This window comes from Arachis ipaensis, chromosome B02, assembly GCF_000816755.2.
Source record: "Arachis ipaensis cultivar K30076 chromosome B02, Araip1.1, whole genome shotgun sequence".
Classification (NCBI taxonomy): Eukaryota; Viridiplantae; Streptophyta; class Magnoliopsida; order Fabales; family Fabaceae; genus Arachis; species Arachis ipaensis.
The window spans coordinates 55,781,600-55,909,753 of NC_029786.2; the positions used below are offsets into that span (position 1 = coordinate 55,781,600).

General features: G+C 37.2%; 2 protein-coding genes, 2 long non-coding RNA genes and 1 pseudogene across 4 annotated transcripts; 4 read left to right on the forward strand and 1 right to left on the reverse strand.

Moving 5' to 3' along the window:
• On the forward strand, positions 18,841-27,097 carry LOC107627265 (annotated as a pseudogene).
• On the reverse strand, positions 34,108-52,665 carry LOC107628335. The gene is made up of 3 exons (XR_002357426.1): positions 52,654-52,665; positions 35,441-35,946; positions 34,108-34,403 (listed from the first exon to the last, which is right to left on the reverse strand). It is a non-coding gene; the product is annotated as an uncharacterized LOC107628335 (long non-coding RNA).
• LOC107625309 lies at positions 38,209-40,704 on the forward strand. Its single transcript, XM_016327926.2, has one exon. It carries the CDS (start codon positions 38,328-38,330, stop codon positions 40,446-40,448), a length of 2,121 nt encoding a protein of 706 aa, XP_016183412.1. The 5' UTR covers positions 38,209-38,327; the 3' UTR covers positions 40,449-40,704.
• On the forward strand, positions 58,103-60,053 carry LOC107628336. Its single transcript, XR_002355549.1, has 4 exons — positions 58,103-58,251; positions 58,376-58,479; positions 58,928-59,049; positions 59,822-60,053. It is a non-coding gene; the product is annotated as an uncharacterized LOC107628336 (long non-coding RNA).
• Positions 68,378-69,034, forward strand: LOC107627267. Its single transcript, XM_016330117.1, has one exon. It carries the CDS (start codon positions 68,378-68,380, stop codon positions 69,032-69,034), a length of 657 nt encoding a protein of 218 aa, XP_016185603.1.

Genomic DNA, 128,154 nt, shown 5'->3' on the forward strand with positions numbered 1-128,154 from the left:
GTGTTAGTAAGTAATTAAATAAATAGAAGAAGATGAGAGATAGAAGTTTTCGAAAATTAATTTTTGAAAAAGAGTTAATGATTTTCGAAAATTAAGATAAAATTAAAATTAAAATTAAAAATTAAAATAATTAATTAATTAAAAAGAATTTTTTGAAAAAGAGGGAGGTATTTTCGAAAATTAGAGAGGGAAGAGTAGTTAGGTGGTTTTGAAAAAGATAAGAAACAAACAAAAAGTCAATTAGTTAGTTGAAACAAATTTTGAAAATCAATTTTTAAAAGATAAGAAGTTAAGAAGTTAGAAAAGATATTTGAAAAAGATAAGATAAAAAGATATTTTTGAAAAGATGTGATTGAAATTAGTTTTGAAAAAGATTTGATTTTTTAAAATCACAATTAATGACTTGATTCACAAGAAATCACAAGATATGATTCTAGAACTTAAAGTTTGAATCTTTCTTAACAAGTAAGTAACAAACTTGAAATTTTTGAATCAAAACATTAATTGTTGATGATATTTTCAAAAATATGATGTAAAATTAAGAAAAAGATTTTTAAAAAATAATTTTAAAATTTTCGAAAATAAATAAGAAAAATGAAAAAGATATGATTTTTGAAAAAGATTTTGAAAAAGATAAGATTTTTAAATTGAAAATTTGATTTGACTCATAAGAAACAATTGAATTTTAAAAATTTTTGAAAAAGTCAATCCAAATTTTCAAAATTTATGAGAGAAAAAAGGAAAGATATTTTTTTGATTTTTGAATTTTTAATGATGAGAGAGAAAAACATGAAAAAGACTCAATGCATGAGAATTTTAGATCAAAACAATGAATGCATGCAAGAATACTATGAATGTCAAGATGAACACCAAGAACACTTTGAATGTCAAGATGAACACCAAGAACTTATTTTTGAAAAATTTTTAAGAAAAGAAAAACATGCAAGACACCAAACTTAGAAATTTTTAATGCTTAGACAATATGGATGCAAGAATGCATATAAAAAACACCATACAACACAAAACAATATAATATAAAGATCAATCAAGAAGGTTTATCAAGAACAACTTGAAGATCATGATGAATGCAATGCATGAATGCAATTTTCGAAAAATGCAAGATGAGTATACAATTGACACCAAACTTAAAATTTGACTCAAGACTCAAACAAGAAACACAAAATATTTTTGGTTTTCATGATTTTATGATTTTTTTGTATTTTCTTTTAATTTTTTTCGAAAAACATATGGAAAAAGAAAATAAGAAATCCAAAATCTTTAAGAAGAATTCCAGGAATCTTTCAATATTAGCCCAAAGCTCCAATCAAAGGGTTGGACATGGCTTAATAGCCAGTCAGCTTTAGGATGGAATTACATGCATTGTGGTGATTAGTTGAAGACCAATCCCAAAGCAGTTTGGATATGGCTTTATAGCCAGATAGGATTCAACATGTTACCATGAAACTCTAGAATTCATTCTTGAATGTTTTGAAGTCATAGAATAATTAAAAATTTTTTTTTTCAAATATTAATTGGGAAAAACGAAAAAGAAGGAAATATTTTTGAAAAGTTTTTGAAAACTTTTTGAAAACAAAATGAGAAGAAAATTACCTAATCTGAGCAACAGGATGAACCGTCAGTTGTCCAAACTCGAACAATCCCCGGCAACGGCGCCAAAAACTTGGTATGCGAAATTGTTACTCTGAGGTTGTAAAATTTGTTGTTCGTTCTCTCCCTGGCAATGGCGCCAATAACTGGTGCACAATACCATGGTCCAAACATAACTTCACAACTTCGCACAACTAACCAACAAGTGCACTGGGTCATCCAAGTAATAAAACCTTACGTGAGTAAGGGTCGATCCCACGAAGATTGTCGGCTTGAAGCAAGCTATGGTCATCTTGTTAATCTCAGTCAGGTGGATATCAAATGGTTATGGAGTTTTCGAATAATAATAATAAATTCTGATTAAGAGATCCAAGAGATATTCATTCAATCTAAGGTGGAATGGAAGTGGTTGTCAGGCACGCATTCGTAGGGGAATGATGATGATTGTCACATTCATCACATTCATATTGAAGTGCGAATGAATATCTTATAAGCGGAATAAGTTGAATTGAATAGAGAAACAGTAGTACTTTGCATTAATTCGTGAGGAACAGCAGAGCTCCACACCTTAATATATGGAGTGCAGAAACTCTACCGTTGAAAATATATAAGTGATGAAGGTCCAGGCATGGCCGAATGGCCAGCCCCCAAACGTGATCAATATGATTCAAAGATGAACTAAAAATCATAGGATGTCTAAAAGACTAGTAAAAAGTTCTATTTATACTAAACTAGTTACTAGGGTTTACAAAAATAAGTAATTGATGCATAAATCCACTTCCGGGGCCCACTTGGTGTGTGCTTGGGCTGAGCTTGAAGTTTACACGTGCAGAGGCTTCTTCTGGAGTTGAACGCCAAGTTGTAACGTGTTTTTGGCGTTCAACTCTGGTTCGTGACGTGTTTCTGGCGTTTAATTCTAGACTGCAGCGTAGAACTGGCGTTCAACGCCCTTTTGCATCATCTAAACTCGGCCAAAGTATGGACTATTACATATTGCTGGAAAGCCCTGGATGTCTACTTTCCAACGCAATTAAAAGTGCACCATTTTGAGTTCTGTAACTCCAGAAAATCCACTTTGAGTGCAGGGAGGTCAGAATCCAACAGCATCAGCAGTCCTTCTTCTACCTCTGAATCTGATTTTTGCTCAAGTCCCTCAATTTCAGCCAGAAAATACCTGAAATCACAGAAAAACACACAAACTCATAGTAAAGTCCAGAAATGTGAATTTAACATAAAAACTAATAAAAACATCCCTAAAAGTAACTAGATCCTACTAAAAACATACTAAAAACAATGCCAAAAAGCGTATAAATTATCCGCTCATCAATAGGCTCCTTGCTTTACTTAGCTTTGTTATGGCTGAAGTTAATGAGAAATTCTGGTAATGAAATTTTTTCTTCTTTGATGAGAAATTATTGTTCAATTAATTATGATCCTATTAAATCACTCCGATATTTTATTGTTATTGTGTATTCGCCAGCCTGTGCTTTAATCACTAAATGATATCAATTTTAGGGCTTTAAATTTGATTATTGTTGGTAGAATCTCAATTTAGGGAACTTAACATTAGATTCATAGTTATTATAGGTATTGGAGTTGGCTGAGAATGCTTCTATTCAATCAATTTACTGCTAGGTTTTTCACAATGCTTCGAATTACCTTGACTTTTTCTTTTTCTCTGCTTAAATAAACTTACTTCTTCAAGGAGGAGGAAGAGGTTGATAGATTCAGCAAAGTTCAAGAAAGTTTCTTGACAAGTTCTTCAACTCTCAGTATACTTGAATTCATGTTAGTGGTCAAAACTGTTATACTTAGATCTTTCATAAAAATAAAGCAATTAGTAATGTGTTGTGTCCAGTAGAAATTCTTTTTCTTTCCATTTTTTACATTGATAAATTCCTATCTATAAACTCTACTTCTCCATGCTCGGTGTTTCGGTTTATCAATGTTTTCTCCATGCTCATTGCATCATAGGTGTAACACCCCGTTATCCCAAGCCTTACCTCTAGCCGTAAAGCAAAGGATAACAAAGTGCCACGACAGTTCTAAAGCTTACAATATATAATATATATCCAAGAATTTATATAACTAGAAGCCCGGTGAAGGAGTAAAGCTCAAAGTCGCATAAAACGGAAATATGAGACGCAAAACATTCACACACAATAACTAAAATGCGTAGGCATGGACATAACAAGACATAATATGTATATATATATAAAACTTTGTAGATAGCTCTAGGATACACAAGGTAATAACTAAATTATATAAGTATGATATACCAAAAAGAGGACTAGTCATAGCCTGTGGAGTTTAGGCCGGCTAGTCAAACTGAAATACAAAAGGGTTTTTGAAGTTTAAGACAGCTTATACAACTTATCTCTCAAATAAAGCCTCTAAGGCAATAAAGTCTAAAATAAAAAGGTGAGAGAAAGTACTACAACAAATAATTAAAATACAAGAGAGTGCATAAGATCCTCCGCTCTGTCACCATATCTGCAAACTCACTGAGGTGGGTTGCGACCTATATCTGAAAAACAACAACAACAACAACAACAATAACAACAACAATAACAACAGAATATGGTATGAGAACCGAAGGTTCTCAGCATGGTAACTGTCCCCAGTAATGTAAGATATAAGATTCCAGGATGCCAGAGGTAATACTAGAACTTCACATCGATACAGAATATTCAAGCTTAAAACAAATAATTAACTTAAACCGTAAACAGGATATTCTAACTTAAGGAATTTCTAACTAACATAGCACCGCTGTCCCACAGCCTTCGCCAGCCTAACTTTCATGCGATCCCATCGCCACCGCCTACCAAACCTCCTCAATCTCAGCAGAAAACACAAGTAATAGAGACAAGTAAAGCAAAAGTAAAGTACATGTACAACAAGTCGAACAATTAGCAAGTAAACATGTGGTTCATTTAGGCATAACAGAAATTAAGCAAAGCAAACAAACAGGTAGAAGATGCATATGATGAATGCCTTTCCTATTGGCTCGTGATATCACTTGTCGGTCTATAAATGCCAACCTGGCACATCCTCCCAGATGTAGCCTTTCTGCCATGCCAGAGATATAGTGCCATGCACACTCATGTAGCAGAAAATTTGCCACGCGAGAGATATAGTGCCCTGCACACTTCATGCAGCAGAGAAGGTTATGTAAGCAGGATTAACCACCGTCCTTACACCGGCACCGCGACCTCGACAAGCGGGAGACTGCCACAGCCCTTGCCCGAGACACATAACGACTCAACAGTCTCAACATAAAATAATATATCAGTGGTTTTCAGAAATCATTTTTAGTACTCAGTAAAGTCATTTTTCAACTCCGAGTCCTAAACTCGTCTCAACCACCATCTATTCATAATTCCACAACTCATCACATTAATCATTATTACATTACCCCGCCATCCCACTCAACTAATCCATCCTCAGTACCCCAGAAACCTAAGTCTCTGTCTTCTAAATTCATACATGAATTACCAATTTTGTTCACTAACCCATCTCTATTAGTCTTAAAGCCTAATTACTGGTTAGCAATATTAAATAGTAGATAAAGAAATTTGGAAGGCTAGAGAACCCATGAAAAACGAAGAAAAAAGTATTTTTCGGCAACAGGCTCTGTGCACACGCACGCCCTTGTATGCGTACGCACACTCAAAAATTGGACCATTCCGTGTACGCACTCATGTGTCGCGTACGCAAGCTGGCAAGTCATTTATGATCGCCCGCGTATCCTGTCATGGGGCCACATACGCATCCTTAAGTTTTTGGCCTATCCCACATATGCATGCATGTGCCACGTACGCGAGAAAGCTTGGTAGAGACGCACATCCGCGTACGAAGATGTCCGTGGTGCGCGGAATTAAACTTCACACAACTGAACCAGCAAGTGCACTGGGTCGTCCAAGTAATACCTGAGTGAGTCAGGGTCGATCCCATGAGGATTGTGATTTGAAGCAAGCTATGGTTATCCTATAGATCTTAGTCAAGCAGATAGAAAAGTTGGTTGGTTGTTTAAAGCGCATAAAATTAAAATAAAGAAAATGTTACTCAATTGATGGTGAAAAAAATGTTAAGGAGATAGTTAAGGCTTGGAGATTCTTTGTTCTTCTGGATCAATTCAGTTTTACTATCTCCTCCAACTGTGAATGATTCCTTCTATGGCAGGCTGTATGTGATCAACGCCTTTCTTGAGAGGTCGCCAATGCTCCTCCAGATCTGAACCTCAGGGTTAGTACGGATCCAGTCTGATTGAGGGTGAAGCTCCTGCAGTCCATTCCCCTTCATGATCCTACTCAAAATGCTATAAACAAGGTCGAATCTTCCGGATCAGAGAATGCTACGTCTTTGGTTCTAGCCTTTACCATAAAGACTCTAATATTACCATACCTCGACTGAGCTGGTGTCTCGAGAAGTCCCCAACGAAGTCGTGGTTTAGCCGTCTAAGAGATGTATAATCAAGCTAGTGGTTCATCATTGTTCGATGAAAGACTCACTTTGAACCCATATAGAATGAGATAACCTTTTGCCAGTTCAAGGCATTCACAATGATGAAGAACGAAGATACATCTTAGAATAGAGAATCAAACACGGATTGAAGATAAAACAGAAATACTTTATTAATCCATAAAACTCAGCAGAGCTCCTCCCCTCAACTTAGGAGGTTTAAAAACTCATACTGATAGAAAGTACAATGTAAACGTGTAAAGTGGTGGAAGAAGCTCTGAAAAGTGTAAAAGTTCTCAAATAAATACTAGACTAATGACTAAGGAGTACATAAGAAGGGTAAAACAGTCTTTTAGTGTAAAACTCCACTTCTGGGGCCCTGATGAGTCCATATTTGATGGTATACTTTGACTCAAATTGGATGGATTCTAACACATGAACTCACACTTAAGCACCAAAATAGCATACTTTTGTGTTTAATCCCTAGTTTGATCCTAAATGTACAAACATGCGATTTTGTGCTTTAATAGAGCAATTTAATCCCACCTTTGTGCCATTCGATGCCGTGATATGGTTTGTGAGTGATTTCAGACCTTGAAGGCAAGAATGGATGGGCAAAAGTAGAGGAAATCATGTACAAGGGAGAAAACATGAAGAAAACAAAGAAAGCACACACAGCAACGTGTGCGTGCGCACGAGTGCCTGTGCGTACGCACAGGAGAATTTCTAGCTGCGTGTGCGGACGCACACGTCTGTGCATCCGCACAGGTCCCAACACGTGATTTCATTAATGAAACACGTGACTTGCTTTTTATGAGGCCTTTTGGGCCATTTTGGAAGGATGGAAGGCTGAAATGGAAGGCTATATAAAGGGGATATCAACACATTTGAAGGCATTAGGTTTTAGTTTAGTTTTTCTTAGTATTAGGAAGCTTCCATAGGAGTAGGAGTAGGAGTAGTGTAGCTTTGCTTTCTTAGGGTTTATCAATTTCTATTGTAGCATTTTATAGCAAGTTTGATCTTTGATTTTACTTCTTCAATTGTAAGTACTCTCAATTTCCTCTTTAATTCAAGCACTTTTACTTCCATCTCCTTTTGGTTCAAGTTACTTTGTTCATATTGCAATTTTGTGTTACTTGAAGTTTTGACTAATGAATTTTACCTTTCATGATTCCATTACGTTTGATTGCTTGTTTGTGTTTGGTTTGGTTGATAGTTGGTTATAGTTTTCTATTTTACTTTGCAATTTCCCATGTTTTATTCTTATGCACACAAGGTGTTTGTGAAAATGTCAACCTTAGATTCTGAGTAGATTTTCCCACCTTGGCTTGTGGTTTGAGTTCCTAGGATACTAGAGTCATAATATCCGACATTTAGTGATAATTTTTGGGTAGTTAGTTGACTCTTGTTTTCATTGACGCTAGCCTTTTTTCAACTAGTTTGATAAGTTGGTTAGGACTTATGGATTAAGGTCAATTATGCTTGCTTGACTTACTCCTCGATGGTTGGGGTTGACTAGGCGAGATTGACTCATCATAATTACCATAGTTGTGGTTATGGCGATGATAGGATTCCTTGGATCCTCATTCCCAAGTCAAGGCTTTTTCATTGCATTTATAGCATTTTCACTAAGTTTTGATCTTGTCTCCCCTTTACTTGCATAAAGTACAATTTTGAGTATTCCTTAGTTTTTTTATTGCTTACGTTCTTTTAATCTTTCATTTCTTCCTTGAAAATCCCCTTTTCCCTATCCCTCACAACCGAAAGAGAAAACATTTCATTTGCATTCCTTGGGAGAACGATCCGAGGTTTCATTACTCTCGGATAATTTGTTTTGAATTTATTATTTGATTTGAGCATTACTTATTGGCTTGGAACTATACTTACAATGCCAACCTTATTTTGAGATAAAATTCCTAGCCTACGATTTTGTTCACTCATCAAATTTGGCGCCGTTGCCGGGGAATGCAAACGGTGTTATATCTTTTGGTTGTTGTGAATATGTTAATAGTGTAAATAGCACTTTTTGTTTGTTTGTTTGCTTTTGTTAATAGGTTTTTGTTTATATTTTCTTAATGACTTTTTCACACTATCACCACAATGCACCCCAATGGAACCAAACACTTACCTTTATAATTACCAATCTTACACACCATTACCTCACTACATACAAAACCCTTACCCTCATGAGTTTGATTGTCAACCTTCATCACCTTAATCTTTATCTTCATACATGGATCAAGCCATACAAGAAGTACTTTTCATGCTCATTCAAGAACAACAAGAGTTCCAGAAGAAGCAAGAGCAAGTCATGTCCACCTTAGCAAAAGCTTTGGATCATTTAGCTTCATTGCGTTCATACCACAAGCAAGAGATTTCGGTGGACGAATGCGTGGAACCAAGTGAAAAGTGTGGAGTGAAAGAAGAATCGTAAAATCAAGAAGAAGAAGTTGAGTCACAACATGAAGTGCAAAAGGAGATAAATGAAGTATTGGTCGGAATTAATCAAGAGGATTCCATCATTCAAGATTTTTGTCCAACTTGGGTAATTCCTTCTATGACCTTCATGAACCTCTATCATTAGATTTGGAAGGAGATATTGATGTGGATTTCACACAACCTCCAATCTTTGACTTGAGTGATGATGAAGAAGAGTCTAAAGAGGTTAAGGAAGATTCCATTTGCCAAGAAGTGAAGACTTCTCTAACAAGCTTCTTAGGCCCACATCAATATGCCGTTTTGGAAATGGATGATCAACTTCGAAACCTTCTTGGAGTAATGGATGGTGAAGAGGAGAATGTTAATTGGCAAGGGAATGAGAAGTTCATCCATGGAGATAATTTATCTTTTGGTGTAAGAGTCAATTTAATGGATTCCGGGGAGTGCACAATCTTGGCAATGGTGATAGAAGAACTCAAGTATGGGATCCGGCAATTAATTTCAAGAGTCAATACTTGAAGATCCTAGATGCTAGCTTGAAGTCTCTTAAGAGTTTGATGAAATTCATTTGAGACCCCGGAGGTCAAATCAATAGCAAACTTGGTTGGAGATTTAAGGAGGAGTGGAACCATAAGCCGCCCTAACAAGGATCTCCTCACCAAGTCCAACTTAGGACTATAAACCAAAGTGCTAGGTGGGAGATACCCCACCATGGTAATATCTTTCTAACCCTCTCTTTTTTAGCTTTTGTTTCATGAATAATGGGTTAGTTGCTTGGTTGGTTGTTTTATTTTGATGTTTGTTAAGTAGTTTTCGGTAAAATAAGGTGTTTTTGGGAGTTTTGTGATGTTTTGGGGCTTGAAAACCTGTTTGGGATATCAAGTTTGATGCCTTAGAGCCAAAATTTTTGTTGCAGGAACAGAGACCTGTGCGCCTGCACAGCAATGTGCGCACGCACGCCCCCTACAGCTTGCTCTGTTTGCAGCACAGGCACGCTTTGTGCGTGTGCACACCACCTTTTTCTCCCTTCTATGCATCCGCACACTGTGGTGCGGCCGCACTTTCAAAAAAAAAAACGTGCGAGCACTTGATAAACCACTATTTTATGGTTTATATTGTGCTAAATTGAGTGGTTTTTCATCCATTATTCTCACGCTTATTCATAGAAATCGCATGTTTTACGTTTTCCTTCCTAATTTTGTGCTATGATTGAAAACATGTTTCTTTGGCCTTAAATTTATTAATTTTAATCCTCCCTTTATACCATTCGATTCCGTGATATGTGTGTTAAGTGATTTTAGAGATTACAGGGCAGGAATGGCTTAGAGGATGGAGAGGAAGCATGCAAAAGTGGAAGGAATACAAGAAGTTGAAGGAATTGCAAAGCTGTCCAGCCTGACCTCTTTGCACTCAAACGGTCATAACTTGAGCTACAAAGGTCCAAATGATGCGGTTTCAGTTGTGTTGGAAAGCTAACGTTCGGGGCTTCGAAATGTTATATAATTTGCCATATTTTCTCTGAGGATAAGTGATGCGAATGCGTGCATCACGTGGACGCATCGCATCTGCGAAAATCAGCGTATTTGAATTCGCATCCAGCAATTTCTGGGCTGTTTTTGACCCAGTTCTGTGCCCAGAAAACACAAATTAGAGGCTATAAAGTAGGAGAATGCATTCATTCATCATTGAACAATTCATACAACATTCATAATTCATAATTTTAGGTTTAGATGTAGTTTTAGAGAGAGAGAGAGGCTCTCTCATCTCTCTTAGGAATTAGGATTAGGATTTCTCTTATTTTAGGATTGCCTCTTCAATCACAGGTTCAATGTACTTTAATTTATTTTCTCTTCTACTTTTATTTACTTTATCACTTAATTTATTTACTTTCCCAATTTGATTTATGAATTTTCCCATGTTAGAATTGATATCTTTATTTAATATAATTTGAGGTATTTCATACTTATGATTGCTTTCTTTAATTTATTAATGCTTCTAAATAATCCAAATTATTTTCATTCAAGTAGAATTTCTTCCCTTTTGGCTTTTGGTTGAGTAATTGGTGACACTTGAGTTATCAAACTTAGCAGTTGATTGGAAATTGAGATTGCTGATTGATTTGGATCGCTCTAAAGCTAGTCTTTTCACAGGAGTTGACTAGGACTTGAGGATCAAATTAATTAGTCCACTTGACTTTCCTTTATTTAGTAAGGGTTAACTAAGTGGGAGCAGAATCCAATTCTCATCACACCTGATAAGGATAACTAGGATAGGATTTCCAGTTCTCATACCTTGCCAAGAGTTTTCTTAATTATTAATTAATTTTTCTTGTCATTTAAATTACTTGTTCCTTATTTCAAAAACCCAAAATTCTACCTTTTCCATAACCAATAATAAATCATACTTCCCTGCAATTCCTTGAGAAGACGACCTGAGGTTTAAATACTTCAGTACTAAATTTTATTGGGTTTTGTTACTTGTGACAACCAAACTTTTGTACGAAAGGATTCTCTGTTGGTTTAGAAAATATACTTACAATGCGATTATTCTTTTAAAAATTCTTTACCAACAGAAGTCCGATCGTCAAAATGGCGCCGTTGCTGGGAAATTACAAACGTGTGCCTTATTATTGGTTATTGTAAATATTTGCTTTTTGCTTGTTTATTTGTTTTTATTTTTGTTTTTATTTTTGCTTTTTCGTAAATTAAGAGGTTATTGGTTTTTATTTAGTTATTAAAATTTTCGAAAATAATGTTCCTTGTTCTTTCTTGATCTTCAAGTTGTTCTTCGTGTTCATCTTGACCTTTAAGTTGTTCTTGGTTGTTTTCTTCGTTTTGATCTAAAAATTTTAAGTTTGGTGTCATTTTATTATTTTTCTCTTTCCTCATTAAATTCAAAAATATCTTTTCTCTTTATTTTAATTGATTTTTTCGAAAATTACAAAAAAATCAGATTTTTATTTTAAAAATTTTATCTTATCTTATCTTAGTTTTAAATTTCAAAATTCAAATCTTTTTCAAAAATCATATCTTTTTCAAAATCTTATCTTATCTTATTTCAAAATCAAATTTCAAAGTTAAATATTTAAATTCCAAAATTCAAAATTCAAATTTCAAAAATTTAAATTTAAAATTTTAAAATCAAACCTTTTCAAAATTTAAACTTTTTTCAAATCTTTATCTTATATTGTTGTCAGTGTTTCTAGTTTTAGGAGTTTATTTTCATTAGTTTTTTTATTAGTTTTTGTTTTTATTTTCTTTAGCTACTATGAATTCTCACCCCTTTGGCTTTAAGTTTGGTTCCAATGTTGTTGTAAGGAATGGAAACTATAATGAAAATAGGCATCAAGGTTGGAAGAATCAAAAATGGGAGGAGCCACAAGGATTTGATCAACCTTCTTGGCAACAACCCCCTCCAGTGCGCTATAACCAACAACCATTCTGTGATGCATACCAAGACAATAGTTATGGTGGATCCTTTCGTGACAACCAACCTCCACCAAATTACTATGGTCAAGAGCCATTCCAAGGAGCATACCAAGATGACGAATATGGTGGACCCCCTTGTAGTTACCAACAAGGCCCACCATATGCTTATGAACCGCCTCCCTAACATACCTTTGAACCACCATACTCACAAGCCCCCTACAACCAAACACCTCCATATGACCCTAACCCATATCCACCATACCAACCACCGTATGAACCATACATGGAGCCACCCCAATTCTAACCCAATTACTCCCAAGAACCACCACCTCAATATACACCATATCCATATCCATCGACCCGAGAATCACAAGAGCGTCTCAAGGAAACAGTGGAAAAATTTCATGCAACCCTTCACCAACTGGAGCAAGCGATCAATCGATTACCTTCTCGACGTTCGGACACTCAAGGAACTCCCATGGCTTCATGTGGACAATCTAATGAAGAACGTAGCATGAAGGAGATACTAGAAACTCCGGTGGACAGTGAGCAGCATGACTTTGTATTGGAACAATTAGAGGAAGCCGTAATCGCTGAAGAGGAAGAAGTGGTCAAGGACTTAGGAGATGCAGAACGTCCATGGGAACCTCAAGTCACAGAACCCCCTTCTAAGGAGTTTGAAATTGATGTTGAGGAGGGTGTACAACCTCCAAGGCATATCATGGTTGAAGACTTTGAAGGGGATGATCAAGAGATGGATTCAATCATTGATGAATTCTTATCTACAATTGAATCCTCTCCCATTGGACTTGACATGGGGATTAAAGAAGAAGAAGCACAACCTCCCATGCCCTTGGTGAACAATGAAGGAGAGATCGAATTGGAAGAAAGCTACCAAGAGGAAGAGGTTGATATTGAAGAAACTTGCAAAGAGGTGGAAGTTGTCAAAGAAAAGGCCAAGGGAATGGAGCTGGAAATCACCTTGCCAAAGTTGCTGGAGACCTCTCCCCCAAAACCATCACCATCCATCCATTCATTCAAGTGGATAAATCTCTCATCTCTAAGCTTAATTAGCTCACTTGAATATGCTTTGCTTGAGACAGATGGGCAACTTAGAGCTTTTTGTAGCTATAAGAGTAAGCGGGAGATGGTTAGTGATAGGAATTGTCATGCAAGGTTCAATATAGTTGCATGCTCCAAATTGAAGTACAAAAGTTGGAACAAATCTCAATTGAATGGGTCTAGGAAGTCGTTTGGACACTTCAGTAAGAATTTAGATTGCTTGCCACCAGATTGGAACAATGATGATCAACACAAAGACGGGTGCAAAATCAAGGTTTGGGACCTCGGAATTCATTCTAGCAATCAACACTCTTGGGGCCTTGTCACTTGCTTAATCTTGATTGAAGGCTCTTTGCGCCTAGTTTGGGATCCCGGAGGCCATTGGAATTACAAACATTGGTGGAGATTCCTGGATGAGTTCAAGCACAAGCCACCATGACAAGGAGCTGACTAAATGTCCAACTTAAGGACTTTAACTAAAAGTACTAGGTGGGAGACAACCCACCATGGTATGATCGTTCAGTTTCAGTCTTAGTTTTATTTTACTTTATTCTATTTTTATTTTTGTTAATGACTCTTCTCATAATTTCTGCATATAGTCTGCATTCACATTTGCATTTGCATTCTGCACATATAAAAAAAAGGGAAAGCACGCGACCGCGTCGCTGATGCATCCGCGTCAAGGGAGAATAAGCGAAAAAAGAGAATTGAACAGAAAGTCACGCGAAAGCGAGGCTGGAGGCATGCCTTAGGCACAAATATGCCCACGCGACCACATCGCCGACACGTTTGCGTCGTTTGCGAAATAGCCTCCCCACGCGTCCGCGTCACCCACGCGAACGCGTGGCCCTGTAAAATCGACATAAATGGGTGTATGGCAGAAAGTTGTGATGGAGTGGGGATGGAACCTTGCTAGAAGCACAGACCCTACCACGCGAACGCATGCCCTACGCGTCCGCGTCATTTTCAAAATATGGCCATTCACGCGATCGCGTCAATCACGTAAATGCGTCACCCAGATTTTTGGCAAAATGCATTTAAAACAGAGAGTTGCGTGAACGCGAGGCTGCACTTGCGCCAATAGCACAAATTAGGTCATGCGATCGCGTGACCCACGCGTCCGTGTCACCTGAAATTATCACAAACCACGCGAACGCGTGACCCACGCGAACGCGTGACCCACGCGTCCGCATCGCTTGCACCGCACAACTTATCCATCTCAGCGCCAACTATCTTATCTTTTCTTTCTCCAAATCCTAAAATTCTTTCTTCCTCCTTTCTTACTTTCTTTTTCTTCGTTTATTTAACTTCTCATCCTTATTCTCTTTCATTCTATTTTCTTAGTTACATTTGCATACTTTCATTCACTGTATTTTAATTTTATACATATTTTTATTTTCTTTTCTAAATTTATTATTTTTTCCATTGGTGTTAAAATTTTCTTATTCAACTGTTGCATCTTTTCTTGAATTATTCTGGTGTTTCATAACCTGTTTTATTCTGATTGGGTATTCTTATTCATAAGTCAATGCTATTCTTTTATGATACCTGCATTCTATTTGTATTGATATGTACTTATACTACCTTGCATTACCCACACACTCCCCCTCATTGTTGCAAATTTTGCACCATTGATATGCCATGTGCTTCTATAGCTTTCTCACGTACATGTTGTAGTTACCATGTAAATGAGACCCTCATTATTTGGCATTAACCCAACCATATTTTATTTGTTTCCTATCTTTGTTTTTGGGTTACTTTTCTTCTTTTTTCTCTTCTTTCAGGATGGTCACCACGAAGGGAGGGAGAGGAAAAGCTTCTTAATGGGGAGACAAATAAGTCCATCTGCAATCCTTGGAAAAAAGCATCAGTTATAACTGCCCGTCCACTTGCACATCTCAGCATGCACCGAGGACGGTGCAATCTTTAAGTGTGGGGAGGTCGATACCGATCTCCATGGGTTAGTTATTTCCTATTTTAACACCAATGTTTAATTTTCTTTGAAGTTAGTTGTTGCATTTGCATGTTTGATTGCATGTTTGCTTGATTTTGAGCATTTAACCACTACTTGGTTGAAGTAATATTTTCTTTTTCAAGAAACTTTTTAGAGTATTTCACTAATTTTAATTAAACTTTTTGATAAAACTTGTTTGAAGAAATTTTATTTTGGAACATGGTTTAGAGCTCGAACACACAAAACCAGTGAGATTTTGAGCCTACTTGATTGGTTGCATCTTATCAACCAATATTTTATTATTTTGGTGTGTGTTGTTCTCTCTAAAATTGTGATCTTTGTCTTGCTTAATTCTATATTTCCATGGTTTGATGTATGTATGCACTTATATGATTGAGGCCTTGTTTCACTGAGCTTACATATCCATATGGCCTTACCCTTTCATTATCCTTTGCAAACCAATTTTGAGCCTATTTTACCCCGTTGTTCTTTACTTTAGCTCATCACTAACTCTAAGCGAAAAATAATAATGTCCTTAATTTGAATCCTTGGTTAACTTAGACTAAGTGAGAGTGCTTATGATTTAAGTGTGGGAAAAGTAGGTTTGGAAACGTTTGGTTTGGGAATTGAGTATGTTGGACTTTGTGTGAAAATGTGAAAAATGTTGAGGACATGTTTATGCATTCAATATCTTAATCATATGCATTGAAAAAGAAAAGAAAGAAAAAAAATTTAAGAAGAGAAAAATAGAAAAAGAAAAAAAAGGAAAAAAAATGAGAAAAAGAAAAGAAAAAAAAAGAGCAAATAATAAAAGGGGACAAAATGCCCCAAAGTAAATGGTGAAAGCAATGCATATGAGTTGTACTCAAATTCGGATGCATGAATATGTGGAAAACATAATTAATGGGTAGTTAGGCTTTATATTTTGATTACATGGATTGTTTTAAGTTAGGTGAGAAGTTTAAGTTAATTAAGGATTCAGATGTTAGTCCACTTGGCCAAATACAATCCTACCTTGACCCTAACCCCATTACAACCCTTAAAAAATCTCTTGATATGTGTATTTCTGCATCAAATTAGTGTTGATTGGTAGAAGAAGAGCAAGCCTTAAAAAGCAAGATTAGTAGAGAATTGAGAGATCGAACCTTAAACACCTGAGCGATTAGAGTGCATACACTTCCAATGAGGGTTCGATGCTCGATTCCTTGTTCCCGGCTTTCATGAGCTATCTTCTTCTTGAAAGTTTACTTGTACTTCCTTTTTATGATTTGAAATTAGTGAAAACCAGTTCATATTTATTCTTGAAAGATTTATTTACTTTTCACCAAGTAGGTAGAAACATTTTGCATGTAGTTGCATTCACATAGATAGGCTGCATTTCATACTCTTTACCATTCCCCTTCACTCTTTTAGTTTTCTTAAGCTTAGCATGAGGATATGCTAATGTTTAGCGCTCACTCCTTGTGCGCCCGCACAGCATAAACAAACCCCTCTGTTCGCAGCGTCCGCACCTCTTGTGCGATCGCACCCTACCCCTTTTCCCTTTTCTGTGCGTCCGCACACCTTCGTGCGCCCGCACAAACTGCTTTACATCTTCTGTCCGCAGCGCCCGCACGCTTCTGTGCGCGCGCATGCCTCCTTCTTTCTCCCCTGTGTGCGTCCGCACATGACCTCGTGCATCCGCACAGGTCAATTTTCGAACGTTAGTTCGAAAAGACCAGGGGCTCGCGCTTCATTTCCTTACCTTACCCCAACCCCTTTTCTCCCTCTGCGACCAACCACCACCGGCGGCGACCATATTGCCGCCATCGCCGCCACATACTTTCTCTCTCTCTTTCTCTCTTTCTTTCCTTCTTCCTCTCTCTCTCTTCTACATTTCCCCTTTCTCTCTCTTTCCTGTCTCTGCCACCATGTCGTGACTCAGCCCTGGGCCGTGCCTCTTCAGTTCCGACGAGTAGCGCCCAGCAGTGGCGGACCCTTGTGCCGCTGCGCCTCCTCTATCTCGCCCAACCTTCCTTCACCCTTCCTTCTCTATCTGCTTCCAGGTTTCATTTCGGTTCTATTCCATTTCTTTGATGCTTTATTTTACTGCTTCCTTTTACTTCTGTCTTTAATTTTGCTTTAGTGGATTAGGAGGTTTTAGGTTAGATAATTTATAGTTTTCTGGATTGAATATGAATATGTAATGCTGGCTAATTACTTGAATCATTTTCTGAACTCTGAATGTTGCTATGTCTAGATTGTGATGATATTGAACTGTGCTTGCTGCAATGTAGATTAAAACTGTGATTGCTGCTCAGAATTTTTGTACATGTTATGCTTGTAAATTGCTTAAACGGAATTTTTGATCCAACTTCTATGTCTGATCAGCATAAGTTTTGAATTTCCTTCCATTTGGCATTGTTAATTTCTAATTGTGCACACTTTCTGTTGAAAAATGTAACTGCTGCATGAGATGATTTGGCTTATGCACCATGCTTTTGTTGAAACATCAACCAGAACTCACATTACCTTGAGAATTTTGTTACTTGATGTCAATCTGTTGCTGAGCATATCATCCGATGCTGATCCACTGCATTATATGCTGACTACCGAACCATTTTGTTTTAAATCCAAACTAGCTTGAATAGTATCAATCTTCAATTCTGTTTGGCGCTTTTGCAGCAGTGAATATAATGTTTATTTGGTGAATTGAATAACTGCTTATTCATGTGTGTTTAACATCAAAGCCATGTACACAACAACTTGTTCCTTCAAGTTTTTGAGCAATGCAACCTTGTTTTTCAATCGAACATTGCTTTGGACAACAAATTGTGTATATGTGGTGATTTCATATCTTCTAAACATGAATATGCATAGGCTTTCACTCTGAATCTGATTTGTACCCATTGTGCCAATTTTTTACAAATTTTTCAACTTTTAAGGCACAATGGCGACAATCAGTTTCTTTCCATTCAATTCACAGACACAATGCACCTAAGTCATATACATGCTTTCATTGTTTGTTCATTCATTCATTTATTACTTAGGTTGCTTGATTTTGGGAAAATGCATTCTCTTTGGAACATTCTACTATTTACACATGTTTTTCCCTAATTGGCATTTGTTTATCTGACTGGCTCTTAATTGAATTGTTCGATTATATCCTTCTTCTTTTTGTGATTTTATCTGTTCCCTGAGTTGTATTCTATTTTTGTCTTTTTCAGGATGGGCCGTAAGGGAAAGGAGAAAGCCAACCCCTTGGCTCGTCCTCCTCCTCCCGTGCCGCCAAGTGACCATCCGGATACTTTCATTAACTCTGAGGCCCAAGAACAATATAAGAAACTAGAAAAGCGCGCCTTTCATTATGAGAGGAAGCTAAACCTGCCTGAGAAGTATGCGGATGCCATTCTAAACAGAATCAATTTTTACCAGTGGGAATTCGTAAAATTCGACCCGGTGGAAGTAAATGAACACCAGGTCAAAGAATTTTACGCAAATTTCCTAAAGAGGGATGCCCAAACTGTTTTTCTCAGAGGTGTCACCTTGGATACCTCTGATACTGCTTTAGAGGCCCTCTTAGGCATCCCGCATATTCCTCCGGCTAGGGACGCTTACACTCAAATAATGAAGGACGTCTCATTGGGCAAGATTTCCTTAGATGTGGTCCTGGAAAAGATTGGCCAGCCTGACGCTAGATGGGAATATAGCAAGGGAGAGCAGGCAGTCCCATTGAGCATTGCATGCACAGATCTCAACCCGGAGGCAAGGATCTGGTAGCAGATCATTGCCGATTACATCCTTCCTAGCACGCATGCCACGCATATCAGAGTTCGTGTGGCAGTGATACTATGGGCTATTCTGGAGGGAAAGGGGATCTCTGTTCTTCCCCTTATCAGAGAGTCAACGATGAAGGTGAACCAACAGTTAAAATTCAACGTTCCCTTTCCATTACTGATTACCAGATTAGCAGCCTTATCTGGTGTAGAGAGACGCCCAACAAATCGGACGTCTGTCTACCTCAGTAAGCAGCCTTTCTTGCCATACAGAAATTACGACGGGCCACCCCAAAAGAAGAGGAAGACCTCTGCGCCTTCAACAGCCACAGCAGAGCCATCAGCACCTCCCACAGCTCCTGTACCCACACCACGACCTCAGGCACCGTATGAGTTGTGTCGAGATATCCTCCAGGCCATGCACCGTTATGAGCGCCGTAATGCTCGCTGCTTCCAGTGGATAGTGGCAAAGTCTGAGGGTAGAGACCCTGGGCCACCTCCTCCAGATACACCAGAGCCAGAGGCCCAGGAGCTTGCATCGCAGGAGCCAGCAGCTGAAGCTAGCCAGGTAGTCGAGCACCCAGGCCAGAGACCAGCGGAGCCTAGGGTTGAGGAGGTAGTAGCTGAGGAGCGTGGAGTTAAGGAGCAGATAGTTGAGGAGCTTACATAGTATAAGATTGAGGAGCCCACAGCTGAGGAGCCGAGAGTAGAGGAGCCCACAGCTGTAGCCGAGCCTAGAGCACAGACCACCACACAGCCATCCAGCGCCCTCATTGTCTACCAGCGTCACCACCACCCACCACCGCCCGGCGGTGGAGCTTCACATGGTTGACCTCTCCAGATTGGTTCCTTTAGCACTGAGGACAGTGCATGACTTAAGTGTGGGGGAGGATCTTCTATTTTTGGGTGTAAATATTCTCTCCTGAACACTTCTATTTAGTTTATTTTAAGTTTTTATTATGCTTTTTTTTTGGATACTTTTAGCACTTTGACTTATGCACTTTTTATTTTGGTATATATATATTAGTCACTTTTAGTTATCCTTAGTATTGCATTTCTAGTTTTGGTATATATATATTGCATCTTTATATTGCTTGGTACATAGTATAGATATGGATTGTGATTGGATGATGTGAATAGCTTATGCCTAGATATCTTGATCCTAATTGTTCATGTTACTTTTTGCTTGTTGAAAATTAGGAAAAGAACTAGGAAAGTTTGAAAAATTTTGCATCCATCACATCATACATACATATAGGAAATAATTTTGGTGAAAAACAACAAATTTACCAAGAAATTTTGTTTCAAGGGCATGCTATTAAATTGATTGAGAAAACTATTTTCAAACTTGCTTGAATGATTTCTTTTGGAACATAGAAGAGTAAAGAACAAATACCTTGTGAGTTTTTGAGCTACATTGAGTGGTTACACATTTTAACCACTAACTCTGTTCATTGTATGATATATCTCTTCTATCATTGTAATCTTGGTTTTACTTAATTCTTTATTTCCATTAGTTGATGTATTGAATTGCATTGAGCATGATTGAGGCCATCTTTGATAAAAGCTTACTTTACCCATATAGCCTTACCCTTGTATCTACCATTGTTAACCCCTTTTGAGCCTTATCTACCCCATTGTTCTTGATATTAGCACAGCACAACCTTAAGCAAAAAACCATGATTTATCTTGGATTGTATCCTTGATTAGCTTAGGTTAATGAAGTGTGTTTCGTGTAAGTGTAGGGGAATCTTTTGGGAAACACTGGTAGGGAATGAAAATGTTTAATTTTGGTATCTCATTGAAAACTTTGGAAAATAGGAACATTCATGTATGAACTACTTAACCATATGCAATTATCAATTGAAAAAAAAAAACTCCTCATCATAAAAAAAACACCTTTTACCATAAAAAGGGCGCAAAGTCACCCAAAAGGGTAAACAAATGGATAAAGAATTGCATATGTGATGTTTATAAGACAAGCATACATGAATGTTAATGAATAAGAATTGATGGGATGTTAGGATTGCATTTTGTTTTGATTTGATTGATATAGGTTGATGTGGATACTTAAACTAATCAAGGATTCAATTGCATTTAGTCCACTTAACCATATCTACCCCACCTTGACTCTAACCTTATTACAACCATATGAAGTCCTCATGATAATTGCATTCATGCATCACTTATTGTTGATTGTTAGATGAAAAGTGATTCCTTGAAAGCATGATTAGAAGAGACTTGAGTGAATTGACCCTTAGACACCGAGTGATTAGAGTGTACACACGCCTAGTGAGGGTTCAATTATTCAATTCTATGTCTGCACCTTTCTTATCATGCATTCATGCAAGTTACTTCAATTTAATGCGTCGAATCAATTCTTTAGATTTTTAATTGCATTGGATCATTTCCTTGCTTGGCCCTACTTGTCTAAACTTGCTTGGGAATTTGATTGTTTGTTTTCACCAATTTCATATAGATACCATAGATAGATAGATAGATAGATAGATATATAGTATTTACATACTTGCATGCATATAGGTAGTTGCATTTAATAAGTTGATTACCCCCTTTTTTTATCATTCTCCTTGTCAGTTTAGCATGAGGACATGCTATTGTTTAAGTGTGGGGGAGTTGATGAGTCCATATTTGATGGTATACTTTGACTCAAATTGGATGGATTCTAGCACATGAACTCACACTTAAGCACCAAAATAATATACTTTTGTGTTTAATCCCTAGTTTGATCCTAAATGTACAAATATGCAATTTTGTGCTTTAATAGAGCAATTTAATCCCACCTTTGTGCCATTCGATGCCGTGATATATTTTGTGAGTAATTTCAGGCCTTGAAGGCAAGAATGGATGGGCAAAAGTGAAGGAAAGCATGTACAAGGGAGACAACATGAAGAAAACAAAGAAAGTACACACAGTGACGTGTGCATGCGCACGAGTGCCTGTGCGTACACACAGGAGAATTTCTAGCCGTGTGTGTGGACGCACACATCTGTACATCCGCACAGGTCCCAACACATGATTTCATTAATGAAACATGTGACTTGCATTTTCTGAGGCCTTTTGGGCCATTTTGGAAGGATGGAAGGCTGAAATGGAAGGCTATATAAAGGGGATATCAACACATTTAAAGGCATTAGGTTTTAGTTTAGTTTTTCTTAGTATTAGGAAGCTTCTATAGGAGTAGGAGTAGGAGTAGTATAGCTTTGCTTTCTTAGGGTTTATCAATTTCCATTGTAGCATTTTATAGCAAGCTTGATCTTTGATTTTACTTCTTCAATTGTAAGTACTCTCAATTTCCTCTTTAATTCAAGCACTTTTACTTCCATTTCCTTTTGGTTCAAGTTACTTTTTTCATATTGCAATTTTGTGTTACTTGAAGTTTTGACTAATGAATTTTACATTTCATGCTTCCTTTACGTTTGATTGCTTGTTTGTGTTTGGTTTGGTTGATAGTTGGTTATAGTTTTCCATTTTACTTTGCAATTTCCCATGTTTTATTCTTATGCACACAAGGTATTTGTGAAAATGCCAACCTTAGATTCTGAGTATATTTTCCCACCTTGGCTCGTGGTTTGAGTTCCTAGGATACTAGAGTCATAATGTTCGACATTTAGTGGTAATTTTTGGGTAGTTAGTTGACTCTTGTTTCCATTGACGCTAGCCTTTTATCAACTAGTTTGGTAAGTTGGTTAGGACTTATGGATTAAGGTCAATTATGCTTGCTTGACTTACTCCTCGATGGTTGGGGTTGACTAGGCAAGATTGACTCATCATAATTACCATAGTTGTGGTTATGGCGATGATAGGATTCCTTGGATCCTCATTCCCAAGTCAAGGCTCTTTCATTGCATTTATAGCATTTTCACTAAGTTTTTATCTTGTCTCCCCTTTACTTGCATAAAGTACAATTTTGAGCATTCCTTAGTTCTTTTATTGCTTACGTTCTTTTAATCTTTCATTTCTTGCTTGAAAACCCCCTTTTCCTCATCCCTCAAAACCAAAAGAGAAAACATTTCATTTGCATTCCTAGGGAGAACGACCCGAGGTTTCATTACTCTCGGATAATTTGTTTTGAATTTATTATTTGATTTGAGCATTACTTGTTGGCTTGGAACTATACTTACAACGCTAACCTTATTTTGAGATAAAATTCCTAGCCGACGGTTTTGTTCACTCATCAGGCCCACTTGGTGAGTGTTTGGGCTAAGCTTAATTGAGATCCATATGCTAGGAGGCTCCTGGGGCGTCGAACGCCTGCCTGGAATCCTTTGTGGGCGTTGGATGCCAGTTTTGAGCCTTCAATTCTGAAGCAAAGTATAAACTATTATACATTGCTGGAAAGCTCTGGATGTTAGCTTTTCATAGCCATTAAGAACGCTCCATTTGGACTTCTGTAGCTCCAGAAAAGCTCTTTTGAGTTCAAGGAGGTCAGATCCTGACAGCATCTGCAGTGCTTTCTCTGTCTCTGAATCAGACTTTTGCTCCAGCTCCTCAATTTCAGCCAGAAAATACCTGAAATTGCATAAAAACACACAAACTCAAAGTAGAATCCAAAAATGTGTATTTTGCACTAAAACCTATGAAAACTTAATAAAACTTAAACGAAACATACTAAAAACTATATGAAAATGATGGCAAAAAGCGTATAAAATATCCGTTCATCATTCCGCGTACGCATGCACTCCCAGACTTGTAAAATTTTGTAAAGTTGCAGAAATCAGTTTTAAACACCAAACTTTAAATGTTCATAACTTCCTCTACAAAACTCCATTTTCCTCAAACTTTATATTGTTTTAAAATTCTTAAAACAACCTTTATATTGAAGATTCGAGGCTCAAGTTATGATCTGCCAAAGTTCGCCAAAAATCAAGTTTTACAAAATCAGCAAGGTTCTCTAAATCTCAAAATTTCACAACCAAAACCAATTCATAAACATTCAAAACCACACAAAAACTCACCATTCATTCCCACCGTCACAACCATATGTTTCCCCAGTTACCAATTAACTTCATCCATCATTTTAAACCTATTTCATTCAACTTTATAAACATAATTCAACAAAACTTCCCAAATTCTCAATCAAGATTCCAACCTTCACAATTTTACAGAATTTGACTCTTCACTAACACAATTTATCATATTTCATCATAATTTATATAGTTATCATTATTCACCCCAACATCAACAATTATCATCATAATTCATCCAAAATCATCATAAACACCAATAATGATAATCCACTATTAACAATTCAAACATATCCTATGGTCCACTAGCCTAAGTGTCGAGAAATATTACATATTACATAGAGAAAATTGAAATCATACCTTGGCCGATTTCTAATATGCACCGCACACTAAATTTGAGTCCAAAAGAAGCCTCCAAGCATCAACTAATCCACCAATCAACTCCAACAAGCATCAACAATAAAATTTTCTAACCTATACACATTAATTTACCACAAACCAATACCTAGGGTTCCTAAATACACAATTTCACAAGGGATAAGAGCAAGCTTACCTTACCCATAGTTGATTAGTACAAAACCCAATAGGAACCAAGTGCTAGAGTGTACCTAAACATCCAAAATCACAAAAATCCACTCAAACCAAAATCCAAAATTTCAAAATTCACAATGGCTGAAAACTGGGCTGGGATTTTCGAAATGCTTACCAGAATACCTAGCTAGAAGTGACGGATTCGACGAGAGCTTCGCATGGCCGCAAACCATTCACGAATCGGAGCTCCGTAACTCAAGTTATGGACAAAAGAAGAAGAAGGTGAATAGTGCAAACCCTCACCTCCACTCTTCTCACTTCAGCAGCGCCCCTTTCTTGTTTTAGGGTTAAAAATGGGCTAAAATGCTCACTAGTTGCGTTTATATATGTTGGGTTTGGCCGTTCTAACCCGTTAGCGTTTAAGGTCTGTTTGGCCCAACTTTGGGCTAACTCCTTAGAATTAGTGTCTAGTTTTCAACTTTAAATTGTTTTTGTCTTTTCAAAACAATAAATTCAATTTTTAAAATCTTATTTTTCTAAATACGCAGTACCGGAAAGACTAGAGCCGGTACTGCCGTATTTTTTCAAAATATTTTCGCAAAAGATACATTTTTCCACTTAGAAAAATTCATTGAATTCAAATTTTACCTTTTTATTTTTAAAATATCATTTCTATATTTTTTATCCTATTTTGGGCAGTTAAAATTATTATTTTATTAAAGCGGTTATTTTGGTTCTTACAATAGGCATTCATTCAATGCCTTTCTTTATGATATATCTTATCAAACTTTATAATTCTGATTAATTGATTATTGTTTTTTCACTTCTCAATGTTTAAGAAGTATGAGAAAATTAACCCTTGAATGTGCAGAAATTCTGCTACATCACTAAAGATACATACACGAAATCACAGGTAAATTTTAAAAATAAGTTTTTTTTTTCACTAACATTTTTTCTCTTTCTACTAATTGTCTTTTTTTTCCTATATTTTAATTATCAATATGTTCATCTTAGATCTATAGCCTTGGTAAAAACCAGTAGATGAAACTGAATTTTATTGTGTCTTTACTTTCTTTTTTATGTCTGGTCGTTATAAAGTTTTCAAGAGACAATAATTTGCTATATGTATAGGCAAGTAATTTTTTTTCCTTACAAGAATTCACACCAGATGATGGAATTCTTTATCTATATTAGTTCATCATGATTTGTAAAAATTTCAGGTGATGCTGAAAATCAAAAGCAAACATGTTGCAGGAATCATTACCAAAAAAAAAAGAGAGTAAGCTATTTTTGGCTTCACAAATCACAATATTGTTTTTCTTATATATAGGGATAATCCTTATCATAAACAGATACTAAAGTCTTTGTAATCTTAAATTTGCAGATGTTGTGCTAGATATTTGCACAAACTTACCAACATGGCTAGGGAGATAGAAGGAAAAAGAAGAAAGAAGAAATAAGAACTCATAATGCCCAGCTGCATGCTACTATCTCAGTGGCTATAGTGGCTTCTTTTGTGGCAGCCATCGCGACTGCAATGGCTGCTTCATCTACACCAAGCAAGGATGAGAGGATGGCCAAAACTAGCATGGTTGTGGCCTCTACAACCACATCGATGGCCGCGTAGTGTGTCGAGGCTGCTGAGACAATAGGGGCTGAGAAAGATCACCTAGCTTCTGTGGTTAGCTCAGCTGTCAATGTCAGCTCTCATGATGATATCACTACTCTTTTCGCTACAGTTGCAACAGGTAGCACTCCTTGATGACACTGTTAAGAATCAACAAGTGTATAGTTGCATTGTCAATTAGCCCCTCATAGGACAAAATGTGTCTTGTGTTCATGCTGCCATGGGTAGTGTGACACTAAGAGATAGTAATGATGACCCTGATCTTAATTATTAATGTTTGCAGCTCTAAGAGAAGTAGCTACCCTGAAGGCAAGAGCATTAAAAGAGGTATGGAACATTGCTGCAGTGACACCATTAGAGGAAGGCAGGGGAGGGATTGGAATTTGTGGCAAAGGTACTACAAATACCAATTACAATAAATATAACAATACAAACACAAGTGATAGTAGGGAGATTCTTAATGGAGAAAATTTTCTAGGCGTCGGCAGCCAAGAGCTACTTGCTAAGGGAAGTGACTTACTCAAACGAACCTGTAAAGGTAACAAAACATCAATCACAAGTGTTGCTGCTAGTATTAAATCAATTTTATTTTGTTGGCAAAATGACTTGACATAGTAATGAATAATGATGAAAACTGCAAGTGATTTTTAGTGGAAAATAGTTTCTGTTTAAATACATCGAATAGGCCAGGTAACTTTTTTTCCTTTCAAGAATTCACACCAGATGATGGGATTCTTTATCTGTATCAGTTCATCATAGTTTGTAAAATTTTTAGGTGATGCTGAAAAATGAAGAGCGGATATGTTGCAGGAACCATTACCAAAAAGAAAAAGAGTAAGCTACATTTGGCTTCACAAGTCACAACATTGTTTTCCTTATATATGGGGATAATCCTAATCATAAATAGATACTAAATTCTTTGTAATCTTGAATTTGCAGATGTTGTGCTAGATATTTACAGAGACTTACTAGTATGGCCAGGGAGACATCTGCTTAATGATGACGAAAAGCGTAAATACTTTTGGTTAAAGACAGATCCAAGGGGAGTTGTAGAGATTGAGTTGGGAAATATGATATCTGGACTTAAGGGGTTTCCAGGCTTCTTTTCCATTATTGTACAAAGACGTGTAGATTTGGAAACTGATCTATGCATCTTATAATAATTACTATTAATTGAGTCTCTAGTTATTGCTGACAACTAAACTAAATTCAAATTATATGCATTATAATGCATTTTGCATATGTGTAACCATAGATAGTCATATGTGGCAAGGACTCAACTCAAGAAACTTTGTAACTTAAGCAAAAATCCTCTGCTGTCTGAAACTCTGAATTTGTTCAATTGTAGGAGTTTTATTTATTTATTTGCGTAATTATGCTTTGTCTCAAGTCCCTATAATTCTTAAGAATTTCAGCTGGGGTTTTATCTCTTTATTTTTGAATTTTATTGTGTACAAATTTATTTAATAATTAAATGATATACATGTCTCTTTTGTATTTTCAATACAAAAATCATCCTTATTTTTAGCCAAAAAGATAACCTTTCAATGGTTGCATATTTAGTTTAGAGGCAACACTTATATGGGTTGTATAACTAGAAGAATAGACAATACTTCCAAGGGTTGCATATCAACTTGACAGGCAACACTTTAGCAGGTTGTAAATTTAAATAAATAGGCAACATTTCAACGTGTTATATATTCTAAACAATAGGCAACACTTCAACGTGTTGCATACTCAGAAAAAAAGACAATGCTTTTTGCTTGTAGCTGAAGTATGACAGCTAAAAGAACAGGTGTAAAGTGTTGTCTAAAACAGTTTAGAAGCGTTGTGTGTTTTAAAGAATAATCAACATTTCTGAAGAGTTATCAACATTTTTGAAGAGTTGTCTATGGAAGCGTTGCTTTTGAAGCAAAAAAGCGTTGCCTTGACCTAAGGTAACGACCGCATCTGCAAGGCCTCCAAAAACGTCTCAAGTTCCAAAACGTTGTTATAGATTAAAGACAACCTTTTATCAATCTTTAGACAACACTTTTTAAATATTGTCTCAGCTCTAAAATGTTGTAATATGAGGATGAAAAAAGTGGTATAGCTAGTCATATTATTAAAAAGAATTTTGTAAGGGTCTAAAACTCCCCACAAAACACAAATAAAATTCTTACAAAAATAATTGTCGCTACTATTTAACGGATTTTTTTAATATAAAGATCATATTATTCTAAAATAAAAATATTAAAGGTCGAAGTATCTATTTTTTTTTTTTTATTGAATTTTTTTTTTTCCTATCCATATACTAGTTAATTACTGTTAATTAATACTCTAATTGATTAGTTAATAAATTTAATCCCAGAAATATAGATGCAAAGCCATCATCAAACTAAAATTTTAATATTCAAACATGAAACTAAAATTTTAATATTCAATCAACTACTTTTACTTGACAACTTTATGAATGAAGAAGAGTTCTATCGTGCACTACAACATTTTCAGGTTGAGGCAACATTTAAAAAGGGTTGCCTAAAGGCTGACAAAAAGTTGCTTTTGATCAATGGCAACACTTTTGGGCCTAAGGCAACGTTTTTGGTCGGCGTTGCATATGCAGCCGTTGCCTTAGATCAAGGCAACACTTTTTTGTTTCAAAAGCAACGCTTTTGAGAGCAACACTTGATAAGTGTTGCCTTTGGTTGAAAAACAACAACACTTCAAAGGTGTGTTTGAGACAACACTTTTGCAGTGTTGTCTCCTCTCTCGTATTTTGGTCACTACTAAAAAGTGTAGCCTATTTGCAATAAAATGCAACTCTTTTACGTGTTGCTTATAAGTTGTTGCTTATTAGTTTTGAATATGCAACCCTTTAAAATATTGCCTTTTCTTTTGGATATGCAACCTATACAAGTGTTGCTTTTTCTTTTGGATATGCAACCATACAAGTGTTGTCTAATATTCAAAATATGCAACTAATAAAAGGGTTGTCTTTTTGATAAAAATAAAAATTATTTTTGTAATAAAAATATAAAAAATAAAATTTACAATAAAATTTTTTGTTCATACATGTGTAATTATTTTAATTAATAAATAAATTTGTGCACAATAAAAAATAATTATAAAAGAGACAAAATAACTAAAAATAAAATTCTAATTAAAATAGATATTAAAAAGTTCAATTAGTATTTCTAATACATGTTCATCAATAATTCTCAACAAAATAATAAAATTTTTGTCTAACAATAATTGTCATAACAAAATAGTAATTAATATCAATCAAAATAATATCAAAATATCTATGCTTGACTTTGTTGGAACAATCTGATAATGTGTGGATCCAAAATCAGTGCCAAATGAAAGCTTTTCGGTAACATCAGAGTAATGGTATGATGAACTCAAAATCCTCTTGCCTCCACTGAGTCCAATAACTGCTGCATTTAAATGAATTGGGGTTTAGTTAAAGTTGCATTTAAAAAAAAATTGAAACATAAAAGGTGCAATAACGGAAAATGATGCATGGTATGTGTTTGATGAAGTACCTGAGTAAACTGAGAAAGAGAAATGCAATTCAGATAATGATGAATGCTCCAAAAAGGTATTAGCTTAGTAGTTCTTATTTAGAATCATAGAATCAGAAGGAACAAGCTCACAGGAAGAGACTTCACTCACATAACTGTTTGGTGTGGAAGGAAATAACGTTGCTGCTATATTAGATTTTTCTCTTTTATTTTTTAATGATTATTCTTTTATTATCACTATCGTATAAAATTAATCAATTTATGTTTGAGAGAAAGCAACAGAGAAATAAATGACTGAAACATAAATTTGAAGGGGAAAAAAATGAAAAGATAAAGATATGAAACAACTCCCTTGACAATTTCTGCTATTCCTGCGAATGAAACAGCAGTTACTAGAGTCTGTTGCAGTGACAACACGCATCACTCCCCAACATAGCCACATTATTTCAGCAATGAGGAAAAAATTTTCTTCCTCACAGTAGCACAACGCTACAAAAATAAGTAATTAAAAAGGAAAAAAAAGATGATTGATTAAAAATAGCAAGAGTGTATTGCAGAAGCCACCATGAAGTAAGATGGCAGAAGACAGAGAAAGCAAAGGCCAAAAATGTTGATAGTCCATTCCCAATAAATGATAAATCACAAAAATTACTGCAAATTTTTTTATTATACCTGGTCATCACTTTGGATCACGAGTTGATGAGGAAGGACGATCGTTGCCATTCGAACATTGCTTACTATTTATATCATGTGTTGATTCCTTGGCTCGTAATAAAGATAGTGCTTCATCAATATTTGTGCCAAGAGAACTCTGTTGCAAGAGAAGCTTCACAAGATCCTCCAAACTTTGGACTCTATCTTTTGTCTCATGAAGTTCAGTTTTCATTGAACTTATAGTCTCTGCATGTTGTTGCTTAATTTTAGCAATCTCCCGTTCTTTCTGCAGAGATGTTTTTGTGATTGTCCTCCCATAACATCGAACTTTTCCTGGTTGTTCTTTGCCAAATACTGCAGTAAATGCTTTCTCGGGAGTGTCTCCAGCTTCTTGGTGGCTCTTAAGTTTATCCTATTAAAAGAAAACATAACAATTTTAGCTTGTTCCACTCACTGATTCTCATGCTTCTTTCCAAAACAGCCTAAAAGTAAAGGTGTTATGTCATGGCTATTTCCTCGGTTCAAGAAGAAGCATAGCAAGAATGTGATGATGAGTTTCCCAAATAGAACTGAATCTGAGAAAGTTTCTCAAGTTCTTAAGGACATGTGAATAGTTTCAATTGAGACACTCAAGAGGGAGTTAATGGAAGCAAATGAGAGTAGGGATGCAGCATTAATGAAAGTTTCTGAGATAAGAACTTCATTGGGGAAACTTTTAATACTTTTAATAATGATATAATGAACATATTAAAAGTTAAAACTTAGATTTTATGTCCTTTACCAGTCATGTCCATATCAGCTACCCATTAAATATAAATAGATGACAGAAATTAAAGGATGATTTGATTAATTTCAAACCTAAAAAAGCAAGCTGTCTTAAATTAATGCCTACCAAATCCCAAATCACTGTTATTTTAATTAGAATTAAGAGGTAATATATCATTTAACATTTATATCTTTGACTTCTCGCCTGCTATATCTAAATAAATTAAAGCATAAGCAATTCACATGTATATTTTAATTATGGACCCCACAAAACATGATCATGTATGTTTTAAATCTACTTAATTAGTTATTTATAAATTATATTAGCTTTCAAGAAGAATCCTCCTCCAGGGGGAATTGACTTTGGTTTTAAATCTATAACAATACATTTTTTTAGTTTAAACCCTCCGGTGGAAATCTTAAGGGTAGAAGAGAATCCAGGATTTTATATTCAGGATAGGATCTTAAGTTGTATATAGGACAATCTGACTTAAAATAATACTGTAAATTAAGGCAGTTTTATTTTAGATCAATTTATAAATTAAGGCAGTTCTACTTCAACTTATTATGACTTACAATAACAGCTTGTGTTCCTGAATCAAGCTCTTTTCCTTTTCGTCCAGTTCGAGTTGCAACAAACACATCAACCTGTGAAATCTTTCGTTTTCAGCACTTGGTTCAAAATCGTCATCTTCTCTTTCCAAATGAACCCCATGTGTCTCCAAAAATTTATCCATACCCATGGTTGGACGCTTTTTAAGATTTTCTGGTTCTTCTTCACTAGCTCCAATTTTCTGGTTCGGCATACTTTTCATTCTTTTGGAAATTGGGACTTCTTTTTGAGTGCTTTGCTTAGAAGGCATAGGAGTCACTCTCTTTTGTCCATGACCACCAGCCATCATTGGAGAGATAAAATGCTGTTTCTTATGAATTTCTGCTGTATTTTTCTGCATGAATTGCTTGTTGCTTTGATACTGTTTTACCAGTCTTCTCCGCTTTGGAGTAGTTCTTGTTTCCATTGTATTTCTAAAATAAAACAAAATAAAAGATGACATTAGACATTAGAATTTGGCAATGTAAATAAAGTTCTTTCCCAACACCAAATTCAGCCTTTAATAAATCATTAAGAAACTGAATGGAGTTGTTTGCTGAGGATATAATTGAAGACTACTATTTAATAGTAATAAACAAGAAGGAGCTGAAGGAGATAACATTGTGGAACTGAAGGAGCTGTTTGCTGAGGATGTAATTGAAGACTACTATTTAATAGTAATAAACAAGAAGGCATGTCATAAGACACATATATAAAAAAGTGATACATCTTTCATTCCACTTTCCTACTGTTTAATGCAATTAAAAAGTTAAAGTATATACATCTTTCATTCCACTTCCCTACTATTTAGTGTAATGAAGGAAAAAAGTATAAATCATTCAATGTCCAAAAAAGATTGACCTTTTCCTCCACGGGCCTTCATTCACCTTTTTTTTTGTCTTCCCAAAGGAATTCTCCATAGAATCTAAGTGACTTAAAACTTCCATGCCCTCTAGCAACGGTGGAGCTTTCCGATGTTCTTCTTTTCCATTAAATGACCTCTTATTAGTTCTCCATGGATGTTCCTCGGGCAAAAAAACACGATGACCCATATAACACATCTTCCGACTATGTGTAAGATAACTAGAACAAGTCCCATAGTTACAAGAAGGGCAAGCTAGTTTCCCCTTTGTACTCCACCCGGATAACATTGCATATGCAGGAAAATCACTAATTGTCCATAAGAGAGCTGCATGCATTTGAAAAGTTTTATTTCTTGCAGCATCGTATGTTTCTATCCCAAGTTCCCATAACTCCTTCAATTCCTCAATCAATGGTTGCAGGTACACGTCAATATCATAAAGTATTCTTGTTTCATACACATCCATGGTGGCAAGTTATAAGTCATTAAAATACAAAGGAAGTTGCAACATTTAGCACAAGGACATAGAATTTCCTCTCCTTGAGGATTTCCAACGGAGTAAGCATAGTCCAAGAATCTATTGACGCCGTCTCTAAACTCTTGGCTATGTCTTGGTAAACTCATCCAGTTCTTGGATGAGTCCTGGGAAAACCTAATTGTTCATAGTGATATTACTATTAAACTAAAACTTGCTATATATGCACGGTTGCTCAATATAAAATATATAAAAAGAAATATTAAAAAAATGCTTTTATATTTTAAAAGAAATATTAATAATTCTTTTATTATTCTAAAAGAAATATTAATAATTACTTTTGAAAAGATATATTTTAGAATAAAAATGCTTTTATATTTTAAAAGAAATATTAATAATTCTTTTATTATTCTAAAAGAAATATTAATAATTACTTTTGAAAAGATATATTTTAGAATAAAAATGCTTTTATATTTTAATTTTTTAATTAAACAATCAGTATTTTGTTACATAAAAAAGTGCAAAAGAATAATATAAACATATAAAAACAAATAAGTATAAGATAAAAATATCTTACGAGGTCATGCCGCAACAATTTGCACTTAGTGTTCAGCTGCTTATACCCAAGTATGAGTGAAGGAATCAATCTGATTAAGAAGGAGAGACTAGAGGAGATGAGAAAGAGTATGAGTGAAAATGAATTGTGACTTGCATAGAATCAATCTGATTCTGCACTTAGTGCAGCTTTTATATACACAAGAGAGTGCAGGTTTTATATAAACAAAAGCACTATTAATACTACTGCCATTTTATTCTTTGTAGCTGTCCATCTTTTGATATATTACTGCAAATCACATTCATGAATTTTGTACATAAAGGGAACAAAAGCTTTTAAACACTATTAGCAAGGCCATTAAAAAAATATAAATAATTTTGATTAATATTTTTAAGATACTTAATAACCAAATATATTAACGTGGTTGTGATTAAAAGTTTGGAAGGTTGAAAAGTACAGGAGGTAGAAATTTGATCATCCAAGTGTTTGACACTTGTATCTATATCATTTGGAAGCTAAGCTGTTCTTTTAAATCCCCAAATCAAGAAACAAAGTTACTCATCCAAACTAAATAACGAATTATGAGCCACATGAAAAGAAAATGATAACAAAGATAAGAAGAGGTCCACAGAGCCAGTCAAAAAAACAAGGATAAGATACGTACATGATGACTATATATAAAGAAAAATACAAAGAAATATTTATGAATATACGCATTAATTTGTACAATGAAGTAGCCATATATATCTATTCCGAATAGGTTCCCCCAATGGAAACAAGGCATGTGATGATGCAAGTATTGGTCTTAGTAGTTCCAAGAATGGATACAACTCATTAAATAATAATAATATTGATAGATCCTAGCTTTTTGAGGCACCGTTAAGTACAACTCGTTCAACTGAAACAATTGAGATAGCAGCCGACCGTATAACAACCACTTATCTATGTACTCTGCAACCATCTCTGCAGTCACACCTATTTTTTCTAGCAAAGGCCCTGAGCATATAAACTCAAAAAGGTCCTGCACAGAGGAAACTTGAGCCGGTTTCGTAGGGAATACAGAATATAAAGGACCTTACCTGTATTCATTGATGCCAGAAGTATTTGTTGAATTAAAACCATGTTGCAGCCATGAATTTCCACTGCCTACATGAAGGAATTGGAATCATAAATGGTAGCTAATTTTTTGCAGCAAAAGATTAACAGTTATGCCAAAGAGGAAATGAATTTCAACACAGTTATACTGTAATGTCAATTTGTCAACCAATCATACATTGAGGTCTCTATTACAAAAATCAAATACTTCTAGCTGTCTTTAATGTTGCAAGTGATTGTATCAAAACAGTCACAGTCATCATAAACACAACACAAATAGTCACTGTTCTTTTCATAATTTCTTAACCTGTTTCTGAATGAAAGAAGTTAGATTATGGTTGAAACTCTAGCATAACACAAGGCCTAATAATCCAACATGCAATCCCAATTTTTTCTAACAGGCTATGAGTTTTACATAGACCTTTAAATTATAGAAACTCCAATACCTTATCATATAAACACTTATCCTAAAAGTTTAAGCTATTAGTTAGAGACACAGTTTTCAATCTCCAAATTTATAATGAAAAAATCTCAAAGTAACAGAGTAAAGATACACAAACACCACTGTTTTAATTAAACAAAATAAAGAGAACTTTTTTAATCAATATGATAAGATAGTTGATTAAAACTCATAAATTCAAATTAAGTGACATCATTAAAATTTAAAATTCCATATTCTGGATCTTCACAAGCGTCAAAGCGGCGGGTCTTGCTATTTTCAAGAAAAGGTCAGTTGCAGAAATGTTTATTAACAAGCTAAGGTTTAATACCAGCTTCTGCATCAAAAACAAAGCCAGCATTATACTAAGAAAAATGAGTTAATAAGTTAAATTCTTCACTTTCTGCTGAGAATCACATGAACATACTATATCAGCTCCAGAAGAAGAGGGGAGGAAGAAAAACAAACGAAAAAAATTGCAGCACAGTGTATAGATTCACATAATTTAGAAAAACACGTTTCAAAAACTAGTCCAATAAGTACATGATGAAGATTGATCCATCCATTTCAAGATAACCTCCATTATGACCATTATCTTAATTGATTCAGAAGCTCATAATCTTAAGCCAAAGATATTCGCCATTCTCACCTTGTAGTGATGTGTTTCTTGGGAATGATCGATGATTTTTAGTTGTTTCGTAAGCCTCCGAGAGAGTTGCCACTGTAGCTTGTGCAGCAGAATATGCAACCTCTGATCCAACCAAAGCTGACAGAAAAGCAGCCTGCAAATTTGAATAAGACACGTTACACAGTTAAATAGAGATTCTAAAGAAATTATTTTGTGAAGCACATAGGCAATTCAATACTGGCAGAAAAGTAGTAAATGTTATTTAAGTTAATCATCATCCCCCTCTTTCACAAGCTCCCTTCCCTGGCCATAACCCTCCATACACTCCAATTGTTCCACCAGGAACACCAAGATCATTACCTTCTCCATATGTACCAACACCAATTTTTCAACCACCTTATCATTCTCCAACTCCACCACAGGCTCCTTCCCCTGCTCATAACAACCATCACCTAATCCTCCATATGTTCCATCACCAATTTCTCAAGCTCCTTCGCCTGCTACCCATAACAACCATCACCCAAACCCTCCAAAAACACCATCACCACCCAAACTTTCCAAAGTAACAACAGGAATGCTATTTGCATGACCTAAACTTGTCAATAGGAAGGATATATAAACAGGTGCTAAAATAGAGCAGAAAAAAGAACGGTAGAATCATCAATACCTGTAGAAGAATGTCAAAAACGAGAATCTCACCAAAAACACGAGCAGTGATAATCGAACAGTGGCGGTGATGAACACGAGCAGAGAGGATCGAAGCTCGACGAAAAGAGAAGTAGAGGATTGAAGCTCAACAAGCAGATGATCGAATCTCAACGAGTAGAGAATCGAAGCTCAACGAGGAGAGGAGCAGAGGATCGAAGCACATTGACGAGCAGAGAAGATCGAAGCACATTCACGAGAAGAAAAAATCGAAGCTCATTAGCGAGCAGAGATTGAGATCGAAGCTCAATAAAGAAATGCGCATCGTCATCGAATGGATTGAAGAACAATAGAGGAACGAAACATTTGGAATGGATTGAGGATTTTGTGATTTTATTAATTGAAATATTTTAGGAATTTTGTTAGGGTTGTGATTTTAGGAACGAAGCACTTTGGAATGGATTGGGGTTTTCTTCTCCCTCTTTTTCTCTTTCTGTGCATACCATATAGTTTATTTTTGTTTTTTAAAAAATATTAAAAAATTTTAAGCAACACTTGAAACGTGAAGTTTAAAATAAATCTAAAGGCAACTTTTAAAAAAAATAATATATTATTTTTATAATAGTTATTTTTGTATATTTAATATAGCAACATTTAATAAGTGTAATATATAAATATTATAAATGTTGTTTGTTTAATTTATTAAAGCAACGTTTTTTATATGTTTTTTAAATTGATAAAAAAAACACTTATTAACAAGGTGTTGTATTAGCTTTATTTTTTTGCAATAAATTTTAAGTGATGCTTTTAACTACTTTAGACAACACTTTTTAAGGGTTATTTATGGCACATGTTGCAATAGCTCAAAAATGTTATAGTGGTGGTGAAAGAATATTAAAGTCTTTAAAGAATATTAAAGTCTTTAAAGAATCAGGATCTTTATGCAATTTTTAATTTTGAGAATCTTTTGATATTAAATCAATCTAGAATTAGGGATTTTTACTCATTTGCACATATAGCACAGCAGGTTTGACTCCTTTAACCACTAAAATGATCATTTCATCCTCTACACAAATAAATCTCTATTATATTTATATATCTAATTTATTCCCCAACTTTTTCATTTTTTTGACTTTTTCAATATATCCAACTGCAAATTAAAATTGAATTATAATTAAAATAGCTCCTTTCATATATTAATGACACACAATTTTATAATTTAAATAGCACTTTTTGTATAGTAGTAACATATAATTTGCATTTGAACACTACTTGTCACAAAAATCATATTGATATTTTATATATTGAATAATCTATTACACTAGTTTCTATTTTTATTTATTCTATTTATACTTAAAATTAATTTTATTCTTATAATTAGACCCAATTGAATATATATCTAATATATAAATCATATAAACCTATATTAATTATAATAACTTATTTACAGCCTTACATTGATAATTCAATTTCAATTATAGGGTTCATGCAAGCCAAACATGTTACTAGGTTTAGAGTTATTCATTATTATTGAATTATTAATATTATTGTTATATTCATTATTATCTTATGTCAAAGTTTTTTCATATTATTGTCATCTGTAAGTGATATACGACTCAATATCTAATCTAAAAAGATTTAACACTGTTATGTCCATAAAATTTTAATCAAAGTATTAATATTGGATTTTCTCTATCTCATAAAATCTACCATATTGGTCTTCTCCAATTATGTTATATTCAGTGTCACAGTCTCATCTCAGTTCATTTTAAAATAAGAGTCCAAATAAGAGATCATTTATCTAATTCAACGTCATTTATAATTTTATAATTAATAAAGCTAACTCAGCATTGATTTATTATCTAATCCATTTGGCATGAATTACAAATATAAAAAATATTGGAACAGAATCTCCTATAAAAAACTTCATCGTACAAATACAAAAAGGACCATTAATTTCAAATATTCTCACCGAATATTTACAGGACCAGAATTAAGTTTTCTCACCGTAGACAATTCCATGAATCAAACATAAGTTTTGAATATAATATTCCCCGATAATTCGTCAATAAACGAATGCATTCCACCTGTTAAGTAAAACTAAAGACAGAACATATTTGGCCAAAGAAATATTTAGCCTTGAGTCGCACGGGTGGTGTGTACAAGAGCGTCTATCCAAACGAAATAAAGATTCTGTTTTGCTTTCTGTTGTTCTTGTTCCACACTACCACTCCGTGTCAACAAAGTAACCAAGCCAGATAAAATGTTGACTAGTCTACGTCATGCCTTGCGCAAGAGACCGGCACCCTCACAATTTTATATTCCACACTCACAGTCACAGCTGCTCTTCCCTATTAATAACCACCGTACCACTATATCCTCATCGTGTTCACCCATCACTCTTAGTAACACTTACCAACTCTCCAACGCTCACTCTAAATCAACGATGTCGCAACCATCCGGAACCATCGTTTTCAACACCGTTGGGAGGCCCCAATACGGCTTCGACATTTTCTCCGTCGACCTCCACAACCACCACACTGCTGCCTTCGCGGACCGCCGACTGACGGACGGTGTCTCAATAAACTTCAACGCCCAGTTTACTGATGAAAACGACAGTGTCGTCTTCGTCTCAGAACGAACAGGGTCGCCCCGGTTTTACCTAACCCGACCCGAAGATAAACCCCAACCTTTGCCCTTCGTCCCTAATAGCCTCTTCCACGATCGACCAACTATTAAGAACGGCAAACTCTACTTCGTTTCGACCCACGAGCCACCCGAACCTGAAACTGTTTTCAAGAGCTGGAATGCCGTTTATTCCACCGCCGTAGACAGCGTCGATGGAGTAGTGACTAGGATTACACCTAAAGGTGTGGTTGATTACAGCCCTGCCGTGTCACTCACCGGGAAATTCATGGCCGTCGCTTCCCACGGCTCCGGACTGTGGCGCGGCGATTTCCGAGAGCTTGAAACGGAAATCGTTGTTTTCTCTGAGTCCGAACCTGAGAATCGCGTCGTCGTGAGTGAGCGTGGCGGATGGCCGACTTGGTCACAAGACAACACGATATTCTTCCATAGAATTGTAGAGGATGGCTGGTGGAGCATTTTCCGGGTTGATTTATTCGATTCGGAGCTATGTCGATCGGACCCGCCGGTTCGGGTCACGCCGGCAGGGGTACACTGCTTCACGCCGGCGGCAATGCACGATGGAAAGCGTATCGCCGTCGCAACTCGCCGGCCAGGGAGCAGTTTTCGCCACATTGAGATCTTTGATCTTGAATTGCAATCGTTTCAACCAGTCACGGAAACAATAAATCCAAGTTTCCACCATTACAATCCTTTCGTATCTCGCAACTCACGGTACCTTGGGTACCACCGATTCAGAGGCGACCCAACTCAGGGCGAGTCCACGTACCCTCATCTTGATCCTGTTCAGTCTCCAATTCAGAACCTACAGTTACTGAGACTAAACGGTTCGTTCCCCATCTTTTCCCCATGCGGTGATTTCATTGCTTTCAATCACGATTTTGACGCTAACGGCGGCGTCAAGATAATCAGATCCAATGGTTCGAAGCGCTGGACATTGCTGAAAGGACGCACGTGCTTCTACAACTCTTGGAGCCCATCGGAGAAGCACGTTATATACACCTCCGTGGGTCCAATTTTCGAGTCGGTTTCGAAAACGGTTGAAATCGCACGGATAGAATTCGAGCTGGACCATCTAACCAATGACCGACAAGAGATTCCATCTAAGATGAAGATTCTGACCAAATCCGGCACCGGAAACAACGCTTTCCCGTCGTGCTCTCCGGACGGGAAATCCATCGTGTTTCGTTCTGGTAGATCAGGGCACAAGAATTTATACATAGTTGACGCTGTTGACGGCGAGTTTAACGGCGGTTTACGGAGGCTGACGGAAGGAGCGTGGATCGATACGATGCCGTGTTGGTCACCTAAGGGTGATCTAATTGCGTTTTCTTCGAACATGCATAACCCAACGAATCCAGAGGTATTTGGAATTTATGTGGTGCAGCCTGATGGTAGTGGTTTGCGGAGGGTTGAAGTGGCGAAGGGAGAATTGGCGGAGAGGGAGAGGTTAAATCACGTGTTCTTTAGCTCTAATGGAGAGTGGTTGCTGTTCACGGCGAACATAGGGGGCGTGACGGCGGAGGCGGTGTCGTTGCCGAACCAGTTTCAGCCGTACGGGGACTTGTATGCGGTGAGGTTGGATGGGAGTGGGTTGAGGAGGCTGACGTGTAATGCGTATGAGAATGGGACGCCGACGTGGTACGATGGGGTATTGGCGCTATGCTCTGAAGATGAGAAGGAAAATGATAGTGACGTGTTGATGGGTGCTTTTCAAGAACCACTTTGGATCAACTGAGGGGAGACCTGCTAGGGGTTCCCCCTGCCGTAAAGGATTTGAATCTGAAAGGTCGCATTCGGTTTAATAATAGTATGTGATAATCATTCAATAATAATTTTACGAATTGCATTGAAATGATTAGTTTGTACAATATGGTCATGTGCATTATAAGTCCATCCAATAATGATTTTACGAATTGCATTATTGTATCCATTGAAATTATTAGTTTGTATGATATGCTCGTGCATATAATGTATGATTTTTATTAAATAAATAGTGATGATTAAATCCCAAAAAAAGTAAATTTTGTTTGATTATAAAAAATATTAAGTATACATTAAAATTAAGAAATTTTTTATTTAAATTAAATAAATTTAATATTTATCGAAATATGTAATTAATAGAGTATTTACTAATTTAAATATGTGTTACGCATTTTAGTATTGAGGTACAAAAATTATAAAAAAACACAATCCAGTGATTCGGTACTCGGAATAAGTAACGTTGCCTGAAATCAAAAATCGATTGTACCTGTTGTTAGGGGTGCACATGGGCCGGGTGAAGTCGGGTTTGATGTGACCCACACCCGGCCCGAAATATACACCGGGTCTATTTATTAGACCCGAACTCGGCCCTAAACCCGATAAAACCAATACACTTTCGGGCCACAATTATACCGGGTGAAAACCGGGTCGTTAACATTACATTACGTTGATATCTTCTTGTAAGCTAACATGTTAAAATATCCAAATTTTCAAGACTCCAACCATTAGTTAACATGGTAAAATTCACTTAGAAAAAATATAACAAGAACCAACCCTTCTTCAAAATTAAAGCATAACCACAATCAATACTAATATTGTCTAATAATACCAAATATTTAAATCAATACAAATAACACAATCTTATATATTAGTCTAAAGTCTTATGCATTCTAAACATAAAACATTAACTTATAGTCTTATAATGACTAATAACACAAAATATTAAGGTTTACAATACTTAAATTCCACATAAGAATAGTCATGATCCATCACTAATAACACAAAATATTAATTGTGTATGATGACCGGGCCACCGGGCCGACTTCGGGTGACCCGAGCTATGGCCCGGACCCGACTCGAAATAATGACCGGGTCTATTTTTGAGACCCGTACCCGACCCTAAACTCGATGAAATCACACCAAATTAGTCCCTAAAGTGTTCGGGACCGGGCCAGGCCTTCGGACCGGGCCGGGTCTATGCACCCCTACCTGTTGTGACAACGATGAGAGTTGAGTTGAATGTCCATTAATATTTGGGCGGCTCAGTTTTTCAATGAAAGAATGTTTACTGTGTAATTAATGAGGTTTGAAAATTCAAAGCTTTGTGTATATATAAATAGAGGCTTAAGGCTCTTACAATATACATAGCAATAAAATACTCTCTCTCTCTCTCTCTCTCTCTCTCTCTCTCTCTGCATAAAAATATATGAATCATCTTTATTGAGTTATTATATTAATATAGAGTCTTCTATTTACACATCTTTATTTTATATTTAGTACATCTTCCTTAGTTATTTATTTCACAACACGTTATTAGTACGAGACTCTGATCAAATTTTAGGAAGACTTAGGTAACAAAATTTCATTATGTCGAAACTCTATCATCTTGAATTTAATGCTCTTGATATATCTAGAAATAACTATTTATCATGGATATTAGATGCTGAAATTCATCTTAATTCAATGGATCTTGAAGATACCATTAAGGCTGAAAATAATGCATCCCAGAAGGATAAAGCCAAAGCTATTGATATATGCTCGAAAAGACAACTGGGCCATTATAAGGAAAAAAAGCAGAATGGAAATTTCACACTTCCAGAGGGCCCCATCACTAGAGCACGTGCAAAAACACTCAAGGAGAGCTTTGAAAACTTGGCAGCACTTATGCATAAGGAGTTACATCAAGTTCTAACTAAGAAAAAATGGGCAAGGCCCATTGGGTTAAGTTAGGACAGCAAGAAGCCCAATAATGCTTGCCTAATTCAGTGAAAAGTATAATTTATCATTAAATTTCAAAAATTTACGCATTTGTTTTAGTTTGTTTTGCGGTTAGAGTTTGTTAGAAGATTTGTTTAGTTCTGATTTGCTTAGTAGTATTTTTTTAAAATTTAAAATTTAAATCAAATCTGATCTAATCTATTAAAGATCAAATCTGATTTACATTTCAAAATCTTATCTTATCTTTTTTAGTTTGTTAGGGGCCTATTTAAATACTTTTGGTGAGATCATTTACACAACTTTTGATGAATAAATTTTTCGTTGCTTTTAGCAAGTTTTTATTGTGTGATTAAGTGAGGTGAGTGATTTGCTTTGCTTATTGCATGAAGAAGATTGAGGGATCCAACACTAAGGTGATTTGCATGGTGGTTGCTTTCAGTTTTCTTCTCTCTTATCTAGGTTGTCAAGGATAGGTTCTTTGAAGTTCTAGTAGGGAGCCCCTTCTTGTGACCTAAGTTGCTAAGAACAGGATTCTTAGAGGTCTAGTAGGAAAAACCCTATTTATCTTTTGTGTTTTCGCTGTGTTTTTTTGGGTGTGCCCTTTACTAAATAATCCTTATCTATTGTGATAAATCCCTAATCCCCAATCGATTTCTTATCATTTGGTATCAGTTATAGGTCGTAAGTAAATTCTTATTTATCGGTACGTTCCAGGATTCTTGCTTAGTCTCTTTATTTTTCTCTTCAATTTCTGCAAATTTACTTCAGTTGCTTAAAAAAAACAACGAAAATTTCTTACTTAAAATCCGTTACTGCAATTTCCATATATTAAAGTTAATGTCTGCAAACAAAAAAAAACCGTAAAAAAAATCAAAATTTCAAATTTTTTGACCTTTGTTTTAGCTTTCCAAATTTTCTTTGGGTTCCAATTAGGATTCAATTTTGCTAGTTTCTGTCATCTTAGTATCACTTCTTGTTTTTCTTCCTTTGTGATATATTTTGATTGTCTTCTTGTCAAGTTGAACGTCTCTATCATTCAGATTATCTTAGTTTAGTGTCTCAATTCCTCATTTTCTGAAGTTCAACTTGTTAAAGCAATCCAAGAGTAGAAAAAGACAAGAGTGGTGAGCTCCACAGAGGGTAAAAGCCACGTATTGAGTGTTAACATGAGTGTCCTACTCCGAGTGATATACGTGAGAAGAGTGTTGTGAGGTCTTTTCTTTCACAGGTTTATTGATGGCTAGCAACGAAGGAAATCTTGATCCACAAATAACTTTTTACATCAACACAGTCGCTGGCATCCTCGCAAGAATTGAACAGTGTCTTGATGACATGGATTCCTAAATCAATTCTTTTTCCCCTAGTCGAAGAGTGCGGTCCGAGAATCTATTCATAATCTTTCTGTGAAGTTTGAGGAGGAGACTTCACCTAGATCTCGACGTCATGGACTACGGGATGATGTTGATAGTAACCTCAATGCTATCAAGATGCGCATCCCATAATTTAAAGGCAGAAGTGACCCTAAAGCTTACCTGAAATGGGAATGAAAGGTGGATCTCATATTTCATTGTCACAACTACTCTGAAGTGAAAAAGGTAAGACTAGCGGCTATGAAATTCTAGGATTATGCCCTTGTCTGGTGGGCCGAGCTAGACAAAAAGAGAAGACGGAATAGAAAATCACCAATTCAATCTTGGGAGAAGATAAAGAAGGTCATGCGATAACGGTTTGTCCCTTCTTACTACTACGGGGAGCTACATCAACGGGTCCAAGGGTTATACCAAGGTTCTAAGTCTGTAGATGAGTATCATAAGGAGATGGAGATGCTGCTAATCCAAGCAAATCTTGAAAAGGAGTCTGAGGCTGCTACTATGGCACGTTTCTTGAGTGGGATGAACCCAGACATGACAAATACTGTTGAACGTCACCCATTTGTGAATATGAAAAACCTGGTGAATCTGGCTATTAAAGTGGAAAAACAGCAAAAGGTAAAAGGGCTGCGTACTTCTTCCAACTCTACTTCAAGGTGGGATTCTAGTGGTGCTGATTTTGGGGAGAAAACTAAATCCAAACCTACCGAATCGAAGGAGAAATCTACAGACCAGCACAGGAAGATGCACATGCCTAATTCCACTTCTAAACCTCCTACACGGCATCGTGACATTACCTGCTTTAAATGTCGCGGATTAGGCCATTATACTTCCGAGTGTCCAAATAAAAGGACCATGGTTATTAAAGCGAATGATATTTTCTTGGAATCTGATAACTCAGATGAGTATGAGGACATGCCACATTCGGTTGATGCTATAGATAATGATGATATCATTGAGTATGCTATTAGTGGCAAGGCCCTTGTTACTAGGTAGATCTTAAATGTACAAGCCAAGGACGATCATCTAGAACAGTGTGAGAATATCTTTTATACAAAAATTTTATTGGGAGTCAAGGTTGGACTCATGATCATTGATGCTAGAAGTCATACAAACGTTGCTAACTCTACATTGATCACAAAATTAGGGTTGAAATGCACCAAACACCCTAATCCTTACAAACTGGAGTGGCTAAGTGATGTTGGTGAACTGAAGGTTATGAAGCAAGCCCACGTATAGTTCTCTATTGGCATCTAGCATGAAGAAGAAATTTGAGAAGTATTGGAATGAGATTCATGGCATTATGGGAGTTGCTGCTGTTTTAGATCCTAGGTACAAGATAGTTGGGGTTGAATTTCAATTTGAAAAAATGTATCCAGATCCAAGAGAATATTCCAAGCAAGTTGACAGAATTCATCAGTTGTGTAATGAATACAATAAAAAATGAGTTCTGATGTGTCACATGTTGGTACAAAAGAAGTCGATGAAAGTTGAATACAAGATTTGGGGGTGATGATTATATGGTTTATCTTAAAAGAAGAAAAATGGCAAGGGGTTCATGTGTGAATATTGAGTTTGATCATTATCTTGAGGAGAAAATTCATCCTCCAAATGATCCTAACTTTAATGTTTTGAAATGGTGGAAGAACAATCAAATGAAATTTAAAGTTTTGGCAAAAATAACCAAGGATATATATGCCATTCTGGTATCCACTATTTTTTCTGAATCTACTTTTAGTACAAGTAGTCATGTGATTTCTCCTCAGCGCAAAAAGCTCAAAGAAAGCATAATTGAAGCTTTGATGTGTGGCCAAAGTTGGTTGTGGGCAGCTTTAGAGAATAAAGGTGATATATTACTTAATATTCATTTATGTTAATTTTTTATATAATGGTAATTAGTATATTAATTGCTATCTCTTTTGACTTTTAGATTTGAATCTTGACCTTCAAACCTTTAATGATGATGAAGATGTGGAAAGTGATCAAGAATAAGGATTGAAGACTTTTTAATATTTTAATGATGTAATTTCTTTATGTTTTTATTTTAATTTAGTTATTTGACATTGTATGACATTGTATGAATCTTATATTTGTATTTTAATTTAGTTATGCATTTTAAGTTTGTATCTTAATTTATATATGAATGTGTAAAAATTAAAATGTCATTTAATTTTTATAGGGGCGAGGCGGGCGGGTTAGGGTAGAGCAGCCTACTACCCGCGGGTAGAGGTGGGGCGGGTAGTCGTGGAGTGCAAGGACGGCGGGACGGGTCGAGTAGGGCGCTGCACCTTTAACTGAAATCATCAAGAAATATGTCAGCTTTAAATGGGATCAAGAACAAGAACTTGCCTTTAACACCTTGAAAGAATTATTGTGTTCTATCCCTGGTGCACGAATTTCCACACTTCGTACAACTAAACCAGCAAGTGCACTGGGTTGTCTAAGTAATACCTGAGTGAGTCAGGGTCGATCCCACAAGAATTGTAGTTTAAAGCAAGCTATGGTTATCTTGTAGATCTTAGTCAGGCGGAAAGAAGAAGTAGGTATATTGATTAAAGCGCATACAATTGGAATAAGATGGAATTACAATGTTTGATTACAACCAGCGATAAGAAGATGGTTAAGGCTTGGAGATGCTTTGTTCTTCTAGATAACTCTGGTCTTACAGTCTTCTTCAACTGTGAATGATTTCTTCTATGGCAGGCTGTATGTGATCAATTCCAGTTGAGAGGTTGCCAATGCTCCTCCAAATTTGAACCCCAAGGTTGGTGTGGATCCATTCTGATTGAGGGTGAAGCTCCTGTAGTCCATTCTCCTTAGTGACCCTACTTAAAATGCTACAGACAAGGTCGAATCTTCCGAATCAGAGAATGCTGCACCTTTGGGTTCTAGCCTCTACCACAAAGACTCTAATCTCCCCATACCTCGGCTGAACTGGTGTCTCGAGAAGTCCCCAACGAAGTTCTGGATTAGCCATCCAAGAGATGTATAATCAAGCTAGTGGTTCATCATTGTCCGATGAAAGACGCACTCTGAACCCATATAAAATAAGATAACCTTGTTCCAGTTCAACGCATTCATAATGATGAAGAACGAAGATACATCTTAGAATCGAGAATCAAACATGGATTGAAAAGAAACACTAATACTTTTATTGATCCATAAAACTCAGCAAAGCTCCTCCCCTCAACCTAGGAGGTTTAGAAACTCACACTGATAGAAAATATAATGATAGAATTTGAAATATGGCATAAAGGTCTATAAAAGATGTAAAAGTTCTCAAATAAATACTAGACTAATGACTAAGGATTACATAAGAAGGATAAAACAGTCTTTTAGTGCTAAAATTCACTTATGGCGCCCACTTGGTGAGTGTTTGGGCTGAGCTTGATTGAGATCCATGTGCTAGAAGGCCTCTAGGGCATTGAATGCTAGCTAGGGGGTCCTTTATGGGCGTTGGGCGCTAGTCTCTTCTCCTTTGGGTACTGGATGCCAGAATATGACAGGAGGCTGGCATTGAATTCCAGTTTTGGGCCTTCAATTCTGAAACAAAGTATGGACTATTATATATTTCTAGAAATCTCTGGATGTTAGCTTTCTATAGCCGATGAGAACGCTCCATGTGGACTTCTGTAGCTCCAGAAAAGCTCTTTCAAATGTAAGGAGGTCAGATCTGGACAGCATCTGCAGTGCTTTCTCTGTCTTTGAATCAGACTTTTGCTCCAGCTCCTCAATTTCACCCAGAAAATACTTGAAATTGCATAAAAATACAAAAACTCAAAGTAGATTCCAAAAATGTGAATTTTTTACTAAAACCTATGAAAACTTAATAAAACTTAAACAAAACATACTAAAAACTATATGAAATGATGGCAAAAAGCGTATAAAATATCCGCTCATCAGAACACCAAACTTAAACTATTGCTTTTCCCCAAGCAACCAAAAATAAAGTAGGATAAAAAGAAGAGTAAGATACAATAAATCACAGAGTTTCCAATGAAGCTCAGTTTCAATTAAATGAGCGAGACTTGGTAGCTTTTTGCTTCTGAATAGTTTTGGCATCTCACTATCCATTGAAACTCAGAAGTGTTGGTCTCTTTAGGAAATTAGAATCCAGATAATATTATTGACTCTCTTAGTTCAATTCTTTTTTATTCTTGAACACAACTTTTAGAGTCCTGGCCATGGCCCTAAGCACTTTGTTTTCCAGTATTACCACCGGATACATAAATGCCACAGACACTTAACTGGGTGAACCCTTTCGGATTGTGATTCAGCTTTGCTAGAATCCCCAAATAGAGGTGTCCAGAGTTCTTAAGCACACTCTTTTTGCTTTGGATCACGACTTTAACTGCTCAGTCTCAAGCTTTTACTTGACACCTTCACACCACAAGCACACGGTTAGGGACAGCTTGTTTGAGCCTCTTAGGCCAAGATTTTACTCCTTTTAGGCCCTCCTAACCATTGATGCTCAAAGCCTTGGATCCTTTTACCCTTGCCTTTTGGTTTAAAAGGTTATTGGCTTTTTTCTCTTGCCTTTTGGTTTAAAGAGCTATTGGCTTTTTCTGCTTTTTATTTTTCATCCATTTTTTTTCCGCATGCATTTTTTTATTGCATTTTGCTTTTTTTTTGCTGCTTTTTCTTGCTTCAAAAATCAATTTTTAGATCTTTCAGATTACCAATAATAATTTTCCTTTTTCATCATTCTTTCAAGAGCCAACATTCTTAATTCCAATTTCAAATATGCACTGTTCATTCATACATTCAGAAAACAAAAGCAATGCCACCACATCAAGATAATTGAACTATTCTTAAGATAAAACTTGAAATTTATGCATCTTACTTTTCTTTTTCAATTAAAATAATTTTTCTTTTAAGCAAGGTGAGAGATGCATAGAACATTTCATAACTTTAATACATAATGACAGATGATCATGCACTAGAAACAGACAATAAAACACAATACATGGAAAACAAAAAAGTAATAGGCGAACGAATCCACTTTAGTGATGGTGGCTACTACTCCTTCTGGAGGATCTAATGGAGTGCTTGATCTCCTCTATGTCACGCTCCTGCCTCTGTTGTTCTTCCCTCATAACTCTTTGTTCTTCTCTTTTGTCATAGAGGATGGTGGAGTGCTCTTGATGTCCCATCCTTAGTTGATCCATGCTGGAGCTCAATTCTCCTAGAGAAGTGTGCAACTGGTCCCAAAAAAATTTTTTGGAGAGGAAAATGCATCCCTTGAGGCATCAAATGCATCCCTTGAGGCATCTCAGGGATTTCTTGTTGAGGCAGCTCCACATGCTCATGCTGTGGTCTATGTGCTTGTCCTCCTCAATGAGGATGTCTCTTTCTATGACAATTTGAGCTGAATTGCATAAATGGCCTATGAGGTAAGGGAAGTGGAGGCAAGTGCCTTTCCCTTCCTTTTCCTTAAGGTTCCACCAGTCTTTGGTGCCATACTTAGGAGTGGTAGAAGTAAAAAAGTAAAGCCTTTGCAACACCAAACTTAAGAATTTTGCTCGTCCTCGAGCAAATATGAACAATTAGGAATGAGAGAGTTAGGTGGGGTAGGTGAAGTTTTTGTGGGACCCACTGGTCCTAGGAGGCTAGGGAATTCGAATTCCCTGCCCTCTTGTGGGTGTTGAACGCCCACTCTGGCCTCCTTGTCTAGCGTTTAACGCCAGCAAGATTTCTGCTCCAGGGTGTTCTGTTTCCAACTCTGACTGTTTCTGTTTCTATTCCAACTACTGCACTCACAAACCTTAAAAAACAAGGGAAAACTCTAAAAATAAACTAAAATAAACTCAAAGGAAAATAAGCAAAAGAAATACGAACAGAAATACGCTACTCATGGTTGGGTTGCCTCCCAACAAGCGCTTCGTTAATGTCATTAGCTTGACACTTTATTGCTGACTTTCTTCTTCTTCTTCTTCTTCCAGTTGGTTAATAGAAATGACTCCATAGGAGAAGAGGAGGAGATTAGTGCCCTCAGATTTGAATTCCTCCTAACAAGCTTTCTTTTAGTGTGATGAGCTTGATTCTCTTTGCTTGTTAGGGTAGGGGTTGTATTGTTTCTCCATTCCCTATGCATCTTCCTCTTAGGACCTTCTTTCTTGGTGGGTGGTAACTGTCTAACACCAAACTAAGTTTGATGTCTGAAAAAACTGTATGAGTTTTCATCAAGGGAGGAGGCTTTAGTATTGTACACTGCATGGTAGTACCTCCTTTGTCAGGGGGTAGTGGAGGTTGAAGGACCTTGATAATCATGTAATCCTTCTGTAACCTCATCACTAATTCACCTCTCTCAGCATCAGAGATGTTTCTTCTAGTAGATAGAGACCATTGCTCCAAAACCTCAGCAAAAGAAATATTGAACAACAGCTTTTCATAGCCTTCCAAGGATTGTGAGTAGTGCTCATCCTTGGTCTCCTTTTGAGGCATCCGAGGGTGTGGTATTTCAAGCTTTCTTCTCCTAAGAGGGGCGTGCAACAATGTGCTTCCGGCCTCTTCTTGAGTCTCTTTTTCATTTAGTCCCTCAACAGTGTGTACCATTTTAGGCTCAGCCTCCTTGGTATTAATGAGGGCTAGCCACTTGATAAACCCATTTTTAGAGTTTATCTTGTGCTTAATTTAGTAGATTTTATCCATTATTCTCACACTTATTCATATAATTTGCATGTTTTACATTTTCCTTCCTAATTCTGTACTATGATTGAAAACATGCTTCTTTGGCCTTAAATTTGTTAATTTTAATCCCCTCTTATTATCATTCGCTGCCATGATATGTTTGCTGAGTGTTTTCATGGTTTATAGGGCAGGAATGGCTTAGAGGACGGAAAGGAAGCATGCAAAAGTGGAAGGAACGCAAGAAAATGATGTTTTGAGAAGCTGGCAGCGACGCGAACGCGTGAGCGACGCGTACGCGTGACCAGTGCAGCAGACGAGCGACGCGTATGCGTGACTGGGATTTTGTCAAGTAACGCGTACACGTGGGCGACGCGTACACGTCACAAAGCATCACGTGCTGCAGATATCAGAAAACACTGGGGGCAATTTCTGGGCTATTTTTGGCCCAGTTCCAAGCCCGAAAACACAGAATAGAGGCTACAGAGTGGGGGAATCAAGGAGACACACCTCATTATTCACACATTAGGTTTTAGATGTAGTTTTCTAGAGAGGGAAGCTCTCTCCTCTCTCTAGGTTTTATGGTTTCTTTTTGTTCTTCTCAATTTCAGATTTCGATCTTAGTTTAATTTAGTTTTCTTCTACTCTTACTTGTTTTAGCACTTTAGTTATCTACTTATCTTATTGATTCCTTGATTTTTCCCATTTAGTTTATGAACTCTTATGTTACTTTCAATTCCCTTTTAATGCAATTTTATATTTCATATTTATTGCTCCTTTTTTCGTTTGTTATTATTGAATGCTTGCAATTGTTAGTCTTAAGTTTTATTATTCCCTGTTAATTTTCTGTGCTTTTGTTTTGTGCCCACCAAGTGTTTGATAAAATGCTTGGTTGGATTTTAAATTAGATTTTTATATTCTTAGCTTGGATTGATTAATTGGAGATTCTTGAATTATCAAGGTCTTTTATTGATTGGTGATTGAGACTTGCTAGTTGGCTTGAGCTTCACTAACACTAGTCTTTGACTAGGACTTGTGAACTTAAGTTAACTTTACCCACTTGACTTTCCTTCATTGTTAGAGGCTAACTAAGTGAGAGCAAAAGGCAATTACCATCACAATTGACAATGATAATGAGGATAGGAAATTCAATTATCAACCCTTGCTAGAACTTTTCTTAATTGTTAGTTTATCTACCTGTTATTTACATTCCTTGCTTATTAAACTCAAAACCCAAAAAGATACTTTTCTATAACCAATTATAAGTACACTTCCCTGCCATTCCTTGAGAGATGACCCAAGGTTTAATACTTTGGTTAATTTTATTGGGTTTGCTTAAGTGACAAACAAATTAAATTTGATTGAGGTTTAATTGTCGGTTTAGATCTATACTTGCAACACGATTATTTTTGTGAAATTCTTTACCGACGATTTTTCCATCATCAATTTTTGGCACCGTTGTCGGGGAATTGCAAACGTGTGCCTTATTATTGGTTATTGTACATATTTGCCTTCTGTTTATTTGTTAGTTTTAGGACTTAATTGCTTATTCTTATTAGTCTTTATTTTTTATTTGTTACTATGAATTCTCACCCCCTTTGGCTGAGTTTGGTTTAAACCATGTTGTAAGGAATGGAAGCTACAATGAAAACTTGCATCAAGGATGGGATAATCAAAGATGGGAGGAGCCTCAAGGATTTGATCAACCCTCTTGGCAACAACCTCCACCAACTTACTATGAGCAAGATCTATTCCGAGGTGCATATAAATCCAATAGCTATGGTGGACTTCCTTGTAGTTACCAACAAGCCCCACCATATGCCTATGAACCTCCTCCTCAACATAGCTTTGAACCACCATACTCACAAGCCCCCTACTACCAAATACCCTCTTATGACCCCAACCCTTATCCACCATTCCAACCACCTTATGAGACATATGAACTATATATAATACCACTCCAATTCCAACACAATTACTCCCAAGAACCACCACCTCCATATACACCTTGCCCATATCCATCAACCCAAGAGCACTATGATCCTACTTTTGATACCCAAGCAAAACAAGAGTCAAGGGATCGTCTCAAGGAAACACTGGATCAACTTCAAGTAACCATTCATCAAATAGAGTGAATGGAAAGTCAAAAAGCACACAAAACTCTCATGGCTAACATATCTCAACTTGAGAACAAGGGATTGAAGTGTGTTGTGCAACAAGTGGAAATGATGGAGAGTGTTGAACCGCCATATGCTTTTCATGATGAACCACCCTCTTATCATGAACCTTTCCTCCCAAGCAATGAACCCTCATATCCACTTCAATCTCCAATGGATGATACCCTTGGTGTTCTTCTTCAAGAGCAAAGAGAGATGCAGCGGACGACACAAGAGCTTATAGCTACCTTGACCGAGGTAGTAGTTAATTTAGCTTCACTGCACGTCAACGCTCAAGGCACTCCCATGGCTACATGTGGAGAATCTAATGAAGAACGTAGCATGAAGGAGAGACTGGGAACTCTGGTGGACAATGAGGAATATGACTTTGTATTGGAACAAGTGGAGGAAGCCGTAATAGTTAAAGAGGAAGAAGTGGTTGAAGACTTAGGAGATGCCGAACCTCCATGGGAATCTAGAGTTGTAGAGTATTCCTCCAAGAAGCTTGAAATTAATGTCAAGGAGGCTAGTGGACAACCTCCATGGCATATTCCCTATGAAGAATTGGACGGGATAGATCAAGAAGTAAGTTCCCTCGGTGATGATGATCATGAATCAAGTCTTCCTAGTGATGAATCTGCATCTGCAATTGAACTCCTTGGGTATAAAGAATCTTCTCTAAGTGATTTTGAGAATGATGTGGAAGTGGAAGTACTTCGAAAAGGATGGACGGGAGTTGAATATGCTTTGTCAAGATCGTTGGAGACTTCTCTACCTAGGTTGCTATCTACTCCTTCATTTGAGTGGGTAAAACTTATCTCTATTCGCTTTACTGTCCCACTTGAGTATGGTATGCTTGAAACAGATGGTCAACTTAGGAGGCTTTGTGGCATTAAGCGTAAGAGAAGAATGTTTAGTGGTTGGAACTGCAAATCAAGTATCATCAAGGTTGAGATTTCAAGAGCTAGATGCAAGGGTTGGACTAGTGATCACTTGGTGGGATCTAAGGGAATAGTTTGGTACTTCATAAAGAATTCGGAGTGCTTGCCACCCAGTTAGAACAAAGACGTTCAACTTCAAGACGGGTGTAGAAACAAGATTTGGGATCCGGGCATACAAGAGGATCAACTTTGGGAGCTCAAAGCTTGTGAAGAACTCCCTCAAGGCTTGGTGAATTCACTTGGAGATGTTGGAGCTTATTGGAAGTCCAAGCGTTGGTGAAAGTTTCTAAATGAGTTCAAGCACAAGCCACCATGACAAGGAGCTCACCAAATGTCCAACTTAAGGACTTTAACTAAAAGTGCTAGGTGGGAGACACCCCACCATGGTAAATTCTTTCTAATTTTCCTTTTATTTATATTAGTAATAAGTTATATTTTTATTTTTTTTGTTATGTTTATTTCGTTTAATTAATGGGTTAGTTGTTTAATAATTTCTGGAGTTGAAAAAAAAAGTGCCTCCGACACGTAAACGTCAATGACGCGCACGCGTCATATGGAGGATCGCTCTCTATTAAATTAAACAGAGAGTTACGCTGGAACTGTGCGGGAGGGGTGCTTGGCGCACAAGCCCACCCACGCGTACGCGTGACCCACGCGTATGCGTCTCCTGCACTTTCGTCAATCCACCTGTATGCGTCAGCGACGTGTTCGCGTGGTTTGAAAATTCGGCGTCATTGGTGAATTGAACAGAGAGTTGGCCTGCCATAGTGCTGGAATCGCGCGAGTGGTCACGCGTCACGTGTCAGTGTTTGTTTTTGGCCATCAACGCGTACGCGTGGGCGACGCTTACGCGTCGCATGGCTATTTCTGTTTTCACGCGCACGCGTGACCGGCGTGCACGCGTCGCGTCCGCTTCCTATTTTTCATTTCTTACTTCTTTCTTCCCTCCTTTCTCCTTCTTTCTTCCTTCTTTCTTACTTTCTTCTTCTTTATTTCTTTAACTTCTCATCCTTATTCTCTTTCATTCTATTTTATTTAATTTATTTGAATACTTTCATTAACTGCATTTTAATCTTGTGCATACTTTTATTTTCTTTTCTAAGTTTATTATTTTTCCATTGGTGTTAAATGTTCTTATTGAACTGTTGCATCTTTTCTTGCGTTATTTTGGTGATTCGTGACTTGTTTTAAATTGTTGGGTATTATTATTCATAGGTCAATGCTAATCTTTTATGACAATTGTTTTCCTTTTGCATTGATATGAAGTTATATTGTCTTTCATTACCCACACTCTCTCCCCCATTGTTGCAATTTTTGCACTATTGATATGCCATTTGCTTCTACTGTTTTCTCACTTGCATGTTGTAGCTACCATGTAATTGAGACCCTCATTATTTGGCATTGACTCACCCATACTTTATTTGTTTTCTTATCTTTGTTTGTGGGCTCTTCTTCTTCCTTTTTCTCTTCTTTCAGGATGGCCACAAAGAGGGAAAGGAAAAGCTTCTCAATGGGGCAACAGACAAGTCTATCTGCACAATCTTTGGAGAAAAGCATCAGTTGTAGCCACCCATCTACTTACACCTCTTTGCATGTTTGATTGCATGTTTGTTAGATTTTGTGCATATTTTACCACTACTTGGTTAGAGTGATAAGTTCTTTTTGAAGAAACTATCTTATAGCATTCCACTAATTTAAATTAAAATTTCTGTTAAACCTTGCTTGAAGAAATTTATTTTGGAACATGATTTAGAGCTCGAACACACAAAACCAGTGAGATTTTGAGCCTATTCGATTGGTTGCATTTTATCAACCAATATTTTAATTTTGGTGTGTGTTGTTCTCTCTAAAATTGTGATCTTTGTCTTGCTTAATTCTATATTTCCATTGTTTGATGTATGCACGCACTTATATGATTGAGGCCTTATTTCACTAAGCTTACATACCTATATGGCATTAACCTTTTCATTATCCTTTGTAAACCAATGTTGAGCCTTTTAACCCCATTTATTCTTTACTTTAGCTCATCACTACTCTAAGCGGAAAACAATAATGTCGTTAATTTGAATCTTTGGTTAGCTTAGACTAGTGAGAGTGTTCATGATTTAAGTGTGGAGAAGTTGGGTTTGGAAATATTTGGTTTGAGAATTGGGTGTTGTATATTCTTGTGAAAATGTGGAAAACAATAGTTGAGCATATATTCTTGCATTCAATATCTTAATCGTATGCATTGAGAAAAACAAAAGAAAAGAAAAAAATAAAAAGAAAAAAAAAGAAAAAAAAAGGAGAAAAAGAAAAGAAAAAAAGCAAATAATAAAAGGGGACAAAATGCCCCAAAGTAAATGGTGATAGTAATGCATATGTACTGTACTCGAAATTAGGATGCATGAATATGTGGAAAATATGGTTAATGGATAGTTAGGTTTTGTACTTTGATTACATAGATTGTCCTAAGTTAGGTGGAAAGTTTGGGTTAATCAAGAATTCAGATTTTAGTCCACTTAACCAAAGACATTCCTACCTTGACCCTAACCCCATTACAACCCTTAAAAGACCTCTTGATATGTGTAATTGTGCATCAAATTATTTGTTGATTGGTAGAAGAAGAGCAAGCCTTAGAAAGCAAGGTTAGTAGAGAATTGAGAGAATCGAACCTTAAATACTTGAGTGATTAGAGTGTATACACTTTCGGTGAGGGTTCGATGCTCGATTCTTTGTTCCCGACTTTCATGAGCTATTTTCTTCTGCAAGTCTACTTGTACTTTATTTTGAGATTTGAATTAGTGGAATCCAATTTATATTTATTCTTGGAGAATTTATTTACTTTTAAACCAAGTAGGAAAGAGCATTTTTCATTTAGTTGCATTCATATAGATAGGTTGCCACTACCTCAAATATGGGCTTTAGCAACGCCAAAATTTGTAACGCCTAAAAACTGTTCTTTTAGATGATTTTAGACAACGGTTTTTTAAAGTGTTGCTGCTGAAGTTTAATTTTTCACTACATTATAGCAACAAAATAAAACTGTTCTCTTTGACTATTTTAAAGAATGGTTTTTTATTGTTGTTTAAATATTTGTACAAAAGATACACATAAAAACCGTTGCCAATATTGTAACACTTTAAAACAGTTCTATTAGATTATTTTAGAGAACGGTTTTTACAATGTTACTGTTGAAGTTCAACTTTTCACTACGTTATAGCAACAAAATAAAATCGTTCTCTTTGACTATTTTAAAGAACGGTTTTATAAGCATTACATCAATTTTTTTATTAAGAAATAATTTTCTAATGTTGTTTAAATAATTTAACAATTATTATTTATGGAGAAAATAAATTTAAAACAAATATTAGTTTTTGTTCCATTCAATTCCCGCTCTAAAATTTAACATATAATTTTATTATAATTGAATATTTTGCATAATTTTAGTGACCGAAAAAAATAATAAAAAATTGTACAGTTTAATTTGAGTAACTTTTATTATGAAAAAGTTATGACTTATTTTATTGATATGAACTCTTTATTTTTAGAAATTAATCAATTTAGAGTAATTAAATTAGTTTTATTGATATTTAGAGTTAAGTTAGTTAATATTCTTGTGTAATTTTTATAATTGGTTATTTCACATAATTTAAAATTAAAAATTCAATAATGAAAGAACTATATATAATTTAATTTAAGTAATTTCTATTATAAATAAATTATTATATAGTTTATGCTAACTCTAACTCCCAAATAAATTCCTAATTTTATAATGTCTAACCCTAACATAATTTAAATACACACACAGTTACAAAAGGGGAAACAGAGAGAAGGGGAAATGAGAGAAAAGGGGGAGCTCGAAGGGGGATCAGAGAACGGAGGAGAGGGGAAAGGAGAGGCACTGCCGGTGGTGACCACAGCCACCGTCGCCACTGACCTTGAGGGGAAAACAAGAGTGAGAGAGAGAGACACGCACAGAATGCGCGACACGAGGAAGAAAAGGAGCTTATTTTCGTTGCCGCCGTCGCCGCACCTTTGCCGTTGCTGCCGTTGATGGAAGCCGCCGTTGTCGCTGGAAGGAACCAAACAGGGAGAGGAGATCACTGTTGATGTTGCCGCAGAGAGAAAGGAAGGAACGCGTGTGAGAAAGTGACGCAACAGAGGAGGAGTCATTCCTCTGCCGCCGTCGCCTCCAGAATTTCTGGTCGCCGCCGTCGTTCATGATGAGCTGGTTGTGCCCTAGCTACCAGAACCACTATTTCTGAACTCTTATTGCTCTGTAACAATCCTATAGATCAGGCAAGTCAATTTTTTATTGTGAATACTTTTTTCAAATCGTGTTCTGTGTAGCTTGTAGGAACATGTGGTTTCATGAGGCTAGATTATAAGTTTCAAGTTCAAGTCTCATCTTGATTGTGTCATGTAACTCAGTGAGATTTTTTTTATGAAAATACTACCTTACAGGTTTTTCATTATTTCTTAATTGGAAAACTTCATGTGTGTCAATTTATTTCGATACACCTGCCATTATAGCTGAGGTGAATTCTCATTTTATTTTTGTGTGAATTGTACTTTTATTGCTAATCTTTCTGCTGTTTGATTTAGGTGTATGATAATGAAATTATGATCATGAAGTAATGATCATGTGAATGTTTGATTAATGTGTGGTGAGTATGGTAGAATGCTATTCGCGAAGGATACAGACGGTATACCCCTAGCTGGAACATTTGAATTGTGCAGAGCGATTTGTCATAAGTTGAAGGGTTAGCTAATTTATGCACTTTAATTTTTTGTGTTTTGGTTACTTTGGTTAAGTTTTATTTTTACTAATTTTTTGAGATGGGGGCTTATGTGGCTTTTGACAATTTTCCTGAATTTTTATTGCAGAGGAGAATGGAATTACATATACTCTTGATCAGATTGTGGTAAGCAATGGAGCAAAGCAGAGTGTTGCTCAGGCAGTGCTTGTAGTTTGTTCTCCCGGCGATGAGGTATGTTATGGCTCTTTACCTTACTTGTGAAGACATTATGCCAGTTAAAGAAAAATGGTGAGTGTGCTTTAAATTAGTGTTGAAATACAGGGTTAGGGGATAAAATTGACTTCACCATTTAATATCTTGTTTTTCATTGCTTTTGAATTTTTGGGGGTGAAATTTCTATTGTGATTCAAAGACCAAACAAAGGGTGCAATAAAATTTGTGTTAGTTTTTCTTATAGATCAGAGATCTTTGTAGAAAAGATAAAGTATAGGAACTCTTTAGGGTTTTTTTTTCTGAATTTGTTCATGAAATTGCTGTTTGATTTATTCTTTTGTTTATCAGAACTCTTTTTTTTCCTTCTCAAATTGAATGTGGATTGCAGAAGTGTGAATTGAATTGTGTTGTCTTTTCTCTTCTACAGGTGTAATTCTTGACATTTTTTATTTTCTTCTTACTTCAGACTTGTTTTCAAAGCAGACAACCTTGGTTGGGAAATATTGTCAATTGCAGTGCCTTCTGCTATGGCTTTGACAGTTGATCCTATTACTTCACTGGTTGACACAACATTCATTGGCCGAATAGGTATATATTCCACCATTAACTCCAAGTTTGCTAAGTGTCTCATAGCAGAAAATATAAAAAAGGAGATAGAGATAAGATAAAATGGTCATGTCTATTTATATCCATGTATCTGTCTCTTTCTTAAAACAAGTTTGTGTCTGCCAATATTTTTGTGTTTCTGTCCTAAGATAGCATAATTTATAACAACTTCAGCATAATTTATATTTTGAATGATAATGTTCTATTATAACTAAATTATGCATACCTTTTACAAGTAAAAGGTGAACCAAACATATCCTTGAGCTATATGGATCAAGAAAAACTTACATTATGGTAGAATTCAATTGAAGTTTTCTTTGGAAAAACTGAGATTTAATTTAATTCCTTGAGCTTATTAACGTTCTTGATCAACACAAGAGTCAAAATCATATATTGACTTTTTCTATGGAATTAAATGATGGTTTATTAGTAACAAATCTTCCATCTTGCTTAATCAGCACAACTGGACTGAAGCACAAGAATAATTGTTAATGGCAGCCTCTTTAGACATATTTTACAATCTCAAATGATGCTTTACTTGTCTTTTCATTGGTAGTTTGTTTCTTCTTGTATTATATTTAAATGAGATTATTAATTTGCTTGACCAAATTAATATTAGCTATTATGACCTAGCTATTAATAAGGAAATTCATAAGAAAAATCACTAACAGCTATCTTTTTTTCCCTCATCCCCTCTCTCTATAGTAAGCATTAGGTTTAGTATTATATTTAATTTGCTATTTTTTGTTCACAGGAAAATCATTATGAAGGCGAGAGAGAACTTAATCACATATTGTGAAGATCAAACACTAGAGAGTAAAAATTACCAATTTGTGGAGATGATGGGGAGTCTATTTGCTATTGTAATATATCAAATCTTTTTGTTTATAATTAGATATTGTTATGACTTAAACTTTTCTTATGTGATTTTAAAGTATCATAGTTTATTTGACTTCTAAAATCTTTGTTTTTATAGGTCACAAACATGTATAAATCTTATAAAGTACGTTATAAATCAAATATTCAATTAGTTTTCTTTAGTGATTTGATTCAAATAATTGAATATTAATCTATTGACACTAAAAAATAGTTGAAATATTAATTTCAATGCAACATGAGAAAACTATTGTAAATAAAGAAATATATAACTAGAAAACACCGTTGTCAAAAGTTGCCAAAGACAATGGTGTTAAAACCGTGGTCAAAGGCAGTTACAAAATGGCAATGGTATTAAAACCGTTGCAAAAAAAAACACCAAAGGCAACACTTTTAAACCGTTGTCTTTGTGAATAATAAAATTACAACAGTTTAAAACTATTGTCTATCTAGTTATGGTTTTAAACCGTTACGTGATGATAGAAAACGGTTCTAAACCGTTGCCTATCCAGTAACGGCTGTAAATCGTTCTCTAAAAATTGTTGTCAAAACCGTTGCCTATGCCAGTAACTATGGCAACGGTTTTTTTGGCTGCCGTTGCCTTAGGTAAAAAACCATTGCCTTTGAGCATTGGCAACGGCCGTATATACCACAGGTCAAAAACCGTTGCCAAAGCGTTGCCTAAAGTTTTAGCAACGGTTTTTCGATCTATGGCAACGGTTTTTGACCGTTGCGAAAACCCTTATTTGTTGTAGTGTGCATTTCATAAGTTTTACCATTCCTCTTCACTCCTTTATAGCTTATCTTGAGCTTAGCATGAGGACATGCTAATGATTTAAGTGTGGGGAGATTTCCCATTTTTAGGATTTATCTTGTGCTTAATTTAGTAAATTTTATCCATTATTCTCACACTTATTCATATAATTCGTATATTTTACATTTTCCTTCCTAATTCTGTACTATGATTGAAAACATGCTTCTTTGGCCTTAAATTTGTTAACTTTAATCTCCTCTTATTACCATTCGATGCCGTGATATGTTTGCTGAGTGTTTTCATGGTTTATAGGGAAGGAATGGCTTAAAGGATGGAAATGAAGCATGCAAAAGTGGAAGGAACGCAAGACAATGATGTTTTGAGAAGCTGGCAGCGACACGTACGTGTGATCGGGATTTTGTCAAGCAACGCGTACGCGTGGGCGACGCGTACGCGTGACAAAGCATCACGTGCTGCAGATATCAAAAAATGCTGGGGGCGATTTCTGGGCTGTTTTGGCCCAGTTCCAAGCCCGAAAACATAGAATAGAGGCTGCAGAGTGGGAGAATCAAAGAGACACACCTCATTATTCACACATTAGGTTTTAGATGTAGTTTTCTATAGAGGGAGACTCTCTCCTCTCTCTAGGTTTTAGGATTTCTTTTTGTTCTTCTCAATTTCAGACTTTTTATCTTAGTTTAATTTAGTTTTTTTCTACCCTTACTTGTTTTAGCACTTTAGTTATCTACTTATCTTATTGATTCCTTGATTTTGCCCATTTAGTTTATGAACTCCTATGTTACTTTCAATTCCCTTTTAATGCAGTTTTATATTTCATATTTATTGCTCCTTTCTTCGTTTGTTATTATTGAATGCTTGCAATTGTTAGTCTTAAGTTTTATTATTCCCTGATAATTTTCTGTACTTTTGTTTTGTGTCCACCAAGTGTTTGATAAAATGGTTGGTTGGATTTTAAATTAGATTTTTATATTCTTAGCTTGGATTGATTAATTGGAGACTCTTGAATTATCAAAGGTCTTTAATTGATTGGTGATTGAGTCTTGCTAGTTGGCTTGAGCTTCACTAACGCTAGTCTTTGACTAGGACTTGTGAACTTAAGTTAACTTTACCCACTTGACTTTCCTTCATTATTAGAGGCTAACTAAGTGAGAGCAAAAGGCAATTACCATCACAATTGACAATGATAATGAGGATAGGAAATTCAATTATCAACTCTTGCTAGAACTTTTCTTAATTGTTAGTTTATCTACCTGTTATTTACATTCCTTGCTTATTAAACCCAAAACCCAAAAAGATACTTTTCCATAACCAATTATAAGTACACTTTCCTGCAATTCCTTGAGAGACGACTCGAGGTTTAATACTTCGGTTAATTTTATTGCGTTTGCTTGAGTGACAAATAAATTAAATTTGATTGAGGTTTAATTGTTAGTTTAGATCTATACTTGCAACGCGATTATTTTTGTAAAATTCTTTACCAATTATTTTTCCACCATCACCACTCTTCTCTTATCTGTCTAGATAAGTGTTGTATAGTTTGACTCAATTGTGCTTCTATAGCTCTGTTAGAGGCTCAGGCTTCTTGCAGCATCTCTTGAGGTTTCAATATTTGTTGTACAAGGGAGTGTAGCTGCTGAGTTAAAGACTCATTCTGTTTCAGAGAGTTAGATTCAGTGGTCACTATCTTGACCTCTCCTTTTATTGAAGTCTCACTAGATGAGTACAGATGCTGATTGTTGGCAACTATCTCAATGAGCTCGTGAGCTTCCTCTATTGTCTTTTTCATGTGGGTTGAACCACCAGCAGAATGGTCTAAGGACATCTTAGCCATATCTGTGAGTCTGTAATAGATGTCTAACTTTACCCAATCTGAAAATATTTCAGTAGGGCATTTTCGTAGCATCATCTTGTATCTCACCCAAGCATCATAAAGGGATTCAGTATCTCCTTATTTGAAGCCTTGGATGTCCAGTCTCAACTGAGTCAGCTTTCTTGAAGGAAAGTATTGATTAAAAAACTTGTCCATTAGCTGATTCCATATTTTGAAGCTAGACTTGGGTTGGTTGTTGTAACACCCTACCATACAAAGTCTTATGCTTAAGTCATAATTCAGAGATGACAAGGTATTACGACCTCTAAAACAAAAATTTAGTACATATAGTAGTATGAATAATTGATTATAACTAGGAGCCTTTGTAGAAAAAGGGGGTAAACACAAACCGTAACTCAAACGGGCAACACTCCGATCGATACCGTAACGAACCGGGATAAGCTAACGCGAGATCATATATATAAAGAGTGTCAAAAACAAGAATATCAAGACTCAAAACTCGACTGCGAAGAGAACCGGTCCGAGCATAGCAATATATACATATGATAAAATAAGGAAAACCCCAAGGAAAACCCAAAGGGACATAAATATCGAAAACCTAATCTCCAAAATCCCCTCTAGAAGGAGTCATCACAGTTTGTATTATTTAATGGAGATAAAAGTAACTAAACAAGATATATAACCCCAAATAGAATCCCGAGAACAAAGGATCTTCGCCAATCCAGAAGTCTCCAGCATGCCTCAACGAGAAGCCTTGCGTCCTGCATCTGAAAACCACAAAATCCGCATGGGTGAGAACCAGAGGTCCCCAGCACAGTAACAGCTTCCACATATATAATACATAATAATAGTCCAATCCCAAGATAAGATCAAGACCGATCATCGGTAAGCAGATTAAATTATGGACAAAATCACGCTGCTTGAACCTGAACGAAACTTTCGGGCATCCTAGCCTAGTTACCATGGCCTCATGGGTAGCATTATACACTTTTAAGTCATAACCTAAGGTTACGATCTTCAATCCTAATTCATGGGCTTTCTCAAATGCTATAAATGAATGCGATGCTCCCGAATCAAATAGAGCATTTAAAGTTTGACCAGCCATTTCACAGTTACCTCGAATGAGTGTCTCAGATCCTTCTGCACCCACAGCTGAGGTGGTGAACACCCGACCAGTCTGTTGTGCTTTCCCAGCACCTTGTTTCTGCTTCTCCGGACAATTTGCAGCTCTATGCCCCGCCTTTCCATAATTATAGCACAAACCCCATCCGGCCTTGCATGGTACTCCCGGATGGTGACTTCCACACCTAGTACAAGCTTGATCATTTTGAGGCTGCTTCCCAAACCTTTTCCATTGGGAGTAGTTGTTGTTGGGCCTCCTAAAAGAACTTCCCCTCTTAAAAGGCGGACCTCTAGGTGCAAAGCTCTTCCCTCAGTTCTGCGAAAATGATCCTTTGTGACTTCTTTTCTCAGCGGTTGCCCTCTTCACACACTCCTCAGCAACCTTACACTTGTTCACCAGCTCGGAGAAAGTCCTAATCTCCATTGGCCCCACTAAACTGAAAATATCATTCCGGAGTCCTCCTTCATACTTAACACACTTCTATTCCTCATATTCCACCAGAGTCCCTTGACACATACGAGAGAATCTGAACAGCTCCTCAAAATTGTCAGTATACTCAGATACGGACATAGTACCCTGCTTCAGCTGCAACAATTCAAGCTCCTTGGCTGTCCTGGCAGAAGTCGGAAAGTACTTCTTATAGAACTCCTCTTGGAAGACGTCCCAGGTGATATAATCATCACCCTGCTGCAGAAGGCATCGAATACCCTGCCACCAATGCGACGCTTCAACAGTGAGCAAATAGGTAGCAAACTCCACACGCTGCCCTTCAGGTACCACCTGCGCTTGCAGTGCTCGTTCCATAGCCTGAAACCATGTATCGGCCTCAGTCGGGCTAGTAGTTCCCTTGAACTTTGGGGTATTAACCTTCAAAAAGTTCGCCAGTGTCATCGGACCCTAAACTCCACCTCCGTCATTACCATGGTTGTTCATCTGTTGACCAAGAGCCTCAGCAGTGGCTTGCATAACAGCAGCCATGTTCTCTAACGCAGTCATAAAGTTCACAAGGTCATTAGGGTTATTCTCCGGTGCACGAGCATTAGTACGACCTCTCCCACGACCTCTACCGCGTACACGAGACACCATCTGGTTCCTCTACACACCAAACAATCGATATTAAGTTGATCTGTCTAACCACCTCTTTGCTTGGTCTTTAACAGCAAAGGAAAAAAGCATCAGTCTGTAGACATCCTGGTCTACTCCCTCAGTGTATACTGTGTCAGCTAATTACAGAAATTCTACAAGGAATTCCATGGGCTCCTCTTGAGGAAGTCCCTGAAACTGGCAGTTTTGCTACACTAGAGTGATTAACTGTGGGTTGAGCTTAAAGTTAGCTACTCCAATAGGGGGTATGCTAATGCTACTTCTAGAGAAGTCAGTAGTGGGGGCTGTATAAGACCCCAAAGTACTTCTGAACTGTTCATCCCTATTCGGGTTCAGAGTAAACTCTTCTAGTTCCTATACACTCAGTCAAAAAATAAGGAAATGGGAAGGTGTGTCTCTATATCAGAGTATAAAGCAGTCCAGTAAGATGTCTTGAGAAAACAAGAAGAATGAAGGTAGAGGGAGAGAGATGGAATTCGAATTTTTGAAATTAAAATTTTTTTATTTAATTATTAATTTCGAAAAAAGAAAGAAAAATAAAAGAAAATTTTAAGACAACTAATTACTTAAAAAGATTTGACAATTTTAAAGGTGGTTTTCGAAAAAAGAAGAGAGAGAAAGAAGTAGTTGATTTTCAAAAATAGAAGAGAGAGAGAGGTAAGAATTTTTGAAAAAGAAGAAAGGGGAATAAGTTAGGAAGTTTTGAAAAAGAGGAAAGAGAAAGAAGAGTAGAAAAGAGAATAAGATAAGACAAGTAAGTAACTAATCAATAAGATTTGAAAGTAAAGTAAAAGATTTGAATTTGAAAATTGAAGATTGAATTTTGAAAATTAAATTTTTGAAATTTGAAATTTGAATTTAAAAATAAAGTAAAAGAAAGATTAAGATTTGAAAGAATAAGTCAACAATATAAGATAAGATTTGAAAAGATTTTGAAAAGGATTTAATTTTGAAATTTGAAATTGATTCAAGATAAGATAAAGATTTGAAAATGTGAAATTTAAAATTTGAATTTAAAATAAAATAAGATTTAAAATTTAAAGATTTTGAAAAAGATTTGAAAAGATAAGATTTGAAATTTGAAATTTGAAAAAGATTTGATTTTGATTTTGAAATTTTGAAATTTGAATTTAAAATTTTGAATTTTGAAAATTGAATTTGAATTAGGATACCATAAGATTTTAAAATTTGAATTTTAAAATTTAAATTTTAAAATAAGATAAGATAAAGATTTAAAAAAGATTTGATTTTTGAAAAGATTTGATTTTGAAAGTCAAATTTAAGATAAGATAAGATAATAATTTGAAACTCAATAATAGATAACAAAAGATAAGATAAAGATTTGAAAAAATTTTGAATTTTAAAATTTAAAAGAAAGATAAGATAAGAAAGAATCAAATTAAAAGAAACATATGATAAGATATAAAAAGATAAGATTTGAAATTTGGTTTTTGAAATTAAGATAAGATAAGATAATGATTTTGAAATTAAAATATGAAATTTTTCTTGAAATTTTCGAAAATAATTTTTAAATAAGGATAAAAAAGATATTTTTTCATTTTTTGAATTAATGAAGAAAGAAAAAAATAACCAAAAGACACCAAACTTAAAATTTTTAGATCTAAGATACTAAATTTTCGAAAATTGAAAGGAAAAACACCAAAAGACACCAAACTTAAAATTTTTAGATCAAAACAAGAAAAGAAACAAGAACAACTTGAATACCAAGAAAGAACACTCGAGAACAATTTTTTGAAAAATTAAAGGAGAGAAAAATCAAAAAACACCAAAGAGACACCAAACTTAAAAATTTTAAAATCAAACAAAGAAAATAACCAAGAATAATTCGAATATGAAGAAAGAAAAACAAAGAACGGGTTAAAAAGAGATGAAACCCAAAGTGACCAAGAGACACCAAACTTAAAGATTGAACACAAGACTAAAAAAAAGACAAAGATTACTATAGAAAAGAAAAGGCTTTGAAAAATTTTTGAAAAAAAAAAACAAGAAATAGGTAAGACTCAAAGTAAAAAAAATCAAAAGAAAATACATAGCCAAAAACAGAAAAGGTTTTGAAAATTTTTTTGAAAAGAAAACAAAAGACACAACCAAAAGAAAAGATCAAGATAAAAAAGAAAAGCAAAGATTTTTGAAAAATTCTTTGATTTTTTCGAAAAAAAATGAAAATAAAACTTGGTGCACGAATTCCCACACTCCGTACAACTGAACCAGCAAGTGCACTGGGTTGTCCAAGTAATACCTGAGTGAGTCAGGGTCGATCCCACGAGGATTGTGGTTTGAAATAAGCTATGCTTATCTTGTAAATCTTAGTCAGGCGGAAAGAAGAAGTAGGTATGTTGTTTAAAGCGCATACAATTGGAATAAGATGGAATTACAATGTTTGATTATAACGAGTGATAAGAAGATGATTAAGGCTTGGAGATGCTTTGTTCTTCTAGAAAACTCTGGTCTTACTGTCTTCTTCAACTGTGAATGATTTTTCTATGGCAAGCTGTATGTGATCAACGCCGGTTGAGAGGTCGCTAATGCTCCTCCAAATCTGAACCCCAGGGTTAATGTGGATCCATTCTGATTGAGCGTGAAGCTCCTGTAGTCCATTCTCCTTAGTGATCCTACTTAAAATGCCACAGACAAGGTCGAATCTTATGAATCAGAGAATGTTGTTCCTTTGGGTTCTAGCCTCTACCACAAACACTGTAATCTCCCCATACCTCGGTTGAACTAGTGTCTCGAGAAAGACGCACTCTGAACCCATATAGAATGAAATAACCTTGTTCCAGTTCAACTTATTCATAATGATGAAGAACGAAGATACATCTTAGAATCGAGAATCAAACACGGATTGAAAAGAAACAGTAATACTTTTATTGATCAATAAACCTCAGCAGAGCTCCTCCCCTCAACCTAGGAGGTTTAGAAACTCATAATGATAGAAAATACAATGATAGAATTCTAAATATGGCATAAAGGTCTGTAAATGATGTAAAAGTTCTCAAATAAATACTAGATTAATGACTAAGGATTACATAAGAAGGGTAAAACAGTCTTTTAGTGCTAAAATCTACTTTTGGGGCCCACTTGGTGAGTGTTTGGGCTAAGATTGATTGAGATCCACGTGCTAGGAGGCCTCTAGGGCGTTGAATGCTGGTTAGGGGGTCCTTTATGGGCATTAGGCGTTGGTCTCTTCTCCTTTCCGCATTGGACGCCAGAATAGGGCAGGAGGCTGGCGTTGAATGCCAGTTTTGGGCCTTTAATTCTGAAGCAAAGTATAGAATATTATATATTTCTGGAAAGCTCTGGATGTTAGCTTTCCACAGCCATTGGGAACACTCTATTTAGACTTCTGTAACTCTAGAAAAGCTCTTTCGAATGCAAGGAGATCAGATCCGGACAGTATCTGCAGTGCTTTCTCTGTCTCTGGATCAGACTTTTGCTCCAGCTCCTCAATTTCAGCCAGAAAATACTTGAAATTACATGAAAACACACAAAAAGTGTATAAAATATCCGCTCATCAGCCCCCATTCTTATTTTACCATTTTTTTAAACTTTTGAAATAGAATGTGATGCTTCCGAAATTGGTATGGAAAAGCGAGCAATCGCCTATTTCAGTGAGAAGTTGAATGGAGCCCCTCTCAACTACTCAACTTATGATAAGGAACTTTATGCCTTGGTGAGAGCTTTGGAAGTGTGGCACCATTATTTGCTACCTAAAGAATTTGTGGTGCATACTGAACATGAATCCCTCAAACATTTGAAGGGCCAAGCGAAGTTGAACAAGAGACATGCAAAATGGATAGAATTCCTTGAATCCTTTCCATATGGAATCGCCTATAAGCAAGGTAAAGAGAATGTGGTTCCTGATACATCATCTGGAAGGTATTCCTTAATCACAACCCTTACTTCTAAGTTTTTAGGTTTTGAGTGTATGAAGAAATTGTATGCAACTGATTCTGATTTTGCCTTTATCTATGCTGCATGTGAACATGGTGCACATAACAAATTCTATAAGTATGATGGTTTTCTATTTTGGGAAAATAGGATTTATGTACGTACTTGTTCTATTAGGGAGCTACTTGTTCTAGAATCACATAGTGGGGGTTTGATAGCTCATTTTGGTGTGCATAAGACTTTGGATGTTTTATCTGAGCATTTTTACTGGCCCCAATGTGCAGTACGAACCCCACACTCTCATACAACAGTACCTGCAAGTGCACTGGGTCGTCCAAGTAATACCTAAGCGAGTCAAGATCGATACCACGAGGATTGTGGTTTGAAGCAAGCTATGGTTATCTTGAAGGTCTTAGTCAGGCAGATCAGAAAGTTGTTTGATGTTGTAAGAGTAATGTATGCCATAAAATCATCAATAGGAATATGAGAAAAGGGTAGAAGGTGTTGTTGGATACAGAATTGTGTGAGAATTATGGGATTATTATAATAGGGTGCTAATACTTTAAAGATAGAGTTGAGGATTGGAGTTGCTTTGCCTTTCTGAATTAACTCTGGTATTACTGCACTCTTTGCTTGAGTGATTTCTTCAATGGTAGGCTGTATATGATTAACACTAGTTTAAGCAGCTGCCAATACTCCTCTAGATCTGAACCCCAGGTTTAGTACGGATCCATTCTGATTGAGGGTGAAGCTCGTACAGTTCATTCTCCTTAATGTTCCTACTCAAAATGCCACAGACAAGGTCGGATCTTCTGGATCAGAGAATGCTGCACCTTGGGTTCTAGCCTCTACCACAGGGATCCTAATCTCCCTGGAAATCAGCTGAATTGATGTCTCGAGAAGTCCCCAATGAAGTTGTAGATTAGTCGTCTGAGAGATGTATAAACATAGTTGTTGGTTCGTCCTTGTCCGGTGAAAGACACATTTTGAACCCAAGTAGACGCGGGTGTTTGTCAGGCACGTTCGTCTTAATGTGATTAACAGAGCTAATTTGTTAGATCATCCTGTTCACCATGATGAAGATCGGATATACATCTTAGAATTAATCAAACACGGATCGAAGAGAAATAGTAATACTTTTATTAATTCATAGGACTCAGCAGGGCTCCTCCCCTCAACCTAGGAGGTTTAGAAACTCATACTGATGTGAAAAAAAAGTAGAACTCAAAAATAGTGTATAATATGCGTGATGTCCCTAATGATTATGTAAAATACACTTTAAATACTAAACAGATGACTGTAAGGGTAAAACAGTCTATTTAGTGCTAAAATCCACTTCTGGGGCCCACTTAATGAGTGTTTGGGCTGAGTTTTGATGAGATCCACGTGCTATGAGGTCTTTGGGGGTGTGGAATGCCAGCTAGGGGGTCCTCTTTGGGCATTTGTACATTGGTCTCTTCTTTTTGGGTGTTGGACGCCTAGAAGGGGGCAGGAAGCTAGCGTTGAACTCCAGTTTTGGGCCTTCTAATCCAAAACAAAGTATGGACTATTATATATTTATGGAAAGCTCTGGAAGTCATCTTTCCATAGTCGTTGAGAGCACTCCATTTGGATTTTTGTAGCTCCAGAAAAGCTCTTCTAAATGCAGGTAGGTCAGATTTGGACAGCATCTGTAGTGCTTTCTCTTTCTCTGAATCAGACTTCTGCTCCAGCTCCTCAATTTTAGCCAGAAAATACCTAAAATTGTCCAAAAATACAAAAACTCATAGTAGAATCCAAAAATGTGAATTTAACACTAAAACCTATAAAAACTCAATAAAAAATGATAAAAATTATATGAAAGTGATGCCAAAAAGCGTATAAAATATCTGCTCATCACAACACCTAATTTAAATCGTTGCTTGTCCCCAAGCAACTAAAAACACAGTAGGATAGAAAGAAAATTAAGATACAATAAATTTCTAAGTTTCAAATGAAGCTTAGATACAATCAGATAAGCGGGACTTAGTAGCTTTTTGCTCCTGAATAGTTTTGGCATCTCAATTTCCATTGAAACTCAGAGATGTTGGCATCCTTAGGAACTTAGAATCCATATGATATTATTGACTCTCTTAGTTAAGCTTATTTTTATTCTTGAATACAGCTTTCAGAATCTTGGTCGTGACCCTAAGCACCTTGTTTTCTAGTATTACCACCGGATACAATAATGTCACAGACACTTTAACTGGGTGAACCTTTTCAGATTGTGACTCAGCTTTGCTAGAGTCCCCAGATATAGGTGTCCAGAGTTCTTAAGCACACTCTTTTGCTTTGGACCACGACTTTAACTGCTCAGTCTCAAGCTTTTCACTTGACACCTTCATGCCACAAGCACATGGTTAGGGACAGCTTGGTTTAGCCGCTTAGGCCAGGATTTTATTTCCTTTGGGCCCTCCTATCCATTAATGCCCAAAGCCTTGGGTCCTTTTACCTTTGTCTTTTGGTTTAAAGAGTTACTGCCTTTTTCAATCTGCCCTCCTTTTCCTACATTTTTTGGCAGTAATGGATTTTTCTGCTTTTTATTTTTTTTCTTTTTCTTTTTGCCATTTTTTTCTTTCTTTTTCGCATGCTATATATATTTTTTCTTTTGCGACATGATTTTTCTTTTTCTTTTTGCTGCTTTTACTTGCTTCAAGAATCAATTTTTAGATTTTTCAGATTATCAATAATATTTTTCCTTTTTTCTTATTCTTTCAAGAGCCAACATTCTAATATTTCAACTTCAAATATGCACTGTTTAATCATACATTCAGAAATCAAAAGCAAATGACACCATATCAACATAATTAAACTATTCTTATTTTAAACTTGAAATTCATGCATCTCTCAATTCTTTTCCAAAAAATTTTCTTTTAAGCAAGGTGAGAGATATATGGAATGTTTTACAACTTTTAAGACATCAATGCAAATGATCATGCAACTAGAACAAGAGAACAAATAAATAAACAGACAGAAAATAGAAAAATAATAGGAAAGGGGTGTAAAGAGAACGAATCCACCTGAATAATGGTGGCTAGTGCTCCTCCTTGAGGATCCAATGTAGTGCTTGATCTCTTCAATGTCACTCCTTTGTCTTTGGCTAGTGCTCCATCCTCTTCTTCCATACTTAGACGTGGTAGAAGTCAAAAAGGAAAGCTTTTGCAACACCAAACTTAAGAGTTTTGCTCGTCCTCAAGCAAATATGAACAATGAGGATGAATAGGGTAGAAGAATGTGGGGTAGGTGGAGCTTCTGTAGGACCTACAGGTCCTGAGAGGCTGGGAAATCCAGTTTTTTTACTTCTCTGCATTGGCGTTTGAACGCCCAGGGATCGCTCCCTAGCTGGCGTTCAATGCCAGCAATGCTGCCTTGATGGGTGTTGAACGCCCAATAGGGATACCCTGGCTGGCATTCAACGTTGACACTCCATCCAGAGTGTTCTGTTTTCACTGCTGTGAAATTCTGTCTCTTGACTGAATGCTGCATATGATTATGACTCTAACAACTAAAAAAAAAAATGAAAGAAAATAAATATAGTTGAGTAAGGTTGGGTTGCCTCCCAACAAGCGCTTCTTTAACTTCACTAGCTTAACCTTTACTGTACTTAATTTAGTAACACTGTTGAGCCTCCTGGCTCTACATCTCCTTCAAGGTAATGCTTAATTCTCTGTCCATTGACAGTGAACCTGATTTCAGGATCTTTTCCTCAAAGTTCTATGTGTCCGTAAGGTGATACTCTTGTAATCACATACGGTCTCTTCCAGCGGAATTTGAGTTTTCCAGGGAATAATCTGAGCCTTGAGTTGAAGAGCAAAACTTTCTGCCCTGGTTTGAAGACTCTAGAAGCTATCTTCCTGTTATGCCACCTCTTTGCCTTTTCCTTATAGATCTTTGCATTCTCAAATGCATCTAAGCAGAATTCATCTAACTCATTTAGATGGAGCAGCCATTTTTCTCCTACTGCTTTAGCATCGAGGTTGAGGAATCTAGTGGCTTAATAGGCCTTGTGTTCTAGTTCCATTGGTAAATGACAGGACTTCCTATATACTAACTGATATGGTGAAGTTCCAATGGGGGGTTTTAGAAGCTGTTCTGTATGCCCACAGAGCATCATCAAGTTTTCTGGTCCAATCCTTTCTAGAGGCACTTACTGTCCTCTCTAGGATTCGCTTTAGTTCTCTATTGGAGACTTCAGCTTGCTCATTGGTTTAGGGATGATACGGTGTTGCTACTTTATGGAAAACTCCGTAACGGCTTAAGACAGAATCCAGCTGTCTGTTGCAGAAATGAGTTCCTCCATCACTGATTAGTGTCCTAGGGACACCAAATCTGCTGAAGATGTTCTTTTAGAGGAACTTCATTACTACTCTGGTGTCATTGGTGGGTGTTGCTATTGCTTCAACCCATTTAGACACATAATCTACTGCTACAAGGATGTAGGTATTTAAGTATGAAGGCAGGAATGGTCCTATGAAATCTATGCCCCATACGTCAAACAACTCAATCTCTAGGATTCCTTGTTGAGGCATGCTGTGACCATGAGGAAGGTTGCCAGCTCTTTGGCAACTATCACAGTTACGGACGAACTCTCTAGAATCCTTAAAAAGAGTGGGCCAGTAAAAGCCACTTTGGAATACCTTAGTGGCTGTCCGCTCACTTCCAAAGTGTTCTCCATAGTCAAAGCTATGGCAATGTGATGAGCGGATAATTTATACGCTTTTTGACATTGTTTTTAGTATATTTTTAGTAGGATCTAGTCACTTTTAGGGATGTTTTCATTAGTTTTTATGTTAAAATTCACATTTCTGGACTTTACTATGAGTTTGTGTGTTTTTCTGTGATTTCAGGTATTTTCTGACTGAAATTGAGGGACTTGAGCAGAAATCAGATTCAGAGGTTGAAAAAGGACTGCTGATGCTGTTGGATTCTGACCTCTCTGCACTCAAAGTGAATTTTCTGGAGCTACAGAACTTGAAATGGCGCGCTTCCAAATGCATTGGAAAGTAGACATCCAAGGATTTCCAGCAATATATAATAGTCCATACTTTGGCCAAGAATTGACGACGTAAACTGGCGTTCAACGCCAGCCTTCTGCCCAAATCTGGCGTCCAGCGCCAGAAAAGGATCCAAAACCAGAGTTGAACGCCCAAACTGGCACAGAAACTGGCGTTCAACTCCGGAGCCATTACCAGGGATTGTTCGAGCCTGGACATCACAATTTCGTGCACCAAGTTTTTGGCGCCGTTGCCGGGGATTGTTCGAGTCTTCGGCAAGCTTTTGGTTCGGTAACATCAGTGCTAGATTCCCTTTTGATCCGGCAGCAGCACCAAGTTTTTGGCGCCGTTGCCGGGGATTGTTTGAGTTTGGACAACTGACGGTTCATCTTGTTGCTCAGATTAGGTAATTTTCTTTTTATTTTCTTTTCAAAAATTTTTCAAAAATAATTTCAAAAATCTCTCATCTGTTTTCGAAAAAAAAATAAAAATGTTTTCAAAAAAATTTTCATTCAAGATTTTTAAGAATGAATTCTAGTGTTTCATGAAGCATGTGAAGCCTGGCTGGCTGTAAAGCCATGTCTAAATTTATTTGGACTGAGGCTTACACTTTGTTATCAAGATCAATATACTCTCGTGTTAAAGACTAAAGCTTGGCTGGCCATTGGCCATGTCTAGAGTTTTGGACTGGAGCTTTCATTGAAAGCTTGGCTAGCTAGTGAGCCATGTCTAATTCCTGGACTGAAGCTTTAGACTAACATGGCAAGATTCCTGGAATTCATATTAAAAATTTTGGAATCCTTATTTTTTCTTTTTCATACTATTTTCGAAAAAAAAACCCAAAAAAATTAGAAAATCATAAAAATAAAAAATATTTTGTGTTTCTTGTTTGAGTCTTGAGTCATATCATAAGTTTGGTGTCACTTGCATATGCATCTTGCATTTTTCGAAAATATCATGCATTCATAAGTGTTCTTCATGATCTTCAAGTTGTTCTTGGTAAGTCTTCTTGTTTGATCTTGATGATTTTTTGTTTTGTGTCTTTTCGTGTTTATTTATAAAAATTGAAAACGGAATCAAAAACAGCAGAAGGAAAATCACACCCTGGAGGAGCATCTGTCTGGCGTTCAGCGCCAGAACAGAGCATGGTTCTGGCGCTGAACGCCCAAAATGGGCAGCTTCTGGGCGCTGAATGCCAGAACAGGCATGGTTCTGGCGTTCAACGCCAGAAATGGCACACAGATGGGCGTTGAACGCCCAAAATGGCCACCAGCCTGGCGCTAAACGCCCAGAGTTGGATACAAAGGCATTTTTACATGCCTAAGGGTGCAGGGATGTAATTCCTTGAACACCTCAGGATCTGTGGACCCCACAGGATCCACTCAGGATCTGTGGACCCCACAGGATCATCTCAGGATCTGTGGACCCCACAGGATCCACTCAGGATCCGTGGACCCCACAGGATCCCCACCTACCTCCACTCACTTTTTCTCACCACTCTCTTTCACACAACCCCATAAATACTCTTCCCTAAAAGCCCTTCACCAATCACCTCAATCTCTCTTCCCCATTAAACCTTCACCACTCACATCCACCCACTCTTCCCAATAAACCTACCTCATAAACTCCACCTACCTTGTTTCTGGAGCTACAGAACTCGAAATGGCGCGCTTCCAAATGCATTGGAAAGTAGACATCCAGGGCTTTCCAGAAATATATAATAGTCCATACTTTGGCCAAGAATTGACGACGTAAACTGGCGTTCAACGCCAGCCTTCTGCCCAAATCTGGCGTCCAGCGCCAGAAAAGGATCCAAAACCAGAGTTGAACGCCCAAACTGGCACAGAAACTGGCGTTCAACTCCACAAATGGCCTCTGCACGTGCAACACTCAGGCTCAGCCCAAACACACACCAAGTGGGCTCCGGAAGTGGATTTATTCATCAATTACTTACTCATGTAAACCCTAGTGACTAGTTTATTATAAATAGGACCTTTTACTATTGTATTAGGCATCTTTTGATCATCTTAGGATCTTTGGATTACCTTATGATCCTTTGATCATGTTTTAGGGGGCTGGCCATCTCGGCCATGCCTGGACCTTCACTTATGTATTTTTAACGGTAGAGTTTCTACACTCCATAGATTAAGGTGTGAAGCTCTGCTGTTCCTCGCCATAGAATTTTTTGTGCCTCTTCTTTAGACACACAACGTCGGATTTTTCCATCCGAGCATCTCCTAAAGAGATATAGCTCATCCCATAGGTAATACTTTGCATCATGTATGAGTTTTCGAGCATGCTGCCTGGTAAACTCCTTGGGAATGAACTGTATAGACTTATAGTTTGCAATGTCTACAAACCAAGGTACTATCCGGATGGCAGAGCTGCTCATTTGGAAAGGATTCAGATATGTCAGTGGAGGGAGAAGAAGTCCCTACTACTGGCTCAATCCGGGACAAGTGATCAGCTACCTGATTTTCTGTCCCTTTTCTGTCTTTAAGTCTGGATTTAGAAACCTGCTTAGTGAGTAGATATTTTAGAGCAGCATGGTCAGTATAGATAATGACCTTAGATCCTACTAGGTAGGATCTAAACTTGTCAATGGCATAAACCACTGCAAGTAGCTTGTCATGCCTACTGTGCCAATTGCATGATCACTTGCATCACACATTAGCTCAAACGGCAAGTCCCAGTTGGGTGCAAAGATGATAGGAGCAGTGAGAAGCTTGGCTTATTTTAGAGTTTCAAAGGCATGTAGGCACTCTTAGTCAAAGACGAATGGAACATTAGTGGCCAAGAGATTACACAGGGGTTTGGCAATTTTAGAAAAATCTTTTATGAACCGCCTGTAGAATCCTGCATGTCCTAGAAAACTTCTGATTGCCTTGAAATTAGTAGGTGGAGGCAAGCGTTCTATCATTTCCACCTTAGCTTGATTCACTTCTATCCCCTTGTTTGAGATCCAATGCCCAAGAACAATGCCTTTAGTTACCATGAAGTGGCATTTCTTCCAGTTTAGAACTAGGTTTATTTCTTGGCATCTTTTCAGGACCAGGGTTAGATGATCAAGACAAGAGTCAAATGAGTCTCCATAAACAGAGAAGTTATCCATGAATACTTTAAGGAATTTTTCTACCATATCAGAGAAAATGGATAACATGCATCTCTGAAAGGTGGCAGGCGCATTGCACAGGCCAAATGGTATTCATCTATAGGCAAACATGCCAGATGGACATGTGAATGCTATCTTCTCTTGATCCTGTGGATCCACTGCTATTTGATTGTACCTGGAATATCCATCCAGGAAACAATAAAAAGCATGACCTGCTAGTCTTTCTAGCATTTGGTCAATGAAGGGTAAAGAAAAATGATCTTTCCTGGTGGCGTCATTGAGTTTTCTGTAGTCAATGCACATACGCCACCCTGTAACTGTCCTTTTTGGGATCAGCTCATTTCTTTCATTATGAACCATTGTCATCCCTCCCTTCTTAGGGATAACTTGGACAGGGCTCACCCAGGGGCTGTCAAAAATGGGATAAATAATCCCAGCCTCATAGAGCTTAGTGACTTCCTTCTGCACTACTTCCTTCATAGCTGGATTCAAATGCCTCTGTGGTTGTACCACTGGTTTGCCATTGTCCTCCAACAGGATTTTATGCATGCATCGGGCAGAGCTAATGCCCTTAAGGTCACTTATAGTCCACCTAAGGGTGGTCCTATGTATTTTGAGCACTTTAATTAGTCCTTCTTCTTCTTGTGGCTCTAGGGGCAGAGCTTATGATCACATGATAGGTGTCTCCTTCTCCCAGAAATGTATATTTCAGGGAGGAAGGTAATGGCTTAAGCTCAAGGTTTGGAGACTTTTCCTTTTCATCAAAGGTTTCCTCTGGATCAGGCTGGATATCATCAAGGATATCATCTAGCCCTTCCTTAAGGCTTTTGGCCATGTTGACCTCTGATGATTAGCGAATTTGCATGGGTTAGGAATTTAATTATCAAAATGGAATTGGCGTTGCAAGTATAGTCCTAACTCAACAAATTGACCATCAATAAAATATTATCACAATTCAAACCAAATAAAAACCGAGAGTATTTAACTCCCGGGTCATCTTCCCTAGGAGTTGCAATGAAGTGTACAATTATTGGCTATGAGAGAAAAAGAGCATGGGGATTGTGAATGAAAGCAATAGAGCAAGCAATATAAATAGCAAGGAAGCAAGTGATCATGCAAGATATTAAAAGGAAAGTAATTAAAAGTCAAAGCAATAAAACCTCTTGGCAAGTAATTGAAGGCTAAGGCTACCTATCCTAGCCATTGACCAGAAACATATGATGATTATGAAGAGTTAATCCTACTTAGTCAACTTTACATCGAAGATAAGTCAAATAGGCATAGTTAATTTCAATCCCTAAGTCCTATGTCAACACTAGGGGTCACATAGAGTCAAGGGAGACCAAATCACCTAATTACTCTAATATATCAAACAAGAATAGACATCAATGACTCAAGGAACACCAAAGTCAACAATTTCAAGCCAAGAGTTAAGAAAAGCTAAGTGAAAACTAAGCCAAGCATTTTATCAAACACTTGGTGTGCATGAAAATAAAATAATATTAAAATACATTAAAATAAATTCTAAAGCTACCAAAGCAAGAAAATAGCAATGACAACTAAAGAAAGCCATAAATGAACATAAAACATAAATTGTATTAATTGAAATTAAATAAATACAAGAGTGTTCATAAAATGGAAAATGACATAAAAGAGGAATTAACAAAAGAGATGAAGAAGATAAAGACAACAAAGTAAAGAAACATAAATGAAACTACATTAAAATAATAATTAAAGACAGAAATTAAAGGAAATTAAACTAAACCTAACCTAATTTTAGAGAGAGAGGGGAGCTTCTCTCTTTTGAAACAAAGAGAAAACATAAGAAAAGCTAACCCTAATTGCCCCCTTCATTCCTCTTCACTTTGGCCTCAAATAGCTTCAGAAAATGAGTTGGACTGGGTTTTGGAGGCCCAAAAATCGCCCCCAGTGATTTGCAATTAATGAGCTGACGTAATTCGGGTCACGCATACGCGTGGGTCACGCATACGCGTCACTGTGCAAAAATCCATCCACGCGTACGCGTGGGTCACGCATATGCGTCGCTCGCAAATCCTCGTTGTGTGTACGCACACGTGCTGAAACTTCCAAACTCCATTTCTTCATGGTTTTTTCCCTTTTGCATGCTCTTTTCCTTACTTCATCAACTCATACTTGCCTTCGAAACCTGAAATCACTCAACAAATACATCAAGGCACCAAATGGGATTAAAGTGAATTAAAATTGACTAAATTAAGTGCAAAAGAGCATGTTTTCACTTTCAAGCACAATTTAGGAAGGAATCTCAAAAGCATGCTAATTAGATGAATAAATGTGGGTTTATGTGATGAAATCCACTCAAATCAAACCAAAATATATCATAAAATATGGACTCATAAATTTTTCCACACTTAAACAATAGCATGTCCTCATGCTAAACACAACAAAAGGAGATGAATGATGGGGTGAATGATTTATTCAATGCAACTACTTATATGTATGCAACTATACTAAATGCTAACTATCTATATCTAAACTATGGTTCCTATGGAGTTTGGTAAACACAAACAAAAGAATCTCAATCAATCCAAAGTAGGAACTTAGGGCCAAGACAAAGCAAATATAGCAATATGATCAATGTCCAAAGATTTGATTTGAAATTTTCAAAATTCATTTCAACAACTTGCAAGAAGATACAAGATAAGCAATGGGAACATATAATTCAACAATTGAAACCCTCACCGGATATGTTTACACTCTAATCGCTCAGTGTTTAAAGCTTAATCACTTAATTCTCCTTTAATCATGTTTCTCAAGGATTTGCAAGTCATCTAACAATCAATTAATATTGATGCATGGATGCAAATATCATGAGGACTTTTGTGGGTTGCAATGGGGCTTAGGTAAGGGTAGGATTGATATGGTTAAGTGGGCTAATAGATTGGATCTTTGATTAGCTCAAACATCCCACCTAATCCTATATATCATCCTATATACACAACAAAATAATCCTAACTCCCCATTTATCCCTTTTTCACATTCACTCATGCATTTTCTTTTCAATTTAACTACATATGCATCTCTTATTATCATTTTTATTGTCATTTCTTTTGTTTTCTTTTTTTTATATTGACAAAGAGGAGATGCATATACTTCTAAGTAATGAATGCATGAGTATTTTTCCACTTTTCCAAATATTTTCAATGAAGACCCAAACTATTTCCTACCAATTTTTTCCACAAATTCCTCCACACTTGACTAACACACACGCTCGAACCCAAGCTAATCAAAGATACAATACATGGACATTATTGGTTTTTCGCTTAGGGCAAATGATGCGCTTAAAATTAGAATAAAGTGGAATTAAAAGGCTCAAAAGTGGTTACAAAGGTAGATATAAGGGTTGGCCATATGGGTTAAGTGAGTTTAATTTCAAAAAACATGGCCTCAATCGTACTAATGCATTCAAAACAACAAATATAGGACATAAATATTAAAGCAAATCTAATATCATAATCATAAAAGGAGTTTATAACACACAAGAACAAAATTTTGTGGTTAGAAAATGTGCAACCACACAATTAAAGCTCAAATCTCACTTGGTATTTATTCAAGCTCTTTTCTATGTTCCATAAAAAGATACTTCAAGCAAGTTCAAAAAAATAATTTTCAAATCTAATCAGTGGAATGCCCAAAAAGAGATTTCTTGAAAATTCTTTGTTGTTTTACCAAACTTATTCAATCTAACAAGAAGCATTCAAGTATGTACTACCATATAACTATAAGCATTAAGGAGATATATACAAACAAAACCAAACAAAGTGCAATTAAGAACAAAAATTGCAAAAATTAACGAAAAAGAACAAAAAAGAATATTGCAAAGTGTCTAAGAAAAGGATTTTACCCCCCCTCGAAGTTGGCGATCCTCCCCACACATAAATTATGCACGGTCCTCTGTGCATGCACATTATCCGGGGGATGATGGACTTTGAGGCTCCACCTTCAGCCGGTGCGCTCCAGGGCTCCGGTTGCTATATAAACAAATAAACGACAATTGAGGAAAAGTAAGATGTGTGTGGTATGATAAAAGGTAATGTGTGTATTCTAAATGCACGTACAATTTAGAACACAAACATTGGTGGGTAAAAACAACAACCACCTATTCAAAAGAAATAGCATGCATTCCTCAATTTAGTACCCTAGGTTGCAAGTAAAGAATAAGCAAAACTTGAGGCACAAACAACCTAGGTAACCACAACTAAAGTGAATTGAGTATAGAAGACATTGGTTATTGAAGTCGTGCAAGTGAAAGCGCATGGTGAATAGAAAATGGCACAATTAACAATAACCAATTCAATAACGAAAAGAGACTACTTATTCACCCTTAGGGATAAGGAAATAATCACATGTATAAGGTGCTTGTTACAAAAAGTGACAAGTCTTCATAAGAATCAAGTCAAGTAAACTAAAAAAAATGCAAAGTATTAACAAGGAACAAATACCTTGTTATGTGATTATATTCACTTAAGAACCATGATGACTAAGTAGCTCAACTCAATTCACTAAAGTAAAAGTGCATAATTCAAGATGCCAAACAAGGATAAAGTCTAATGCATATAGTAGCTACAACATATGAATCAAACTCAGAATTCATCTAGGCAATTAAACAAGGCTTTAATGCTCAGTGCACATATTCATCAAAAACTAAACCAAAATCTAAGCAAGAAGCAACCCAACAATAAACATCAATCAACACTTGTAATTTATTTAATTAACAAACAACTAAACTAAAACTAATCTAATTACCAAAATAAAAATAAAATGCAAACAAAACAAAGTAGAACAAGTAGAGAAGAGGGCAAAAGCAAGAAAAGAATGGGGTGGAATAAAGAAGAAGAGAAGAAGTAGAGAGAAGAGATGAAAAAGAAGTGTAAAGGTGAGAAAACAGGGGCGTGCGTACGCACAAAGGGCTGTGTGCACGCATAGAGGGTCACGCGTACGCGTCATGGACGCGTGCGCGTGGCGCGGCGAAAAGTGAAAGGCGACGCGTACGCGTGGGTCACGCGTACGCGTCAATGGGGAAAAATTGAAAAGTTGTTCGTTCGCACTATGCGTGCTAACAGCCCTGTGCCCATGCACAGAAAGCCAAAAAAAAATTTTTTTTTGAACATAAAACATAAATTTGCATTAATTGCAATTAAAGAAATACAAGGGTGTTCATAAAATGGAAAATGACATAAAAGAGGAATTAACAAAAGAGATGAATTAGATAAAGAAAATAAAGTAAAGAAACATAAATGAAACTACATTAAAACAATAATTAAAGGCAGAAATTAAAGGAAATTAAACTAAACCTAACCTAATTCTAGAGAGAGGGGGGAGCTTCTCTCTCTAGAAACTAAGAGAAAACATAACAAAAGCTAATCCTAATTGCCCCCCTTCATTCCTCTTCACTTTGGCCTCAAATAGCTTCAGAAAATGAGTTGGACTGGGTTTTGGAGGCCCAAAAATTGCCCCCAGCGATTTGCAATTAATGAGATGACGTAATTCGGGTCACACGTACGCGTGGGTCACGCGTAAGCGTCTGACGATCGGGTTTTCCTGTCGGTAAAGAATTTTCACAAATATAATCGCGTTGTAAGTATAGTTTCTAAACCAACAGAAAATCCTTTCGTACAAACGTTTGGTTGTCACAAGCAACAAACCCAATAAAATTTATAAACCGAAGTATTCAAACCTCGGGTCGTCTTCTCAAGGAATTACAGGGAAGTATGATTTATTATTGGTTATGGAAAATAGTATTTTTGGGTTTTTGAAAATGGTTTGAATGAGAAAAATAGATTGCAGGAATTAACAAATCAATAGCTAATAAAACTCTTGGCACGGTATGAAAATTAGAAGTCATATCCTAGTTATCCTTATCAATGGTGATGAGAATTATATTTTGCTCCCACTAAGTCAACCTCTAACTATGAAGGTAAGTCAAGTGGATAAATCAATTTAACACCTAAAGTCCTAGTCAACTTCGAAGGAAAGACTAGAGTTAGAGGAATTTAAATCGATCAGCAAAGATAACAATTATCAATCACGATGAGTTTGACAACTCAAGAGTTACCAATTAATCAACTAAAGCCAAAACGGAAAAATATAAATTATTTATATAAATAAAGGAAAGCAATCATAATTCTGAAATACCTCAAATTGCATTAATAAAAGAAAATCAATCCAAACATAAAGAGTTCATAAACTAAATTGAGAAAATAAATAAAAGGAATATTAAACCTGAAAATTGAGAAGAAATTGTAAGTTGAAATAATAAAAATCCTAAATCCTTTAAGAGGAATCCTAATCCTAAATCCTAAGAGAGAGAAGAGAACCTCTCTCTCTAAAAACTACATCTAAATTATGAAAAGTGAATAATAGAAGACATCTTAATGAATGGATGTATTCCCCCACTTTATAACCTCTAATCTGTATTTTCTGGGCCGAAAACTAGGTCAAAAATAGCCCAAAAATTGCCCCCAGCAATTTCTGTTACGTTCAGGTCACGGGAAAGTGACGCGGAAGCGTCGTCTACGCGTTCGCGCAGATTGGGTTTTTGTCAGGTCACGCATCCGCGTGATCCACGCGTTCATGTCGTCTGGCTTCAGAGAAGCTATGGCAAATTATATATCATTGCGAAGCCCCGGACGTTAGCTTTCCAACGCAACTGGAACCGCCTCATTTGAGCTTTTGTAGCTCAAGTTATGATTGATTTAGTGCGAGAGGGTCAGGCTTTACAGCTTAGCAACTTCTTCAACTTCTTGTATTCCTTCCATTTTTGCATGTTTCCTTTCCATCCTCTGAGCCATTCCTGTCCTATAATCCCTGAAATCACTTAACACACACATCAAGGTATCAAATGGTATAAAGGGTGAAGTAATATTAATAAAATTAAGGTCAAAGAAGCATGTTTTCAATCATAGCACAAAATCAGGAAGGAAAATGTAAAACATGCGATTAGTATGAATAAGTGGGTAAAGAGTTGATAAAAACCACTCAATTGAGTACAAGATAAACCATGAAATAGTGTTTTATCAACTTCCCCACACTTAAACATTAGCATGTCCTCATGCTAAGCTCAAGAGAAGCTATAAAGAATGAAGATGAATGGTAGAATGTATGAAATGCAACCTATCTATATGAATGCAATTACATGCTAGGATGTTTCTGTCTACTTGGTTAAAAGTAAACAAGTTCTCCAAGACAAACATAAATCAGATTTCACTAATTCAAATTATACAATAAAAGATAAGTGAACTTGCAAGAAGATAGCTCATGAAAGCAGGGAACATAGAATCAAGCATTGAACCCTCACTGATGGTGTATATGCACTCTAATCACTCAAGTGTATGGGGTTAATCACTCTACTCTTCTCTAGTCATGCGTTCTAAAACTTTGTTCTTCATCTAACTAATCAACAATTGTTTAGTATACCAATGCAAACATCATGTGGTCTTTTCAAGGTTGTAATGGGGCCAAGGTAAGGGTGAGGGTATATATATGGTCAAGTGAGCTATAATATGAATCTTTAATTAACCTAAGCTCTTCACCTATACACACACTCTATATATTTTAAATTCATGCCTAGCTACCCATAATTCCCACTTTTATAATACATACCCATGTATCAACTTTTCTTTAATTTTATCACATATGCATTGATTTTTCATTAACTTAACATTGGGGTAATTTTGTCCCCTTATTTATTTATTTATTGAATATTTTTTTCTTTTTTTTTATTTTTATTTTTTTATTTTTTTTATTTAAAATAAAGCAAAAATAACATATCAATGCACATGGATTTTTGATTTTTCTATTTTAGATGAGTAGGCACCCAAATTCCTAATATTTTGTCAATGAAACACTATACACTTTCATCAACCCAAGTTTCCATCATTTCCCATACTTAATTGATACACATTTTCTATCTTAAGCTATCCAAAGATTCAATTTGGGATATTTAATTGTTTTTCTGCTTAAGGCTAGTAATGTGGTTATAGAACAGAATGGGATTAAAAGGCTCAAGGGGACTAACAAGGGTGATGTAAAAGGTAGGCTTATTTGGGATTAGTGAGCTTAAAACAAGTAATGGCCTCAATCATATGCAAGCATGTAAATACACTAAATAATGGACATATAGAATGGAACAAAGCAAAGATTGTAATTATAGAGAAGAAAAAACATAAGAATAAAAATTTATGGTTAAATAATGTAACCATATAAATAAGCTCAAAATCTCACAGGTTGTGTATTCTTTGGCTCAAAAACGATGTTCCAAATACAACTTCCAAACAAGTTTAACACAAATTTTTCAATTTAAATTAGTGAAATACTATAAAAATTTCTTGAAAAAGAAAATATTACTTCAACCAAGTAGTAACTAAATGCATAAAATCAAACAAACATGCAAATGCAGCAATTAACAAATTAACATTGGTGTTGAAAAAAGAAGTAAATAACCCATGGAGATCGGTATCGACCTCCCCACACTTAAAGATTGCACCGTCCTCGGTGCATGCTAAGATGTACAAGTGGACGGGCTGCTCCAACTGATGCCTTTCTCTATAGATTGAGCAGATTGACTTGTCTGTCTCCCCAGTTAGAAGCTTTCCCTTTCCCTTCATCGGTGGCCATCCTGAAAGAAGAGAAAAAGAAGGAAAGTAACCCAGAAATAAAGATAAGAACATAAATAAAATATGGGTGTTAATGCCAAATAATAAAGGTCTCAATTATATGGTAGCTACAACATGCAAGTGAGAAAATAATGGAAGCAAATGGCATATCAATAGTGCAAAAGTTGCAACAATGGGGAAGAGAGTGTGGGTAATGCAAGATAGTGTAAGTGCATATCAATGCAAAAGGAATATCAGTATTATAAAAATTAGCATTAACTTATGAATAATAATACCCAATCAGAATAAAACAAGTCATAAAGCACCATAATAATGCAAAAAAAAAAAGCAATAGTTGAAGAAAAGAATTTTAACACCAATGGAAAAGAAAAATAAAGTAAGAAAGGAGGAAGAAAGAAATAAGAAGGGAAAGAAAAGATTTAGATTTGGGGAAGAAAAGCTAAGATATTTGGCTGATCTGGATAAGTTGTGCGGCACAGGCGACGCGAACGCGTAAGTGACGCGTTCGCGCGGATAGCGCTTCTATGAAATGACGCGGACGCGTCATCCACGCGGTCGCGTGATCGATTTGTGCCATTAGCATGAGGGCAGCCTCACGGTCGCGCAACTTTCTGTTTGAAACTCATATTGCCAAATTTTAGGGTGACGCAGTCGCGTGGGGGACGCGATCGCGTGGTTGGCCTTTTTTGAAAAACGGCGCGGACGCGTGGGGCACGCGGACGCGTGGGGCACGCATTCGCGTGGTAAGGCTGTGCTTCTAGCACGGTTCCAGCCCCACTCCATCACAACTTGCTGCCATACACCCTTTTTACGTCGATTTTTAGGGCACGCGTTCGCGTGGGTGACGCGGATGCGTGGGAGGCATTTTTTCCACATGATGCGGACGCGTCAGCGACGCGGTTGCGTGGGGTCAAATTCTGCTAAAGGCGCGCCTCCAGCCACGCTGTCGCATGACTCTCTGTAAAATCTCTTTTCTTCCTTGAGGCATATATGACGCGGACGCGTCGTCGATGCTGTCGCGTCACGTGCGAAATATTTTTTTAATAATAATGCAGTATGCAGAATGCAATGCTAATATGAGCGTTATGCATGATTCCAGGTTCAATAGAATAAAACTAAAAACAAACAAAACGAAATAAAATTAAAATTGAGAAAGGAACGATCATACCATGGTGGGTTATCTCCCACCTAGCACTTTTAGTTAAAGTCCTTAAGTTGGACATTTGGTGAGCTCCCTGTTATGGTGGCTTGTGCTTGAACTCATCCAGGAATCTCCACCAATGTTTGTAATTTCAATGGCCTCCGGGATCCCAAACTAGGCTCAGAAAGCCTTCAAGTAGGTTAAAGCAAGTGACAAGGCCCCAAGAGTGTTGATTTCTAGACTGAATTCCGGGGTCCCAAACCTTGATTTTGCACCCGTCTTCTTGTTGATCATCATGATTCCATCCGGGTGGCAAGCAATCTGAATTCTCTACGGAGTACCAAACTCTTCTTTTAGATCTAACCAAATTATCACCAGTCGAGTCCTTATACCTAACTCTTGAAATATCAACCTTGATGAGCCTGGATTTGCAACTCTAATCACTAAACAGTCTCCTCTTACGCTTTATGCCACAAAGCTTCCTGAGTTGGCCGTCCGTTTCAAGAATACCGTACTCAAGTGGGATATGAAAACAAGCAGAGATAAGTTTTACCCACTCAAGTGAAGGAGTAGACGACAACCTAGGTGGAGAAGTCTCCAACGTTCTTGACAAAGCGTACTCAACTCCCGTCCGCCCTTTTCTAAGGATTTCCGCTTCCACATTATTCTCAGACTCAATCAGGGAAGAGTCTTCATATTCAAGGAGTTCATTTGTGGATGTAGATTTATCACTAGGAGGACTTGATGCATGATTCTCATCACCAAGGGAACTTACTTCTTGATCTATCCCATCCAAGTCTTCATAGGGAATATGCCATGGAGGTTGTGCACTAGCCTTCTTGACATCAATTTCAATCTTATTGGAGGGGTACTCTACAATCCTAGATTCCCATGGAGGTTCAGCATCTCCTAAATCTTCAACCACTTCTTCCTCTGCAACTATTATGGCTTCCTCCACTTGTTCTAATACAAAGCCATGCTCCTCATTGTCTACCGAAGTTTCTAGTGTCTCCTTCATGCTTCGCTCTTCTTTTGATTCCCCACATGTAGCCATGGGAGTACTTTGAGTGCTCAAATGTTGGGAAGCTAATTTATTTACTACCTCGGTTAAGGCAGTAGCGAGTTCCAGTACGCCCCTTTGCATCTTCGCTTGCCCTTGAAGAAGAACGCGAAGGGTGTCGTCCATTGGAGATTGGGGCGGATATGAGGGTTCATTGGTTGGGAGAGAGGGCTCATAATACGGAGGTGGTTCTTCTTGATAAGGATATGGAGATGGTGAATATTGAGGTGGTGGTTCTGGGAGTAATTGGGTTGGAATTGGGGTGGATCTATGTATGGCTCATATGGCTCATAGGGTGGTTGGTATGGTAGATAAGGGTTAGAATCATGTGATGGTGTTTGGTAGTAGGGGGCTTGTGAGTATGGTGGTCCAAAGGTATGTTGAGGAGGCAGTTCATAATCATGTGGTGGGCCTTGTTGGTAACTACAAGGGGATCCACCATATCCATCATCTTGATACGCTCCTTGGAATGGCTCTTGACCGTAGTAATTTGGTGGAGGTTGGTTGTCACGAAAAGGTCCACCATAACTATTGTCTTGGCATGCATTGTGGGACGGTCTTTGTCTGTGGTACTGTGGAAGGTGTTGTTGCCGAAAGAGTTGATCAGATCTTCGTGGCTCCTTCCATCTCTGATTGTTTTGACCTTGATGCACGTTCCTGTTATAATTTTCATTCCCTGCAACAACATTGGAACCAAACTCAAAGTGATAGGGGTGAGAACTCATAGTACCTAATAAAAATTAAAAAGGAAAATAAAAAGAAACAAATAAACAAGCAAAAGAAAAATATTTACAATAACGAATAATAAGGCACACGATTGTAATTCCCCGGCAACGGCGCCATTTTGACGATCGGGTTTTCCTGTCGGTAAAGAATTTTCACAAATATAATCGCGTTGTAAGTATAGTTTCTAAACCAACATAAAATCCTTTCGTACAAACGTTTGGTTGTCACAAGCAACAAACCCAATAAAATTTATAAACCGAAGTATTCAAACCTCGGGTCGTCTTCTCAAGGAATTGCAGGGAAGTATGATTTATTATTGGTTATGAAAAATAGTATTTTTGGGTTTTTGAAAAAGGTTTGAATGAGAAAAATAGATTGCAGGAATTAACAAATCAATAGCTAATAAAACTCTTGGCACGGTATGAAAATTAGAAGTCCTATCCTAGTTATCCTTACCAATGGTGATGAGAATTATATGTTGCTCCCACTAAGTCAACCTCTAACTATGAAGGTAAGTCAAGTAGATAAATCAATTTAACACCTAAAGTCCTAGTCAACTCCTAAGGAAAGACTAGAGTTATAGGAATTTAAATCGATCAGCAAAGATAACAATTATCAATCACGATGAGTTTGACAACTCAAGAGTTACCAATTAATCAACCAAAGCCAAAAGGGAAAAATCTAAATTATTGATATAAATAAAGGAAAGCAATCATAATTCTGAAATACCTCAAATTGCATTAATAAAAGAAAATCAATCCAAACATAAAGAGTTCATAAACTAAATTGAGAAAATAAATAAAAGGAATATTAAACCTGGAAATTGAGAAGAAATTGTAAGTTGAAATAATAAAAATCCTAAATCCTTTAAGAGGAATCCTAATCCTAAATCCTAAGAGAGAGGAGAGAACCTTTCACTTTAAAAACTACATCTAAATTATGAAAAGTGAATAATGGAAGACATCTTAATGAATGGATGCATTCCCCTACTTTATAGCCTCTAATATATGTTTTCTGGGCTGAAAATGGGGTCAAAACAGCCCAAAAATTGCCCCCAGTGATTTCTGTTACGTTCAGGTCGCGGGAAAGTGACGCGGAAGCGTCGTCTACGCGTTCGCGCGGATTGGGTTTTTGCCAGGTCATGCGTCCGCGTGATCCACGCGTTCATGTCACCTGGCTTCGAGGCAGCTATAACAAATTATATATTGTTGCGAAGCCCCAGACGTTTTCTTTCCAACGCAATTGGAACCGCCTCATTTGGACCTCTGTAGCTCAAGTTATAATCGATTTAGTGCGAGAGGGTCAGGCTGGACAGCTTAGCAACTTCTTCAACTTCTTGTATTCCTTCCATTTTTGCATGCTTCCTTTCCATCCTCTGAGCCATTCCAGTTCTATAATCCCTGAAATCACTTAACGCACACATCAAGGTATTGAATGGTATAAATGGTGAATTAATATTAATAAAATTAAGGTCAAAGAAGCATGTTTTCAATCATAGCACAAAATCAGGAAGGAAAATGTAAAACTTGCGATTAGTATGAATAAGTGGGTAAAGAGTTGATAAAAATTACTCAATTGAGCACAAGATAAAACATGAAATAGTGGTTTATCAGCGTCACTGCACAAAAATCCATCCACGCGTACGCGTTGCTCGCAAATCCTCGTTGTGCGTACGCACGCATGCTTGTGCGTATGCACGCGTGCTGAAACTTCCAAACTCCATTTCTTCATGGTTTCTTTTCTTTTGCATATTCTTTTCCTCTCTTAATCAACTCATACTTGCCTTGGAAACCTGAAATCACTCAACAAATACATCAAGGCACCAAATGGAATTAAAGTGAATTAAAATTGACTAAATTAAGTGCAAAAGAGCATGCTTTCACTTTCAAGCACAATTTAGGAAGGAATCTCAAAAGCATGCTAATTAGATAAATAAATGTGAGTTTATGTGATGAAATTTACTCAAATCAAACCAAAATATATCATAAAATATGGACTAATCAATTCCCCCACACTTAAAAAATAGCATATCCTCAGGCTAAACACAACAAATGGAGATGAATGAAGGGGTGAATGATTTATTCAATGTAACTACTTATATATGTATGCAACTATACTAAATGCTAACTATCTATATCTATATTATGGTTCCTATGGAATTTGGTAAACACAAACAAAAGAATCTCAATCAATCCAAAGTAGAAACTTAGGGCCAAGACAAAGCAAATATAGCAATATGATCAATATCCAAAGATTTGATTTGAAATTTTCAAAATTCATTTCAACAACTTGCAAGAAGATACAAGATAAGTAATGGGAACATATAATTGAGCAATTAAAACCCTCACCGGATGTGTTTACACTCTAATCACTCGGTGTTTAAGGTTTAATCACTCAATTCTCCTTTAATCATGTTTCTCAAGGATTTGCAAGTCATCTAACAATCAACTAATATTTGATGCATGGATGCAAATATCATGAGGACTTTTGTGGGTCTCAATGGGGCTTAGGTAAGGGTAGGATTGATATAGTTAAGTGGGCTAATAAATTGGATCTTTGATTAGCTCAAGCATTCCACCTAATCCTATATATCATCCTATATACACAACAAAACAATCCTAACTACCCATTTATCCCTTTCTCACATTCACTCATGCATTTTCTTTTCAATTCAACCACATATGCATCTCTTATTTTCATTCTTATTGTCATTTCTTTTCTTTTCTTTTTTTTTCTTTTCTTTTTTTCTCTTTTTTTCAACATAAAAAAGAGATGCATATGTTTCAAGTATAGAATGCATGAGTGTTTACCCATTTCCCAAAATTTTTCTCAATGAAAACCCAAAGTAAACTAACTACCAATGTTTTCCTATAAATTTCCCCACACTTGATTAACACACACACTCAAACCCAAGCTAATCAAAGATACAATACATGGACATTATTGATTTTCGCTTAGGGCAAATGATGTGCTTAAAATTAGAACAAAGGGTAATTAAAAGGCTCAAAAGTGGTTACAAAGGTAGATATAAGGGTTGGCCATATAGGTTAAGTAAGTTTAATTTAAAATAAAATGGCCTCAATCATACTAAATACATTCAAAACAACAAATATAGGACATAAAGATTAAAGCAAATATAAGATCACAAACATAAAAGGAGTTTATAACACACAAGAACAAAATTTTGTGGTTGGAAAATGTGCAACCACACAATTTAAGCTCAAATCTCACTTGGTATTTATTCAAACTCTTTTCTATGTTCCATAAAAAGATACTTCAAGAAAGTTCAGAAAATAATTTTCAAATCTAATCAATGGAATGCCCAAAAAGAGATTTCTTGAAAATTCTTTGTTGTTTTACCAAACTTATTTCCTATATGTATGTATGTATGTATGTATGTATGTATGTTGTGATGGATGCAATTTTTATCAAAAATTTCCTAGTTCTTTTCCTAATTTTCAACAAGCAAAAATTAACATGAACAATTAGAACAGAATTGAACTAGGTGCTATACTATTCACATCATCCAATCACAACTTCTATCTATAAAATATATACTAAGAAAAAGATGCAAAATGCAATAGATATAACTATGATATATATACCAAAAGAAGATGCAATGCAACAGTTAAAAACACTCCAAATATATACAAGAAACTTACTAAAAGAAATAGAGTGCGAAGTGTTTGGGAAAAGAAAGTTGCCAAGAGTAAAGAAAACTACTCCATAATCAAAGGAAACATTTCATCAAACACATGGTAGGTATTACTAAAAGACATATTCAAAATACAACTAAATTGAAATTAACAAGTACCCACTAAGAATTATCAATATACAATCACTCAAATAACACAATTAACCATGGAAATCATCAATGTAGCATTAACAACTAAAGATCCACAAGATTCATGAAATGGGTAGAAAGTAACAATTGGCAAGAAAACATAAATGTAACACAAGATCTAAACAAAATTATACTAGGGAATTCAAATTAAGTAATCAAAACTAGAATTCAACAAGATCCAATTCAGAATTCACAAGGGAAGATCAAATCAAACAAGATCTAGAGAGGAACAAGGGTTTCTCTCTCTAGAAGAACAAAAACCAAAAACTAGCAAAAAATTGTGTCTAAGTGTGAATGAATGATCCCCCCTTTTCCCCTAGCATACTTGGGTCTTTTCCATGCAGAACCAGCTTGAATTTGGGCCTCTTGAGCCTCAGAAATCGCCAGGCACGATTTCCTTTAATGAGGTCACGTGCAGCTTACCGCGCGTACGCGCCATGCACGCGCGCGCGCCGATTGATTTTGCGATCCACGCGCGCGCCATGTACGCGTCCGCGTCGGTGGGGATTTCTCTAATCCGCGCGGATGTGCCGAACTTCGCGCGCCGCTTCTAGCTGTCCACATACACGCGTGCGCGCCCATGCTGAAATTCCCAAAATCCAAATCTTCATGTTCCTTCCTCTTGTGCATGCTTCTTTCTCTCTTTTAGGCCATTCTTGCCCTATAAATTCTGAAATCACTCAATAAACACGTCACGGTATCGAATGGTAATGAAAGAGGATCAAAATATATCAATTCTAAGGCAAAAGAAGCATGTTTTCCATCATGAAACAATGTTAGGAAGAGAACACAAAACCATGCAATTCTTGTGAATAAGTGTGAAAATTAGTGACAAAACCCCCCAAATTCTATACAATGTAAACCACAAAATTGAGGTTTATCAAATCTCCCCACACTTAAACCAAGCATGTCCTCATGCCAAAAATAAAAAGACCAAAGATCATGGTAAGAAAGGGTTTATGAAGTGCAAATCACCTAAATGAACGCATGCAACTAATGTAAAAGCATATATCTACTTGGTCAAGGGTAAATCTATCCTCCAAGAACACATATGAGCATACGGGGCAGAAATGATATGTAGTTCATGAATCGTACCGATTTGGACGTCACTATGAAGTGCATATAACTTGCTAGATGAATGCTTGTGAAAGCCGGGAACAAGGAGTTGAGCATCGAACCCTCACCGGAAGTGTATCCGCTCTATTTGCTCAAGTGTATAGGGTTCGTCAATGAATCCTCTCCTAATCATGCTTTCCAAGATTTTTCTTTCATCTAACAATCAACAATTACTTAATGCATGTATACAAATATCATGAGGTCTTATTCATGGGTTGTGACGGGGCTAGGGTGAAGGTAAGGATGCATATGGTCAAGTGAGCTTGAAATTTGAATCCTTGATTAACCTAAGTTCTCACTAAACACATAGAACAACCTATACAACTCTAATACAATGCCTAGCTACCCATGCGTTTCACTTTTTCGCATACTCATGCATTCGTTTTCAATTCACATCCCATATGCATTGTTATTATTACTTTGTCTTGGGGCATTTTTGTCCCCTTTCATTGCTTTCTCTTTTTTCCATATTTTTATTTCTTCTATTTTTCTATTTCTTTTTCTTACATTCTCATATATACACATATAATTTTTTTTGTCCCCTTTTTTCTTGGGGTTTCATGTACAAAAGTTTTGATGCATATGGTTCAATCATTTAATACATGAGTATGTTCTCAACTCCCAGAATTTCCAATTACAACTACAAATACACACCTTTACATCTACCCAAGTTCCCAAGTACACCCTCCCATTTGAATGATACACACCCTCACTTACCTAAGCTAATCAAGGATCCAAATTTAGGGACATTCATTGTTTTTCACATAGGGTTGTTGATGTGCTCTATTTAAAAAAAAAGGTTTATCATGGGCTCAAAGCAATGGTAGATAAAAGGGTTAAGGCCGTTTGGGAAAAGTGACTATTGAAATGATGGCCTCAATCATGTAAATGCATTCATACACAAAGTAATGGACATATAGAATCAGACAAAGCAAGGATTACAATCATAGAGAGAGAATAATGCACACAAGAATGGGGAATTAGTGGTTAGAAGATATAACCACACAATAGGCTCAAAACTTATATGCTTGTGTTCTTAGCTCAATCACTATGTTCCAAAATACATTCTTGAAGCAAGTTTATCGCAAAAAATATTTTTCAAAATTGGTAGGGTACCCCGAAAATATAGTTTCTTGGGGAAGAAGTCATTATTTTTGACCAAGTAACTCTATAGAGACTAACTATCATGCAAGGGTATTTACAAGCAAGACTAACTACACATGCAATTTACTAACTACTAAGCAAAAGATAAATCCATGGGTGTTGAAAGGAAGAGATTGTTACCCATGGAGATCGGTCGAATGACTTCCCGATGCTTAGAATTTAGCACGGTCCTCCATGCTACCAACAATGCACAAAGGGCAGTCGGGACCGGAACCTTCACTATCCCCTTCATCAGAGCTCCCATCACTTGGGTTTGAGGTGGACGTGAATATCTCGGGTTCCTCCATGCTAGGGGTAACACAACGCAAGAGCTTCTTGATGTAAGTGTACCAGCGTTGGTTACGCCGCTCATATCTATCAATCTTTCGGTGTAGATCTTCTATCTGTTGATGGGTGGATCTTTGCCGTGGTGGTGACGATGAGGTGGAAGGAATAGTAGGCTGAGGGGCTATGTCAAGGCTTGGGTTGTTCATAGGAGGCTGTAAGTATTTTCCGCTTGGGACAACATCGCCCTTAGCCGGAATTATAGCCTTCGTGTCCATGGCTTCCCAAGGAACACCCGCAGCAGTAACTAAATCAGACATCAATGCTGGAAATGGCAAATTACCCCGGGCGTGGACTTGACCCATCGCTTGCTTGATAAGAAGCGGAATGTTCATCGGTCTTTCCGTGAGAACACACCAAACAAGCAAGGCGAGATCCACCATGAAGGACGACTTGTGGGTGCTAGGTAGCACATAGTGGGATAGGATCTGGGCCCAAGCTCTAGCTTCTACAGTGAGGGAACGTGCGTCAATGCACTTGGGCAGCATCCGGAGTCGACCTTGGGTTCAAAATGCCTCTGGTTCAGCAATGACTCAAAGAATCGAGTCCCAATCAAACCCAAATTCTTCTCACTGACGTAAGACCTCTTGGTAGCCATCCATTTCACTTGGTATCGGTAGGACATTAAGCACTTACTGAATAACCTCTTTTGAAATTGGGACTTGCTTCCGGCGCACGTATACCAATTGAAGAGAGGGAAGATGGTAGTTAGTGTAGAAGTCTACCACCCATGAGAGGTTGACCTCCTATGGTTTTCTCAGAAGAAACTCTCATCCTCGCCGTTCAATGTGGAGTAGAATATAATGAGAAACCTTGTCCGGTGGAGCGAGTAAATGCTTGGCATGATAGTTCCTCTCAACCATGGCGGGAAACACAAGTTCACAGAAGCAGTTGGGGAACCTTGAAGAATCCTTTGCCGGTTTGCTCTTCTCTTTTTCATCAATAGGAGCGGGTGCCTTCGCCTTCTTAGATAGGAGTTTGGATCTTAATGTAGGGTGCGCCTTGGAGGTTGACTTTTGGGGTGCCCTCTTTGTGGCCGATTTCCTTGAAGCTTTCTCCTTGCCTTTCTTGGTGGCCATCCTGAAAAAGGAAGGAAAAAAGGGAAAACATTAAAGCCATAGAATCATCTCAACAAAAACAGGCAAGTGAGAGGTAGTGTCCAAAAGAAATTGTGCAACAAAATGATCATAGAGGCATGGGTCACAACACTTGGCATGGGATGCGAGAGTGAGTAAAGCATGCAATATGGCATGAGAAGAATAATCTCAAGCATCCATAACAAAGAGCAAGTCATGTTCAATGAGTATCTAATTAGCAAGCTGGTGCACGAAATTGCAATCACACTTTTGCAATTTCGCACAACTAACCAGCAAGTGCACTGGGTCGTCCAAGTAATACCTTACGTGAGTAAGGGTCGATCCCACGAAGATTGTCAGCTTGAAGCAAGCTATGGTTATCTTGTAACTCTTAGTCAGGATATCAGTAAAAATTCTTAGTTTTAATTGTGAAATGCAAAAGAACATGAAATAAATAATACTTGTTATGCAGTAATGGAGAACAGGTTGAGGTTTTGGAGATGCTCTGTCCTCTGAATCTTTGCTTTCCTACTGTCTTCTTCTTCACGCACGCAAGGCTCCTTCCATGGCAAGCTGTATGTTGGTGGATCACCGTTGTAAATGGCTACCATCCATCCTCTCAGTGAAAATAGTCCATGTACATGGCTAATCATCTGTCGGTTCTCACTAGTGTTGGAATAGGATCCATTGATCCTTTTGCACACTGTTACTGTGCCCAACATTCATGAGTTTGAAGCTCGTCACAGTCATCCCTTCCCAGATCATACTCGGAATACCACAGACAAGGTTTAGACTTTCCGGATCTCAAGAATGCTGCCAATTAATTCTAGCTTATACCACGAAGACTCTGGTCTCACGAATTTGAATGCTCTGTTGTCAGGAGATGCAATCAAACTCGTGAACCAGGAACCCAAGAGATACACACTCAAGCTATTGCAGATAGAACCGAAGTGGTTGTCAGGCACGCATTCATAGGTGAGAATGATGATGAGTGCCACGGATCATCACATTCATCATGTTTGAAGTGCGAGTGAATATCTTAGAATAGAAACAAGCGTGATTGAATAGAAAACAAAAGTAATTACATTAATCCATCGAGACACAGCAGAGCTCCTCACCCCTAACCATGGAGTTTAGAGACTCATGCCATAGAAAATACAAGTTCTGATGTAAAATGTCATGAGATACAAAATGAATCTCTAAAAGTTGCTTTTATACTAAACTAGTGACCTAGGTTTACAGAAAATGAGTAAGCTAGGATAGATAGTGCAGAAATCCACTTCCGGGGCCCACTTGGTGTGTGTTTGGGCTGAGCATTGAAGATTTCACGCACATAGGCTATTCCTGGCGTTAAACTCCAGCTTTTGTGCCAGTTTGGGCGTTTAACTCCAACTTTTATGCCAGTTCTGGCGTTTAACGCTAGAAAAGGGTAGAAAGTTGGCGTTTAGACGCCAGTTTGCGTTATCAAAACTTGTGAAAAGTATAGACTATTATATATTGCTGGAAAGCCCGTATACTTTCAAAATCAATTGAGAGCACGCCAATTGGGCTTCTGTAACTCCAGAAAATCCATTTCGAGTGCAGGGTGGTTAGAATCCAACAGCATCTGCAGTCCTTTCTCAGCCTCTGAATCATATTTTTGCTCAAGTCCCTCAATTTCAGCCAGAAAATATCTGAAATCACAGAAAAACACACAAACTCATAGTAAAGTCCAGAAATGTGATTTTTATCTAAAAACTAATAAAAATATACTAAAAAGTAGCTAAATCATACTAAAAACTGCATGAAAATACTACCAAAAAGCGTATAAAATATCCGCTCATCACAACACCAAACTTAAACTGTTGCTTGTCTCCAAGCAACTAGATAAATAAAATAGGATAGACAGAAGATCAAGAGGTGATACATCTCAGAGTTTTAAGTGAAGCTCAGATTCTAATTAGATGGTGTTATTGATTCTCCTAGTTTTAATACGTTGATTCTTGAACACAGCTACTTTATGAGTCTTGGCTGTGACCCTAAGCATCTTGTTTTTCAATAGTACTACAGGATACATAAATGCCACAGACACATAACTGGGTGAACCTTTCAGATTGTGACTCAGCTTTGCTAGAGTCCCCAGTTAGAGGTGTCCAGAGTTCTTAGGCACACTCTTTTGCTTTGGATCACGACTTTAACCACTCAGTCTCAAGCATTTCACTTGGACCTTCATGACACAAGCACATGGTTAGGGACAACTTGATTTATCCGCTTAGGCCAGGATTTCATTCTTTTGGGCCCTCCTATCCATTGATGCTCAAAGTCTTGGATCCTTTTTACCCTTGCCTTTTACTTTAAAAGGCTATTGGCTTTTTCTTCTTGCTCTTTCTTTATTTTTCGTTTTTTTTTCACTGCTTTTTTCTTGCTTCAAGAATCAATTTTATGATTTTTCAGATTATCAATAACATTTCTCTTTCTTTTCATCATTCTTTTAGGAGCCAACAATTTTAACATTCATAAACTTCAATATCAAAAATATGCACTGTTCAAGCATTCATTCAGAAGACAAAAAGTGTTGCCACCACATAAAAATAATTAGAATTTTTTTCTTATTGAAAGCTTGAAATAATTGCCTCCTTACTCTAAAGAAAATCTACTATTTTATTCATGTTTGGTGATAATGAGAAAAATAATTATAGCTTACTTGGAGATAATAAAAATAAAAAATAAAAATAAAAATAAAAATAAAGACCCTAATTACTAATACTCATGTAATTCATAAGATAGGTTTCTAATAATAAAAGTTATCACAGATTTAAGATTAGGACTCAACAACCTTTATTTTAGGGAATGGATGCTCCTTCAATCTGTGGGGTGTCTGGTCCCTTAAGGGAGAGCTTCTGGCGCTTCAGCTCCTGTAGCTCACGCCCTTGCTTTTTCTGTTCCTTAAGCAGCTTGCAGAGCATGCTATTCTGATTTTGCTATTCTTCCTTAAGTTGATCCGTAGCTTCTTGCAGCTTGGTGACAGATGCTTCTAGGCGGGTCCAGTAGTCAATTTGAGGGATTTCTGGGAAGAACTCCTGCGCCCTCCTCTTGATGGAGTTGTCGTGTACTTGTTGTCACTCCATTGACTTTTTAGTGATTGGATGCTCGACTGAGATGAACTCATCCACTCCCATCTTTACCCCAACATCTTTACATAGTAGAGAGATTAAACTTGGGTAAGCCAATTTGGCTTCAGTGGAGTTCTTATTTGCAATTGTGTAGATCTCACAAGAAATCAGATGATGAATCTCCACTTCGTTTCCCAGCATAATGCAATGAATCATCACTACTCTTTTGGCAGTGACCTCAGAGCGGTTGCTAGTGGGCAGTATAGAATGCCCAATGAAGTCCAACAGCCCCTAGCGACTAGTTTGAGATCTCCTCTCTTGAGTTGGTTTGGGACACCTTTTGAGTTGGTTATCCACTTAGTTCCAGGGAGGCATATGTCCTCTAGAACTTGGTCCAAACGCTTATCTACTCTCACCATCCTCCTGTTAAAGGATTCTGGATCATCTTGTAGTTGAGGCAGTTTGAAGACCTCTCTTATTTTGTTAAGGTGGAAGTAGATAATCTTCCCTCTGACCATGGTTCGAAAGGTATGGAAGGCAGTTCCCGTCATTCTATGTTTATCTGTTAATCACATATTTGAGTAGAATTCTTGGACCATGTTCCTTCCAACCTTTGTCTCAGGATTGGCTAGGATTTCCCAACCTCTATTTCGAATCTGTTCTTGGATCTCCGAATATTCGTCTTCTTTCAGATCGAACTTAACTTCCGGTATCACTGACCTCAAACCCATTATTTTGTGATAATGGTCTGCATGTTCTTTGGTTAAGAACCTCTCTTGATTCCAAAGTGGTTTTGGATTGTTCTCTTTCTTGCCTCTTAGAGTGGTTTGTTTTCCTTTAGGGGCCATGATCTTGGTGAGGTTTTGCTCAGTGATCACGGAAAAACACACCAAACTTAGAGGTTTGCTTGTCCTCAAGCAAAAGAAAGGAAGGAAGAAGAATAGAGGGGAGACAGATTCGAATGGTGGAGGTATGGGGATGGCCGAACGTGTATTTAAAAGTGGAGGGGTGGGGTTTCAAAAATTTTGAAAAAGATATGATAGAAAGATATGATTGGTAAAAATTGAATCATGATATGAAAAAGATGAGATTTTAAAATTCAAAAGATATGGAAAAGATATAAGGAAGTTAAATCTGAAAATTTGTTGATGCATCTAAGAATTAAAAGAAGGTATGATGAGTTGGAAAAGATTTGGAAAGAAATTGAAAAGATAAATGAGTTTTTGAAAAAGATTTGGAAAGGATTTGAAAGAAAATTGAAAAGGGATTTAGAAGATTATTAAATTTTTAAAAATTGAGTGTAAGTGATGAAAATTAGTAACATGTTTATGCAGAAAATTATGAATTAAAACATGAAAGTTTGAAAAAATTTGAAGTGGAAACAAAATCACCTCCCCCTATCTTTTATGGCGTTAAACGCCCAGAATGGTATCCATTCTGGCGTTTAACGCCCATATGTTGGTCATTTTGGGCATTTAACGCCCAACCAGGTATACTGGCTGGCGTTAAACGCCAGAAATTCTTTATCACTGGGCATTTTTTTAAATGCCCAGGATGCTGCAACTCTGACGTTAAACGCCCAGAATGGTGCCTATTCTGGCGTTTAACCCAGAAAGGTATCTTTACTGGCGTTAAACACCCAGAATGATACCCATTCTGGCGTTTAATGCCCAAAATACCTCTTACTGGCATTTTCGAACCAGTGAGATCTTTCTCTCTGCTTTGTGCTCTGAATCCTTCTGTAAACTTCTGCATTTGGACAAATAACCTTAAAGATAATTTATATCAAACTCCTATAATTATTATTTAAATAATAAGAACCTTTGCTAATGACTGGGTTGCCTCCCAGCAAGTGCTTCTTTATTGTCTTTAGCTGGACCTTTTTATTGAGCATTAGTCTAGTCTCAGTTTTGAGCATTCTTGCTCAGCATTGCTTTCAAGATAATGTTTGACTCTCTGTCCATTAACAATGAACTTTTTGTCAGTGTCAGCATCCTGAAGCTCTACATATCCATATGGTGACACACTTGTGATCACATATGGTCCCCTCCACCAGGATTTTAATTTCCCAGGAAACAATCTGAGCCTAGAGTTAAATAGCAGAATTTTCTATCCTGGCTCAAAGACTCTGGATGACAGTTTCTTGTCATGCCACCTTTTTGCTTTCTCTTTGTAAATTTTTGCATTTTCAAAAGCATTGAGTCCGAATTCCTCTAGCTCATTCAACTGGAGCAATCTTTTCTCTCCAGCTAACTTGGCATCAAGGTTTAGGGATCTGGTTGCCCAGTAGGCCTTGTGTTCAAGTTCCACTGGCAGGTGACAGGCTTTTCCATACACAAGCTGGTATGGAGAGGTCCCTATAGGAGTTTTGAATGCAGTTCTGTATGTCCATAGAGCATCATCCAGACTCCTTGCCCAATCCTTTCTACGGGTACTTACAGTCCATTCCAAAATTCATTTTAGTTCTCTATTTGAGACTTCAGCCTGCCCATTTGTCTGTGGGTGATATGGAGTTGCCACTTTGTGGTTAATTCCATATCGGATCAGAGCAGAGTCAAGCTGTTTATTGCAGAAATGAGTTCCTCCATCACTGATTAGTATTCTAGGGACACCGAATCTGCTGAAAATATACTTCTGGAGGAACATCAGTACTGTCCTAGTATCATTAGTGGGTGTTGCAATTGCCTCTACCCACTTGGATACATAGTCTACTGCCACCAGAATGTAAGTGTTTGAGTATGATGGTGGGAAAGGCCCCATAAAGTCAATACCCCATACATCAAACAACTCAATCTCTAAGATCCCTTGTTGAGGCATGGCATAAACATAAGGCAGGTTACCAGCTCTCTGGTAACTATCATAGTTAAGCACAAACTCTCGGGAATCTCTATAGAGAGTAGGCCAGTAGAAGCCACATTGGAGGACCTTAGTGGCTGTTCGCTCACCTCTAAAATGTCCTCCATATTGTGATCCATGGCAGTGCCATAGGATCTTCTGTGCCTCTTCTCTAGGTACACATCTACGGATTACTCCGTCTGTACATCTCTTAAATAGATATGGCTCATCCCACAAGTAGTACTTTGCATCAGAAATTAATTTTTTTGTTTGCGACCTGCTGTACTCCTTGGGTATGAATCTCATAGTTTTATAGTTTACAATGTCTGCAAACCATGGTACTTCCTGAATGGCAAAGAGTTGCTCATCCGAAAAGGTCTCAGGGATCTTAGTAGGAGGGAGGGACACCCCTGCTACTGGTTCTATCTGGGACAGGTGATCAGCTACCTGGTTCTCTGTCCCTTTTCTATCTCTTATTTCTATATCAAACTCTTGCAGAAGCAACACCCATCTTATGAGCCTGGGTTTTGAATCCTGCTTCGTGAGTAGATATTTAAGAGCAGCATGGTCAGTGTACACAATCACTTTTGATCCTACTAAATAGGATCTAAACTTGTCAATGGCATAAACCACTGCAAGCAGCTCTTTTTCTGTGGTTGTGTAATTCTTCTGTGCGTCATTTAGAACACGGCTGGCATAGTAAATGACGTACAGAAGCTTGTTATGCCTTTGTCCTAATACTGCACCAATAGCTTGGTCACTGGCATCACACATTAATTCGAAGGGTAATGTCCAGTCTGGTGCAGAAATGACAGGTGCTATGACCAGCTTAGCCTTCAGAGTCTCGAAGGCCTGCAAACACTCTGTATCAAAGACAAATGGTGTATCAGCAGCTAGCATATTACTCAGGAGTTTTGTGATTTTTGAAAAATCCTTTTATAAACCTTCTGTAGAATCCTGCATGTCCTAGAAAGCTTCTGATTGCCTTAACATTGGTAGGTGGTGGTAATTTTTCAATTATCTCTACCTTAGCTTGATCCACCTCTACTCCTTTGTTCAAAATTTTATGCCCAAGGACAATTCCTTCAGTCACCATAAAGTGACATTTTTCCCAGTTTAAAACCAAGTTAGTCTCTTAGCACCTTTTCAGAACAAGTGCTAGATGATCAAGACAGGAGCTGAATGAATCTCCAAATACTGAGAAGTCATCCATGAAGACTTTCAGAAATTTCTCCACCATATCAGAGAAGATAGAGAGCATGCATCTCTGAAAGGTTTCAGGCGCATTGCACAGACCAAATGGCATCCTTCTATAGGCAAATACTCCAGATGGACATGTGAATGCTATTTTCTCTTGGTCTTGAGGATCTACTGCAATTTGGTTGTAACCTGAATAGCCATCCAAAAAGTAGTAGTATTCATGATCTGCTAGTCTCTCTAGCATCTGGTCAATGAATGGTAGAGAAAAATGATCCTTTCTGGTGGCTGTATTGAGCCTTCTGTAGTCAATACACATACGCCACCCTGTAACTGTTCTTGTAGGAACCAGTTCATTTTTTTCATTATGAATCACTGTCATACCTCCCTTCTTTGGGACGACTTGGACACAGCTCACCCAGGGGCTATCCAAAATAGGATAAATAATCCCAGCCTCTAGTAATTTAGTGACCTCTTTCTGCACCACTTCCTTCATGGCCGGATTTAACCGCCTCTGTGGTTGAACCACTGGCTTAGCATCATCCTCTAATAGGATCTTGTGCATGCATCTGGCTGGGCTAATGCCCTTAAGGTCACTTATGGACCACCCAAGAGCTGTCTTGTGTGTCCTTAGCACCTGAAGTAGTGCTTTCTCTTCTTGTGGCTCTAAGGCAGAGCTTATGATCACAGGAAAAGTGTCATCCTCTCCTAGAAATACATATTTCAGGGATGGTGGTAGTGGTTTGAGCTCGGGTTTAGGAGGCCTCTCCTATTCCTGCGGAGTTTTCAGAGGTTCTTCTGTTTTCTCTGGTTCCTCCAGATCAGGCTGAACATCTTTAAAGATGTCCTCTAGCTCTGATTCGAGACTCTTAGTCATGTTGATCTCTTCCACCAAGGAGTCAATGATATCAATGCTCATGCAGTCATTTGATGTATCTAGATGCTGCATAGCTTTGACAACATTTAACTTGAACTCATCCTCATTGAGTCTCAGGGTCACTTCCCCTTTTTGGACATCAATGAGAGTTCGTCCAGTTGCTAGGAAGGGTCTTCCTAGAATGAGAGTTGCACTCTTGTGCTCCTCCATTTCCAGCACTACAAAGTCAGTGGGAAAGGCAAATGGCCCAACCTTGACAATCATGTCCTCAATTACGCCTGATGGATATTTAATGGAGCCATTAGCAAGTTGGAGGCATATTTGGGTTGGTTTGACTTCTTCAGTCAAGCCAAACTTTCTGATAGTGGATGCAGGTATTAGGTTGATACTTGCACCAAGATCACATAGAGCTGTCTTGGTACAAGTACCCTCTAATGTGCATGGTATCATAAAGCTTCCGGGATCTTTAAGCTTCTCTGGTAAGCTTTTTAGAATGACTGCACTACATTCTTCAGTGAGGAAAACTTTTTCAGTTTCTCTCCAATCCTTCTTATGACTTAAGATCTTTTTCATGAACTTAGCATAAGAGGGTATTTGCTCAAGTGCCTCTGCAAATGGGATCTTTATTTCAAGAGTCCTGAGATAGTCTGCAAAGCGTGCAAATTGTTTATCATGTTCCACTTGGCGGAGTTTCTGAGGATAAGGCATCTTGGCTTTGTATTCCTCAACCTTAGTTGCTGCAGGTTTATTTCCTACAGAGGTGGTTGGAGAAGCCTTCTTAGGAGGGTTACTATCAGCACTTGCAGGTGTCTGATCCCTCATTGGCGTTTGAATGCCAGGATTAGGGGTTGGATGGGCATTTAACGCCAGTTTTTCACCCTTTTCTGGCATTTGAAAGCCAGAAGTGGGCATCCACTGGGCATTTAACGCCAATTTTTCACCCTTTCTGGTGTTTGAACGCCAGAATTATTCCTCTCTGGGCTCTTACTATCCTCAGAGGGATTTTGGGCAGTGGTTTGGTCATCCTCTGTCAGTTGTTCCTTTCTTGGCTTTCTGCTACCTTGAGCTGAATTATTCAATGCCTTCCCACTCCTTAGTTGAACAGCTTGGCATTCTTCTGTTATCTGTTTAGATAGCTGCTGTCTTGTCTGATTCAACTGTGCTTCCATATTCTTGTTAGCATTTTTAGTGTCTTGGAGCATCTCTTTAAATTCTGCTAACTGTTTTGTCATAAGAAGCAATTGCTGATTAAGTTTAACATCTTGTTCTTGAGGACTAAGATCATCAGATACTGCCTTAGCCTCTTCTTTCATGGAGGACTCACTGCTTGAGTACAGATGTTGATTTATAGCAACTGTATCAATGAGCTCTTGAGCCTCTTCAATTGTCTTTTTCATGTGTATAGATCCACCAGCTGAGTGGTCTAGAGACATCTGGGCTTTTTCTATAAGCCCGTAGTAGAAGATATCTAACTGCACCCATTCTGAAAATATTTCAGAGGGGCATTTCCTTAGCATTCCTCTGTACCTCTCTCAGGCATTATAAAGAGATTCATTATCCTCTTGTTTAAAGCCATGGATGTCCAGCCTTAGCTATGTCATCCTTTTTGGAGGAAAAAATTGATTCAGGAATTTGTCTGATAACTGTTCCCATGTTCTTATGCTTGCTGTGGGTTGGTTACTTAACCACCTCTTAGCTTGATCCTTTACAGCAAATGAAAACAGTAATAATCTGTAGACATCCTGATCTACGTCCTTATCATATACTGTGTCAGCAATTTGTAAGAATTGTGCCAGAAACTTAGTAGGTTCTTCCTGTGGAAGACCGGAATACTGGCAATTTTGCGGCACCATGATAATGAGCTGAGGGTTTAGCTCAAAACTGCTGGCTCTTATGGGGGTATACAGATACTACTCCCATATGCAGTAGTAGTGGGGTTAGCATATGACCCCAGAGTCCTTCTGGACTGTTCATTTCCACTTAGGTCCATGATGGAGAATGGTAGATGATGTGGATTGTAGAGAGAATGTATTTTTGTTTTTATTTTATTTAATTAAGCATAACCGAATTAAAAGGAAAATAAGATGGAATAAAATAAAGTAAAATAATTAGAAAATAGAACATAGATTTCGAAAATTAAAAGAAAAGGAAAATAAAAAGAAATTTGAATGTTGAAATGACTAATTAATTGAAAAGATTTGAAAATTTTTGGATATGATTTTCGAAAAAGATTTGAATTTTGAAATTTCAAAACTAAGATAAGATAAAATAGAAAGTTTTAAAATAAAAATCTGAATTTTTAAAGGAAAAATTCGAAAATCAATTAAAATAAAGAGAAAAGATATTTTTGAAATTAATGAAGAAAGAGAAAAACAATAAAAATGACACCAAACTTAAAATTTTTAGATCAGAACGAAGAAAACAAACAAGAAAACTTTGAATGTCAAGATGAACACCAAGAACACTTTGATGATCAAGATGAACACCAAGAACAAATTTTTGAAAATTTTTAAGGAATTAAAAACACCAAGGACACCAAACTTAAAAATTTTTATACTTTGAACGCTAATAATTTGAAAATGCACAAGAAAAACAGGGAAAAACACAAAACAAGAAAAACTAAAGACCAAACAAGGAAAATAAACAAGAGCAACTTGAAGATTAAGAAAGAACAGGGAACATATAATTCGAAAATTTGAAAGAAAAATAAAAGCAAGAAACTAAACTTAAAACAGATGACTAAATTATGAGGTTATTGGTTTAAAGATTTTCGAAATTAATCTAGAAAAAGAAAACAAGAATTTTAAAATTTTAACAAAAGCAATATTAAAAGACTCAAATTTAGTGACTCTAAACCAACCAAAAAGGTAAATTCTTCCTAATCTAAGCAACAAGATGAACCGTCAGTTGTTCAAACTCGAACAATCCCTGGCAACGGCGCCAAAAACTTGGTGCACGAAATTGCAATCACACTTTTGCAATTCTGCACAACTAACCAGCAAGTGCACGGGATCGTCCAAGTAATACCTTACGTGAGTAAGGGTCGATCCCACGGAGATTGTCGGCTTGAAGCAAGCTATGGTTATCGTGTAACTTTTAGTCAGGATATCAGTAAAAATCCTTAGTTTTAATTGTGAAAAGCAAAAGAACATGAAATAAATAATACTTATTATGCAGTAATGGAGAATAGGTTGAGGTTTTAGAGATTCTCTGTCCTCTGAATCTCTGCTTTCCTACTGTCTTCTTCTTCACGCACGCAAGGCTCCTTCCATGGCAAGCTGTATGTTGGTGGATCACCGTTGTCAAGGGCTACCATCCATCCTCTCAGTGAAAATGGTCCATGTACATGGCTAATCATCTGTCGGTTCTCACTAGTGTTGGAATAGGATCCATTGATCCTTTTGCACACTGTCACTGTGCCCAACATTCATGAGTTTGAAGCTCGTCACAGTCATCCCTTCCCAGATCCTACTAGGAATACCACAGACAAGGTTTAGACTTTTCGGATCTCAAGAATGCTGCCAATTGATTGCTCTGTTGTCAGGAGATGCAATCAAACTCGTGAATCAGGAACTTAAGAGATACACACTCAAGCTATTGCAGATAGAACGGAGGTGGTTGTCAGGCACGCATTCATAGGTGCAAATGATGATGAGTGTCACGGATCATCACATTCATCATGTTTGAAGTGCGAGTGAATATCTTAGAATAGAAACAAGCGTGATTGAATAGAAAACAGAAGTAATTACATTAATCCATCGAGACACAGCAGAGCTCCTCGCCCCCAACCATGGAGTTTAGAGACTCATGCTATAGAAAATACAAGTTCTAATGTAAAATGTCATGAGGTACAAAATGAATCTCTAAAAGTGGTTTTTATACTAAACTAGTGACCTAGGTTTACAGAAAATGAGTAAGCTAGGATAGATAGTGGAGAAATCCACTTCTGGGGCCCACTTGGTGTGTGTTTGGGCTAAGCATTGAAGCTTTCACGTGTATAGGCTATTCCTGGCGTTAAACTCCAGCTTTTGTGCCAGTTTGGGTGTTTAACTCCAACTTTTATGCCAGTTCTGGCGTTTAACGCTAGAAAAGGGTAGAAAGTTAGCGTTTAGACGCCAGTTTGTGTTATCAAAACTCGGGCAAAGTATGGACTATTATATATTGCTGGAAAGCCCAAGATGTCTAATTTCCAACGCAATTGAGAGAGCGCTAATTGGGCTTCTATAGCTCCAGAAAATCCATTTCGAGTGTAGAGAGGTCAGAATCCAACAGCATCTGCAGTCCTTTCTCAACCTCTGAATCAGATTTTTGCTCAGGTCCCTCAATTTCAGCCAGAAAATACCTGAAATCACAGAAAAACACACAAACTCATAGTAAAGTCCAGAAATATGATTTTTATTTAAAAACTAATAAAAATATACTAAAAAGTAGCTAAATCATACTAAAAACTGCATGAAAATACCACCAAAAAGCATATAAAATATCCGCTCATCACAAGCATAAGGCAAAGTGGACTCAATGCACTTAGAAGAAAGCAAGTGAATGAAGAGGAAGCACCAAATTAAAGTTGTAAGACTAAAACAAACCAAAATGGCATTCGTGTATTTCCTCGAACACTTCGCGTGCAGTTATCAAGCAATGAGCAAATATGAGATACTCGACTAATTAGAGGCCCAAAATGAAATATCAATCATCACAGAACATCACCTACTGACAAAGATAATGAAAGACAACAAGAAGATCTATCAAAGCAAATTAAAACTCAAGTTCAACATCCATGAAAAACAAGAAAAGAAAAAGTAGACAAGCAAAAAGCAAGTGGTATAATCATGCAACTAAAAGAGAAATTACGAGAATCAACAAAAAGAAATGAGATATAGAAGAAGTAGAACCTTGAGAAGTGTAAAAGAACAAGGTGGAGTTTTCTTTTTGTGAAAATGACAAAGAGAGAGAAGAGATGTGGTGCCACCGGAGTTGGTGGTGGTCGCCGGTGGGTGGCCGGAGATGGTGGTGGTGGATTATGGAAGAGGAAGAAGGAAGGAGAGGTGATGGAAGAAAGAAGAATAAAGGAAAAGAGGTGAGAGAAGGAAAGAAGCAGGGCAATCTAGCTTTAAAACTGGTTCGCGCAACCGACGCGCGCGGGCACGGTGCGCTTGCGCGTTGGTGAGGGTTGAGCGAGGGCCGCGTACGCGTCAAGGCCGCGTACGCGTGAAGACAGTTGGGCTCCTGGCATAGAGTTGGCACAAAGTAGGCCTAACTCTCGGGTTTTTGTACCAGAGTTTGCATGCAACACAGGCGGTGCGGACGCGCACACTGCGCGGACGCGTGCCTGATGAAGGTGGCGACCGACGCAGATGCATGAAGCACGCCTGCGCGTCAGTCGCGGGCACAGAATAGGCACAAATATGGCACAACTCTCTGGTTTTTGTACCAGGGAGTCCAGATTGCACAGCCGACGCGAGCGCGCACAGTGCACTTGCGCGTCGATGGCTAAGTTACAAGGGGCGCGCAGGCGTCACGCACGCTTGCGCGTGGGTGCCTAGCACGAAGTAGGCACAAGGTGGGCATAACTCTCGGGTTTTTTGTACCAGGAGAGTAAAATGCACCACCGGCACGCGCGCGCACAGCACGGTCGCGCGGGGATGTCCTCTTCCCCTTTTTTTTTTCAAACAACATAGAAAGGGCTATTCTATCACATTCTTGCCAGGTGTTTAAGCTAGATAGTCAAGGAAACACTCACAAATTCATGAACTATTCAAAACAAAGCATTTTCTCCAACTTCAATAATTCATTCATACCAAGAATGATGGAATCTATATGAACATCCTAATAAGTCAACAAGACCAACAAAACTATCATTCCTAAGCAATCAACAACATCAAGAAGTCACAAAATGTACAAGAATCTAAAGCTAAAAGCAAGAAGGTATACAAAAGGAAGATCTTACCACGGTGGGGTGCCTCCCACCAAGCACTTTTCTTTAACGTCCTTAAGTTGGACGGTCCTTCGCTTAAGCTTCCTCTCCTTTTGGTGCATCCTCAAGTAGGAGCACTTCTACTTCTCTTGGTGACTTGTAGCCATGGTACTTCTTCACTCTATGTCCATTCACTTTGAAAGTTATGTCACTTTGAGGGTCAAACAATTCTACCACTCCATAGAGCTTTATCTCTTTCACCTTGAAGGGTCCTTCCCATCTAGAACGGAGCTTGCCAGGCATAAATCGAAGCCTCAAGTTATAGAGGAGAACCTCATCACCTTCTTGAAAGTCCTTCCTTCGGATGTGGTGATCATGAAAGGCTTTAGTCTTTTCTTTGTAGATTCAGACATTCTCATATGCCTCAATCCTCAAACATTCAAGCTCCTCTAGTTGCAATTTCCTGGCCACACCCGCCTTGGTGAAATCCATGTTACACTGCTTTACCGCCCAATAGGCTTAATGCTCAATTTCCACCAGAAGGTGGCATGCCTTACCATAGACGATCCGGAAGGGACTCATCCCCAACGGAGTCTTGTAGGCCATCCTATACGTCCATAGTGCATCTCCCAGCCGAAGGCTCCAATCCTTCCTTTGTGGATTTACCACTTTCTCTAAAATTCTCTTAATCTCCCGGTTGGACACTTCCGCTTATCCGTTGGTTTGTGGGTGATAAGCAGTGGCAACCTTATGCAATACCCCATAGTGCTTGAGCAGTGCCTCTACTTAGTGGGATCCTTGGTCGCTCACGATTGCTCATGGCGACCCATAATGGCATACAATGTTATTTCTAATAAAAGAAATGACGGTATTGGCGTCGTCAAGGCGGGTAGGTATTGCTTCTACCCACTTTGACACGTAGTCAACCGCTAACAGAATATATAGATACCCACTTGATTTGGGAAACGGTCCCATAAAGTTAATACCCCATACATCAAATATCTCACAGAACAACATAGGTTGCTGAGGCATCTCATCCCTTTGGGACGTGTTTCCCGACTTCTGACACTGATGGCAAGACACACAGAACCGGTTAGCATCCATGAATAAGGTTGGCCACTAGAGTCCACAATCCAACACCTTTTTAGCTGTCCTCTGTGGGCCAAAGTGGCCACCATATTCGGACGAATGGCAAGCTTCAAGAATGGGTTGAATTTCAAATTCCGAGACACATCTTCGAATTACTTGGTCCACTCCCCTCTTCCACAAGTGAGGGTCATCCCAAATGTAGTATTTGGAGTCACTCCTCAACTTGTCCTTTTGGTTTTTAGAAAAGTTAGGAGGGAAGATTTTTGCAACCAAGTAATTCGCCATTGGTGCAAACCAAGGAAAGCTATCCGACACAGCATGCAAACTATCCAATGGGAATGAGTCATTGATCAGAAATGGGTCAAATTTTAAATTCTCAAGGCGGTTTAAATGATCTGTAACTAAGTTTTGAGATCTACTGCGATCCCTAATCTCAATGTCAAATTCTTGCAAAAGCAGGATCCAACGTATGAGTCTAGGTTTTGACTCATTCTTTGTCAATAAGTACTTCAAAGCTGCATGATTCGTGTATACCACTATCTTGGACCATAGCAAGTAAGATCTGAATTTATCTAAAGCATGAACAATAGCTAGGAGTTCCTTTTCTATAGTGGTATAGTTGGATTGTGCTACATCCAATGTTTTGGAAGAGTAAGCAATGACATAAGGAAGTTTACCATCGCGCTATGCAAGCGCGGCACCTACAACATAGTTTGACACGTCGCACATTATCTCGAATGGCAGCATCCAGTTGGGGCCTCGCACAATCGGTGCTGTGGTAAGAACTTTCCTTAACTCTTCGAACGCATTCACACATGCACTGTCAAACTCAAAGTCCACATCTTTTTGAAGTAGGCGCGACAATGGCAAAGCAATCTTGCTGAAATCCTTAATAAAGCGCCTGTAGAATCCTGCATGTCCCAAAAACGAGCAGAACTCCCTCACAGATGAGGGGTGAGGTGAAGTGGTGATAATATCGACCTTGGCCGGGTCTACAGAAATGCCTTTACTAGATACTACATGCCCCAACACTATACCTTGTCTTACCATAAAGTGGCATTTTTCAAAGTTCAAGACAAAGTTAGTGTCAACACATCTAGCTAAGACCTTGGCCAAGTTCTCTAAGCAACAATCAAATAAAGTTCCATAAACACTGAAGTCATCCATAAATACTTCCAGACAATTCTCCATCAGATCGGAAAAGACACTTGTCATACACCGTTAAAAAGTAGCAGGTGCATTACATAGTCCAAATGGCATCCTTTTGTAGGCAAAGGTGCCAAAAGGACAAGTGAATGTGGTCTTTTCCTGATCCTCAGGGGCAATGTGAATCTGGAAGTAACCAGTGAATCCATCAAGAAAGCAATAATGGGATTTACCCGCCAAACAGTCCACAATCTGGTCGATAAAGGGCAAAGGGTAGTGGTCCTTCCTTGTAGCGGCGTTCAATCTTCTATAATCGATGCACAGTTGCCATGCATTTTGTACTCTCTTGGTGACCACTTCGCCATCATCCTTTTTAACCGCAGTGATGCCCGATTTCTTGGGAACAACCTGGACCGGGCTCACCCACTCACTGTCAGAAATTGGGTATATGATACCCGCATCAAGTAGCCTAGTGACCTCCTTCTTTACCACATCAAGGATGGTTGGGTTGAGTCTTCTTTGTGGTTGCCGAACCGGCCGAGCTCCATCTTGGAGAAAGATACGATGCATGCACTTGCGGGGGTCAATCCCCACAATATCGGCTAGTCTCCAACCAATTGCCTTCTTGTACTTTCTTAGAACATCTAGGAGCTTTCCTTCTTCTTCACTAGAAAGCTCACTAGCAATAATGACCGGAAACCTTTGTTTGTCTTCTAAGAAAGCATACTTCAAATGAGATGGAAGAGGTTTCAGTTCACTTTTTGCCTCAAGCTGAGGTTCCTTTTTATCAAGCTCATGGAGTTCATTCTCAACAACTTTCTCTTGTTCACCCTCTTGATTATCCATCTCTTCAACAATGGGGTAGCATAACTTGTCGTGGTCTTTTTTTCGCACTTCCGCTACCACTTCATCGATTACATCACATCGGAAAACAGAATGTTCTTTGGGAGGATGCTTCATGGCTTCTTCCAAATTGAACTTCATAGTCTTGTCTCCGACCTCAAAGGAATATGTGCCGGTGAAGGCATCTAACTTGAATTTAGAGGTCTTAAGGAAGGGTCTACCAAGTAGAATGGAGGATGGGCTTCTATTTTCTGTTGGAGGCATTTCAAGGATGTAAAAGTCAACCGGAAAGACTAAGTCCTTGATCGCCACAAGTACATCTTCTGCTATTCCCATCACAGTGACCACACTTTTATCGGCTAAGGCAAACTTCGCCGCCGACTTCTTTAATGGAACTAAATTCAACCGCACAAAAATAGAGAGCGGCATGATGCTTACGTAAGCCCCTAGATCACACATACAGTCATGAAAAGTGTATCCACCAATACAACAAGACACCAAACAAGGCCCAGGGTCACCACATTTTTTTGGAATTGGCTCCATCAAGGAAGAAATTGAACTACCCAAGGATAATGTCTCCAACTCTCCTATCCTATCCTTGTGTGTACACAAGTCTTTCAAAAATTTTGCATACTTCGAAATTTGTTGGATTGCATCAAGAAGTGGTATGGTTACCTCAACTTTCTTGAACACTTGAAGCATGTTTAAATCAAATTCTGGAGTCTTCTTTGTTTTCTTCACCATGGAAGGGAATGGGATAGGGATGGACTCATCCACTATAGCTTTCCTCTTGGGTTCCTTAAGGCTTACTCCTTCTCCCTCATGCCTTTTGTCTACCTCATCTTCTTCATGTGGAGCTTCAACGACCACTTCTTCCTCATGAATGTCTTCCATGATCCTAGGAGGTATCTCCTCCAATGTAGTCCCCGACCGTAGAGTGATGGTGTTGAGACCGCCTTTGGGGTTTAGAAGGGGTTGGGATGGAAGGTTAGAAGAGCTCGAGGGTTGGTTGGTGTTGTTGTTGGAGGAGGACATGGACATCTTTGAAATCATGTCGGTGAGGTTAGCCAATTGAGTGCCCAAGGCATCGAATTGAGCCTTGTTACTCTCGTCCCGTTTCTCCATAGCGGCTCTAAGCTCATCAACTTGATTGGTGGAAGATGAGGAGGTTTGGTTGGATTGTTGTCTATGGTGTGGTGCTTGGTATTTGGTGTAGTTATTTTGGTTTTGGTTGTGGTAGTTTTGGTTGGCTTGGTGGTTGTTGTTGTTATGGTGATATTGAGATGAAGATTGGTTGTTGTTGTAATGAGAAGAAGAGTTGTTCCATCTTTGGTTTTGATTGCTCCCTTGTGCGTTATCCCTCCACCCTTGATTTTGATTACTACCATGAGAGTAGTTATTTTGGCCTTGAGAAGGATAGTGCGGACAATTGTTGTAGTTCACATTGGCCATGGCAAGGGCATACTCCTCTTGAATTTGATGACATTGATTGGTGTAATGTGTGGTGCTAGAGCACAAACCACAAATTCTAGGAGGGCCTTTAAGTTGAGCAACTTGGGGTGGGGCTTGTATGGCTTAGATGGAGTAGTATTCCTTTTGAGGGTGATGGTTCTACCACACCCTTGAGAGGATTACTTCTCACCTTTACATGTTGTGTAGCCTCGGCAACATCATTTATCAAGCTCCAGGCTTCTCCTTCCATCTTGTTTTTGAAAGGGAGCCACCACTAGAAGCGGTGAGCAATCTTCTATCTTCCGCACAAAGACCTCCGGTGAAGTAACTAATGAGCAAGTGAGTGTTCAATCCATGGTGTGGACAAGATTCCAATAGCCTCTTGAACCGAGTCCAATACTCATACAATCTCTCTTGGTCCTTTTGCATTATACCCGAGATCTCCTTCCGGATGTAGTCGGTCTTCTCCGGTGGAAAGAATTTATCTAGAAACTCTCTTCTCAAGAAATTTCAATTGGTCACAATCTCATCCGGTTGCGAATAAAACCATGTCTTTGCTTGCCCTTCAAGAGAGAAAGGGAAGGCAAAAACCATAATAGCCACCTCATCGGCTCCATGCCTTCGAGCCGTAGAACAAGCAACTTGAAAATCTCTTAGATGTCGGATGGGGTCTTGACCCGGCAACCCATGATACTTAGGAAGTAGATTTATCAAGCTACTCTTCAACTCAAAGTTTGGGTCAAGGTTGGGATACCTCGCTTGCAAAGGTTGAAGTATGATATCCGGAGCCCCTTGCTCATGCAAAGTGATCCGTCGTGGCTCTGCCATGTATGGTTCACTGTAGGATGCAAAGATCTATTAGTAGTGCCAACAGAAGAATAGAAAGTAGCAGACTCCAAGTTACTCTCGGTACCATCTAGTGATTCGGTATGTTCCTCAAGAGAGGCCGAAGTACTAGCCGTATAGTCCAATCACCGTCTAGCTTGCCGAGTGTGTAACAAAGTTCTTTCAATCTCAAGGTCAAACTCGGCTAAGATAGAATTCGGTTGAGACCGAGTCATCAAACTTGGGAGTCATAGCACACATACAAAAGAAATATAAACTATAGCTAAGTATTGAAAGCAAGTAAACTATCTACAATATTCACATATTCACATAACCAATATCAAGGCATATGTTACAACCATTCCCCAGTAACCGGTCTAGAATTTCTCTTAATAGAAATAGAAATAGAACTTCGTTGTAAGAATAGTTACAAACCAACTGATATCTCTCGATCAAATTTTGAAGGAATTGGTTGTCACAAGTTCAATTCCCAATAAAAGTAACCGAAGTATTCAAACCTCGGGTCGTCTCACAAGGAATGGGCAAACGTGTACTTCAACATTAGTTAGAATTCCGAGGTTGCAAGTTATGAGCAAGAAATTAAACTAAAAGACTCAATCAAACAAGAATTCTTAAGATGCAAGAAACTAACTCAAGTACCTAAAGCAAGGCATGAGCAATTTAAACTAATAAGAGGACGAGTAATATAATTCTAATCTAAAACTAACAAGTAACTATGACTAGAATTAAGCAATTGAAATTTTGGTTTTCAAATATGAATAATAAAAGCAACTCTTGGCTAGGCATGGGAATTGAGATCGCCATCCTTGTCTTCATACCAAATATTGATAATTATGAGGTACCAACCCATTAAGTCTACTTCCCAAAAGCCTTAAGTACGTAGTGTCTACTCCTAAGCTTGAAGTATGTCAAATCAGTTTAATCACATCAACCCATAAGTCCCAACCTATCTACTAATTAGATTACTAGTGGGTTAGTGTCAATGGGTATCAAATTGATCACCAAGGGTTCTCAAATCACCAATTCAATGAGACCCAATGACTCAAGGTCACTCAATTCCCTTAGCTTAGGCCATAATCAAACAAGTACCCACATATGGTAAAGAAAACTACTCCATAATCAAAGAAAACATTTCATCAAACACATGGTAAGCATTACTAAAAGACATATTCAAAATACAACTAAATTGAAATTAACAAGTACCCACTAAGAATTATCAATATACAATCACTCAAACAACACAATTAACCATGGAAATCATCAATGTAGCATTAACAACTAAAGATCCACAAGATTCATAAAATGGGTAGAAAGTAACAATTGGCAAGAAAACATAAATCTAACACAAGATCTAAACAAAATTATACTAGGGAATTCAAATTAAGTAATCAAAACTAGAATTCAACAAGATCCAATTCAGAATTCACAAGGGAAGATCAAATCAAACTAGATCTAGAGAGGAACAAGGGTTTCTCTCTCTAGAAGAACAAAAACCAAAAACTAGCTAAAAATTGTATCTAAGTGTGAATGAATGATCCCCCCCCCCTTTCTCCCTTGCATCCATGGGTCTTTTCCATGCAAAACCAGCTTGAATTTGTGCCTCTTGAGCCTCAGAAATTGCCAGGCACGATTTCCTTTAATGAGGTCACGTGCAGCTTACCGCGCGTACGCGCCATGCATGCATGCGCGCCGACTGATTTTGCGATCCAAACGCGCGCGCCATGTACGCGTGCGCGTCGATGAGGATTTCTCTAATCCGCGTGGATGCGCCGAACTTCGCGCGCCGCTTCCAGTTGTCCACATCCACGCGTCCGCGTGAGGTGCGCGTGCGCGCCCATGCTGAAATTTCCAAAATCCAAATCTTCATGTTCCTTCCTCTTGTACATGCTTCTTTCTCTCTTTTAGGCCATTCTTGCCCTATAAATTCTGAAATCACTCAATAAACACGTCACGGTATCGAATGGTAATGAAAGAGGATCAAAATATAGCAATTATAAGACAAAAGAAGCATGTTTTCCATCATGAAGCAATATTAGGAAGAGAACACAAAACCATGCAATTCTTGTGAATAAGTGTGAAAAATAGTGACAAAACCCCCAAATTCTACACAATATAAACCACAAAATTGGGGTTTATCACCGCACATATCAGAAAACTCAGAATTCTGCAACTTTGCAGAATTTCCAGTTTTCAACACCAGATTTTGAATTATCATAACTTCCTCTACAAAATTCTAAATTTCCCAAAATTTACATCTATTTAAAGGATTTTCAAAGATCTTTAATTTTAAATCATTTGCAACAAATTTTTAAAACCGAGGCAAAAGTTATGGTCAAGCAAAGTTCATCAAAATTCCACTTTTACCCAAAACCTCATAACCTCAAATTTTAACCAACTTTCCATTCAAAACCAAATCAAAACCTACCCAATCATCACAAACCACTACCACACATAACACCTTACTTCTTCATATCATTCTCCTTAATTTCACTTAAATTACTCAAGCATTATACTATATCTCACTACCAAATTCATAATTTCCAACTTAATCATAAATCCACACTCATAATCATCATCAACCAACCAGAACCTCAACAATCAACACAAATCTCAACATTCATCATCAACCTTCATATAATCATTACAATTATTATTCCAATTCTTTCTACACAACACTATTACCACATTAATATCCATCATTATTCGTCCACAATGACAACAACACTCCTAAAATACAATAATTCACACATTCATCAATAATCAATATTTTTAAAAACATCAACAATAATTCTCATCCATATTCATCACACATCATACTCCAACACATACATTTCCCTCAATCTCATCATCAAACATATATCACAAACATCAATATATTCAATCCTATCTTAGGGTCCACTAGCCTAATTGTCCAGAAACATTACATATTACATAAAGAAAACCGAAATCATACCCTGGCCGATTCCCAAATACTCCAAACACCAAAACAAAATCACCAAACTTGGTCCAAAGCCTCAACCAACTCCAACAAACACCAAAGCTCAAACTAACAACACATATATCACCAAAATCAAAACCTAATATACATAAAACAACTAAACACAAGGGTTTAGTGAAACCTTACCTTATCCAATGTGATTAGGGGTAAAATCTAACAATTACCCGCTACTAGAAATCACCTAAACAAGCAAAATCACAAAATCTACTCAAAACCCATAACCAAAATCGTGCATAATCTTAGGGTAGAAAACTGGGGAGTGAGATGCGAGATATTACCAGATTTCTTTAGATATAAAGGAAGAACTCGTCGAGAGTTTCGCGTGGCCGCAAACGGCTCGTCAATCGGAGCTCCGTAGCTCCGTAGCTCAAGATATCGCTCCCGGAAGGTGGAGGTGAATAGTAACACCACTCCTTCTCTTTTCCTCTCTCAAAACCGCGTGGCTCTCTCTTTTTGGGCTGAAAATGAACTCAAAGCTCATTAAATGAGCTTATATATGTTGGACCTTGGGCCCGGTCCAACCCGTTAGCGTTTTTAGCCCGTTCGGTCCAACTTTAGGCCAAACCTTTAACACTAACGCCCCATTTTCCATTCCTAATATTTTTCTAAGGTTTCGACTTTTTTCACTTTTCCTCGCACAGTACCAGACAGACTTAAATCGGTTCGGCCGGTTCAACTGTCGGTTCGTAGTTTTTCACGGTTTTTTGCAGAAAACACATTTTCTGACTCGGAAAGACCTACTGAGTCCAAAAATCATATTTAAATCCCCAAATTTTCATTCCAACACTCCGGAATCTAATTTGGGCATTTAAATGATTTTATTCGTGAAAACTCCAGTTCTTACAAATGCGGAGAATTATTGAAAACTCCCATAGACATTCACTAAAGAACCAAAAGATTCTTAAATATAGTGAATTTTGTTGTGCTGCGTGTTCTCAAGGAAAGCTGATTTTAAGGTCATCACTAGTAAAGATTGGATTTAAGTCCCCTGAATTCCTAGAAAGGATTCAAGACGATATATGTGGACCTATTCATCCACCATGTGGATTTTTTAGATATTTTATGGTCTTAATAGACACATCTTCGAGATGGTCACATGTGTGCTTGTTGTCTTCTCGCTACCTGGTGTTTGCGAGATTACTTGCTCAAATTATTCGATTAAAAGCACAATGTCCAAAAAATCCAATCAAAGCAATTCGTCTTGATAATGCTGGTGAATTTACTTCCCAAGCCTTTGATGCTTATTGTATGGCTAATGGAATAAGCGTTGAACATCCAGTAACTCATGTTCACACACAAAATGGGTTAGCAGAATCACTTATTAAACGCCTCCAATTAATTGCTAGACCTTTACTTATGAGAACAAATCTCCCAACTTTGACTTGGGGGCATACTATTTTACATGCCACAACACTTATTCGTTTGAGGCCCACAAGTTACCATCAGTTCTCTCCTATGCAATTAGCTTTTGGCCAGCATCCAAATGTTTCCCATTTAAGAATATTCGGGTGTGCGATATATGTTCCCATTGCACCACCTTCTCACACCAAAATGGGACCCCAAAAAAACTTGGGGGTATATGTTGGACATGATTCTCCCTCTATAGTGAGGTATCTTAAGGTACAAACTGGAGATGTATTTAAAGTCTGATTTGCGGATTGTGATTTTGATTAATCAAAACTTCCAACATTAAAGGGAGAGAATAAGCTTCCTGAAAAGGAACTTAATTGGAATGCATCATCCTTGATGCATTTAGATCCTCGATCAGGGTAATGTGAACCTAGAAGTTCAAAAGATTATACATTTGCAAAGAATAGCAAATGAATTACCTGATGCATTTTCTGATATAAAGAGGATAACCAAATCTTATGTACCAGCTGAAAATGCCCCAATTCGAATTGATGTCCCAGTTGGACAAGTAGCCACCGAAACAAATTCACGTCAGAAGTGTGGTAGGCCTATCGGTTTCGAAGACAAAAATCCTCGAAAAAAAAGAGGTAAATATTGTTCCTGTTGAAAAAGACATAGTAAAGACATCTGCAGTTGTCCAAAATTCTGATATATTTTTAACGCCAGAAGACGTTTAGGCACCTGAAAATTAAGAAAATGATGAGATCTCGATAAATTATGTCTTTACAGGAGAAAAATAGGACCAAAATAATACAATTGTTGATGAAATATTTGCATATGATATGGTATTAAATATCATGCATGAAAGTAAGGATCTTAAGCCAAGAACAGTCGAAGAATGTCGACAAAGAAATGATTGGCCAAAATGGGAAGAAGCTATGAAGGCTGAGTTAGACTCACTTGCAAAACATGAAGTCTTTGGACCTGTAGTCCGTACACCAGAAGATGTAAAACCTGTTGGATACAGATGGATATTTGTGAGAAAACGAAATGAGAAAAATGAAGTTGTACGCTACAAAGCTCGACTTGCAGCATAAGGTTTTTCACAAAGGCATGGGATAGATTATGAAGAAATATATTCCCCTGTGGTGGATGTAATAACATTGCGTTATTTGGTCAGTTTATCCGTATATCATAAATTACATATGCATTTAATGGATAAGGTAACAGCCTACTTATACGGCTTAGATCATGATATCTATATGAAAGTCCCTGAAAGACTAAAAATGTCTAAACCATCCAATGAATATATGCATAGGTTATACTCAGTTAAATTGCAAAGATCTTTATATGGTCTAAAGCAATCTAGACGAATGTGGTATAATCATCTTACTGAGTATCTAGCCAAAAATGGATTTAAGAATGATTATATTTGCCAATGTATTTTCATAAAGAAATCTGCATCTGGATTCATTATAATTGCTGTGTACGTTGATGATTTAAGTATCATTGGAACTCCTAAAGAGATTCCAACAATTATAAAATCTCTAAAAGAAGAGTTTGAGATGAAAGACCTTGGAAAGACTAAATTTTGTCTTGGCCTGCAGATCGAGCATAAAAAAAATGGGATCTTTATTCATCAAACAACATACACATAAAAGATCTTGAAAAGATTTTATATGGATAAGTCACATCCATTAAGTAACCTAATGATCGTAAGGTCTTTGGATGTGGAAAAGGATCAATTCCGTCCTAAACAAGAAAATGAAGACATCCTTGGTCCTAAAGTACCATATCTTAGTGCCATTGGAGCGCTAATGTATCTTACTAATAATACACGACCTGATATATCATTTGTTATAAATTACTAGCAAGGTAGAATTCCTCTCCAACCAGAAGACATTGGAATAGAATCAAATAAATCTTTCGATATCTTCATGGAACAGTTGATTTGGGATTATTTTATCCCTATGGATCCAAGTCACAACTAGTTGGCTATGCAGATGCAGGATACTTGTCTGATCCATATAAGGGGAGATCTCAAACAGGGTATTTGTTCACATATGGTGGTACAGCTATATCATACAAGTCCACGAAACAGATGATTGCAGCAACATCCTCTAATCATGCTGAAATACTAGCGATACATGAAGCAAGTCGCGAGTGTTTTTGGTTCAGGGATTTGATCCAATATATTCTGTCATCATGTAGACTGATTGGTCATAACATAGCTCCAATTGTCCTGTTTGAAGATAATACAGCATGCATTGCTCAACTTAAGGGTAGATACATTGAAGGTGATAGAACAAAACATATTTCTCCTAAATTCTTCTTCACTCATCGAGGAACAATTGATGTTCAAAAGATCCACTCAAGTGATAATTTGGCAGACTTATTTACAAAGTCACTCTTTATATATAATATTAGTAAATATATTAATCATCTCTTTTATATTGAGAAAGTAATTGTGGTGAATATTGTTATCTAATTATACTTTTTTATTTTATATTTATTACCTCTTCCTTATTTATTTATTTATTTATTTGTTTCACGACAATACCCAGGATACATACAAATTGTATATTTGTTCAGAAATTGGGTACTCAATACCCGAGATATGTGTATTTGTATATTTAGGTGTTTCAATATCGGAAATACGTATTTATATATAACTAGTTGACTTAGGTCTAGTTTGGGTAAACAGCTTAATTAATCTCTTTTTGAAAAAGTAGCTTAAACAATAAATGCTTATATTAAAAGTAACTTATAAATAAGTTATTTTATGTTTAGTTCTAAAAGTGCTTATTTTAAAAGAAATGTGATAAAAAGTGTAACACCCTAACTTTTAGCACCTCATGATCGTACTAAAAGCTTTGGCGTTACTTATCTCTAAACCTTTTTATTTTATACTATCTTTATTTAATATTGAGCCTTCACGAATAGGAACTAAAACTTTAATTAAGAAAACAAGAGGAGACTTTATTTTAAACCACTTAATCACAAAAGTATATATATATATATATATATCCACATAATTTTATATACACAGACTTATTCAAAAAACCTCAATTATAAGTCCTACCCCTCTAAAATCCAAAATAATAGACGACGAGGGAAAAATAAATTCTACAACTCAACTCGTGAATATATTCTTCTATGCTCCTATAGCTCCGCACTAAACCTTCGCACCTATAGCTGAAAGGGATGGAAATAGGGGGTAAGAACTGGGGAATTCTTAGTATGGTCAGGGTTAGAAGTTAAGTTCGTTTTATTATATTCTCAGTCAATAGCAACAGTCAACAAAGTATAATCCAACTCAGCAATTGCAGAACATAGAATCCAATCACAAGCACACAAAATCATAGAAAACACAATCACAAACAAATATGCGCAAACAAGTATGATGCATGTCTAGTCCTATACAGGCCATGAGCTCATGTGTCGGTTTGTTACCCGATTCCCGACATTCGTCCTAAGATAAGCGTTTCGTATCGCCGTCCCTATCTCAACCAACGTCCCCTCCATGAGCGTTACGCATCACCGTTCTCATGGGAGAACCTTCCTTTCGGTCTCTAGTGAGCGTTACGCATTGTCGTCCTTACTAGACACTTGGCACTAAAGCCCAAACAACACTCAATTTCTTTTCTTATCTTTGCTCTCTACTCTACTGCGGTAGACATCCCTTTAATTAATACTTTTTTTTCTATCTGCTCTACTGTGGCAGACGTTCATTATAATCTTTTCAGCCACTGCTCTCTGCTCTTCTATGGCAGAGATCCTTTTACTTAATACATCCTTCTCTTTTTGTTCTTTTTTTTTCTTTTCTTTCTCATCTTTCTCTTTCCTATCACTCCATAATATAAATTATCTTTGTAATATTTCCTCGCCTTTCCCTAAGCGTCTTTTGAAAAAGAATTATAATGTACTTTAATTAAGTCTGCGTTCTCTAAAGCTTTTAAAATCATTCTGTTTGCTTTTTTCTGACTTATAATAATATTAATAATATCTTTACTAGATAATATTCTTAATAAAATAATAATAATAACAATAATATAAATAAAATAATTTAAATGACAACTAAATAATATTTATATCTTTTCTTAAAAACTTAGCTTCGTAAAACTTTTATTCCTAAACTCTTATTATCTACGTTTTAAACTTCAAAATTTAAATATTTTATTTTCAGCCCAACACTTTTATAAAATTATATTTGAAACCTCACTTATCTCAGTATTTATAAAAGTAACCTTGAACTTTTATAAAATACCCATTTTTAATCCCGTATTTTATTTATTACCCAAAATATCCCAAAGCGTATATAATTACAAAACTAACTTCAAGTTTTTATTAAATTACTATTTAAATCTCAAATATAAATTTTATTTTCATGATTATAGCTTTATCAAAGGAACGAACCCCATTCCCAAAATTCTTCAAGTTTTCTGCTAGATTTTATGTTTGTTTTTGAGCTTTACAGCTACCAATTTCTCGCAGTTTTTCATTCAATCTTCCAACTACCAAATCTCATTAATTTCATCAAAATACCACATCACAACAGTCCCAAAATTATTAAAACAACCATAGCTGAGCTGTTCCTCATAGTCAAACCAACAAATCACAAGCAACAATAATAATTCAACATAAACTCATTCAAACTTAAATAATAATCAACCAAATCTATAGTCGCTTATCAAATTCACATTTAATTATTATAAAGTTACCAAATCCTACCTCCGTACAAAATCAAAATAACGAAAACTCCGGAGAAGAGCTTTTTGATCGGGCTGCTGAAGAAGAAAACGTCAAAAATCGTCTGTACCTCCTAGAACTCCAATTGGCCGAATTCAAGAGGAAGGGAAGCTACGTCACCGTCAACTTCTACCAAATAAAAGTAACGCCAATGTGTATAGAAGGAGGATACGAACATTTTTATCAGATTAGATTTTTATTGGAGTTACGGATCTCAAGAAATAAAGCTCGGAAGGGTTGAGGTTCCATGATTTTCTTTCTTTCTCTCTCACAGACTTTTTTCTTTTTCTTTCTTAAAAATGAACCAGCAATGCGTGTTTGATGATTTTTAATAGGAGAATGATGATTTTGAATGGTTTTGTGACACATAGGGGGGTTGGGTGTCAAATATATAGGCTGCTGAGTCAGCAGTTTAAATTATAAATATCTTAAACGAATAATTATGAAAGTTGGATATATTAAAACACAAGTAATAATATATGTGAATTACTAATATAAATGACATTACTAACATAATAATAAAAGATATACGGTGAAGCATTAGCAAAGCTAACTTCACCGAAGAGTACTGATATTTACTCATATCGGCGGATATTTAGCTCGATAATAATATTATTAACTAAACTTTATTTTTAAATTAAAAATATAAATTACTCAAATTAATATATATATAATTTTCATTATTTATAATATTTATATTTTGATTTTCAAAAATATGGGTCGTTACAAATATTTTTTTATTATGAGAGAAATCATTTTTTAACTTCTCCATAAGCACTTAAATAGATTCTTAGAAAGCTATAATTTAGTTTTGAAAATTGTACTAAACATTAATACTACTACTTTTCATAAGTCAAAAACTCAAAATAGTAGCTTTTGAAAGTTTCCAAACGAGCACTCAGTATCCGAAATACGTGTATTTATATCTAGATGTCTTAGTATTCTAGATATATTGACAAAATACAATGTATAAGTTGGTTTTTGACTCATCACACTACACAAATCCCATAATTTGTATTTTTCCTCTCTCTATTCTCCATACACATGGCTAGTAATAACTTCTTTTTTGTAGTAGTTTATCCGCATGAGATAATTAGAAATGGTAAAGGGAAAGTGATATATGAGTGCAATTCACCTGTTATGTTACGTATTTGTCGTCTTGATTCATTAGACGCGTTAAAAAGTCTCATATTGACTAGTATGGGTGCACTAGATTCTAAGAAAGTTGGGAGAGATGCATATAGATTTCCATCAGTGCTCCCGAGTAGAGGGTTTCAAAACAAGATATTTTAGGTCAAAGCTGATCAGCATATGACAGTCATGTTCGACGTACATGCGAGGCTAATGCCATATGTAAAACCCGGTTAATTGACGGCTAATTAACCCATAAATGAGAATTTATTTTAGAAAGTCAAAAATGTTATTTTTATGGCTAAATGTGATAGAGGAGATTGAGACGAGAATTTCGGTACCAATTTTATAGAAATCGGACCAAGATTGGACCGAACGGGCCAAACCGGTCCAACCGGACCCAAAGTGGGCCCTTGGCCCAACTAAACTAAACCAAAACCCTAGTTTTCAGCACTCTCTCTCCTTACAACACACAAACACACGCTGAAAATTAAGATGGAGGGAGGAAGAACACTCTCACAAGTTCTCTCCCTTGGTTGATCCTCAAACCACCATAACTTTTGATCTAGAGCTCCGATTGCCGCTCCGTTTACGGCCCCGCGTTCACCACGGAGAGCTCTACAAAACCCATACAATCAATCATGAGATAAGCCACGTTTTACTGTTCGAAATTTCAGCCCTTGATTTCGAGTTTCATGAGCAAAAATGTTGAGATTTTGGGTTCTTTGATGTTATAGGACCCAACTCGCTTGAAGGAGAAGGTTAATCTTGTCTCCTTGGACCTTGGGTGTGGTAAGATTCTCAACCCTAGTGTAAATTATTGTTCTATGATGTTTGGGTATTGAGATGTTGTGTATGGATATGATGATTGTGGCTTAGGTTGTGTATATGTGAATATTGGAGCTTGATTGGTGATTTTGGAAAGCTTGGAAGAGGGTTTTGTGTGATAAAATCTGTTCTTGGAGGTGTTGATACCTTGAGTGCTTGTGGACAAGTGGTTTGGAAGTGCTCCGGTTGAGCGTGGGAAATCGGCTAAGGTATGGTTTCGGGTTCCCGTATCTAATATGTAATGTGGTAGGAAATACTTAGGCTAGAGGCCCTAAGATAGGCATTGAATGGTTGATGTTGTTGAATGGTTGAGATATATGATGTGATCATATATGTGATTATGAATATTGATGCCTTGATTGTGTGATATATGAGAAAATGCATGTTGTGATATATGCTTGATGAATGATTGAGGTTGAATTGATGGGTGGTACCATGTTGATAGTGAGTATGATGTTGATTATGTATAATGATGGTTGATTGGAAATAATATTATTGGAAATTGGGATGAGGAAGGATGTATGACATGATATTGTGTTTATCCTTTAGCCATTTGATTGAGAAGTGTTAAAATGGTTGGATGTGGTTTTGGGAACCTTGGTAAAATGTCAATGTGTGAGTTGGGAACCTTCTGTGCATTCTCTGTATATGTGTCATGTGCTGTTAGTATATCTGCTTGATATAATTGGCATAAACGTTCATGAGCATGCATTTGGGACTTTGAAGCACTAGACTTCCGATATTGAGACTAATCAACTTAATATCGATTGTTTGGTGTGTATAGGAACCAGATGGTGCCTCGTGGATGCGGTAGAGGCCGTGAGAGAGGTCGTACGAATGCTCGTGCACCAGGGATTAACCCTAATGACCCGGTGAATTTTATGACTGCGTTGGAGAACATGGCTGCTGCTATGCAAGCCACTGCTGAGGCTCTTGGTCAACAGTTGAACAACCATGGTAATGACGGAGGTAGAGTTCAGGGCCCGATGACACTGGCAAACTTTTTGAAGGTTAATCCCCCGAAGTTTAAGGGAACTACTAGCCCGACTGAGGCGAAGTGTGTTAAGTACGAAGGAGGACTCCGGAGCGATATTTTCAGTTCAGTGGGACCAATGGAGATCAGGACTTTCTCCGAGTTGGTGAACAAGTGTAGGGTTGCTGAAGAGTATGTGAAGAGGGCAGCCGCTGAGAAAGGAAGTTACAAAGGATCATTCCCACAGAACCGATGGAAGAGCTTTGCACCTAGAGGTCCGCCTTTTAAGAGGAGAGGTTCTTTTAGGAGGCCCAACAACAACAACTCCCAAGGGAAAAGGTTTGGGAAGCAGCCTCAGAATGATCAAGCTTGTACTAGGTGTGGAAGTCACCATCCGGGAGTACCATGCAAGGCCGGATGGGGTTTGTGCTACAATTGTGGAAAGGCAGGGCATAAAACCGCAAGTTGTCCAGAAAAGCAAAAGCAAGGTGCTGGAAAAGTACAACAAACTGGTCGGGTGTTCACCACCTCAGCTGTGGGTGCAGAGGGATCTGAGACACTCATTCGAGGTAACTGTGAAATGGCTGGTCAAACTTTAAATGCTTTATTTGATTCGGGAGCATCGCATTAACTTGCCAAAAGGTAAAGATTGAACATCAAAGACCTTCTGGGATGTTGCAACCTTTGGAGGTTCCGCAATGGAAGTGGGAAAGTATTGCAATGGACTTTGTGTCGGGATTGCCAAGGACTAGGACTGGTTTTGATGCTATTGATGCCAAGGCATCTTAGGCTAGTTTCACTAGCATTTTTCTGTTAGTTTTAGTTGTTTTATGCATTTTCTTGAGCTTAAAGTAACCAAAAATGGTTAAATGAAGAACAAAGCAATGAACCATCCAAACAATATCATTTTGATCATTTTG

What these genes read in the sequence shown, in the direction of transcription:
- LOC107625309 (XM_016327926.2), top strand. Translation starts at nt 38,328, where the DNA reads ATGTTGACTAGTCTACGTCATGCCTTGCGCAAGAGACCGGCACCCTCA.
- LOC107627267 (XM_016330117.1), top strand. Translation starts at nt 68,378, where the DNA reads ATGGAAAAGCGAGCAATCGCCTATTTCAGTGAGAAGTTGAATGGAGCC.